At 39.1% G+C, this 127,915-nt stretch overlaps 7 protein-coding genes across 14 annotated transcripts; 5 read left to right on the forward strand and 2 right to left on the reverse strand.

Annotated features, from left to right (window-relative positions):
* Positions 1 to 63,772: 63,772 nt before the first annotated feature.
* Positions 63,773 to 65,371, forward strand: LOC121971445. The gene has a single exon (XM_042522716.1). It carries the CDS (start codon positions 63,948 to 63,950, stop codon positions 64,965 to 64,967), a length of 1,020 nt encoding a protein of 339 aa, XP_042378650.1. The 5' UTR covers positions 63,773 to 63,947; the 3' UTR covers positions 64,968 to 65,371.
* Positions 65,372 to 71,244: 5,873 nt separating this feature from the next.
* LOC121971447 (probable RNA-binding protein ARP1) lies at positions 71,245 to 73,102 on the forward strand. 2 transcript variants are annotated; one of them, XM_042522719.1, is made up of 7 exons: positions 71,245 to 71,522; positions 71,622 to 71,812; positions 71,893 to 72,064; positions 72,165 to 72,312; positions 72,439 to 72,478; positions 72,569 to 72,745; positions 72,861 to 73,102. In XM_042522719.1, coding segments are annotated over exons 1-7 (741 nt in total). In that variant the 5' UTR covers positions 71,245 to 71,521; the 3' UTR covers positions 72,873 to 73,102. The 2 variants fall into 2 exon arrangements, with proteins under 2 accessions (XP_042378653.1, XP_042378654.1); XM_042522720.1 differs by having other exon boundaries at positions 71,246 to 71,812.
* A 6,804-nt stretch (positions 73,103 to 79,906) lies between these two features.
* LOC121971446 (APETALA2-like protein 3) lies at positions 79,907 to 84,165 on the forward strand. 2 transcript variants are annotated; one of them, XM_042522718.1, is made up of 11 exons: positions 79,916 to 80,016; positions 80,095 to 80,860; positions 80,926 to 80,951; positions 81,038 to 81,068; positions 81,169 to 81,256; positions 81,331 to 81,476; positions 82,384 to 82,428; positions 82,533 to 82,633; positions 82,738 to 82,853; positions 83,038 to 83,134; positions 83,809 to 84,165. In XM_042522718.1, the coding sequence occupies exons 2-10, from the start codon at positions 80,352 to 80,354 to the stop codon at positions 83,119 to 83,121; spliced, it is 1,146 nt and encodes a 381-aa protein (XP_042378652.1). In that variant the 5' UTR covers positions 79,916 to 80,016; positions 80,095 to 80,351; the 3' UTR covers positions 83,122 to 83,134; positions 83,809 to 84,165. The 2 variants fall into 2 exon arrangements, with proteins under 2 accessions (XP_042378651.1, XP_042378652.1); XM_042522717.1 differs by having other exon boundaries at positions 79,907 to 80,860.
* Positions 84,166 to 86,525: 2,360 nt separating this feature from the next.
* On the forward strand, positions 86,526 to 95,830 carry LOC121971448 (two-component response regulator-like PRR73). Of its 2 annotated transcripts, none has more exons than XM_042522721.1 (9): positions 86,526 to 86,659; positions 87,194 to 87,581; positions 90,501 to 90,662; positions 90,736 to 90,869; positions 91,039 to 91,197; positions 92,868 to 93,051; positions 93,129 to 93,522; positions 93,609 to 94,416; positions 95,540 to 95,830. In XM_042522721.1, the coding sequence occupies exons 2-9, from the start codon at positions 87,266 to 87,268 to the stop codon at positions 95,645 to 95,647; spliced, it is 2,265 nt and encodes a 754-aa protein (XP_042378655.1). In that variant the 5' UTR covers positions 86,526 to 86,659; positions 87,194 to 87,265; the 3' UTR covers positions 95,648 to 95,830. The 2 variants fall into 2 exon arrangements, with proteins under 2 accessions (XP_042378655.1, XP_042378657.1); XM_042522723.1 differs by having other exon boundaries at positions 86,654 to 86,793.
* A 254-nt stretch (positions 95,831 to 96,084) lies between these two features.
* On the reverse strand, positions 96,085 to 96,875 carry LOC121972842. Its single transcript, XM_042524466.1, has 3 exons — positions 96,736 to 96,875; positions 96,437 to 96,651; positions 96,085 to 96,361 (listed from the first exon to the last, which is right to left on the reverse strand). Exons 1-3 carry the CDS (start codon positions 96,826 to 96,828, stop codon positions 96,085 to 96,087), a joined length of 585 nt encoding a protein of 194 aa, XP_042380400.1. The 5' UTR covers positions 96,829 to 96,875.
* Positions 96,876 to 97,484: 609 nt separating this feature from the next.
* LOC121971449 (receptor-like protein kinase THESEUS 1) lies at positions 97,485 to 103,913 on the forward strand. Of its 5 annotated transcripts, none has more exons than XR_006109139.1 (3): positions 97,485 to 100,109; positions 101,773 to 103,143; positions 103,510 to 103,913. XR_006109139.1 is itself a non-coding variant. In XM_042522724.1 (2 exons), the coding sequence occupies exon 1, from the start codon at positions 97,592 to 97,594 to the stop codon at positions 100,094 to 100,096; it is 2,505 nt and encodes an 834-aa protein (XP_042378658.1). In that variant the 5' UTR covers positions 97,485 to 97,591; the 3' UTR covers positions 100,097 to 100,109; positions 100,437 to 100,729. The 5 variants fall into 5 exon arrangements, 3 of the variants coding, with proteins under 3 accessions (XP_042378658.1, XP_042378660.1, XP_042378659.1); XR_006109140.1 differs by having other exon boundaries at positions 103,623 to 103,913; XM_042522724.1 differs by lacking the exons at positions 101,773 to 103,143; positions 103,510 to 103,913 and adding an exon at positions 100,437 to 100,729.
* LOC121971450 lies at positions 101,434 to 103,367 on the reverse strand. Its single transcript, XM_042522727.1, has 2 exons — positions 102,871 to 103,367; positions 101,434 to 102,473 (listed from the first exon to the last, which is right to left on the reverse strand). The coding sequence occupies exons 1-2, from the start codon at positions 102,946 to 102,948 to the stop codon at positions 101,706 to 101,708; spliced, it is 846 nt and encodes a 281-aa protein (XP_042378661.1). The 5' UTR covers positions 102,949 to 103,367; the 3' UTR covers positions 101,434 to 101,705.
* Positions 103,914 to 127,915: the final 24,002 nt, after the last annotated feature.

Below are 127,915 nucleotides of genomic sequence, written 5' to 3' on the forward strand. Positions count from 1 at the left end.
TTTTCCGTACTCCCCCTAAACTTGTACATTTCTCTCGCCCTTTAATTACAGCAAAAATGGGGTTCCAACAAGAGAATATTAAGGTAGAAAAATTCTGAGCAAAAATGAATTTTTAGAAAAAATTTCTAAGTTAAATTGATTTTTCAGAAAACTTTTCTATGTAAAAATGAATTATTAGAATTTTACAAAAAAATTTCTAAGTTAAACTGAATTTTCAAAAAAAAAAGATTCTAAGTCAATTAATTAAAAAAAAATCTAAGTAAACTAAAATTTTGAATGTTCCCAAAAAAAATTTCTAAGTCAAATGAAGTTTTTTAGAATTTCTCCAGGAAAAAATTTCTAACTAAAATAAAAAAAATTCTAAGTTAGAATTTTCAAGAAAAATTTCTAAGTAAAAGAAATTTTTTGTTTATTTTAAAAAATGTTTGATAAACTTTCAAAGCATTATGTAATTCTAGTTTTTAATACTTTTTCACAAAGTTAATTAAACATTTTATTTCAATATTTCAGCTTCCAGGTCATAGCGAGGCACTAGGCCTTCTTGGTTATTAGAGCAACAACCACTTCCTTAGACAAAGCTTCTATAAAGAATTTCAATGTTTAATTTTCTCACTGTAAGCTTTTAACTAAAAGAGAAACTAGCAAAGATTTTGGAACCCAATAAAGGTTCCTTCCTACAAGAGTAGTCAAAAACTTAGGGGGTATATAATTCTTAGGAACTTTCCTAAGTTGACCCTGATGCTTTCTTATATACCAGTTTAATTTTTCATAAATTTTAAGTTTTGATTTAGGAAAAACATTTATCTTTAAGCATGCATCGTATTTCAATTTTTCAATTTCCAATTTTAAATTTTCATTTTCTGATTTCAAATTTTTATTTTCTTTTTCTAATTTATCTAATTCTTTAGAAAGAGTTTTAATAAATTTAAAAGATTGAGTCGGGGTTAGATTACGTACCTTACTTACCTGATGTGGTGGCGCTCCCCCTTCACTGCTGCTTTCTTCTTCTGATGTTCCTCCCCCTTCATCGATGCTCATCTCTGTGCTTGAGTCTTCTTCTGGCTGATGGTTCGCCATTAACGCTAACCTCGAGAATTCTTCGATGTCTGACTCAGAGGATGACGAATCTGACCAGGTAGCCTTCAGGTTCTTGTGCTTGGAGGGCTCTGGTTTCTTGTATTTTGACTTTTCCCTTTCTTTCTCCTTTCTCTTTAGCTTTGGGCAGTCATCTTTGATGTGCCCCTCTTCGTTGCAGTTGTAGCAACGAGCCGTCCTCTTCTTTCGATGATGCCTCCGCGATTTAAATTTATTAGTACTGAAAAACTTATTGAAGCGTCTTACCGGTAGTGCCGCTTCGGATTTGTCGACTGAGGCTTCAGAGTCAGAACTGTTCATTTTTGCCTTTAAGGCAATGTTCTGACTAGTCTTCTCTACTCCATTGGGCTCTGAAACTCGAGATTCGTGAAGTTCAAAAGTGGAAAACAATTGTTCTAAACTACTTACCTCGAGGTCCTTAGAGATGTAGTACGCATCTACTAAGGAGGCTCACTCAGGAGTTCTCGGGAAGGCATTAAGGGTGTATCAGATGGAATCCCGGTTGGTTACTTCTTCTCCAAGGTTCGTTAGTTGCGTTATCAGCTCCTTGATTCTCGCTTGGAGTTGCGCTACCTTCTCGCCGTTGTTCATCCGGAGGTTTGTTAGTTGTGTCCGGAGGATGTCGCGTCGTGCCAGCTTCGCTTCAGAAGTACCTTCGTGGAGCTCCAGGAATTTCTCCTAGAGATCTTTCGCTAAGTCTTAGCTTCCGATCCGACTTACCTCTTGAGGCGGCAGAACGCTGAGGAGGTGGAATTCAGCTTTCCCGTTGGCGACGAAATCAGCTTGTTCCTTTTTGCTCCACGTGTTTTCTTCTTTGTCTTTAGGAGCTACAAAACCATATTTCATAGTAATTAAAATATCAAAGTCTATTTTAAAGAATACCTCCATTTTTCGCTTCCATGTAGCGTAATCTCCGTCGAACTTCGGGGGATGGATGTTCGCTCCAGCCATCGTCTTGATCGTAGTGCTTCAGTTGGCGGTTAGTCCTTCTGAGACGATCAGGCTCTGATACCAATTGTAGGTGCAGCGGAGGCTAGCAAGAGGGGGGTAAATTACTGAAAACAAAAATAAAACTACCCTCCTCGGATTTCAACTCAATTAATGCAATAGTAAATAAAATAAAGGCTGAAATAAAAGCAGAAACAGAATTTAACCTAGTTACAACCAAGAGGGTTGTTAATCCAGTGCAGTAAGAAAGCACACTAAGAAAATTCTCTTTTGCTGAAGGTGGAGAAGTCTTTTACACTCTAATGGCTCAGAACTACTGTTAGGAAATGCTTACAGAGTTGAATGTAGAAGTTGTTGTTAATTCCTAGCTCCATGGGTCCTTTTATAGCCCCTGGAAATTCTATCCCGAAGCTCCAAGGCGCCTCCATTGAGGGTCTAAGGCGCATCCAAGCTGGGTCAGCGGATAAAACTTTATCCGCGCACGAACAGTCTGTTTGACCAGGTTGAAGGCACCTTAAACAAGGCTGAAGGCGCCTTCAACCAGCTTGAGGCGCCTTCAACCAGATTGAAGGCGCCTTCAACCTTGTTGATAGCGCCTTGAGCAGTGATTCCAGCACTGCTTCTTTCCGGCTGTGGCTTCCGATGCTCTGATCTTTTGGGTGATTGCGGCCAACTGGAATAGGGCTCACCCGAACCCAATTCCCGGCCTTCTCCTCGAGCAGCCTTCCGTCCCGGCTTAACGTCCCTCGAACGCCGCGCACGCTCTTCACGCCCACCAGAGTACTTTTCCGCAGCTCTCTCGTCCTTCAAACACACTGAGCCCGTCGGCTCCCTTCCCGTGTCGTCCTTCTCGCTAGCTGCGTCTTCTGTTCGACTTCCTGCGTTCCTAAGTTCCTGCACACTCAGACACAGGGATCAAACACAAAGCAGGACCTAACCAACTTGGTTGATCACATTAAAACTACCATGGGGTCTAACAACTAATGCTCGAGTCTTCTCCCTTACCAGAGAGGAGGTAGCAAACACCTCCACTGTTGTCACAGGTCAGATACGCATTCTTAACCTATATGCAACTGTGTTATTTGATACTGGGGCAACTCATTAGTTTGTCTCCATAGTATTTGTTGAAAGTATAAGTATACCCCCGGATGTCCTAAGCGGACAGTTCTTAATGACACTATCCTTGGGAGAGATAATGACATTTACGCACTGGCTACATGTTGTGCTAGTCAAAATTTCAGACAGAGAACTGTACAGTGATCTGATAATGCTGAACATGTCTGACTATGATGTCATTTTTGGGATGGACTTTCTGAGCAAGTATGACGCTTCCATCGAGTGTCATAAGCGAAGAGTCCTATTCTAACCTGAGGCAGAGCCTAAGTTTGAGTTCATCAGAGAATCCAAGAAGAGAACCCAGAAACTCTTATCGGCCATAAAAGCTCAGAAAATGTTAGCCGATGGATGTGATGGGTTTCTAGCTCATGTGGTTAATACCCAGCAAGAAAGAACCCAAAAGGTAGAGGAAGTTAGAGTCGTATGTGACTTTCCGGAGTTTCCGAATGAGTTGTCAGGCTTGGCTCTGGATAGGGAAATTGAATTTGAGATTGAACTTATCCCTGGTACCTATCCAATCTCAAAGGCACCCTACCGCATGGCTCCAGTAGAATTGAAAGAACTTCAGGGACAACTACAGGAGCTTCTTGACAAGGGTTTTATTCGCCCTAGTCACTCACCATGGGGAGCTTTGGTGTTGTTTGTAAACAAGAAGGACGGGTCCATGCGAATGTATGTGGACTACCGAGCGTTGAACAAAGTAACCATCAAAAATAAGTATCTCCTGTCGAGAATTGATGATCTGTTTGATCAGTTAAAGGGAGCCACAATCTTTTCCAAGATAGACTTGCGGTTTGGATATCATCAAGTGAAAGTGAAAGCGGATAATGTACCGAAGACAGCATTCCGAACGAGTTATGGGCACTAGGAGTTTATGGTTATGCCTTTTGGAGTGACGAACGCTCCTTCTACATTTATGGATCTGATGAACAGAGTATTTAAAGCATATTTGGATAAGTTCGTAATCGTCTTCATAGACGATATCCTTATATACTCCAGAACTCAAGAAGAACATGCTGAACATCTGAGGACAGTATTATAGATCCTTCAGCGGAGCCAGCTGTACGCCAAGTTTTCCAAGTGCGAGTTTTGGCTCAATCAAGTTGTTAGGATCCTTCGTACTCGGCTAGAGAGGGGGGGTGTGAATAGCCGCCCCAAATCGCTCGTTTCTTCCTACAATTTGTTAGCGCAGCGGAAAATACAAATAGAAACGAAAGGAAGAATACCAAACCTTAACACAAGGATGTAACGAGGTTCGGAGATGAAACTCCTACTCCTCGGCGTGTCCGTAAGGTGGACGAAGCCTATCAATCCGTCGGTGGATGAGTCCCCGGAAAACCGGCTAATACAATATACTCCTTGTGGGTGGAGAAACCTCGCCACAATATTCTTGCAACAGCAAGAAAGGAATACAACAAGAAATACAAGAAGACAAGAACAATGAATGTAAAACACGGGTTTTCTTGCCTCCTCGCCATGGATTCGTTGAAGCAGCACTCCTCGAACACCTACAACAGCAGGATATCCTAGTAGAAGCTCACGCGAAGCTTGCGAAGAAGAGCTCAACAAAGCTCAAGCACGAGCATCTCTAGCAGAAGAGAAGAGGAAGAAGTTGTCGCGCAGCCCTCGACCCCTTTATACTGCGAAGAAGACAGTGAAGAAACTAGCCGTTGCGTCGCAATGGCTAGAACCTGATCGGTCTACGGACCGATCAGGCCTATCTTGATCGGTCCCGGACCGATCGGTTAGTCTGAACCCTACATGCGTACTCTGATCGATGCGTGGACCGATCGAGGCTGCTGGATCGGTCCGGACCGATCCCAACTCTGGCGTGCTTCGCGACGTCGTCTCACGATCGGTCCCGGACCGATCGGGACATCTTGATCGGTGCGTGGACCGATCGGCTGCCTCTTTCGCCTCTGTTGGCGATCGGTCACGGGCCGATCGATAACAGAGTTCTATTCGATATCGATCGGTCACGGATCGATCGAGCAAACAAGTATCCGGATCGGTGCGGTGGCCGATCGAGCAATTTTGCCCAAACCAAGTCCCAAGACTTTCAAACCAATATCCGGTCAACCTTGACCTATTGGTACTTCATCCTAGCATCGGTCACTCCCTTGACTGCTAGAACTCCCCAGTGTCGGTCAATCCCTGACCTACTTGGACTTTCAACACAGTCCGATCATCCACGATCCATCGGATTTTCCTTGCCGGCTTTACTCACGGGACTTTCCACGGCTTCACTCACCGATTTCCACGCCTAACATCCCGTTAGGACTTTCCCACTCACGGCTTCACTCACCGGGACTTTCCAACCGCCTAACATCCAGTTAGGACTTTCCCTTGCTGGCTTCACTCACGGGACTTTCCCGTGCCAAGTCTCCATACTTGGACTTTTCCGATGCCAAGTCTCCATACTTGGACTTTTCCAGTGCCAAGTCTCCATACTTGGACTTTTCGCGTGCCAAGCTCCTGCTTGGACTTTTCGTGCCAAGTCTCCATACTTGGACTTTTCGATGCCAAGCTCCCTACTTGGACTTTTCGTGCCAAGTCTCCATACTTGGACTTTTCCCGAATCAGTCAACCAGGTCAACGACCTACGGTTGCACCAATAATCTCCCAAACATCTATTCTTGTCCCACATCAAGAATAGAACTCTCTCACAGTGTCAAACATCAACATGCAACACAACTAGGTCAACCTTGACCTAAGGTTGCACCAACATCTCCCAAGTCAAACATCAAAATACAACTCGAGTCCGTCAACTCGAGTCGGGTCAACCAAGTCAACCTTGACCTAAGGTTGCACCAACAATCTCCCCTTTTGATGTTTGACAAAACCATAATCAAGTTAGGTTAACCCGATAACCTAACTTAGGTTTTCAATCATCTTCCAATGTCCGATGTTCTTTCCTTGAACATTCTCGGACATTCCCCTTAGGTTAACCCAATAACCTAACTTGGGCTCTCGATAATTCTCCCCTTTTGACACACATCAAAAGAATTCCAATGTTCTTCCTTGAACATTCCTTGACATTCTTTCCTAGCTTAGGTTAACCCGATAACCTAACTTGGGTTCTCAATAATTCTCCAATGAATACTCTCCCTTTTTGACACACAAAAGGAGAATATCAAGGTCAAGAGTTTCTTCCTAATGAAAGTCCCATACCTTTCATTGAAACTCTTAATTTCCCCTTGATACTAAACTCAACAATCAACTTAGTGATAATCCCATATCACTAATCCTCAAGAGTCTTAAGGAGTACAAACTCCCCTAAAAGTCAACTCCTCTTGACAATTAGGTAAGACTCCCCTAGAGGTCAACTCCCCTTGACCATTGCACCAACAATGTCTTTGAGAGTTCCAAACCTTAGAAATCCACAAAACCCAACTTCCAGCTGAAATTTCAGACAATCAGTGAAAAATCAGCACAGCCCGCAGATCGATCAGATCATCCCTGGATCGGTCCCGGACCGATCCACGCCACTGATCAGGATTTCGCACCCGATCGGTCACCGGACCGATCAGAACTCCCTGGATCGGTCCGGTGACCGATCCACACTCTGAATAGATTTCGATTTCCCTTCCGAAATTCAGAAACTCTAAAAATTCCAGAAAATTCGAAAAATGTGAAATTTTGAGGATACATTCCTCATAACATATACTATCATGGAAAAATAGTTTTCTATGAGAATAACTTCCATTTTCAAATCTTGATACAAAATTCAAAAACTTTGAAATAATTCAAAGTTAAGTCAACTTTGTATCACAATGTTCAATGATGAATGCTATCACTAGGAAAGCTTCATCAAGGTTTTTCAAAACAATTTTGAAATGATTTCAAACCCTTTAATTTGGGACCACAATCTTAGGGCTATATGTACATGACTTGTACACAAGCTTTCCCTATGATCCTCCTTTTCTTGAATTAGGCTCATCTAGGTACAAAAACTATGCACCTTGATCCTAACTCATGATCCTAATATCTCACACACATCTAAGGTGTATCAAACCACATTCAAGTCAATTTGATGTGAGATGTGGGTTAAGGTCAACTTAGGCTAAGTTCTCATGCATTTTCTAAACTACACTTTGATCTCAATACCAAAATGTGTTTTTATCCTTAAATCAATTTCATTGATTCTTAATGCAAGAGATGATGACATGGCATAAATAAATAACATAAATAAAAACATGTGCCAATGTCATGATGTCATGGCATAAAGTTTGAAACGAAACTAACACATGACATATAGATAACCTAAGCATTATCATGACATTTCAAATGATAATAAAATAAGTATGATGTCATGGCATGGCATATGGCAACCGATCATGGGAAGTTAGCACAAATAAAATGCCTAAATTCCCTATCTAAGTATCCTTAGCCTTAGCTAACTTAGAATCTAACCCTAGATTGCCCATATATCCCTTAGAGAAAACCAAAATCCCAATTATGGTATTTCTCTAGGTTTTCTTAAATTGTGCCAAATAAGATTGAAATCGATATTTTTCAAATATGGCACAATTTACTCTTTAAGGAGTAAATAATAATTCTTTTTCATTTTCAAAGGTTATCAAAACCTTGAAAATGCTCCTTGAGTGTCAATTTCCTCAAAGTTGGGTTAACTACCCTTCTTATTGGAGTTGACACTCTCTAACCCATCTATGGGGTAGAGAAAATGCTCCTAGGAACCCAATACCTACTTGAGCTCATTGGGTTCACTAAATATTCACTAGGGATAACTTCCCTAGCAACCCTCCTAATGACCCTCTTAGGCTTTAAAGCCTTGGCCATTTGGGACTCATCAAGATCAACTCTAGGGGTGACTCCCCTTGTGACCTTGGTGTTGGTCTTCCTAGCCCTAGGTTTTGTTCCATAATCGAATGGAACATCATGATATGTGGGCTTGACCATTTGGGACTTAGGTTTGTGACTCAAACCTTTCTTGTCCTTGGACTTTTGACCCTTAGGCCCTAGAGTTGACTTCTCTAAACTTTTAAGGGCCTTTTCTAGGGTATCAAGCCTTGACCTCAAGACTTGATTCTCCTTTTCTAATACCTCAATTTTTGATTTATCACTCTTCCTTGAGGTATTCCTAGGCATATGTCTAGTTGATTTAGGGTTTCTACCTAGGTTTTCTTAACCTTAGAAGTGTTAATCCTAGGGTTAGCATTCCTAGTAGTATCCCTATCTAGGCTAACATGTTTAGCTCCTAAGCACATGTATTGGTTCCTAAAGTTAACATGCTTATCATTATTAACAATTGCAACAAAACTACTAGCATGAGTTTTATTAGAATTGCAATAATGAACCTTAGAGGTTACCTTAGGGTTTGCCTTAGCTCCCCCTATCGATGTGCATCCCTTGTCCTTGTGAGGTTTCCTCCTCTTCGGACATTGGCTCCTATAGTGTCCCCGTTGCTTGCATTGAAAGCACACCATGTGCTTCTTGCCTTTGCGTGTTGGGACTCGGGCTTCCTTGATCTTTGGTGCCGGTGGAGTCTTCCTAACTCTCTTTGGACATTTGCTCTTGTAATGTCCACACTCCCTACACTCAAAGCATATTATATGTAACTTATTTGAAATTGAGATGCTTGAGTTACCTAGGTTTGGGGATGGGTGTGAGCTTTCTTCTTCAACCCTTCCGGAGGTGGAAACTTCTTCTTCTTGCTCCGAACTTGAACAAGAGGAACTCTCCTCCTCTTCTTCCTTGGATATTGAGTAGCCCTCAACTTCCAATTCGCTCCCTCCATGATGTGAGCTACTTGGCTCACTAGGCTCCTCTTCATGGCTTGAGGTGGAGCTCTCCTCATGGTACTTGGCCAAGTTGTTCCACAACTCCTTGGCATTGTTGTATCCTATCTTACACAAAATGTTAGTAGGCAATGAAAATTCAATTATTCTCGTTACCTCTTCGTTGATTTCGGATTTGTGAATTTGTTCTCTTGTCCACTCCTTCTTCTCAAGTGGTTTTCCTTCTTCATCCACCGGAGGAGTAAAACCTTCTTGTACACAAAACCAATTCATTATGTTAGTCATAAGAAAGTACTTCATCCTTACCTTCCAATACGCGAAGTCGCCGCATTCGTAGAAGGGTGGAATGGTGATGTCTTCTCCATAGAGATCCATTCTCTAGCTTTGCTCCCACGGGTGTTGATCCGACGAAGAGCGGCCTCGCTCTGATACCACTTGTTAGGATCCTTCGTACTCGGCTAGAGAGGGGGGGTGTGAATAGCCGCCCCAAATCGCTCGTTTCTTCCTACAATTTGTTAGCGCAGCGGAAAATACAAATAGAAACGAAAGGAAGAATACCAAACCTTAACACAAGGATGTAACGAGGTTCGGAGATGAAACTCCTACTCCTCGGCGTGTCCGTAAGGTGGACGAAGCCTATCAATCCGTCGGTGGATGAGTCCCCGGAAAACCGGCTAATACAATATACTCCTTGTGGGTGGAGAAACCTCGCCACAATATTCTTGCAACAGCAAGAAAGGAATACAACAAGAAATACAAGAAGACAAGAACAATGAATGTAAAAACACAGGTTTTCTTGCCTCCTCGCCGACTGGATTTCGTTGAAGCAGCAGCTCCTCAGAACACCTACAGATATCCTAGTCGAGAAGCTCACGCGAAGCTTGCGAAGAAGAGCCCAACACAGCTCAAACACCAGAACAGCAGCTCAGTAGCAGAAGAGAATAGGAAGAAGTAACAGTGCGGCAGCAGCCCTCTACCCCCTTTTACCCGCAAAAAAGACAGCGAAGAAACCAGCCGTTGCGTCGCAACGGCTAGAACCCCGATCGGTCTACGGACCGATCGAGGCCTATCGATCGGTCCCAGGACCGTCGGTTAGTCTACGAACCTTACATGCGTACTCTGATCGATGCGTGGACCGATCGGGCTCTTGGATCGGTCCGGGCCGATCCCAACTCTGGCGTGCTTCGCGACATCGTCTCTGATCGGTCCCGGCCGTCGGGACATCTTTGATCGATGCGTGGACCGATCGGCTTTCTTTCGCTTGCGATCGGTCACGGACCGATCGATAACAAGAAGAGTTCTGACCGATGTCGATCGGTCACGGATCGATCGAGCAAACAGGTATCCGGATCGATGCGGTGACCGATCCGAGCAATTTTGCCCAAACCAAGTCCCAAGACTTCAAACCAATATCCGGTCAACCTTGACCTATTGGTACTTCATCCTAGCATCTGGTCACTCCCTTGACTGCTAGAACTCCACCAAGTGTCGGTCAATCCCTTTGACCTACTTGGACTTTCAACACCAAGTCCGATCATCCCGATCCATCGGATTTTCCTTGCCGGCTTTACTCACGGGACTTTCCACGGCTTCACTCACGAGATTTCCACGCCTAACATCCCGTTAGGACTTTCCCACTACCTTCACTCACCGGGACTTTCCAACCGCCTAACATCCAGTTAGGACTTTCCCTTGCCTTCACTGGGACTTTTCCCGTGCAAGTCTCCATACTTGGACTTTTCGATGCAAGTCTCCATACTTGGACTTTTCCAGTGCCAAGTCTCCATACTTGGACTTTTCGCGTGCCAAGCTCCCTGCTTGGACTTTTCCAGTGCCAAGTCTCCATACTTGGACTTTTCGCGTGCCAAGCTCCCTGCTTGGACTTTTCCGTGCCAAGTCTCCATACTTGGACTTTTCCAGTGCCAAGCTCCCTACTTGGACTTTTCCGTGCCAAGTCTCCATACTTGGACTTTTCCCGAATCAGGTCAACCAGGTCAACTCTGACCTACGGTTGCACCAATAATCTCCCAAACATCTATTCTTGTCCCACATCAAGAATAAAACTCTCTCACGAGTGTCAAACATCAACATGCAACACAACTAGGTCAACCTTGACCTAAGGTTGCACCGACAATCTCCCCAAGTCAAACATCAAAATACAACTCGAGTCACGTCAACTCGAGTCGGGTCAACCAGGTCAACCTTGACCTAAGGTTGCACCAACACAAGTGTCCTTCCTAGGTCACATTATTTCCAAGGATGGGGTTATGGTAGACCCGATAAAAATAGAAGCTGTGAGTAACTAGAATAGACCTAAGAATGTCAATGAAATCAGGAGTTTCTTTGGGTTAGCAGGCTACTACAGGAAATTTGTAGAGAACTTCTCAAGGATCGCCTCACCACTGACAGCACTTACCAGAAAGAATCGAAAGTTTGAGTGGACAGAGAATTGTGATAAGAATTTCACTGAACTGAAAAGGAGACTGACCAGTGCCCCAATCCTGACTCTCCCAGAGAATAATGAAATCTTTGATATTTACAGTGATGCTTCTAAATTGAGACTCGGGGTTGTACTGATGCAGAATGGCAAGGTCATCGCTTATGCCTTGAAACAACTCAAGGATTATGAGAAGAACTATCCTACTCATGACCTTGAGTTAGCAGCGGTAGTCTTCACTCTCAAGATTTGAAGGCATTACTTATATGGAGCTCAATGCAAGATTTACACAGATCGCCAGAGTCTAAAGTATTTATTCACTCAAAAAGACCTGAACATAAGACAGCGGAGATGGCTTGAACTGGTCAAAGACTATGACTTTGAAATCCTCTACCATCCAGGGAAGGCGAACAAAGTGGCAGATGCACTAAGTAGAAAATCTTGTGCCGCTCTATTGTCCTTAGCTGTCATGGCCACTCCCCTCCAGAAAGAAATAGAAAATTTTGGGCTTGAAATCGTTACTGAACAACTCTCCACTTTGACATTAGTGTCAACTCTGCTTGATGAGATACAGAAAGGGCAAGATGAAGATTCAAATATTCAGAGAATCAAGCAGGGAATACAGGAAGGAGAAAATGGGGAGTTCCGAGTATCAGACGGTGGGATACTATATTATGGCGATCGCCTCTGTGTCCCTAATCAAGAAGCACTACGAAAGAAAATTCTAGATGAAGGCCACAGAGCACCCTATGCAATGCATCCTGGTTCCACCAAGATGTACTAAGATTTAAAGGAATGCTTCTGGTGGTCTGAAATGAAAAGAGATATTGCAATATGTTAGTACCTGCCTGGCATGCCAACAGGTTAAAGCAGAACATCAGAGACCAGGCGTAGTTCTGCAGCCTATCCAGATTCCAGAATAAAAGTGGGAAGATATATCTATGGACTTCATAGCAGGGCTACCCAGAACCACGAATGGTTATGATGTTATCTGGGTAATAGTGGACAGATTGACCAAGTCTGCTCATTTTCTAGCTATCAGAACATCCTACTCCATAGAACAGTTAGCACAACTGTATGTTAAAGTGGCTATCAGATTGCATGGCGTCTCCAAAATTATAATTTTTGATAGAGATGGTCGCTTTACTTCACACTTCTGGGAGTGTGTTCAGAGAGCTCTTGGCACTAAGCTACGGTTTAGCACAACATTTCATCCTCAAATAGATGGGCAAATAGAACGAGTAAATCAAGTCCTGGAGGATATGCTACGGGCTTGTGCCTTAGATTTCAAAGGGAGCTGGTGTTGATACCTATGCTTAGCAGAATTCGCATATAATAACAGCTATCAAGCTACTATCGGAATGACACCCTTTGAGGCCCTATATGGGAGGAGATGTAGATCTCCTATATGCTGGTATGAATGCGGTGAAAAGAAAGAAATGGGACTCCAGACAGATCTCATCGAGGATACCACCAAAGCTATTCAGAACATTCGCCAGAGGATAGAAACTGCTCAGAGCCGGCAGAAGAGTTATGCGGATGTACGCCGTAGACCATTAGAATTTGATGTTGGGGATTTAGTGTTCCTCAAAGTATTAACCTAGGGCTCCAAGTCTTAAAGCTTTCCAAGGAGGGAATCTAAGGGGAGGGTTTCTCCCAAGGAGGTAGTACGCAAAAAGAGGGTGACTCGAAGATTAAGACATATGAGGGCAGATTTTGGGGTCTTCCTTGCACCTTATAATCGTAAGATCTAGCGAAAGAAAGTAAGTATCTCTCACCTGTAGTATGAGTAGCTTCGTTAATACATGTTACGATATTTTTTAAACGTGTTGCATGTTAAAGGAGATAGATGCAATGATATGTTAGATACCCTATAAAGTTTTGGGATTAAGAGCTGCTTAGATCATCTTGGTTTGCTTCCCATTAAGTTTTGGGACTAAGAAGCATAATCAAGTGCCAAAAGTGCTTCCCTATAAGTACAGGGCAATTAAGCGCACATAAGGTATTTGGTTAAATGTCAAGCAAGTGCAAGTACAAGGAATTAATAGTTAAAAGGACGTATTTTACTTTAGAAAGGCATGTACTTGACACAAGGTCCTTGGGTGGGCTCCTAGACCGCCTAGTAGTACCTTAATGAGTTCAGGATTAGCTACCTCGGATCTTATTAAGGATGCGCACAAAATGGTACAATGTCAGACCCAAGCAAGTGAGTATTATTTTCATTATTATGTAATATAAAGTTTTTAAACTTCATGATTTGTCTTAGTGGAAGTTTTCCTAAGTTGAGAATTTGAGTTACGTAGTATAGCAGTGATAAACTCAATAATATGCCAAGATGCCTGTTTTTATTTCGTTACTAGCATGATTTTTAGTTGATGGTTTGCATGATAAACTGGTTGAAAATACATGTTATATATGTACATATTTTCAAAGTACGATTTTAGCGTGAACTACGGGCAAAAGCATATTTATAATGTTGCATTTTCTTCAAACAGTTTAAAAAACCTGCCCTCTGTTAATGCATCATTTTGTGAGTAGATGGTACTTACTAAGCATCCGCTTATAAATTTGCATTTCCTTATACTGCAGATAAAGGTAAAGGAAAGCTCGAGTAGGAGGAGGTAGCAGGAGCAGTGCTTGGGGGTGTGTGTGTTACGGAACAATGGAAAGAGATCATAGAATTTGTTATTATGGGGAACGTGTAGAACTGTAGTTTGTTTTCTTCTCTCCGTTTTATATAAGATATTGGCACTAATTGGTTTAAAATGAATTTGACGGTTTGACAGAATTTGAATGGCAAGTGAAAGTGAAAATAGAGGGGAACAAGCTTTTCCGGAAGTGAAGGGGAATCCTTCGCACGACCCGTGGCATGATCGTGCGGGTTCACACGGCCTTGCGCTGTCTCCTCTCGGCCAAGACGACACGACCGTGTGGAAGTACACGGCCGTGTCCTCCCTCCTCTTGGCCAAAGGTGACACGGCCGTGTGGAAGCACACGGTCGTGCCCTTCCTCTGCTCGGCCAAAGGTGACACGGTCGTGTGATTCCACAAGGCCATGCACTTCTTCCTCTCAGTCGAGGTGACACGACCGTATAGAATCACACGGCCATGCACCTCCCCTCTCTCGACCAATGCTACATGGTCGTGTGATTCCACACGGTCGTGCCTTTCTTTCTCTCGGCTGAAGTGACACGGTCGTGTGGGTTCACATGACCGTGCCCCTTCCATCCTCTACCAAGGGTTACGGTCGTGCAACCCTCACACGGCCATGCCCTGTGCCAATTGGGAGTACAATACCTGTCAGGGTCACATGGCCAGACCCACTAGAAGCTTCAGACTCCCTTCGGCCCTATGTGGCTGCAAGTCATGTCCTACCAGTCGTAACAGGTTAGAATAGATCTATGGACTAAGCAGCATGCAATGGGTAAGAATGCCGAAAATTTAGATGTACGAGGAAAGACTTGTTGGTGCGGGTAGCACTAACGGTCTAACCCAGGTTTTGATGAATGACAAATAGGTTAAGTTAGTTGTGTTGTTGTCTGACACTTTGATCAAGTGTGCAGGAAAAGTCCAGCCAGGTCGACAGGCTGACCGGATAGCTGGCGAGAAGTCCAAGCGGGTCGACGGGCTGACCGGACGCTTGGCGAGAAGTCCAGACGGGTCGACGGGCTGACCGGACGTCTGGCAGGTAAGTGAGGTAAGTCACTGGAGGGGAGTGACTGTGAGGACGCGTTCCCGGGAAGGGGACATTAGGCGTCGATCCGGCTTAGATCCATTTCGGATATCTAAGTCGAGATCGTGACTAGATTCCGGTCTCGGAAAGACGGAATCTAAGTCATACTTTGCTTATCGATAAAACTGTGCTAACATTCTTTGTTGCAGGGTACATTTGCCTCGGACTAACCTTTTTCTTGCAGGAGAAGGACTTTCTGGAGAAGAGGGGTCCGGGCGCCCGGAGGGGATCCGGGCGCCAGGAGGTCCGGGCGCCCGGAAGGCAAAGTTTATCCTGACGACGTTGACACTTGGAGAATGCTGGTTGGGAGTGTTACGTCACATTCCAGGCGCCCGGAGCAGCATATAAAAGAAGCCCCAGGCAGGAGCTTCAAAACATCAGTCTTCTGAGAACTCTGAATCCAATCACTCTGCTGCTCTGCGCTCCAACGACGCTCACAAAGCTCCGACGACTCACTCCGGCTCTCCTTCTTAATTTATTGTTTGTCGGTTAGCTTTGTTTTCCTTCTTTTCATTAGCAATATTTGTACGTAAATTGTAATTATCCGAATTGCTAGTGAATTGCCCAACCAAAGTACTCAAGGAGTACGGGCCTTCGAGTAGGAGTCGTCACAGGCTCCGAACGAAGTAAAAATCAACAGTGTTCATCTCTTTACTTCTTTACATTTCCGCTGCGTTTTAACTCGAGATTTTCGAATCGATATTCACCCCCCCCCCTCTATCGAATCCAACGGTCTTACAAGTGGTATCAGAGCAGGTACCGCTCTGATTTGGTGCAACCACCAATCAGACAGGGGGTGAAATAATTTTTTAATTCAAAACTGATATTATTTTGGAAGATTTTTTTTTCGTTGCATTTAAAATCTAAATTGGTACAACACCAACTTAGAGCTTCTATTTTTTTCCGCACTGCTAATCCAAGACGAAGTCTTGGGATTTTCTTTTTCCAGTTAATTTAGTGTGTGCAGGATAAGATGTCTCAACAAGAAGGCTTCAGCACAGTACGTCCTCCTCTATTCAATGGGGATGATTTTTCGTACTGGAAGAGGAGAATGGAGGTCTACATGAAGACAGACTACGACCAATGGATGAGCGTCACAAGGGCTTACAAAATTCCAGTAGACAACTCCGGGAACATACTAGACCCTGAAGACTGGACAAATGATATAAAGAAAAAGGCATCAATAGAAAACAAAGCCATCAATACTCTACACTGCGGACTAACACGGGAAGAACTGAACCGGGTCGGACCGCATCAAAACGCTAAGGAGCTTTGGGATAAAGGATAAACTGATCGAGCTGCACGAAGGAACAAGCGACGCGAAGGTAACAAAAAGAGATTTACTGTTAAATAAAATTTTTAATATAAAAATGCAGGAAGGAGAAACGGCAAGTCAGCTCCACGCGAGGGTCAAAGATATCCTCAACGGTCTCCACGCGATAGGCCACCAAATGGAGAACCGAGACTTAATAAGGTACGCGTTAAATGCTTTTCCGCGAAATAATTTGTCGGCATCAATTGTAGATGCCTACAAAATTTCAAAAATTTATCTAAATTAAAATTGAATGAACTCTTTCGTGAATTAGAACTTCATGAGCAAACTAACACCGGGGTGAAAGGTGTAGCTTTATTTGCAGGTTCATCTAAAGAAAAGAAGAACAAACCCGAATCAAGAAGATTCCGATCAAGACTCAAGACGAAGAACACCCAGTGAACCTGGTAAGGAAAATGTTCACCGGAAAAAGAAGCACAAAGGATCTTCAAGATCAGTTCGCCAACCGACTCAAGAAATGTCACATGTTTCGGATGTAACAAAGGGCACTACAAGAACGAATGCCCAAGATTGAAACTTGACAAACCAAAGTCAACAAAGAAGAAAGCCCTCAAAGCAACATGGGACGATTCCTCCTCGGATTAATCGGAGGGAGAAAGGCAAAAGCACCAAAGTCACCTCGCGCTGATGGCTCGCGAAGCTGAAACGGAAGACGAATCGGAAGACGGGTCCGAACCCGAATCAAGCCACGAGTCCGCACTCATTTCCGAAGGTTCCGAAGAGGTATACCTAAACTTAAATCATAAATTCTTTAGAATTATCTCGTGTTTAAATAAAAATTAGTTAAATTGGAAAATGAAAGTAAATCTCTTCTTGAGGAAAATCAAAACCTCAAGGAACAATTAAAAAATTCGAATCCAACTCAAGACCGAACACTTGAGGAGGAGAATTTATCATTAAAAAAATGAAATTAATAAGTTAAAAGAATTGTTGGAAAAATTCACAACAAGATCTAAAAATTTAGATTTAATTCTAAATAACCAAAAGGCATGCTATAATAAAACCGGACTTGGATATAAGTCAAACTCAAACAAAACCTTTAAATCATTATTAACCCAACACAAAGCAACCAAACAAGCTTGGGTCCCGAAAGCGTGCTTAACCACGCAAGTAGGACTTAATCAATTCTATATACCTAAAGATAAAATACATTATATAAACTTGAATAAATCAGATCAAAAACTAAAATATAAATTAAAATCAAAATTCAAAACTCAACAAAATTTAGATTATCACCAAGTTGATTATAACTATAAAAAGAATCGACACAAACCCAAAATCTAAATTAATGGCCAATAATTCAGGGGGAGGCTCCAGAATAGCTGGCACCTCCAAAACTAACCTACCCGACAAGGTAACCCAAAACAAACTAACCCGGCAGGGTAATTAGGATTAGTTAAAGAGAGACCAAGTTTAACTTGACTCATGGTACTGGTGAAGTTTTTGGATGATAGTACGTTAGGGAAGCTTGGGCATCGCATGTCTAGAAAGATATGGTTTCGATCTGGTGCATTTGGCCAAGTGGAACTGACCGAAGCTACCCTTAAACGAATCCTAACCAGTTAGACCAAGATTTAGTACTAAGTTTCGTGGATAGGACTATTCGGAAAACCTCGAAAGGTTGGTTACTTCTAATGATGTCCTTGTGACTCACCAAGCTTAGAAGTTTATCCGAAGAATGCCTATTTGTGGAAACCAAAGCTAAGTCTGAATCTAACACAAGTTAAAACAAAACTCTGTAATCTAACTAATTTCATCTCACAAAATCATAGGATTCCTTGATTGATAATATAAATCGGGTGAGATGAATAAAACTTAAAAATTATTTTCAAAATTTTAACTTAAAAAATTTGTTTTTAAACTTAAAAATTATTTTCAAAATTTTAACTTAAAAAATTTTTTTTTAACTTAAAAATTACTTTCAAAATTTTAACTTAAAAATTTGTTTTTAAACTTAAAAATTATTTTCAAAATTTCTTTTTAAACTTAAAAATTATTTTCAAAACTTTAACTTAAAAATTTGTTTTTAAACTTAAAAATTATTTTCAAAATTTTAACTTAAAAATTTGTTTTTAAACTTAAAAATTTTTTTCAAAATTTTAACTTAAAAATTTGTTTTTAAACTTAAAAATTACTTTCAAAATTTTAACTTAAAAATTTGTTTTTAAACTTAAAAATTACTTTCAAAATTTTCAATTTTAAAACTTTAATTAATTTCAAAATTTTAATTTTAAAACTTTAATTAATTTCAAAATTTTAAAACTTAAATTAATTTCAAAATTTTAAAACTTAAATTAATTTCAAAATTTTAATTTTAAAACTTAAATTAATCTCAAAATCTTAATTTTAAAAACTTAAACTAATTTCAAAACTTTAATTAATTTCAAAATTTTAATTTTAAAACTTAAATTAATTTCAAAATCTTAATTTGAAAACTTAAACTAATTTCAAAATCTTAATTTTAAAACTTAAACTAATTTCAATTTCAAAATTTTAAAACTTAACTCCAAAAAAAAAAAAAAAAAAAAACCCTTGGTATTCCCTCCGGGCGGCCGGAGGGGATCCGGGCGCCCCGCCCTAAATCAACCCCGGGCGCCCGGAATCCCCTATAAATAAGGGGCAGCAGGCGCCCCCATCCTCTGCCCCACTCATTCTCACTTTTGCCAAGGTTCACTTTGAACCTCAGTGCGAAAGTACTCTAAATCAAAATTTTCTTGCGGTGAAGACGCTGTTGCGATTCAACCGAGGTCGTCAAATCTATATTATTTTTCGATGGCTCCTCGGTAAAACATTCTTCCCCTCTCTAAAATTTTTCTTGTCCTCTAAATTTTGTTTAATATTCTTTATATACAGTAGGAAACGTACAAACACTGGTGCTGGACCCTCCAATGCTAGTACAGACCCTAGGTTTCCCACAGACGAACTTAGGATTAAATTTGAGTCCACCAGTTATAAGGCCATTAGGACTACCTGCATAGATAGAGCGTTCTTCCTTAGGTCATGTCCCTCTGCTTTAGAGGTTATAGGCCACTATAACTTAAGGAACCTTGTCGAATGTACCAGTCCAATAAACATAAGTCTATGTGCCGAATTTTGCAATAACCTAGTAAAAGTAGACGATTTCACCTATACCACTAGGGCAGCAGGCACTGATATCATATTTTCCCCTACGACTATCCGAGAGTTTTTAGAGTTGCGTCCATCTACTTGCTCCTTGTGCTATCCTCCGAGGGATCTTCCGTTCGACGATCCCTACTCACATATTACTCTCGATACGATGTATTCGTATTTTTTTGAGGGAGAGAGAGATCCCACTGTGACACAGTTTAGATCAGTAGAACTTAGAGTCCAGGACTACGCTCTTTATAGGGTTGTAGTTCTTTGCATTTTACCACTGACTACTCGAGACATCGCTGTGATGCGCCCATTCCATTCATTCTTACTTTATGCCTTGATTCATAGATTAGAGATTGACATTAGCCTACACATCTTCTCCACCATCATTTACTCAGCCGGATTCGTGACTGACAGTCGAGTCCATATACCATTTGGTCACATTTTGACAGCCTATATGTCCTCGTTGCACATTGATGTCACTAGAGGAGACGTTGCCCATATGACCGAGTTCGATGTTATATCCTCTCGGAACTTTTCCCTAGCCGGCATCCACATAGATAGAGATGACGGGACTATGTCTTGGCGGAGGGGGGCACAGCACCAGCCCGATCCAGACGCACAGATGGACGAGTTCATGCTCGCACTATTTCCGGAGGAAGCCGCACCGGCTCCACCACCACCCCCAGCTCGAGCACCACGACACGCTCCCCGCACTCTAGCCGACCGTATGACCGGACTAGAGAGAGCTATGGCGAGTCTCCAGCAGGAGAACTCTGACTTTCATCGGGACATGCGGCGAGAGGTTGCCGAGTTACGAGCTGCCGGAGTCACCCGACACACTGAGCTGATGACACTTCTTCGATCCCTGGGATCTGGACCACCCCCTTCATCATCCCAGTAGCCTTAGTGATGACCTACGTCTGTAGCTACACTACTTGTAAAATATTTTGGATTTATCTAGTAGCGTTTCAAACATACATTGAATATGTTCTATCTTAATAGACTAGGAAATTTCAAAAAACTTTCAAAAATGGTTTTATCAAACTATAGGTTAAATTTGTTTGTTTTCAAAACTTTCCATTTTTAGATTTTTCAAAAACAGTTTTGGCCTTAGACTAGTTTTGAACCCTTAGAAAGCATGTGCCCATAGGTCTAGTTCTTGAGCATCTCACCAACACCTTAGGTTTACCTTGCTTGTATTTGATTAACATAGAAAGGGGTGAGATGCATAGGCCAACTGTCTGGACTTAAGATGCTAATTTCAGTGCATCAACATAAATTCTGGACGTTAAATACAATTCAGATATTAATCAGATTAAAGTTCATCAGTCAAGTCAAACACTGACTGGTTGTAATTAACTTAATCTGACTAACCAAGTGAAAGATACTATCTTCTGATAGTTAGTTAGTACCTAATTGGTTAGACAGCTGGTTAAAGTGATGTCAGGTTCAGGGGGAGGAATTAATTAAAAAAAAATTTCCTTTATATAAAATATTTTAAATCTTGTTTGAAAAATGTTCTCCCAAAAATTTCTTAAACCTACTTTTGAAAACTAACTCTTATAAAACTAAGTTTGTTTTTAAGAATTGGGTTTTACTTTTTATTGAAAATTGATTCTGAAAATTAGATTTAACTTAAAATTGTGAAAATTCTTTGTTTTAAATCACAAACTTTTTATCCTTTTTACTTAGTCTTTGAAAACTCAACTTGTCAAGTATTTTAAACCATGGTTTAGAAAATAGTACTTTTGAACTTTAAAATTTTGATTTTTGAAAATTAGATTCAATTATTTTTACTTTATCAAAATTAGTTCTACCAAACTCAAGTTCAAAATCAATGTTTACAAACTGAAATTTGATTTTGCAAAAACTCAAGTGTTAAAAATTATGAAAGTTAGACTTTTTCAAACTTAAATCACTATCAAAACTTAACTAGCTTTCTAAAAGCTAAAAGCTAAATGCTTTAAACGAATTTTCAAAAGTTTAAACTCCCCCGAGTCAACTTGACTATCTTTTTACTGTTAATTTTATCAATATCTTTGAATTTTTTTAACCAAACTTTTTATTACTCTACACTATGCTTGTTTACCCCTGCTTACTTTTTTATGAATGCCAAAGAGGGAGAAGGGTTAGGTGGTTAAGTTAGCTAAACCAATTTGAAAACACAAACTAACTTTAAAACCACACAAATGCATGTTGTTTCGTACATATGCTTTCACTAACTTAACCAGGTTGTCATTCCATCAAAAAAAGGGAGATTGTTGGTGCGGGTAGCACTAACGGTCTAACCCAGGTTTTGATGAATGACAAATAGGTTAAGTTAGTTGTGTTGTCGACACTTTGATCAAGTGTGCGGGAAAAGTCCGGCTAGGTCGACGGGCTGACGGATAGCTGAGTCCAAGCGGTCGACGGGCTGACCGGACGCTGGCGAGAAGTCCACTAGGTCGACGGGCTGACCGTGTCCAGACGGGTCGACGGGCTGACCGGACGCTTGGCGAGAAGTCGAAGCGGGTCGACGCCTCTGGCGGTAAGTGAGGTAAGTCACCGGAGGGGAGTGAGGACGCGTTCCGGGAAGGGACATTAGGCGTCGATCCGGCTTAGATCCATTTCGGATATCTAAGTCGAGATCGTGACTAGATTCCGGTCTCGGAAAGACGGAATCTAAGTCATACTCTTTGCTATAACTTGTTAACATTCATTATGCTACATTTGCCTCGGACTAACCTTTTCTTGCAGGAGAAGGACTTTCTGGAGAAGAGGGGTCCGGGCGGCCGGAGGCAAGTTTTATCCCAGGACGACGTTGACACTTGGAGAATGCTGGTTGGGAGTGTTACGTCACATTCCGGGCACCCGGAAGGGAGCAGCATATAAAAGAAGCCCCAGGCAGGAGCTTCAAATAATCAGTCTTCTGAGAACTCTGAATCCAATCACTCTGCTGCTCTGCGCTCCAACGACGCTCACAAAGCTCCGACGACTCACTCCGGCTCTCCTTCTTAATTTATTGTTTGTCGGTTAGCTTTGTTTTCCTTCTTTTCATTAGCAATATTTGTACGTAAATTGTAATTATCCGAATTGCTAGTGAATTGCCCAACGAAAGTACTCAAGGAGTACGGGCCTTCGAGTAGGAGTCGTCACAGGCTCCGAACGAAGTAAAAATCAACAGTGTTCATCTCTTTACTTCTTTACATTTCCGCTGCGTTTTAACTCGAGATTTTCGAATCGATATTCACCCCCCCCTCTATCGAATCCAACGGTCTTACAAGACTAACGTTTGTCTTGTAGCTTAAGGGTATGAGTAAGGGCGGGTGTTACAAATTGTTAGTACCCCAAGGTAGTTTTGATGTGATCAACTAGGTCCTGTTGTGACTTAACCCTTGTGTCTAAGTGTGCAGGAACTTAGAAGCACAGAAAGTTGAGCGAAAGACGCAGCTAACGAAAAGGACAGCACGGAAGAGAGCCGACGGGCTCAATGCATCCGAGAAACGAGATACTATGGAAGAGTATGCTGGTGGAGAGAAGGAGGCGCACAGCATTTCCGAGGGACGAGAAATCAGAGCGAAAGACTCCTCGAAGGTCGAAAAAGGGGTTCGGGTGAGCTCTATTCCAAATAACCGAAATCACCCAAGTGAGTGGAGCATAAGCAGAAGACTCAGACCAATGCGAGCGAAACTGGAACAGAAGATCGAGATCGAAAGTCAACAAAATATTGACTTTCTTAGTCCGGGCGCCCAGACCTAGTCTGGGGCTCCTAGACCTGGTTCAAGCACCCAGACTTGGTCTAGGCTCTCGGACTCCGGGCGCTCGAACCAGGAATTTTACCCAAACTCGATGTGGCGCATCCCTTTGTGACGGAGATAAAAGTTTATCCCCCTCTAAGTGTCTGGAACCCTTCCAGACGCCCCGACTAGGGCTATAAATACATCCCTGGTCCTAGAAGGTCAAACCAACACTTGTAATCGCTTTCTTTGATTGTTCTGCTATTATTTGAGTGCTTTGACTGCTGTAAGAGGCTTCTCCGCCCGAATGAGACATTAGTGAGCTTTCAACTTCCTTGGATTAGCAATTCCCTGATTGCAAACCAAGTAATTTCTTTTATGCCTCTTTTATTTCTTTAATTAATCAGTTTCTTTTTATTCAAGTGTATGATTTAATTAAGTTGTAAATTTCGAGAAGAGATTTTGTTTGTTTGTATTGTGCAGGCTATTCACCCCTCTTTAGTTGATTACCAAGGGACGTTATATACAACTAAGCATAAAGAGTAGTTAAGTTTTTACAAACACCACGGAAAATCTTGAAAGAGAGACTATGTAAAATCAAGAAAGGTGTCCTCTGGGATGATCTCGATGATCTTCTTGTATCGGATGAAGTTTCTGGGAATATGACTGTCAGATAACCTCCTTCCCTCAGCTGTTTAAAGGCCCCCTCTATTCTGTAGTCAAACATCTTGGTGGTCTGATGAACGAGGATTTACTTGAAGTCCTTTGAGCACAAATACTCCACTCTAAAGGCCTCCAACCGAACAAGCTCCTTTCTTTATGACTAGCTAGCTCGGCCTTCGACACCTCCAACTTAGCCTTAAGCTCCTCCAGCTTGGCATATTTTGTATTAAGAGCCTGTTGTTTCTTCTCGAGCTGAAGCTCCTTGACAACTTGCTCAGCCGCTTAGCTAGCCTTTTCAGATAGAAGGGTGGCCTTTACTTCTTACAATTTCTTAGCCAGGGTCCGAGTCTCCTTGTTTTGATATCTAAGTCTTCTATGGCCCTGAGCTTCTGAGTATTGGTCGACTGGAGACTTGAATCAAAAGTTTGCACTTGTTTTTGGAGCTTCTTGAGTTGAACAACTTGATCATGATTTTTATCTTTTTCTATTGTGAGGGTTCACTCGACCCCCAACAATAGTTCCGACTGACTATCCAACTCTTTCTTTAGTTGAGCCACCTCTGTTGATAGCCTTTCGGCCAAGCCTTGTGATGCGCTCGTTCCCCCTATCGAGCCCTATAGAGATTTGTACTCATGTCTTAACTCAACCACAAACTCTTCAACCAACAAACTCAATAAGCTATAATGATAGGCATGGTGACTCGATAGTTAGATTTAGTAATTATAAACTCTCCACATCACACAACGAGAAAAAACAAAGAAGATGATAATGTCAATATAATGAATATTGAAAATAGCAGTAACAATATGTTAGACTAACAAACACACGATATAAATTACTCATCACAACAAGGGTTTTTTTAATGACTTAGATGAATTCATATACATGCCCATAGAAATAACAATCCACCCAACACCAAGAGACGTAGTGGAACTTGAACACTTTGAAAAACAACAACACAAACTTGATAAGGATTGAGAATTATATTTTGATGAAAAACAAAATATAATTGCTAAAAAATATACATAAGTCAATCTTATGAATCATGCAAAATCTAGTAACTCAAGCACATCGTGACCACAACTATTACAAGTTCGATGCCCTAAAAGTTCAATGAAAACAATGAACTATGGAGAAAAACATCCCCCATGAACAAAAATAATTCCATATACAAACAATAATTCTTTACTTCTATCCATAGGCAAAAGAAGACCACTCAAAATAACTTTGGAAAAAAAACTCAGTACTTTTAAACATGGCTGAATATGATGATCCTCAAATGTATGATACCTACTTAGAATAATGGATTGTATCTGTCAAAAAAGAGTACTAAGAAAGACATGAATTTGACATAGAAACTGGAGAAGTTATGATGAAAGTAAGAGAAAATTACTTAAGTGATATTCTTAGAGCTGCTTAGGAAGCTAATAAAATAAATTTCCTAGAGGAAATAGCTCGTATAGCCTCCCAAGGTAATTGTTGGTGTTGGAAGCACTAGCTAATCAAACTTCTATTTTGATATTTGGCAAAAGTTTAAAGTTAAGCTATGTTGTGATCTAACAAGTCTAACTGAGTGTGTAGGAAAGTCCTAAGTGATTTTAGGTAAGGTGAAAGTCTAAGTTGAGACTAGGCAAAGAAGTCCTAGTGAACACTAAGTAGGTGGAAAGTTCTAGTTTCTACAGGCAATGAAGTCCTGGTCCATGGGACTAGACAAAGTCTTAGCAGGTTGAGGACATCGGACAAAATTCTAGGGTCAAGCACACTGGGTGAAAGTTCTAAAAGGTCGCAGACACAGACAGAAGACTAGACGGGTCAGGGTTCAGATGTTCAACGGAAAGTCCTGAGGTCTCGGATGTTGAGCAAAAGTCCAAATGGTATGGAAGACCAATTTCGCAAAAGATAATCTCTCCTAAAAGAAGTAGGTAAGGATGTGTTCCCCGTAGAGGGAACAATAGGTGTCAGTCCGACATAGAATTTTAGCGAAACTCAAAGTCAGGACCGGATAGTTCAGAAATTGTCAAATAAGTTGCTATTTTTATTTCTATATTTGCTTTTTGTGCTAACACTTATGCTAGAAAGAAGATGCTGGAAAAGGGCTATCTAGGCGCCCAGGTCATTGGATCATATGAGGGCAACAAGTCACCAGCCTTTGTCACCGAGGGCACTCAGATGGTCCAGGCCCCCGGAGTTTCTCCAGGGGTCCTGATTGGCAAAGCATTCGCAGGCTGAGTTGGAGCGTGTCTACTAGACGACCCACGTCACCAGTCCAGGCTCCCGAATCGATCTGGGCGCTCAAACATGGTTAAATATTGTTGGATCAAGTTTCAACGAGAACACGCTGTTGGAGTGTATACTGAAAGCCTAAGCTTTGTAAACATTCATTATGAATAAAGAATCACATTTGGTTAAATTATCTACATTTGTTTGTAGTTGTTCATTTAATTTATATTGTAGATAACATAGTATGTGGTGTCACATGCAGAAGATGATGTTATCAGTACCTTATAAATTATAAACAGTAGCTCACGACCAAAATGGAAAGGAACAAACCATTAGAAGGTCGTAGTGTAATTAGGTATTAGTTTATCTTGACTATATAATTACACTAGTACACTCAGAGTGTATTAAGTATGATCATTTGAGGTCGTTTCTTTTATACTGACTTTATAAAGGAACAAAGACCTCGGTTATTATGGAAGTGTGTGCTCTTAATCCTAATATAATAACAAGCACATATATTTGATATTTATTTCTTTAATTTATCAATAGGTGAGATTTAGTTCGATGAATCAATAAGCCCGATAAGTTGAGAAATGGTATCACTTATGGTGTGTGTTGTTGATTATAGAAGGAAACTGTGTCCTAGAGATACTAGGTTGATAATGTCCTCAAGAGGAGCTCATAAGGATTGTCATGTTAAACCCTGCAGGTGGACTTAATCCGACATGACAATAAGGTTGAGTGGTACTACTCTTGGACTTAGATATTAATTAAATGAGTTGTCAGTAACTCACTTAATTAGTGGACATTCGATATCTTAAACACAGGGAGACTAACACACTCATAATAAGATGGAGCCCAAAAATGTAATTTGGGATTGGTGCGGTAGTTCAATAATAGTTCTCTAGTGGAATGAATTATTATTGATAAAATTAAGTTGTGTGTTCGGGGCGAACACGGGATGCTTAATTTTATCAGGAGGCCAAAACCAATTCCTCCTCTCGGTCCCTATCGTAGCCTCTTATTTATATAGTACTATACCCACCTATACCCACCTTCTATACCCACCAATAAGGGGCCGGCCAAGCTAGCTTGGGAACCAAGCTAGGGCAGGCCTAGGTATAAGATTGGGTGGCCGGCCCTAGCTTGAACCCAAGCTAGTGGAGGGCGGCCAAATTAAATTAAAAAAGAAGAATTTTAATTTTAATTTTTATTATGTGGAAGAAATAATTTATTAAAGAGAATTGAAATTAAAATATCTCTCTTGTAAAAGATTTACAAAAGATTAAAGAAAGAGATTTGATCTCTTTCCTTATTTGTAGATTGGTGAGATATTTTATTTTCTCTTTAAAAATTATTCACATGTTGTAAAATTAAAATTATGGAAATTTCTTTTTATCAACCATGAAGAGATTTTTGAAGAGAAATTTTAATTTTAAAATTTCTGGAAATAAATTAGGAAGTTTTAATTGTTGATTGAAACTTGTCCAATTTGTTCTTCATGATGTGGCCGACCACTTGAGTTTAATTGGGGAAATTTTATTTTATTTTTCTCAATTAAATCATGTCAAGGAAATTAAGGAAATTTTATTGTAATTAAATTTCCTAATTTGTCTAGGCCAAGGAATATAAAAGAAGGGGTGAGGGTGTCTTCATGAGATACAACCTCTATTATTTTCTCTCCCTCTTTTGTTCCTTGGTGTGGCCGGCCATCCTTTCCCTTTCTTCCTCTTGTGGTGGCCGAACCCCTCTCTTTCCTTGGAGCTCTTGTGGTGGCCGGATACTACTTGGAGAAGAAGAAGAAGAAGGAGAGGAAGCGAGCATCTCTTGGAGCTTGGTTAGTGTTTTGATTTTCTTCCTTGGTGAAGCTTCTTTCTTTGTGGCCGAACCTAGCTAGGAGGAGAAGAAGGTGGTTGGTGGTTTCTCATCTCGGAAGATCGTTGTACACACAACATCCGAGGTTAGAAGAGGAATACGGTGGAAGATCAAGAGGTCTTTCTAAAAGGTATAACTAGTAGTTTTTCCTTTTCCGCATCATACTAGTTATTTATGGAAATAATACCAAATACAAGAGGCTTACGTTCTAGTATTTCGAATATGTTTTTTCGATGTTGTGTTCTTTTGTTTTATTTTTCCTTGTGATTTGATTGTTCTTTTCGGTTAACCTAAAGTTATTTTAGGAAATTAAATATTAGCTTTCTGTAAAAGGTTTTGTCTAGTCGGTGGTGGTTGCTCCCATATCCAAGAAGGTCATGTGCCTCGCCACGTCAATACTGGGAACCAATTATGGAAATTAATATTTAATGGAATTAATAACTTAAGGTGATTTGGGTCGAACGTGTTAAGTTCCGCAGGAGACCCAAGTCAAAACCTAAAAGAATGAATAGATTAAGTTTTGGATCAAACGTGTTAAGTTCCGCAGGCGATCCAAAATTTAATTTAAAAGAACACATGGTAGCTAGGAAAAGGTTTAGACCTTTGTACAAAATTTTTGTACAATGGAATCTCTAGGTTTTTCGAGTAGCAACCAACACACGCCACATTAGCCTAGTGGGGGTGCCCCTGGGGTGGATTCAAGCGCCCGGATAGGGCTATAAAAGGAGTGTTCAACCAGTAGCTGGAACACAACAATCCGAATGACTTTCGCTTTTGCGTGCTGCTTAGAAAAGCCCTCGATGAGGCTGTAACACTGCTCCAATAACCTTACACAAGATTGTGTGAGATGTTCCCAAGTTGCCCAAATTATTGTCCCAATTACTCTTGTCATTTTAATAGTCCTTATTGATCATGGTGAAGTTCTAATGACCTAAGGAGCCAAACACATTCCCAACTCCCTCCTTAAATGACTAAATTCATTCTCCGGAAGGGGTTTGGTGAAAATATCAGCTAGGTTTGACTTTGACTCAACATATGTGAGTGCAATGTCTCCCCTAGCTACGTGATCTCTTATGAAGTGATGACGCACTTCAATGTGTTTGGTCCTCGAATGATGGACTGGATTTTTAGTTAGGTTGATCGTGCTAATGTTGTCACATAACACTTGTACACCCTTATAAGAAAGTTCATAATCCTCTAGGGTGTGTATCATCCACAACAACTGTGATACACTCTCTCCCATGGCAATATATTCGGCCTCGGTCGTGGAGAGAGCAACACAATGTTGCTTCCGACTTGACCAACTAACTAAAGATGAACCTAAAAATTGGCAGCCCCCACTAGTACTTTTCCGATCCAATTTGCACCCAGCATAATCGGAGTCGGTATAACCTATCAAGTCAAAAGACTCAATACGTGGGTACCAAAGACCTACTCTAATTGTGCCTTTAAGGTATCTCAGAATTCTCTTAACTGCAATTAAGTGAGATTCCTTGGCACAGACTTGATACCTAGCGCACATGCCCACAGCAAAGAGTATGTCCGGTCGACTAGCTGTGAGATATAGAAGACTACCAATCATGCTTCTATATTGCGTTAGATCAATTGGTTTTCCACTCTCATCATTGTCAAGACGAGTGTTTGTCGCCATTGGAGTGGACACTTCCTTAGAGTCACTCATATTGAATTTTCTAAGCATCTCTTGAGTGTATTTCGTCTGATGGACATAAATTCCATCTCGAGTTTGTTTGATTTCAAGTCCGAGGAAGAATGTCAACTCTCCTACTAGACTCATCTCAAACTCACTTTCCATGTGAGAAATGAATTCATTCAAATAGCCCTTGTTATTTGAGCCACAAATTATGTCATCGACATATACTTGGGCTACAAAAATATTTTCACCATCTCTACGCAGAAATAGTGTTGGGTCTATTTGGCCTCTTACAAAACCCTTTTCTAATAGGTAAGTTGACAACCTTTCGTACCATGCTCGAGGTGCTTGTTTAAGCCCATAAAGAGCTTTCTTGAGCTTGTACACGTGGTTTGGAACTTCGGTATTCACAAACCCTGGTGGTTGTTCAACATAGACCTCTTCTTTGATGAATCCGTTTAAGAAAGCTGATTTAACGTCCATTTGGTAGAGCTTGAAACCTCTATGTGCAGCAAAAGCTAGCATCAAACGAATGGACTCTAATCGAGCCACGGGAGCATAAGTCTCATCATAATCAAGACCTTCGACTTGACTATAGCCCTTGGCTACAAGTCTTGCCTTGTTTCTTACAACTTCTCCCTTTTGATTTAACTTATTTTTGAAGACCCATTTAGTTCCAATAATGGTGGTCTTCTTAGGTCTAGGAACTAAGTCCCACACTTGTCTCCTTTCAAATTGACCTAATTCGTCTTGCATAGCTATGATCCAATCAGGATCGTGCAATGCTTCATCAACTAGTCTTGGTTCAATTTCTGAGATTAAGGCAACCTTATTGGACTCATTTCTAAAGAATGATCTAGTCCTAACCCCTTGTTGGATGTCTCCCACAATTTGGTCTTGGGGATGACTAGAGGCTAACCTAGACTGCCTTGGTGTTGGCGGTGCCTCATGAGTGGTCTCACTCGGCACAGGCGAGGACTCAGTATCAGGCAACGGGTCCGCCTGAGTTCTTTGTTGCCCTTGCTCATCAACATCAGAGTCAACTTCGACTCGTTCTTCATTTTGATCATTCAAACTTAGATTTCTAAGTTCAAATTGAATTTCTCCTACATCCCTTGGTTGATCATTTAAGTTAGGGATTTCTTCAAAAGCTACATCAGAGGACTCTTCAATCAATTTAGTCCTATTGTTGTAGACTCGATAGGCTTTGCTGGTAAGAGAGTACCCGACCAGTATCCCTTGATCAGCCTTAGCCGTGAACTTCCCAAGATGATCCTTGGTGTTCAAGATAAACACCTTACAACCAAACACCCTAAGATGTTTGATTGTAGGCGGTTTCCCAAACCAAAGTTCATGGGGAGTCTTTCCTAAAAACCTATGTATTAAAACTCGATTTTGCACATAGCAAGCTGTATTCACAGATTCAGCCCATAAGTAGCTCGGTAGTGAGTACTCATTAAGCATGCTTCGTGCAGCCTCTTGTAGGACTCGGTTCTTTCTCTCCACAACCCCATTTTGCTGTGGGGTCCTTGGAGTAGAGAACTCATGCCTATATCCCTTTTCTTGACAAAACTCTAAAAACCTATGATTTTGAAATTCCCCACCATGATCACTTCTAATGGTTTTAATTGTTGTCGATTTTTCATTTTCAGTTCTTCTACAAAAGGAAATAAAAATATCTATAGTTTGGTCCTTATGTTTCAAAAAGAAAGTCCATGTGTATCTAGTAAAATCATCAACGATTACCAAGCAATATCTACTTCCATTCAATGATATTACACTACTGCAATCAAATAGGTCCATGTGCAATAAATCTAAAGCAGTAGATGTACTTACAGTGCTTTTACCTTTATGAACAACTTTTGTTTGCTTACCCTTTTGATATGCATCACATAGTTTGGTCTTGTGGTACTTGATGCTGGGTAAGTCTCGCACTAATCCTTGGTTGGCCAACTTCCGGATGTTCTTCATGTTTACATGTGCCAACCTTCTATGCCATAGCCAAGACTCTTCTTCTTGCGACATGAAACACTTAATCAAAGCATTAGTAGCACTTTTAAACGATACTTGATAAATATTATCAACCCTTGTGCCTACTAGTACTGTGTCAAGTGTGTCAATGTGTTTAACCAAACATTGACTTGAATGAAATTCAATTGTGTAACCCGTATCACACAATTGACTGACACTTAGGAGATTAAAAGTCATCCCCTTGACTAGAAGGACATTCTTGATATGGAAACATTCGGATATATGAATGTCTCCAACTCCTACAACCTTAAGGCTACCATTATTACCAAAAGACACATTACCTCTACTTTTGTTTTGAATGGTTGTAAACAGTGATTTGTCCCCGGTCATGTGCTTGGAACATCCACTATCAACAAACCAAGTTGATAATTGCTCCCCCTCGACCAATGCCTACAAGACACGGAAGATAGAGGTTTTAGGTACCCAAATCTTGGGACCTAATGCTTCTACAATCAAAGACCTAGGAATTCATGCCTTGGTCATACCTTTCCTAGTTCCATGAGCCCTAGAAACATGTGATCTACTATTTTGAGTTCTAGACATTAGAGAAATGAAACTCGACTCCTTGGGTTGATACCCTAGCCCGGCCTTGTTGTAGACTGCCCTTTGGGCACTTAGGATCATGTCTAGAGTCTTAGAGCTAGTTGAGAACTTCTCAAGCATTTTCTTGAGTTTCTCAACCTCACCCTTTAATGCCTTGTTCTCATCCTCAAGGACTTCTAGATGTAGGTCATCGACCTCATCTTCCCTAAGGGTCCTTAAGGTTTTTACTTCTTCTTTTAACAATTTATTTTCTGTTTTTGACTTTTTAAGCAATGTAGATAAGTGAGTGATAGTCTTATAACACTTTTATATATGAGAAGAGGTTACCTCTTCATCATCCGACGATGATGAAGCCGCGGTCGAAGCGTCGCTCGAATCTCCCTCACTTCCGGAGTCCGAAACCTCCCTTGCCATTAGTGCTAATTGTCGTGTGCTCTTTTCCATCTTCTCTTCTTCCTCCGATGAGCTTGATGAGGACTCATCCCAAGTGGCCTTGAGAGCCTTCTTCTTCTTGGCTCTTTCCTCCTTCTTTTTGGCTCGTTCCTCCTTCCTCTTTAATTTCGGACACTCGCTCCGAATGTGTCCTTTCTTGCTACACTCATAACATATAACATTAGATTTATCAAAATTTTGATCATTTGTTTTACCTTTTCCTTTGTATCTTCGGCTTCTTCTCATAATCCTTCTTACGAAGTTCGCCATTTCACTTGATGATGATCCACTTTCATCATCGGATTCGGAGGAAGAGGTGGATGAGGAAATCTCCTTTTCCTTCTTCTTTTCCTTCTTCCTTCTTCCATCCTTGCTCTTTGGTCCTGCAAATAAAGCAATACCCTTCTCTTTTTGACCTTTGTTAGCAAGCTCATGAAGTTCCATCTCACAGAAAAATTCATCTAGTTTAACAATGGAAAGATCCTTGGATACCTTGTAGGCATCTACCATAGATGACCACAAGGCATTCCTAGGAAAAGATTTAAGAGCGTACCTTACTAGATCGCGATGCTCCACTCGTTCGTCCACAGAGTGTAGACCGTTGATGATCTCCTTGAATCTCCCATGAAGTTCACTTACCGTTTCATTGTCCTTCATGGTTAGATTTTGGAGTTGATTCAAGAATAGGTCCCTCTTGGCAATCCGAGAATCTCGAGTTCCCTCTTGGAGCTCGATGAGTTTGTTCCATAGGTCTCTTGCACTCGAGAACGGATCTACCTTGACGAGTTGGTCCTTGGCGATTCCACATTGCAAGGTGACCATAGCCTTGGCATCGGCTTGTGCTTTGCGGAGTTGTTCGGTAGACCACCTTGACGAATCGAGTTCCTTACCTTCTTCATCCTTTGGTGGTGTGAAACCTTCCTTGACTGAGAACCACATGGCAATGTCGGTCTTGAGGTAATACTCCATGCGGCCCTTCCAATATTGAAAATCTGCTCCTTCAAAGTAGGGTGGTCGATTTGTGCTAAAGCCTTCCTTCATAGCCATCCTTGTTTGCTCTTTTGGGTGTTAATCCGAATCAAAGAGCCCCTTGCTCTGATACCACTTGTTGGGATCTTAGATGGCTAGAGGAGGGGGTGAATAGCCTCTTTAAAAAAAACTTAAGCAGAGAGTTCTACACAGAAACTAGTTAACGCAGCGGAATAAGCAAACTAAAACAAAACGAAAACCAGCACACAAACACTGATACACAGATTTATGAGGTTCGGGGATAACTTGCCCCTACTCCTCGGCGTGTCCGTAAGGTGGACGACTCCTTGATCTTCGGTAGATCGCACCCCGGAAGAATTCCGGCTAAAGATCCTCCTTCTAGGTGGAGTAACCTTCCCACAAAGTCTCAAGAAATATTTAAGTTAAAGCACAAGACTTACAGAAGCTCGGTGGCAGAGAAGAATGAAAAATGCTTACAACCACGCGAGGATTAGTGAAGGAAACAGAGATCGCAGTTCACCCGAGAGCTCAAGAAGTTTTCACACCCAACAGACTTTTCTTTCAGCTTTCTTGTTGTTGTGTTCTTCTTTCCTCTCGCTGTTTTTACTGCTTCTGAAATCCTGTTCCCGATCATGGTCAGACTGCACGAATCAGTGCTGCAGCCAATCCCTCTTTCTCCTTACCTGGTTCTCTGAACTCACACCAATGAAATCACAGTCATCACTGGCGTCTCTGGATACGAACCAATAAGTAGAGGTCAAACTGAGCGCAGCCCAATCGCAATCAGATTCGCCAGTGAACGTTGATGCCTCAAATGCATCTGTTGCAGCAAATCACAGTGAAAAGAGCACTTGTCTTCTTCTCTTAATGAAGCTTAATTTGAATTCAACCATGAGAGTGTGACCTGCAACCTGCAAGCTAAAAAGACTCACAGCAGATGGTTAAAAACAGACGGGTGAAAACAAATACGGCAAGAAGAAAAAGTGCATGCAAAACAAACAATACCGTGGGTCGGTCTGCAGACCGATCCACGCTTTCTGGATCATCGCTGATCGGTCTGCGGACCGATCAGGCACTAATCTGATCGGTCCCCAGACCGATCAGATGTCGCTCTTTCCAAATACGTGTAGCTTCTGATCGGTCTGCGGACCGATCAGGCACTAATCTGATCGGTCCCGAGACCGATCAGAAGTCGCTCTTCCCAAGCGCTTACAGCCTCATGATCGGTCTCCAGACCGATCAGTAAAATCACAGTAGGCTACTGATCGATTTCTGATCGGTCTGCAGACCGATCAGTAAAATCACAGTAGGCTACTGATCGATTCCTGATCGGTCGGCAGACCGATCAGGTGTCCAAGGTTTCACTGGATCGGTCTGCCGACCGATCCAGCTTCTCGACTCAGTCCGGGTCGCGCCCTCTCTGACCTAGTCCGGAGAAACGAGCTCCCTAGCCCTCTCCGACTTCATCTGGTCCTAGAGAACGAGCTACCGAACCCTCTCTGACTCCGCATGCCAAGTTTCCTTCTTGGACTTTTCAACACCAGATGTCCGATCACCCTGTATCCATCTGGATTTTCCCTTGCCTGGCTTCACTCACCAGGACTTGCACCTAGCTTCACTCACTAGGGTTTTCACCTGGCTTCACTCACCAGGATTTCCAATCTGCCTGGCTTCACTCACCAGGACTTTCCAACTGCCTAACATCCCAGTTAGGACTTTCTCAATCAGGTCAACCTAGTCAACCTAGATTAGTAATTAATCTGAGTTAAATATCTTATACAAACTTAAATCAGTGTCAACATCAAAACAACATCCAGGTCAGACTGTATCAACAATTTACAGTCAGAGATGCTAATACATGCTTAGATTTATGACAAAGAGAAGTTATCAGAGATTTGTAACAACTATAACTATTTAGCTAGAATTGGATTAAACCATTTTGTAACGACTTCCTCACACTTACTGTAGTCTCGAGAAATTATTGTAATCCTGAACTAAAAGAAAGGTTATTTAGTAAACTACTAGGTGATCTAGGAAAAAAAATTCATAAGGCATGGACAGACATGAAAGTAGTACCCCAATATGATAATATAGGGGTACGTATACAACATATCATAGCAGTCCTTAAAGACAAATGCACGTGCATCCAAATATAGAAACAACTTAAAAATCAATAGTATGCTTTTTGTAGCCAAATATATACTCTGTAATAATATGGGCTTAATCAACATAGACAACGCTAGAAAAGAAGGTATCTTAGGTCTGTTGGTTGTTACTCGGAAAGCCTAGAGGTTCCACTGTACAAAAATTTTATACAAAGGTCTGAACCTTTTCCTAGCTACCATGTGTTCTTTTAAATTAAATTTTGGATCGCATGCGGAACTTTACACGTTTGATCCAAAACTTAATCTAGTTGTTCTTTTAGGTTTTGACTTGGGTCTCCTGCGGAACTTAACACGTTCGACCCAAATCACCTTAAGTTATTAATTCCATTAAATATTAATTTCCATAATTGGTTCCCAGTACTGACGTGGCGAGGCACACGGCCTTCTTAGATATGGGAGCAACCACCACCGACTAGACAAAACCTTTTATGGAAAGATAATATTTAATTTCCTAAAATAACTTTAGGTTAACCGAAAAGAACAATCAAATCACAAGGAAAAGAAAAAACAAAAGAACACAATATCGAAAAACATATTCGAAATGCTAGAATCGTAAGCCTCTTGTATTTGGTATTATTTCCATAAATAACTAGTATGATGCGGAAAAGGAAAAACTACTAGTTATACCTTCTAGAAAGACCTCTTGATCTTCTACCGTATTCCTCTTCTAACCTCGGACGTTGTGTGGGCAACGATCTTCCGAGATGAGAATCCACCAAAGCACCTTCTTCTCCTTACAAGTTTCGGCCATCAAAACTTCTCCTAGGATGAAGAGGTTCGGCCACCACCACCATGCTCCAAGGGATGCTAGAAAAGAGGCTTCTTTTCTCTCCTTTTTCTCCTTCTTAGATCCGGCCACCAAAGCTATCTCCACCATGAGAAGGTTTCGGCCACACAAAGGAGAGGAGAGGAAAGAAAGGGCCGGCCACACCCAAGGAGAAAAGAGAGGAAAAATAGAATAGAGTCGTTAGCCTTGAAGCCTCCTCTACCCCCTCTTTTATAATCCTTGGTCTTGGCAAATAAGGAAAATTTAATAAAAACTTCCTTAATTCTTTTGCCATTGAAAAGGAAAATTTATTTAATTAAAATAATTTTCTCTTTTCAAATTATAATGGCCGGCCACTCTTCTCCCCAAAACAAGGAGAGTTTTAATTAAAACAAAAATTAAAACTTCCTAATTTGTTTCTAGAAATTTATAAAATTTCTCCAATAATTTTAATCCCTTCATGATTGGTTAATAAAAAGAAATTTTATAAATTAAAATCTTTCTTTTAAACATGTGGATAATTTCCAAAAAGGAAAGTTATCTCTAAAAATTAAAATCTCCTTTCAATCTACAAATAAGGAAAGATATTAAATCTTTTCTTAATCTTTTGTAGAAACTAATAAAAGAGAATTTTTAATTTTTAAACTTTCTTTTAAATCATGAATATAATTAAAAGGAAAGTTTTTACCAAAATTAAAATCAACCTTTTAATCTACAAATACGGAAAGAGATTTTAACTCTTCTCTTAATCTTTTGTAGAATCTTATAAAAGGAAGGATTTAAATTTTTAAACTCTCTTTTAAATTATATTATCCACATAAGAAAAATTTTAAAATTAAAATTCCTTTTTATTTAATAGGGTCGGCCACATGAATTCACCCATGAACATACCCATGACCGGCCCTAGCTTGGTCTCTAAGCTAGCTTGGCCGGCCCCTATAGGATGGGTAAGAAGGTGGGTATAGTACTCTATAATTAAGAGGCTACGATAGGGACCGAGAGGAGGAATTGGTTTTGGTCTCCCGATAAAATTAAGCATCCCGTGCTCGCCCCGAACACACAACTTAATTTTATCAATAATAATTCATTCCACTAGAGAACTATTATTGAACTACCGCACCAATCCCAAATTACATTTTTGGGCTCCTTCTTATTATGAGTGTGTTAGTCTCCCTGTGTTTAAGATATCGAATGTCCACTAATTAAGTGAGTTACTGACAACTCATTTAATTAATATCTAAGTCCAAGAGTAGTACCACTCAACCTTATTGTCATGTCGGATTAAGTCCACCTGCAGGGTTTAACATGACAATCCTTATTAGCTCCTCTTGAGGACATTATCAACCTAGTATCTCTAGGACACAGTTTCCTTTTATAATCAACAACACACACTATAAGTGATACCATTTCCCAACTTATCGGGCTTATTGATTCATCGAACTAAATCTCACCCATTGATAAATTAAAGAAATAAATATCAAATATATATGCTTGTTATTATATCAGGATTAAGAGCACACACTTCTATAATAACCGAGGTCTTTGTTTCTTTATAAAGTCAGTATAAAAGAAACGACCTCAAATGATCCTACTCAATACACTCTAAGTGTATTAGTGTAATTATATAGTTAAGATAAACTAATACCTAATTACACTACGACTTTCCAATGGTTTGTTCCTTTCCATCTTAGCCGTGAGCTACTATTTATAATTTATAAGGAAACCGATAACATAATCTTCTGTATGTGACACCACACACTATGTTATCTACAATATAAATTAATTGAACAACTACATTTATCATAAATGTAGACATTTGACCTAGGGGTGAGCAGTCTGTTAGGATCCTTCGTACTCGGCTAGAGAGGGGGGGTGTGAATAGCCGCCCCAAATCTTTCGCGTTTCTTCCTACAATTTGTTAGCGCAGCGGAAAATACAAATAGAAACGAAAGGAAGAATACCAAACCTTAACACAAGGATGTAACGAGGTTCGGAGATGAAACTCCTACTCCTCGGCGTGTCCGTAAGGTGGACGAATCCTATCAATCCGTCGGTGGATGAGTCCCCGGAAAACCGGCTAATACAATATACTCCTTGTGGGTGGAGAAACCTCGCCACAATATTCTTGCAACAGCAAGAAAGGAATACAACAAGAAATACAAGAAGACAAGAACAATGAATGTAAAAACACAGGTTTTCTTGCCTCCTCGCCGACTGGATTTCGTTGAAGCAGCAGCTCCTCAGAACACCTACAACAGCAGGATATCCCAGTCGAGAAGCTCACGCGAAGCTTGCTACGAAGAGCTCAACAAAGCTCAAGCACCAGCAGCTAGCAGAAGAGAAGAGGAAGTTCTTCCCAGAAGCCCTCACCCCTTTATACCGCGAAGGAGAAACAAAGAAACTAGCCGCTGTAACGCAACGCTAGAACCCCGATCGGTTTGCGGACCGATCGGCCTGATCGGTCCTCCGGCATCGATCGCGGTCTGAACCTTCATGCGTACTCGATCGATGCGGACCGATCAGCTCGTCCTGATCGGTCCCGCACCGATCCCGCCTCCAGCTCTCTTACGCATGAGAATCGCTCGTCTCTTGATCGGTCCGTGGAGACCGATCAGATACACCGATCGGTCCTGGACCGATCGAGCTTTTCTCCGCTTCGATCGTTGCTCGACGGTGCGTGGACCGATCAGAACTCCACCAGATGCTATCGAGGAATCTGATCGGTCACCGGACCGATCAGAAACCTCTGGATCGATCGGTCTGCGGACCGATCCAACTCCTAGGTTTAGAGTGCCCCTCTAACCTAGTTCGGAGAACGAGCTACCAAGCCCTCTCCGACTCCATATGCCAAGCTTCACTCACTTGGACTTAACAACACCGGATGTCCGATCACCCTTGATCCATCTCGATTTTCCCTTGCTTCACTCACCGTGACTTTCACCTAGCTTCACTCACTAGGGTTTTCACACCGCCTAACATCCCGAGTTAGGACTTTCTCACCGCCTGGCTTCACCCAGGACTTTCCAACCGCCTAACATCCCATAGGACTTTCCCACCGCCTCGCTTCACTCACGGACTTTCCACACCGCCTAACATCCCGATTAGGACTTTCTAGTCACCTACCCAGGACTTTCCACACCGCCTAACATCCCAGCTTAGGACTTTCTCATTCACCTAGCTTCACTCACTAGGATTTTCACCGGCTTCACTCACCAGATTTTCCAATGCCCGGCTTCACTCACTGTGACTTTTCCCGTGCCAAACTCCTGCTTGGACTTCTCGTGCCAAATCTCCATACTTGGACTTTTCCAGCCAAGTCTCCATACTTGGACTTTTCCGTGCAAGTCTCCATACTTGGACTTTTCGTGCCAAGCTCCCTGTTGGACTTTTCCAGCCAAGTCTCCATACTTAGACTTTTCCAGTGCCAAGCTGGCTTTTCCCCGCCAAGTCTCCATACTTGGACTTTTTCCCGAATCAGTCAACCAGTCAACCTTGACCTATGGTTACACCAATAATCTCCCAACCATCTATTCTTGTCCCATATCAAGAATAGAACTCTCTCACGAGTGTCAAACATCAACATGCAACTCAACTAGGTCAACCTTGACCTAAGGTTGCACCGACAATCTTCCCAAGTCAAACATCAAAATACAACTCGAGTCAAGTCACCTCGAGTCGGGTCAACCAGGTCAACCTTGACCTAAGGTTGCACCAACAATCTCCCCCTTTTTGATGTTTGACAAAACTCATAATCAAGTTAGGTTAACCCGATAACCTAACTTAGGTTTTCCAACCATCTTCCAATGTCCAATGTTCTTTCCTTGAACATTCTCTGGACATTCTCCCCTTAGGTTAACCCGATAACCTAACTTGGGTTCTCCAATAATTCTCCCCCTTTTTGACACACATCAAAAAGAATTCCAATGTTCTTCCTTGAACATTCCTTGACATTCTTTCCCTAGCTTAGGTTAACCCGATAACCTAACTTGGGTTCTCCAATAATTCTCCAATGAACACTCTCCCCTTTTTGACACACATCAAAAAGAAAAAAAGGAGGGTATCAAGGTCAAGAGTTTCTTCCTAATGAAAGTTCCATACCTTTCATTTGAAACTCTTAATTTCCCCCTTGATACTAAACTCAACAATCAACTTAGTGATAATCCCATATCACTAATCCTTAAAAGTCTTTTGGAGTAAAAACTCCCCCTTGACAATTAGGTAAAACTCCCCCTAAAGGTCAACTCCCCCTTGACCATTGCACTAACAATGTCTTGGCGAGTTTCAAACCTTTAGAAATCCACAAAACCTAACTTCCAGCTGAAATTTCAGACCAACAGCTGAAAATCAGAAACTGGCACGCTCTGATCGGTCCCCAGACCGATCAGCCCTTCACCAGATCGCACTCGTGCTACTGGAACTCACTGGATCGGTCTGCAGACCGATCCACAATACTCTGGATCGGTCCGCAGACCGATCAGAACTTACCTGGATCGGTCCCCAGACCGATCCAGACTCTGATAGGCAGATTTCTGAAATTTCCTTCCCGAAATTCAGAAACTCCTAGAAAATTTCAGAAAATTCAAAAAATTGTGAAATTTTGAGGATACATTCCTCATAACATATACTATCATGGAAAAATAATTTTCTATGAAAATAGTTTCCATTTTCAAATTTTGATACAAAATTCGAAAACTTTGAAATAGTTCAAGGTTAAGTCAATTTTGTATCACAATGTTCAATGATGAATGCTATCACTAGGAAAGCTTCATCAAGGTTTTTCAAATCAATTTTAAAATGCTTTTAAAACCATTTGAATTTAGGACCATAATCTTAGGGCTAGATGTACATGACTTGTACACAAGCTTTCCCTATGATCCTTAATTTCTTGAATTAGGGTCATCTAGGTACAAGGACTATGCACCTTGATCCTAACTCATGATCCTAATATCTCACACACATCTAAGGTGTATCAAACCACATTCAAGTCAATTTGATGTGAGATATGGGTTAAGGTCAACTTAGGCTAAGTTCTCATGCATTTTCTAAACACCAATTTGATCTCAATATCAAATTATATGTTTGTCCTTAAATCAATTTCATTGATTATGATGCAAGAGATGATGACATGGCATAAAATGGTATCATAAATGAAAACATGTGCCAATGTCATGATGTCATGGCATAAAGTTTGAAACTTAAATAAACATGACATAAAAACTAGCCTAAGCATTATCATGACATTTCAAATGATAATAAAACTAAACATGATGTCATGACATGTGAGGGCAAACAATCATGGCAAGATTTAGCATAAATAAATATACCTAGATTACCTATCTAAGTATCCTTAACCACTTGGCTAACTTCAAATTTAATCCTATATTGCCCCAAAATGCCAAAATCCTAATTTTGACACTTCTTGAACTCTAGATTAATTCATGCCACTTAAAGATCAAATTTATCCTCAAAACTTGGCATGTTTCATTTTTCCTCAAGAGTTCTCTAGATTTTCCCAAATTGTGCCAATTGAGATTAAAAATGAAATTTCCAATCTTTAGGCACATTTAACTCTTCAAAGGAGTAAATGATAATTCCATTTCATTTTCAAAAGTTCTCAAAACCTTGAAAATGCTCCTTGAGTGTCAATTTCCTCAAAGTTGGGTTAACTACCCTTCTAATCGGAGTTGACACTCTCTAACCCATCTATGGGGTAGAGAAGATGCTCCTAGGAACCCAATACCTATTCGAGCTCATTGGGTTCACTAAATATTCACTAGGGATAACTTCCCTAGCAACCCTCCTAATGACCCTCTTAGGCTTTGAAGCCTTGGTCATTTGGGACTCATCAAGATCAACTCTAGGGGTGACTCCCCTTGTGACCTTGGTGGTGGTCTTCCTAGCCCTAGGTTTTGTTCCATAATCGAATGGAACATTATGATAAGTGAGCTTGACCATTTGGGACTTAGGTTTGTGACCCAAACCTTTCTTGTCCTTGGACTTGGGTTTTTGACTCTTAAACCCTAGAGATGACTTCTCCATGTTCTTAAGAGTCTTTTCCAAAGTATCAAGTCTTGACTTCAAGACTTGATTCTCCTTCTCTAATACCTCAATTTTTGATTTATCACTCTTCCTTGAGGTATTCCTAGGCATATGTCTAGTTGATTTAGGATTCCTACCTAGGTTATCCTTAGCCTTAGATGGGTTGATCCTAGGGTTAGCCTTTCTAGAATTATCCTTATCTAGATTCATATGTTTAGCTCCTAAGCACATGTATTGATTCCTAAGGTTATCATGCTTGTTATTATCGACAAGTGCAATAAAATTCCTAGCATGCATTTTATTAGAATTGCAAAAATGAACCTTAGAGGTTACCTTAGGGTTTGCCTTAGCTCCCCCTTTACATGTGTTTGGCCTCTTGTCCTTGTGAGGTTGCCTCCCCCTTGGACATTGACTCCTATAGTGTCCCCTTTGCTTGCATTGGAAGCACACGATGTGCTCCTTGCCCTTGCGTTTCGGGACTCCGGCTTCCTTGACCCTTGGCGCCGGTGGAGTCTTTCTTACCCTCTTTGGACACTTACTCTTGTAATGTCCATGTTCCCTACACTCAAAGCACATAATGTGTAATTTAATTGAGCTTAAATTGCTTGAGTTACCTAGGGTCGAGGGTGGATGCGAGCTTTCTTCTTCAACCCTTCCGGAGGTGGAAACTTCTTCTTCTTGCTCCGAACTTGAACAAGAGGAACTCTCCTCCTCTTCTTCCTTGGATGTTGAGTAGCCCTCAACTCTCAATTCGCTCCCTCCATGATGTGAGCTACTTGGCTCACTAGGCTCCTCTTCATGACTTGAAGTGAAGCTCTCCTCATGAAACTTGGCCAAGTTGTTCCACAATTCCTTGGCGTTGTTGTACCTATCTATCTTGCACAAAATATTAGTAGGTAATGAAAATTCAATTGTTTTCGTTACCTCTTCGTTGATTTCGGATTTGTGAATTTGTTCTCCGGTCCACTCCTTCTTCTCAAGAGGTTTTCCTTCCCTATCCACCGGAGGAGAAAAGCCTTCTTGTACACAAAACCAATTCATTATGTTAGTCATAAGAAAGTACTTCATCCTTACCTTCCAATACGCGAAGTCGCCGCATTCGTAGAAGGGTGGAATGGTGACGTCTTCTCCATAGAGATCCATTCTCTAGCTTTGCTCCCACGGGTGTTGATCCGATGAAGAGCGACCTCGCTCTGATACCACTTGTTAGGATCCTTCGTACTCGGCTAGAGAGGGGGGGTGTGAATAGCCGCCCCAAATCTTTCGCGTTTCTTCCTACAATTTGTTAGCGCAGCGGAAAATACAAATAGAAACGAAAGGAAGAATACCAAACCTTAACACAAGGATGTAACGAGGTTCGGAGATGAAACTCCTACTCCTCGGCGTGTCCGTAAGGTGGACGAATCCTATCAATCCGTCGGTGGATGAGTCCCCGGAAAATCGGCTAATACAATATACTCCTTGTGGGTGGAGAAACCTCGCCACAATATTCTTGCAACAGCAAGAAAGGAATACAACAAGAAATACAAGAAGACAAGAACAATGAATGTAAAAACACAGGTTTTCTTGCCTCCTCGCCGACTGGATTTCGTTGAAGCAGCAGCTCCTCAGAACACCTACAACAGCAGGATATCCCAGTCGAGAAGCTCACGCGAAGCTTGCTACGAAGAGCTCAACAAAGCTCAAGCACCAGAACAGCAGCTCTGTAGCAGAAGAGAAGAGGAAGTTCTTCCCCTGTAGAAGCCCTCAGCCCCTTTATACCTGCGAAGGAGAAACAGCGAAGAAACTAGCCGTTGCAACGCAACGGCTAGAACCCTGATCGGTCTGCGGACCGATCAGGCCCTGCGCTGATCGGTCCTCCAGACCGATCAGCCAGTGCACAGACCTTCTGTGCGTACTCTGATCGGTCTGCGGACCGATCAGGCTCTGTCCTGATCGGTCCCCAGACCGATCCCAGCTCTCCCAGCTCTCTTACAGACAGATCGGTCCCTGGACCGATCAGGAGCTTCTTTTCTCCGCTTCTGATCGTTGCCTGATCGGTCTGTGGACCGATCAGGAACTCCACAGTATGCTACTGAGTGGAATCTGATCGGTCACCAGACTGATCAGGAAACACTGAGTATCACTGGATCGGTCTGCGGACCGATCCAACTCCTAGGTTTAGAGTGCCCCCTCTAACCTAGTTCGGAGAACGAGCTACCAAGCCCTCTCCGACTCCATATGCCAAGCTTCACTCACTTGGACTTAACAACACCAGATGTCCGATCACCCTTGATCCATCTGGATTTTCCCTTGCCCGGCTTCACTCACCAGGACTTTCACCTAGCTTCACTCACTAGGGTTTTCACACTGCCTAACATCCCAGTTAGGACTTTCTCACTGCCTGGCTTCACTCACCAGGACTTTCCAACTGCCTAACATCCCAGTTAGGACTTTCCCACTGCCTGGCTTCACTCACCAGGACTTTCCACACTGCCTAACATCCCAGTTAGGACTTTCCCACTGCCTGGCTTCACTCACCAGGACTTTCCACACTGCCTAACATCCCAGTTAGGACTTTCTCATTCACCTAGCTTCACTCACTAGGATTTTCACCTGGCTTCACTCACCAGGATTTTCCCGAATGTCTGGCTTCACTCACCAGGACTTTTCCCCGTGCCAAACTCCCTGTTTGGACTTCTCCGTGCCAAATCTCCATACTTGGACTTTTCCAGTGCCAAGTCTCCATACTTGGACTTTTCCCGTGCCAAGTCTCCATACTTGGACTTTTCGCGTGCCAAGCTCCCTGCTTGGACTTTTCCAGTGCCAAGTCTCCATACTTGGACTTTTCCAGTGCCAAGCTCCCTGCTTGGGCTTTTCCGTTGCCAAGTCTCCATACTTGGACTTTTTCCCGAATCAGGTCAACCAGGTCAACCTTGACCTATGGTTACACCAATAATCTCCCAACCATCTATTCTTGTCCCATATCAAGAATAGAACTCTCTCACGAGTGTCAAACATCAACATGCAACTCAACTAGGTCAACCTTGACCTAAGGTTGCACCGACAATCTTCCCAAGTCAAACATCAAAATACAACTCGAGTCAAGTCACCTCGAGTCGGGTCAACCAGGTCAACCTTGACCTAAGGTTGCACCAACACAGTCAACCCGCCAAACCGACCAACCCGCTTATACCGACCCGAACCGAACCGAAAAAAAAAATCCGCCGGATATAGGGCCGGATGTAGGGTCATGATATTACATTATCCGATCTAGTAGGGCCGGATAGTTTTTTATCCCAATAACCGAACCAACCCGATCCGCGATCACCCCTACTTGTAACAACTACTGCCGATAAGTTGTTACACGTTATAGTAGCTACTGCGGATAAGCTGCTACACGTTGTAGTAGCTACTGTCAATAAGTTGTTACACGTTGTAGCAGCTATTGACGATTAGCTACTACAACGTGTAATGAGTAATGTCTATTATCATTTTAAAATATTTTATTTTTTATTATTTTATATTTATATTTTATATTTCATTGGATATAGGGTCGGATATCCAAATAACTGATAACCCGTCGGATATTTAATACATAATAACCGCCGGATATAGGGCCGGATGTAAGGTCATGATATTACATTATCCGATCTAGTAGGGCCGGATAGTTTTTTATCCCAATAACCGAACCAACCCGATCCGCGATCACCCCTAATTTGACCAATGTGATTCTTATTTCTAGATAAATGTTTATACCAAAAGCTAGGCTTTTAGTATACACTCTAACAAGGTCCACTAGAAAACCCATGACACAGCAACCTAAACTTAACACTAAGCCCAGAAAAGCATACTATGTATGAAAGAGTAGGGAAAAGAAACCCTATTTAAATAAAGATAAACATGTTTGGAAGTTTAAATCTAAGAAAGCATATGTAAATACCATCACTTGTTTTGCTTGTAATGAACCAGAACATTTATCTTCTGTATGTCCTAACAAAAAGAATTTGTACATAAGAGAAGCTAAGTTAGTCACTTGTACTAATTTAGACTTAGTAGAAATATAATCAAATGTTTCTGATACTTCCTCTATCTATTCCTTAGTATCTGTAGAAGAGATTGAGGGCATATAATTTTCTTCTGATTACACCTTGATAAATTCATTCCTAGATAATCCATGTAAAACACCAGATCCATACGACCATTTTTATCAGGAAATGGATGTGTTATCATATCAATGGGAGGATATGTTCTCTCCCGATGATTTGAACCTAATATTCACACAGTCCAACCCAAGTACGGTTACCATAGGGTGACCCGACTTACCTAAATGTCCCCATGATTGAACACTACAAACTGGAACAAGCAATGTTTCCTATTTTACTTGTGGTTTCTACCCAGCCATAGATAAAAGAGGAACTTGTAAAATCCGTAAAAAATAAATAAATAAATATGCAACCTATGCTTGCAACAAATCTTTTCCATCACGATACCTGTTATTCATCAAGTTCGAGGTAGTACACGAAACGTACTACTTGAAACCAGGGTATCTATATTGGAAACTAGACTTAACTTGCTAGAAGCAGAGTTGGCCACTCTAAGGCCAGTCTCCACCTCTTTGCCCGAAGACAAAGGCAAAGAACTTATGCTCAATGAGCCAAACTCAAATATTGATTTAGTTTTTATAAAATCCCCTAGTGTATGTAATACCAGAAGAACCTCCAATGTCTACGTCAGGCATGCTTGATCAATATTCATGATCATGAATTTACACTTCATGATTTTCTTGATAGCGGAGTCAGTAATTTCACTATCAATGAATCCACTATTTTTTCTATCCTACCTCTAGCCCTTATCAAAATGGCTACCCAACCAATGGTCAACACAGTTTGATAGCCAACACTATCCTATACTAAGTTTGTCACAAACATTAACTTAAGGTTTTATAATAATTATGACACTTTTAGCACCCCTTTTTCACTTTCCAAACTTTGGATCAAGTCCCCATATCTACTTAGTTCTCGGTCTAAATTTTCTTATCACTCCCAATTGAGTTTTCCTATTTACAAAAAGTTATGCTCTTTTCCTGTCCAACTCTGTACTCTGTTGTCTTTCCTATTGTCTATATATATATATATATATATATATATATATATAAACTTATTTAATAAAGTAAACAAGTTGAATCTAAAATAAGTTGAATCTAAAATAAATTAAGCAGTTGAAATGATTGTACTAAGTAGTTTGATTTCTTTTTATGAGCTTTAGTTTGAACGTTTATATATTATCAAATTCTCAATTCGAGTTTATTTGATTATTTAAAATTTTTATATTTTAAATGTATTGATTAATTATGAGTTTTGATAATACAAATTTATTTTATAAGTTTCTTTATTTATTTAACAGATTGTAAATTTTATTTATGAATACTATTCATGAATATTATTTATAAATATTAACGAGTTGAATATATATATATATATATATATATATATATATTGATCCTGTCCGAACCAGAAGTCAACAGACGCTGGGCCCGTGACGCTCCAAGGCTCGCTGATGTAGATCTCCAACCAGTGTCGAGATGCTTCGGCTATCCTGCACAGAAGTCGAGCCGGGAAGGGGATTCCCAGCGACGACCCTCCGACGCTCAAGTCAGGTAAATCACGATGAACAAGGTGGCTCCAGAAGTCTCAGAGTACATACCCCCTTTTCCTTTGTCGATGAAACCTGAGGTTCTTTATATAGAGCTGTGAAAGGTTTGGGCACGCGTACCAAGGTGCATAAGTGTCCCCTGTCCTATCCTAGGTATGCGGCTGTCATAAAGCTCACCTGTCCTTTCCTAGGTACGCGGCTGTCAGAAAGTTTACCTGTCCTTTCCTAGGTACGCGGCTGTCAGAAAGTTTACCTGACCCATATCGCTACAGTCAAAGCATGCCCTCGACGGGACAGCAGAATCCCCTGTCACAAGATTTAGAGCATGGCACACACGTGAAACCTACAGGTTGTCAAAGAAAGAAATCCTCTGGCCTTTTCCTTTGCTCCAAACTTGTAGTCCGAGCGGACAGATACCTAAACATCCGACCGGACATCCGCAGTGGTTTACTTGTGCTTTGTGGAGACTAACAAACAGGGGTGCTTTATGACTGCGGTCGGTCAAAAGGTCAGCTCGGTCCATGACCTTTTTAACTGAGCGTCGGAACCCCGATTTGACAGGGTGCCTCCCAACTACAAGTGCGAGCCGGCCGGGCCCCTCCGGGTACTCGATTCCATCGGCCGGCCGGCTGTCCAATCGGACCGACCGTCCACGGTCGTCCGTACGGTCGGACCACACTCTCCTCTGGGTGGGCGGCTGTTCCGGTGACTTCCTCTTGGCGTTGACTTTGCAAGAAAAGGGGGGGCCCACTCTTACTACCGGATCATATATATATATATATATATATATATTTAATTTAATAAACTATTTTAACTTATTTATTTAATTAATTTATTATATATTTAATGAATATAAATAAATTCTTATTAAACAATGTGAATGAAGAGGAACATTTGATTCGAAATTTTTTTATCACGTAAGCCCTTCTATATATCTATTTTTAAATTTTAGATCCATATAAACAAATTTTCAGAACTCTACTTCGTGCTTGATTAAATGATGAAAATAATTATCAGTATAAATTTGATAATAAGATAAAATGAGAATAAGATTTAAAATAAAATTTATTTAATTATATAAATTTTATTAATTTTAAAAAATCTAAAAATTATTTTTAAATTATCATTTTCAATTCCACAAATCAAATATTATCTTTTACTATCATTTCATTCCTTTATTCATAAATTCATCAATCATAATTAAATTTATAATTACTTTCGGATAGAAAATAAAAACAACGCTCTTAAATTTTATAGCCCAATCGTATAAAGGCGTCCCTTTTGATTGCCTAGTCCACAATGTATATTTAATTTGTTTAAAAAATATTGATATTATAGAAGCAGTTATAAACTTGTAGGAGCTACAAAATTTATAACAACTACACCACGTCAATGCTCATATGATAGATTCTTAAAAAATAGCAATGCTCATTTTTATCTATTTTTAAAAAATATTAAAAAGGTATCCCAGATTCAAAAATATATATTATGGGATCGGTTTTGACCAAAAATTATTCCAATTAGAACAATTTTGATTGGAACAACTTCAAATTTTTTTAATTAATTTTGATTAGTGATAAACTAATTTAAGAATATTTAAGCAATGTTAATTTAAACTAAATTGAAGCAATTTTAATCCATATTAGAGCACACTTAATCAACAAAACATTTCACTATAATTACTTAGTAATTTTAAATATGTTAAAACAACTTTGATCGGACGGTTTTTATAAAATAAGGATATTTTTAAAATATAGAATGTCCTTTTTAATATTTTTAAAATGGGCTTTCGTTGATAATAAAAAATAAAGACATCCTTTTAACCCTTTCACCCCTACTCTCTTAAGAAATATGGTCTATAAATAAATAGTATTAAAATATTAATATTTGAGCTTTTATAAATTGAGACCTATCCATTCTGGAGGTGAACTTTCAAAAGTGCAGACAACAAATGTTTCTTCTTCTTCTAGGGCAATTGCTATGATTTGTCCTAGTTTCTTTGGAAAGTCCTGGAGAGAGTCAGGGTCATGTACCCATAGTTTGTAGAGCAAACCATAGTCCATTAGAAGGAATGGAGTAATGACTCTTCCTTTAATGGTTGGTGGTTCATATGTGTCCATGTTGATATGTACTTTTCGGAAAGCATATAGGAGATGACATTGGCATCCATATTTTTCTGAAGTTTCACAAGCTTTGGTTCTTTTGTTGCATTTCAATTTGGGGCTGCTTTCTCCTTCATAGATGATTGTCATCCCCTTTGGGACTTGTTCTTGATGTAATATTTTCAAGGCTTCACATAGCTCCGCAAAGGTTTGAAAAGTAGAGTCCTCTGCAAGACGCCTTATGTAAATAGAGATCTCATCTAGAATAGTGGTGGGTAGGCCCAACAGAACTGCTTCTGAATTTCTTTGTCTGGAGGTGGCAGCTGCAGCAGTTCTTAATTGTCCCAATGTTAAGTAATTTGGCCTATGAACCTTAGGTTGTGCCTTATTTGAAAAGGTTGTAATAGCCTGTGCATATGTCTTTTCAGGTCTTTCTTGGGCTTTTTCTGGCTGATCTGTTTCCATAGGTGATTTGCCTCCTGTTTTTAGTAAGGTACTGATAAAGAAATTGGGCCCAATGACTGTTCTAGCAGATTCAAAAGCATCTTCTAGTGAATAGAAACCTCGAAATGAGGGATTTGCACATTCTTGAATAGCAATTGTCACTTCTTCCCAGTCATAATATACTCCTGCTTGGGAGCCTGAGTAAACTACATAACAGGAGAACTTCTTTCCAACTGGTTTTTGGATTATTGTTTGAAAGTAATTTGCCACAGCATTGATTATGGCTATTTTGTACTTTGTGCCACCAGGGATTGTGGGAATGTTCCATATGTTGTCCAGAAGACATGTTTGTATGTGGTCTAATTTTTCTCTGGCTGGAAAATGAAATTATTCTTCATAACGGATGAATTGTTGAAGTTCTTGATTCCCGAATCTCATTGTTTTCATTGTAAAAGTGTTGACTTTCTTTTGTGTATCCATGTCTGCAAAACTAATGTCAAAGTTTAGTGTAATAATCGAGATAATGTATCTGCCAAAGAATTGTTACTCCCCTTAATGTGTTCCCATTGGATGGTTAATCCCTTGTTAATAATAGTGTCTGTAAATTTTAACCATCTTTTTGTACTAAGGCCCTTTCGGAGGCCCTTGGTTTGTTGGCTATATTTTACAATAGCTTCACAGTCTGTTCTCCCTGTGATTTCTCTTTTGCTACAAATAAAAAGTCTGAAAGCATCAAGGCAATAAATTACAGCTAAAATTTCATAGTCTAAAGAAGTCAGTCGGCCTTTTTCTTTATATTGTCCTGAAGCATACCTGCATAGTGCTTCTGTATTTTTAGGATCATATTTGTTGGATTTTCTGTAAAGAGCTCCTCCCCATCCTGTTTCACAACCATCTGTTTCTATAATCAGATAGTCTGTATCAAGAGGTAGTGTTAACTCAGGCAAGTTTTTTACCATATTTTTTATCTGTCTAACAAGGTCTATATCTTGTTGATTAAAATATTTTTGTCCTCTTTGTGATGTTTTATTGTACAAAGGTCCACTGATTTTTCCAATATCTTTCAGATATTGTCTAGCATAGTTTAAAAGACCTAAAAAAGATCTAAGTGTTTTTGTATCTTCCATTTTATCTGGAAAATTTTGGATTTTAGTAGTAATATGTGGTTGTAGTGTTATTTTCCCTTGTCCGATTTGGGCTCCTAGGAATTCAATGTGGTTTACGGCTAGTTTCATTTTACTTCTAGAAATAATTAATCCGTGAGTTTCAAATAAGTTAAAAAGAAGATGTAAATGTGCATAATGTTCATCTTTTGTTCTAGAAAAAACTAATACGTCATCTATATATACACATGTACAATTGGATAAGTTTCTAAATATATTATCCATTTTTCTTTGGAATATTTGTGGTGCTACTTTTAAACCAAAAGGCATTACTAGCCATTCAAAATGTCCTTCTGGACAGGAGAAAGTTGTCCATTCTACTGAGTCTGGATGCATTTTTACTTGCCAAAACCCAGATTTCATGTCAAACTTAGAATACCACTTTGAGTCTTGTATTTTATTTAGTAATTGATCTTTGTCTGGGATTTTATATCCATCTTCTTGACAGTTATCATTAAGCCTTTTATAATTGAAAACCATTCGGGATTGCCCTCTCTTTTGTTCAGATCCTTTGTTTACTATGAAGGCAGGACTTCTATGTCTAGAGGTAGAACGTTGGATAGCCCCAAGTTTTAATAATTGTTGAATGTGATTTTTACATTCTTCAGCTTCCCAATTTGTATATTGCAATTCTTGTGCTTTTATAGTTAAGTCTGGATTTATTATTGACAAGTGGCAATATATTTTATCTCTATCCCAATATTTAGTGGGGTTGTCTCCTATGATTTCTAGTTTTTCTAGCCTAGAAATTATATCGTCTAGATTTTCTTGTTTTGAAATAAACTGGATTAATGTTTTTGGTGCTAAAAAGTCTTTTGGTATTTCTAGAGAATTAAAGAATTCCTCATCTAATGAGTTATCCGAGATGATATCTTCTTGAAATTCTTGGAAAGTTAAGTTATAAATAGGTTGTTGGTTTATTAGGCAAGAGCCTTTACACGTATTTTGGTTTTTACAATTACAAATTGTTTGACTATGTGTTTTGAGAGGTACTACTTTAGGTGGAGGTGGTGCTGATGAGGCGGGGATATTTTGAGGAGTACCTCCATATTTTTGTACTGATGCTGAATAGTCAGAGACAATAGGGGATACAATAGGGGTAGAGAGAAAAAGGGCATAATCCTTAGTCAACAGGAGAGCACGGTCGGATTGGACAAGAAAATTGAGTCCTAGTATTAAGTGAATATCTGAGTGTAGTAATGGTTTTATCCAAAGTTTAGATAGTGATAAGGGTGGACTAAAAGTGTCACAGTTATTATAAAAGCGAAGGTGTATATTGGTAACAAACTTCGTACTGGTTAGGGTTTGGCCATCAAACTGAGTACTTATCATTGGATGAGTAGCAGTTTTGATGAAGGAGGAGGGCAGAACTGCTAGAAGAGTTTTTTCATCAATTGTGGAGTTAGTAGCTCCACTATCTAGAAAGGCATGAAGTGTAAATTCATGACCATGAATATTGGCCAAACAGCGGACACGAATGTCCATTGTACGACCGGTATTACAAACACTGGGTGTTTTAATAAATACCATGTCTAAGTTTTGTTGAGATTCAGTGACCATTATTTCTTTTCCTTTATCTATTTGATGTATCTTATGTGACTGTTCTTTTGTTTTGAGTAAATTGATTTCATCTTCTAGGTTATTAAGTCTAGTTTCTAATACTGCAATTCTTGTCTCAAGGAGTAAATTTCTAGGGGGTCCTGAGCTTATAGATGTTGGTATAGAAATACCAAAATTTTACTCTAGGCAGATTGTGCAACATTGTTGTTTACACAAGGTACACCTTCCTCTTTTGTCTATGGAAGGATAATAACCACAAAGAAAACAAGGTATATTAACAGTTCCTGATTTTAAATTCCATTGATGTGGACAGTCGGGATATGTATCCAAGGCAGGTGATAATACCTGTCTAAGCATCATATCAAATGGTTGATATATCTCATCCCATTGTTCTTCTAAGTCATTTAAATCTTCTTGTAATGTGTCTGTAGTGAAATTAATTTGTTTTGGTGGTTGTAAGAAAGAATTTATTAAGGTATAGTCTGAGGATGATGGGATTTCTTCTATGTCGTCAATTGAGACTATTGAGTATATTGAAGATGTGTCTGAAACATCTGGTTGGATTTCTACTAAATCCATGTTTGTACTATTTATTAATTGTGCTTCTCTTGTATAAAGGTTTTTCTTTGTAGGACATGCTGAAGAAAGATGCCCTGGTTCATGACAGGCGAAACATGTGATGGTGTTTGCATATGTTTTCTTAGGTTTGTATTTTCTTACATGTTTATCTTTATTTAGGTAGGGTTTCCGTTCATTACTTTTTCGGACAAAATATGTTTTCTTTGGTTTTCCCTTATGTCGTGTTTGTATATTAGGTTTATGAGGTTGTTTTCCTTTTCTTTTAATTTGTTTATGTGGATTAGCTCCGTATTGTTGTGGAGTATAAATTTGACTACAAAAACCGTAATGTTGGTTTTTAAGTTGTTTTTGTATTTGTATATAGGTACATTTTTCTTTCAGTATTGCTATAATGTGTTGTATTCTTATTCCTATGTTATCGTATTGTGGAGGTACTTTCATATCTGCCCATGCTTTATGGATTTCTTTTCCTAAATCTCCTGGTAGTTTACTAAACAGCCTCTCTCCTAATTCAGGATTACAATAATTTCCTGAGATTGCTGTTAGGGCTAAAAAATCATTACAAAATGGTTTGATCCAGTTCCAACTTAGAAGCTGCAATTGCTCTAAGTCTCTCATTGCCTCTCTTTGTCTTATGTCTAAGCCTGTATTAGCATCTTTAGCTGTTAACAGGCGATGTATAGTATAACAAAAATTTAGAATATTATTCCCTTGGGCTGCTATTCTAGCAATATCTTCTGGGAATTTTTGTTTATATGCTTCCCATGCAGCTCTTGCTACATCTCCTAAGTAATTTTCTCCTATTCGCATCATGGCTTCACCTGATTCAATATCAATTTCATGTTTTGCTTGATAATCCCTTTGGACTGAAACAATCCATTGTTCTAGATATATGTCATACATTTGGGGATCATCACATTCTGCTATATTTAATAGTACAGAGTTTTTTCCAAAATAAGTAATTTCTAGTGGTCGTCTTTTTCCTATTGTTCTAAGTAATGGATTATTATTGGTGTATGGAGCAATCCTAGTTCTAGGGGGATGCCCTTGGCCATAATCCCTTGTCCCCATGGAACTTTCAGGATATTGTGTGGCTAATGGAGGTATATTTAAGGGCATTGGCCCAGATGGTCGAGATGTCCCTGATGACTCAGCGGGATTCATAAGATTTATTTGTGGGAGTTTTCTAGCAATTATATTCTGATCATCATCAAAATATAGCTCCTCCTTCATCAAAACTGCTACTCATCCAATGATAATTACTCAGTTTGATGGCCAAACCCTAACCAGTACGAAGTTTGTTACCAATATACACCTTCGCTTTTATAATAACTGTGACACTTTTAGTCCACCCTTATCACTATCTAAACTTTGGATAAAACCATTACTACACTCAGATATTCACTTAATACTAGGACTCAATTTTCTTGTCCAACCCGACCGTGCTCTCCTGTTGACTAAGGATTATGCCCTTTTTCTCTCTACCCCTATTGTATCCCCTATTGTCTCTGACTATTCAGCATCAGTACAAAAATATGGAGGTACTCCTCAAAATATCCCCGCCTCATCAGCACCACCTCCACCTAAAGTAGTACCTCTCAAAACACATAGTCAAACAATTTGTAATTGTAAAAACCAAAATACGTGTAAAGGCTCTTGCCTAATAAACCAACAACCTATATATATATATATATATATATATATATATATATATATATGATATTTGATCGGTCCGAAAGTGGGAAGATGGAAAGTTAGAGATATGACGACTTCGTTGACTAGCTGTAAACCTCGCTCCGCTCTGCAAAACAAGTAACGTCAGTGTCGAGCCAAGGAAGAGATCCTCAGCGTTGGCCCTCCGACATTCAAGTCAGTCACCGGAATAGTGGAAGAAAGTGGAACAACAGTAACTCTAGTGCAAACAGTGAATAACGCATACCTCCATCGATGATGGACCCTCCTTTATATAGTCCTGGTGGGTGATGTGCACGCTCCTCGATGCGTGAGCACGTTCTCCAATATATCATATGAAGAGATCTATTAGGAAAGTACCTCTAACACCATACCTTAACAAGGCATGCATATCCCTGACAAGACAGTAAAAGCTTTCACAGTACGGTCTGCCTGTCAACCATACCTCGTGTTAGCGACACTATCTCTCAGAAAAATATCAGAGATATGGCATTGGTCCCGCTGCTTGGTCGAGCGGGGTAACCGCTCGATCGGGACTCCTCCGCTCCGTTGATGGCCAGTTCCCACTGCTTGGTCGATCCGGATAGCCACTAGGTCGGGACTCCTCTGCTCTGTCGGCTTCAGAGAGATGACAAGGGTCCCGTCTCTTAACCGAGCGAGGTAGTCGCTCGGCCGGGATATCTCCGCTATGTCGACCTCAGTTGCTCTTGTTGGGACCGTTGGGCCGGTTAGAAGGGGGATTGAATAGCCCTGCAAAAATAAAGACAAACCCTTCTCGGACTTAAAAGAACACTTGCATAAAGATAGAAAATGAACTAAAAAGAAAGAGACACCTAAATTTACTTGGTTACAACCGGGGAGGTTGTTAATCCAAGGAAGTGAAATGCACTAACTCTCCTTCAGGCGGAGAAGCCTCTTTACAGCAGTGTAAGCACAAAAAATTAGAAGCTAAATGAAAACTAGAGTGTGTACAAGTGTTGTTGCAAGAATGCTTGTTGTTCTTAGCATCTTAGACCAAGGCTATATTTATAGCCTTTATCGGGGCGCCTGGAAGGGTTTCAGGTGCCTGAAGGGTGATAAAACTTTATCCCCTCCGCAATGGATCGTGGGCAAACGCGATCTGGATAGAATCAGGTTCCGAGCACCCGGAATCGCTTCGGGCGCCCGGACTGGGTCTGGGTGCCCGGACCCTTAAAGTCAACAAAGTTGACTTTTTTGGTCCGGGCTCTCTGCTCCATGCTGCTCGCCTCGGTCCGAGACTTCCGCTCCAGCTCCACTCGATTGGGTGATTTCGACCAATCGAAATAAGGCTCACCCAAACCAATTTCAACCTTCTCCTTGAGCAGGCTTCCGCTACGGTTTCTCGTCCCTCGAACGTCGTGCACGATCTTCTTGTCCACCGGTGTACTCTTCCGCGATGTCTCGTCCCTCAGACGCACCGAACCTATCGGCTCTCTCCCGTGCCGTCCTTCTCGGTAGTCGCGTCTTCCGCTCGACTTCCTGTGCTCCTAAGCTCCTGCACACTTAGACACAGCGATCAAAAACCAACATGACCTAGTTTGATAACATCAAAACAACCTTGGGGTTTCAACAATCTCCCCTTTTTTGATGTGAGCAATCCAAGTTAAGATAGGGTAAACATACATAAAGTTAACACAATAAATTCTGTAATAAAGTGTAAAAATTAAAAAATATATATTTAATTTGAAAATCTACCTCCACCTAGACTTAATATTTTCCTTCTCCCCATTTGATCACATAAAAATGGGGTACAAAGAAAAATCTAAAGATAACAATTTTGAAAAACTTTAGAAAAATTTTGAAAATTATTTTGATATAAAAAGCTTGGCACTAATTTTTAGAATATTTTAAGCGTTGCATAAAATAATTTCTAAGTAAGAAAATTTCAAGTAGAAAAAAAATTTGTGCACTATAAAAATAAAATTTGATAAAGCAAAGTTTATAAAATAACAAATTTCCTAAGTTTTATCAATAAAAAAAATCCTAAGTTAAACAAATTTGTAAAAGAAAACAAATTTTAAGTTAACCAAATTTGTAAAAAATGTGAGGATTTTCCAAAAAATATTTTAGTAATTATTTTAAGAAATTTCTAAATAGAGGAAAATGTTTGAAAAACTTTTTAAAGTATTATCTAATTTCAATTTAATGGTTTATCAGTTTGTTATTTCAATATTTGATTGTAAAAAATTTGAGGATTTTTCAAAAAATATTTTAATAATTATTTTAAGAAATTTCTAAATAGAGGAAAATGTTTGAAATTTTTTTTAAAATATTATCTAATTTTAATTTAATGCTTTATCAGTTAGTCAATTAAACATGTTATTTCAATATTTGATTTCCAGACTGTGGCGAGGCACTAGGTCTTCTTGGTTATTGGATCATCAACCACTTCTAGACAAAGTCGCATAAGGAAATTAAACGTTTAATTTTCTCGCTGGAAGCTCTAAGTCTAAATAAAGTTCAAGTTAGGCAAGATTTGAGAACCCAATATAGGTTCCAGCCAACTGGATTGATTAGGTATTTCTTAGGGACATATTTTTTTGAAATATTTCTAATTTGTCCTTTGTGATATCTAAAATACCAATTTAGGTTATTGAATTTTCTAAAACTTGTATTATGTGAGCATGCATGATTTTTCATGTTACTTATTTCTTTTTGCAAAATTTCATTTTCTAATTTTATTTTGTCAAACTCTTCTAATGGACAAGATTTTGCTAAAATTAAATTTTAATTTTTAATTTTGTTTTCAAGTTTGCAACAATTTTTGGTTAATAATTTTACAAACTTAAACAACTTGTCAGGTAGGAGAGATCGTACCAGACTTACCTTGTCGACCTCGTTATCCTAGCTCCTTCTGAACTGCTGCTTTCTTCCGATGTAGCTCTCCCCTTCATTGATACTCTCGATGCTCATTTCAGATAAGCTTGTTTCATGTTCATCTTCTTGATGACTTACCATTAATGCAAGTCCGGAGAAAGCCTCGACTTTCGATTCGGACGACGTATCGTCCCAAGTCGCCTTTAGAGTTTTGTACTTGTTTGTTTGGCCATGCTTCTTTCCTTTGTCCTTGTCCTTGTTCTTTAGCTTGGGGGCAGTTGTCTTTGACGTGTCCTTCTTCGTTTCAGTGGTAGCATCTAATCGTCATTTTCTTTCTACCTTGCGCATGGTTAGTTTTTCTTGAACTACGTAACTTTTTAAAACGTCTTACCATCATCACCATTTCCTCGTCATCGAGAGAAGATTCCGACTCATGTTCGTCTCTTGTTACCTTGAGGGTGATGTTATGCTTCGGCTCCTTCGTACCTGCGAGATTCATGCACTTCAAAAATTGAAAAGAATTCTTCTAAGGTAATGGATTCTAAGTCGTTAGAGATATAGAAGGCATCTACTAATGATGTCATTTGGTATTCCTAGGGAATGGATTAAGTGCGTGTTAGAGTGTATACTGAAAGCCTAAGCTTTTGTAAACATTTATTTTGAATAAAGAATCACATTTGGTCAAATTGTCTACATTTAGTTGTAGTTGTTCAATTAATTTATATTGTAAATAACATAGTATGTGGTGTCACATACAGAAGATGATGTTATCAGTACCTTATAAATTATAAACAGTATCTCATGACCAAAATGGAAAGGAACAAACCATTGGAAGGTCGTAGTGTAATTAGGAATTAGTTTATCTTAACTATATAATTACACTAGTACACTTAGAGTGTATTGAGTAGGACCATTAGAGGTTGTTTCTTTTATACTGACTTTATAAAGGAACAAAGACCTCAGTTATTATGGAAGTGTGTGCTCTTAATCCTAATATAATAACAAGCACATATATTTGATATTTATTTCTTTAATTTATCAATGGGTGAGATTTAGTTCAATAAATCAATAAACCCGATAAGTTGGGAAATGATATCACTTATAGTGTGTGTTGTTGATTATAGAAGGAAACTGTGTCATAGAAATCTAGGTTGATAATGTCCCTAAGATGAGCTCATAAGGATTGTCATGTTAAACCTTGCAGGTGGACTCAGTCTGACATGATGATAAGGTTGAGTGGTATTATTCTTGGATTAAGATATTAATTAAATGAGTTGTCAGTAACTCACTTAATTAGTGGACATTCGACATCTTAAACAGAGGGAGACTAACACAATCATAATAAGAAGGAGTCCAAAAATATAATTTGGGAATGGTGCGGTAGTTCAATAATAGTTCTCTAGTAGAATGAATTATTATTGATAAAATTAAGTTGTGTGTTCGGGGCGAACACGGGATGCTTAATTTTATCGGGAGACCAAAACCAATTCCTCCTCTCGGTCCCTATCGTAGCCTCTTATTTATAGAGTACTATACCCACCTATACCCACCTTCATACCCATGATATAGGGGTCGGCCAAGCTAGCTTGTGGATCAAGCTAGGGTCGGCCAAGCCTTGGTTCATGGGTGGCTGGCCCTAGCTTGAACCCAAGCTTAGGTGGCCGACCCCCATTAAATTAAAAAGAATTTTAATTTTAATTTTTTTCTTATATGAAAGATATAATTTATTAGAGAGATTAAAAATTAAAATATCTCTTTTAAAAGGATCTACAAAAGATTAAAGAAAGAGATTAGATCTCTTTCCTTATTTGTAGATTGGAAAGATATTTTATTTTTCTTCTTTATAAATTATTCACATGTAGAAAAATTAAAATTATAGAAATTTTTTTTTATCAACCATGAAGGGATTTTAAAGGAAAATTTTATTTTTTAAAAAATTTCCGAAGACAAATAAGGAATTTTAATTGATTGAAATTACCTTGTTTGCTCTTATTGAGGTGGACAGCCATGATATAATTGATTAGGAAATTTTATTTAATTTTTCTTAATTAATTGTTGTCAAGGAAAGTTAAGAAAATTTTATTGTAATTAAATTTCCTTATTTACCAAAGCTAAGGAATATAAAAGAGGGGGTTGGGATGCCTTCATGACACACAACTTTTATTATTCTTCTCCCTCTTTTCTTCCTTGGTGTGGTCGGCCCTTCCCTTTCTCTTCTCTCCATCATTGTGGCCGAACCTCACATCCCTCTTGGAAATCAAGTGGTGGTCGGATTCTAGCTTGGAGAAGAAGGAGAGAAAGCTTGCATCCCTTGGAGCATTGGTGGTGTTTTCTCTTCATCCTTGGAGGAGCTCTTGTTTGTGGTCGAACCTTGCAAGGAGGAGAAGAAGGTGCTTTGGTGGTTTCTCATCTCAGAAGATCGTTGCCCACACAACGTCCGAGGTTAGAAGAGGAATACGGTAGAAGATCTAGAGGTTTTTGCTTGCAAAAGAAAAGGTATACTAGTATTTTATTTCCGCATCATACTAGTTTCATCGTCATGTAAAAATACTAAATACAAGAGGCATACGATTCTAGTATTTCGAATTTGTTTTCGATGTAGTGTTCTTTTGTTTTTCTTTTCCTTGTGATTTGATTGTTCTTTTCGGTTGACCTAAAGTTATTTAAGGAAATTAAATATTAACTTTCCTTAAAAGGCTTTGTCTAGGCGGTGGTGGTTGTTCTCATATCCAAGAAGGCCATATGCCTCGCCATGCAGTCTTGGAAGCCAATTTTGGAAACTAACATTTAATGAAATTAATAACCTAGGTGATTTGGATCGAACGTGTTAAGTTTCGCAGGAGATCCAAGTCTAAACCTAAAAGAACAAATAGATTAAACTTTGGATCAAACGTGTTAAGTTCCGCAAGCGATCCAAGTTTAATTTAAAAGAACACATGGTAACTAGGAAAAGGTTCAGACCTTTGTACAAAATTTTTATACAGTGGAACCATTAGGTTTTCCGAGTAGCAACCAACAGAGCGTACCTTAGCGAATCTCGGTTACATACCTTTTCTCCGAGATTCGAAAATCTGGTGATGAGCTCCTTAGTCCTCGAGTGAAGATGTGCAATCGTTTTGTCTTCTTCAAGCCGTAGGTTCGTCAGCTGGTTGTGGAGTAAGTCTCGTCTCGCGAGCTTGGCCTCGGACTTCCCTTCGTGTAGCTCAAGAAACTTCTCCCAAAGCTCCTTTGCTGAGTTTTAGGCACCGACCCAGTTGACTTCTTATGGCGGAAAGACGCTCAGTCGATGGAATTCTGCTTTGTCGTTTGCCACGTAGTCAACCGGCTCTTTCTTCGTCCACTAGTATTCTTTCTTATCTTCAGGTGGTACAAAATCGAATCTCATTATTAAAAGTAATTCAAAGTCGGTTTTTAAGAATACATGCATTTGCTTTTTCCTGCTAGCGAATTCCCCCTCGAATTTGGCGGGTATATGCTCGTCCGGCCATCATCTTTGCTTCAATTGATGGTTAGTCCTCCTGAAACGTCCTGACTCTGATACCACTTGTTGGGACCGTTGGGTCGGCTAGAATGAGGATTGAATAGCCTTGCAAAAATAAAAACAAACCCTTCTCAGACTTAAAAGAACACTTGCATAAAGATAGAAAATGAACTAAAAAGAAAGAGACACTTGAATTTACTTGGTTACAACCAGGAAGGTTGTTAATCTAAGGAAGTGATATGCATTAACTCTCCTTCAAGCAGAGAAACCTCTTTACAGTAGTGTAAGCACAAAAAAATTAGAAGCTAAATGAAAACTAGAGCGTGTACAAGTGTTGTTGCAAGAATGCTTGTTGTTCTTAGCTTCTTGGACCAAGACTATACTTATAGCCTTGGTCGGGGCGCCTAGAAAAGTTCCAGACGCCTGGAGGGTGATAAAACTTTATCCCCTCCACAACAGATCGCGGTCAAACGCGATCTGGATAGAATCGGGTTCCGAGAGCCTGGAATCGCTCCGGGCACCGAGAATGGGTCCGAGCTCTCTGATCCGGTGCTGCTCACCTCAGTCCGGGTCTTCCGCTCCGACTCCGCTCGCTTGGATGATTTCGGCCAACCAAAATAAGGCTCACTCGAACTCAATTTCAGTCTTCTCCTCGACCAGGCTTCTGCTCCGATTTCTTGTCCCTCGAACGTCGTATATGTTTTTCTCATCCACCGGTGTACTCTTTCGTAGTACCTCGTCCCTCAAATGCACCGAGCTCGTTGATTCTCTCCTATGTCGTCCTTCTCGCTAGTCGCGTCTTCCACTCGACTTCCTGTGCTCCTAAGCTCCTACACACTTAGACACATGGATCAAAAATCAACATGACCTAACTTGTTTGATCACATCAAAACAACCTTAGGCTTCCAACAGCTCTTCCCTGTAGTGATTGTGTAGTAGCATGACCTCCACGTTCAGACGAGCTCTCCGGTCTCCTTGGTGTCCTGTTGCTCCATATTGAGTGTCTGATTATCTTATCATATTATCTCGAGCTGAACAGACGATCCGCTCGAACACATCTCGTGGCGGTTGGATATTGACTGTTCCGATCGATCGTTACAATCGTCCTCCGTTCGACCCTTTGACACCCTAACATTGATCGCCTTGATTTTAACCTCCACCTTGATAATTGATCCTGTATCAAGTGGACTTCCTTATATTATCGTAACAATATTTAAGTTTAATTTAAAGTTTTAAAATATAAGAAATTTTTGTTTGACTTATTCGAAATAAAACTCAAACAAGAATTTGATTTGAATAATTATGTTTGAACATAATATAATTATAATTTAAAATGATTTAAATTTAAATTCAATTAAAATTATTTTATTTTTAATTTAAATATATTTAAATTAAAATTATATAAAAATAATTAAAATTCAATTTAATTTTTATAAATAATTAATTAATAAACCATCAAATAAAATATTATGAGCGGAGCTGACATCACGTTACCTGAGCTGGATCCTAACTTGGTTAGGCGATACTACCACTGGCTTTCTAAGCCCTAAATAAATATAGAAATAAAATAAACAAAAAAATGGATTTGTATTTTAAAAATAATATCGAAAATAAATTTTATAAACAGGAAAAGTAGAAGATGAAACAGGGAGAAGAAAGAGATCTTATCTACGGCGAGTATAGTACAGTCGTCTCTCACAGTTGAACAAGCACAGACCTTAATAAAGCTCATACAACGTACACACGCCACCACACACACCTGCCATTACTCTTCTTCTCTTCTTCTTCATTCTTCTTTCTTCTTCTCTCGCCGACGCTGTTTCCAAATGCTGAAGCCAGGCAGCGTCAAGGTCTCTTCCAGCCCGGGGAGGGAGAACCTGCCGCCGACGCCCGGCCTAGCGCGCTTGCTCTACGGGAAGACCGTCGGAAGCCGTAGTCGCGGCCGCTCGGTGTCCGGAGCGGCGGCGCGGTCCAGCCCCATGTTCGTGTCGCGCAGCAGGAGCCGCGGCCGCGCGGCGGGGGCGGGGGCGGCCGCCGAGGAGGGGGAGCCGTCGTCGCCCAAGGTGACGTGTATCGGTCAAGTCCGGATTCGGAACAAGAAGAGGGCGACGCCGGGGAAACAGAGGAATGCGACTTCGCCCAAGAAGCGGAGGAGGGGCTCGTGCCTCGTGTCCTGCCACTGCTTTCACAAGGCTTTCCTCTGCGTCGTGTTCAAGACGCCCCCTGGCGGCGGCGGGGGACTACGGCGCTGGCTGTGGAGGCGGAGATGGGGCGGCGTCCGATCTGGAAGGAGCGGGAGGTACCAAGAGAGGAAGAAGCCGGATCCGGTTAAGTCGCCGCCGCTTCCGGAGTTCGTCACGTGTGCGACAAAGGAATCAGATCAAGAAGACAGCGGCGAAGAAAAGGAAGAGCGTGCGGCGGCCGCGTGCGAGGAGGAGCCACGGGCTTCCTTGTCATCGGAGACGGCGTCTTCCCCGCCGAAGAACGCGCTCCTCCTTATGCGCTGCCGGTCAGCGCCGCACAACCGGGCGTCCTCGCTCGCCACCGCCCGATTCGCGTTGCCTCCGGCCGAGGAGTTCGTGCAACAGCCCGCCGCCGGAGAAGAGCCAGCGCAGGAGGCGGAGGCCGAGGCCGAAGCCGAGGAGGACCATCAAGTGGAAGACGAAGCAAAAGGGTCAGAGTCGCAGCGGCCGCTAGTGCTGCCGCGGAGCAAGTCGGAGCCGGCGCGGCGTGCGGCGGCAAAGCTGGCCATCCCGGAGGCCGCCTCCTGCTTCTGGCCCAGCCACGTCAACGTCAGCCGCCGTCGCCGCTCGAGCCCCAACCACGGCTCCTCTCCGCCACTGTGACAACCACACCTTTGCCCCTACCTTCTCATTCCAATGTAATCAAAATCACAACTTTTCTCTCTAAATCTACTGTTCAAATTAATATTCTCGGCGAACAATCGAATCAAATCAAGTGGAACAAGAAGAAGAATGCACTGACCCAACGGTGGCCAGGCGACGTCTGGATGTTCTCGAGTTCCCCTCGGGGAATCTGCGGCGTAGCTTTGGGCCATATCCTTTCGGGATGGAAGCAGGGAGAAGAGACAACGATGTCGGCATGGGAAGGAGTAGGCAACGCGCGGCCGTACGCCTCGGGAGCAGCAGCAAAACTGGAGATGGCCCAGCGCGGCCATGTGTCGACCCGCCAAGTCGCGTTATATTTCTTCCTCTGCTCTGTTCGGCTCTACTCTCGAGGCAGGGGAGGGCAAATGAGGAGGTCCGGCGATGTCGGATCGCAGTCGCCGGAGGAGGAGGAGGAGGAGGAGGGAGGTGGGAGCCATTCGGGTCGGATTCGGGTCGGTGGTCGATTTGATGGCTCGTGATGTGGTCGGTTGTGTGCTGTGGGTGAAGGGTTCGTGAGGGGTCAAGTCGATGGCGATGGGTCGACCAACATGGACGCCGACGGGAGGTACACGGAACCAATGACGTGGGGCCGGTTCAGCTACTGTTGTCACGAGTGGAACGGTGACATACTGGGATGGGAATTAACGCTACTGACAAAATTTCAATTTGGCCACTCGTACTTTATCTTTTTATTTTGCAAGCCTTGTGTTTATCCAGGTGTCCTTCCCTAATTTATAGGTGAGAGTTAAATTACGGGTTAATGAATAATCTACCATCAAATGACTCCATTGTAAGAGAAGTTTTTTTTTTTTCGATAACACATGACTATAAAAAAGTGATTACATTGGAATTATTCCAAATGTCTTTAACAAGTTATCCTCAGATTATAGATTATATGAAGTGAGATTAATTTATAGCTGACCAGAAGTAGATAAAGCCCATCGACCATAAGTAGATAAAGTGTGGACGGACGATTTCTTTTGTACTGAGTTTGGAATTGATCTTATTTGATTATTTGACCCTTTATAAAAGTTAAGGGAATTTTTAGAATTAGGAGATAAATATTATATATATATATATATGATTTGGCAAATAAAATCAGGGATTCGAATAAAAAACAAATGAAATAAAAATTATTTATTATTATTTCTTTAACACCATGCCTACTAATAAATTTGAAAGTGTAAATGACGCCCCTACTTATCCATATCGCTAAAAGTACCTCTTTTCTTAAAAAAAAGAAAAAAGTATTAAAGCAACTAAGAAAAGTAGTAAAGCAACTTTTTATCGTCAAAGCTATTTGAAGACAGAGGTTTGATTTTAATTAGGGCTGGGTAAAAAAAATTGAGAAATTAAAAATCAGAATGGAATTGCTAGCTTATCAATTCCGATTTAACGGTTAATTGGTTAACCGATTTTAATTGGTTTTTACTGATTTTAATCAAAATCAGGTTTTTGCCAGTTTACTGATTGGTTCCCGATTTAAGATTTTTTTTACGGGTTAACCGGTAAAATCACTCCAATACCGTTAATGTAGGCATCTATAAAAAATATATGATAGGTTGGGAAGTCAAATTTAAGAGTACTTACAAATCAAGCAATATTTCTACCAAATGTCACGTGCTTGCTAGGATCACAAATATCTTTGATACCACTTTATAATGTTAAAAATCTCTCTAATACCACTTTCTGTCTCAAACTGTATGCATGCGGATCTTAGTTCAGATCTTCTGTTCCCATTTCTCTCTGTCCCCGTGTCCCACTGTCGATCGGACGGATCAGATTATATTTCAATGCATCATGACATCTTTAAGATGTGTGCAGTATCCTCGTGATGTGCAAGACATCCTTGAGATATAATCTGACCCGTCCGATCGACAATGGGACATGGGGACAGAGAGAAATGGGGACAGAAGATCTGAACTATGCGGATCTAAATTCAGTACTTCTAAAATGCAAAATCTCATCCATTATAAGCTCACATGATGAAATGTTCATCACCTTCAGCAGTACGAGCCCCAAAACCCACTCCACTAAGGTCACTTATCCGGACCCTATTCTATTACCGGTTCTAGGTTGGAATTGGTTAATTGGCCGATTGAATACTGGTCAAATAATTGATTTTATATAAAATATGATAAATTGAAATTAATCAGAACTAATAAACTGATAAATTGATCGGTTGAAGAGGTCTAGTTTTAGTTCAAGCTAGTTTAGGATGGTGTAATTTCAATAAATATATTTTAAGATAAAACACAGAGAGATTTTTGCTATCAAATTATAAGTGAAATATTTTTTTTAATAATATTTTTAATAACAAATAGATGATCTCATGTCAAATAAATTATACATGCCGACAAAATGATGTTCTCAATATTATATTCATCTCTATTGAGATTTGATGTCGAATCATCTTAGTATTTTTATATTTAAATAATTTTATATCAGTCAAAAATAAAGTACCCTAGATTCATTCTTCCTCTCAAAACATAGCTATGTTCGTGGTCATTCATGTAAGATGAATCATACCGTCATACTTAATGTTTCAATCTCTTTCAAAATTTGGATGTTTCAGTATCACTGTTAAAGATTGTGAAAATAGTCATTTTTTATTGCATGAGATGCTTCTCCATGAAAAGCCTATGATGGAGCACCTAAAAAAATAGATGATCTCGTATCTCCTCTATGATGATGCAAGAAGGATAGTTTTTATCATCTACAAATGACACGCAATCTCTAGTGAGAAGCTGTCCATGAGCTAGCAATCAAACTGTGAAGGTATTACGATTTATGGTCGAGTGATCTTTGTCATTCTGAAGTACTCATAAGCTCTATCAACTCCTTTATCCACTTAGGCGAATAGATTGTAAGTTTGTTGAATGTTGTTGTTCTGGATTCCTCTATGTTAATTATCCTTTCTTTGATATGCAAATGTTTCTTAATCAACGATGCATCAGTACACTTCACCTACCAAATTTATTTTTTGGCTATCTTAGTTGTTCTTGTTAGTGTTTTATGTTGTCAATTTGAGTTTGTACTGTCTAGTTGATGCGTCCCATTGAATAATTTAGTAAATTAGATTAAAATTTTATTAATTTATTTAAAAGAGCCTAAATGAATTAACCCTGGCATGAGTTGTGTGTCTAGACGGATCGGACCGACCCATAGTGAGCTTGGGTTGGCCCACGGGATGAGAAAGAATTTTTTTTTTTCAAAATTAGATTATGAATTATGGATTTATTATATATGTAATTTTTTAAAAAGAAAAGTTATGAATTTTTTATGCCAACTAACGTGTATAAGTGCGAAGTAATATAAATTTTATTAAGGATTATTTTAAAGATTTATTTACGAAAGAATCAAATTTTAAAGAGATCACACCTTGAGTTTGATTGTTTTATTTGTTTTAGTTAAGTCCAGAGTTGAATGAAACTGGCCCTAACACAACAAACGTATATCAAGTACTATGTTTTATTATTTATTCTCGTATCAAATGCTATTGTTTGTTTGTTGACAACAAATTTCCCTCACATGAGATATATTATATAAATCCTCAGGTAGGTGCTGAGGGATTTGCAAGGAGAGGGATAGAGGGAGTTGGTAGTACCACGACAATAGCAGATGCATATCAAGAACTATTGTTTGTTTATTTTAAGTTTTATCAACGATTATATTTCCATAAGTATTGATATAACTACTTTTACAACAAAATTCTTTTTTACAGGGTGTGAATTTTGTAAATCCTCAAGTAGGTCGAGGGAATTTGCAAGGAGAGAGATGGTGGGATCTCACCCTGGCACAACCATAGTAGGTCATTTGGTACTTCTATTTATTTGCTTTAAGTTTCATCAAGATTTATATCTGTATGAGAAGGAATATAAGATATAATTAATTTTGCAATGAAATTCTCCTAAAAGGGCATGAACTATATGAATCCTCAGGTAGGTAGAGAGGGATTTTCAAGGAGAGATATAGAGGGATCTCACCTTGTTGCAACGATAGCAAGCTTATGTTATGCGCTATATTCTATTTGTTTAATGTTTTATTGAAATTCCAACTAATGTGAGATAGGTATAACTAGTTATGTAACAAAATTCCTTTTCACTGGATATGAATTATGTGAATCTTCATGTAGATGGAGAGAGGTTTGTGAGGAGAAAAATGGGGACTTCTCAACCTTACACAACTACAATAGGTGTATCTCCAGTACTATGGTCTATGATACCTATATTCTACCCTTTAAAGGGTAACTGGTTTTCACAAAAATTTAGCATAAAGTAAGTGAATCCTTAGGAAGGTGAGGAGGGGCTTGCAAGAAGAGAAATGTGGGGATCTCACCCTAACATGTACCATGTTCAATGATACCTTTATGTTTCATCAAGATTAATACTTATATGTGGATGGGTATAATTAGGTTCTGCAACAACTTTTTCTTTCACCAGCATATTGCAGGTGGAGAAACGCTTGCAAGGGGAGAAACAAGGGGATTTAAACCTAGCCCAAAGAGAACAAAAAAATCTAAGGTATCATGTTATTTAATACCTTCCTTTGCCCTCTACAGCTAGCGTCTATGTGAGGCATACTAGGATTCATAATATTTGAGGACGGGTACTAGGTTTCTCAACAAAATTCTCCCTCAAATATCAAGGACTAGCTGAATCATGTATTATTCCTTCCAAAGATTGGGGAGCTCTAGAGATGAGGTTTTTGTATTCTAAGTCAAGTTTCTTTATCATGTATAGTTAACTCGCAATCATCAGTATATATGCTGGGATTGCAATGATCCATTTTCTAGCTTCCTCGTTTTCTTGCTTCATCAATTAATAGATGACAAGCGTGAATATAACTGCAAACTTCAAACATTATCCCCCTGAATTTGTCTTCATGTCAAGAATAACCTTTGGTGTCCATAGAAAGTCAAATTAGTGTTACACATTTTCCCTAGTTTCCAGTGCATTGGATGCAAATGGAAGTTTTGAACAGTAAGGTTAATAGCGAGATGGCTAATGTTCGCTTGCTTGCTAGGAATTTCTGCATTAGGTATTCAATTGTACTTGGACTTGTGTTTTCTTTTCCCAATAAATTTTGATGGGGAGTCCTTGACTTTTTGATAGTAATATCTATATATAGAAAATTTGATTAGTCCCTAATTGTCTCTTTGGAAGCTTGGTCTATGGAACTAGGAATCATTGCTCAGTGTCTTGATACATTTTATTTGCCTGGTTTGCATTTCGGCAAAAACCAAAATGTCTCTGTTTTCATGAACTGGAAGCACAAGCATTGCCTTAGACAGCTATGCTCGTGCACTTATTTTGGCATGTGGAAATACTAATTGCTAGGTGACTTTGCCTATTTGAATACTTTTTGAAACTTTGTTTCATTCTCATTGACCATCTTTCTTTTTGCGTTTTGTCTGGGCTTGTGTCACTTAATTGATTGTTGACTTTTATCTTAAAATAGTTTCCATGTATGACTCTATTATTCTAATTACTGCATTAATAATATGCTTTATTTTTTAAACCACAATGTGAAGAATTTATTTGTTTTAGCCTTCATTGTTAGCAAACATAGCAAGAGTCAACTGATCACTTCTGTAGTTACATTAGCAACATTTTAGACATGAAAATTGTAGCTCAAAGTTTAGGAATGATTGACATTATGCATTTCAGAAACCATTCCAGTTGTTTGATGATGATGAAGATGATGATGATAAGTTTTCTGCTACCTTACCTGATGTAATCTGACACAGAAGGCGATACTCATTCTGTAAATAATACTAAATACAAAAATTGTCAGTTGTTACTATTGTTTACTTTCTTTTCTTTTTTTCAGTGAAATATTTTGAAAGATTCTGTTTCAAATCTTAGTAGAAATACAACAAGGATGGTTTCTTTGATTGCTTCTTCAAAAATATTTATTGTCCGGTACATAAGAGTCCAGTTCATGTCGACCATTGTATTGCTATAAGAGTTTGGTGCCATCATTGGATGCCTTCATTTTCTCTCACCACCAGTTCATCTCCGTTCCATATATTAATCAATTTTCCACCGGCTTTGGGCTTTGGTCTTCGCTCTTCACCCTCTTCTTTAATCTTCCCAGCCAGCTCACTAGCCAGTTGCTCCAACTAACTCACACCTTTACTCTCTCAGTCAAACACTACAAACCCACCATTCTCCTTGCCCAACAACGACTCGTCTCCTCCCGTCCTTGTCCACGTCAAACAGTAGAGCGCAGAGCAGAGCAGAATCTAACTGCTACCACTGGTTCATGAATGGCGAACGAGCTGGAGTCTTATTAAATTTTTTTAATGCTGCTGCTGTCGTCGTCGTCGTCGTCGTCCTCGTCCTCGTCCTCGTCCTCGTCATCTGATCCAACAGTCCGGACGCGGAAGGCCGAGCCTTACGGCCCGAGATTAGTGCAGGATTTCACGTGCCTGCCCTGTCTCGCGTACAACATGGCATGGATCTCTGGTTTGGCGCTCTGAAGCTTCCATTGGCGACGGTGTTATGTGAAGTAGTTAGCATTCACAAAACATGCATGCATTCCTTTTCTCCTACCCTATGATTTAAAGCCCTGCTCCTCCTCCTCCTCCTCCGTCTCACCATTAAGCAGTGTCTTGGTGGAAGGATTGGCGAATGGGGCAGCAGTTGGGAGACACGGTGCTCACCAAGGTGTTCGTGGGAGGACTGGCGTGGGAGACGCGAGAGGCGGCGCTGCGTGAGCACTTTGGCCGCTTCGGCGACATTCTCGAGGCCGTGATCATCTCCGACAAGATCACCGGCCGTTCCAAGGGCTACGGCTTCGTGTGTATTTGGTTTTCCTTTTTTTTTTTTTCTTTTGTTGTTGAATCGGCTTCAGCGTCCTCTGCCTCTGTGAACGACAGGTGACGTTCAAGGAAGCCGAGGCCGCGAAGAAGGCGTGCGAGGACGCGACGCCAGTGATCGACGGCCGGCGCGCCAACTGCAACCTCGCCTCCCTCGGCGTCAAGCGAGCTTCGACTCCCTCCGACAGGGCACCGCTTCCCTCCCACGGGCAACGCCGCCAGCCGCCGCCAGGTAACGCCGCCCCACCATTCGAGCCATTATGCGAGCTTCCTCTTCTCTAAAGCCACCATCATTCGGTGACGCCATCTTCGTTGCTTTCTACTTCGCGAAGGCATGGCAGTGGGACCCAGAGGCACGCCGTCGCCGTCGCAGGCAGCGCAGTGGTATTACCCCCTCCCCTCTATGCCGCCGCCGCCGCCACCATTCCAACTCCACCACTACCACAACGCCCTCCCCTTCTACCCCACCGCCGCCTACGGGTAAGCCATCTCCTCTACCCTTTACCCCAAATCGCAGCATTCCCGGCGCCTCCGACGACGACGTCGCCGTCCTTTCTTTGGGTATTCGGATTGAGACTCTCATCAATTTTTGCTCAAACTCCGCAGGTTCTCTCCTCGTTACATCACAGACCCGAGCTCCATTGGGGTAAATGCCTAAAATCAAACTCAGCATCCATAACAAAAATAAAAAATAAAAAATCGAACTTTCTAAATTCTTGGATCCTGATTCGAGCAGAAGGCTGGGCATCGCAGTGGAGCAGCACAAGGTGGACGGTCTTCTGCTATCGGAATGCTGCCGATGCACCACCCTGCGCACCAAGGGCTGGGAATCCCTCCTCCATTCTTCCCCGCTCCCAACTCCACTGCCACGATGCCGCCGCTACCAACATCACCACCACTCCCGGTTCTGCAGGTTGGTCATCTCAGTTCATTCAGTCGCCTGCCATTTTGTGCTTTGATTCTCGTGCAGAGCTCAAGCACTTTGTTTTCGTGTTCGGTTTCAGTTTACTGATTGATGTCTGTGGCAGTGGCACGAGTGAGAGGAGGAAGTTACAAAACGCTGCCAGGCCGACGGGTGCTCCAAAAGTAGCTTCTGTGATCGCTAACCTGTTTTGCGGTAAACCTCTGATGCTTTTGAGGCCATTTGTCTTTCACTTCTGTTCAGTTCAGTGTCTACTTTATTTACATATATCTATTCTAATGGGTCAAACTTAGTTATTAAAAATTGTACGGAACTCAACTAATAATAATATTTTTAAACTTTAATAAATAATTTAAGATTAAAAATTTATATATTTTACATAAATTAACAAATAAGTTCGGTCACGAATATATTTTAAATATTTATTTAATTTATAATTTTATATTGTAACAGATGAGATATGTTGTTCTGTCCGATTTTGGGTTCGCACTTGTCACGATCTCGAGACATCTTGCATTTTTTTTTTAAAAAAAGTATTTTTTTAATATTTAAGTTATTATTATTATTAGTTAATTATTTAATTTAATCTATTAGATTTAATTTTTTTATTAATTCTTTATTTTGGATTGGTGGCCTCAATGCCACAGTAGACCCAATGTATGGACACTAGCCCAATAAAAATGTATCAGCAAGGCTCAATTTAAAAATTTGCTGAAGAAAATAATAGCAATGACAAGGGGTTTTAAGTAATTTGGAGGGTTTCAATGAATGGACGAAAACTGTCTACGTCTAATGCATCCCCAGTCGCCTTTTGAAGATAGAAATATTCAGAGTTCAATCATGGACGCCGCAAATCCTGCTCCAATGGTTTAGGTCAATTATCAGGGGGCAGGGGCCGTAAAATACCTTATTTTAAAGCTGGTGCTCGGCTCGAGTCCAATTCAAATTTTAGTTCTTCTATCAGCATTTAAATGAATATATTTACGAGTTCATGAATAAAATATTATTAGGTTTGATCTCGATTTGATAATATTTTTGAACTCGAAATTAGACTAAGCTCTATTCATTAATTTCATCAAATAATTTTTTTTAAAACCGAGATCCAAATAGTTCAAGAACATCTTGGCTTGTTTACACCCAAAAATAAAGATAATTTTGAAAATTAAAATATGCAAAGATCAGAAACTCTTTGATCACTTTGATTTCAATAAAAAAACGTCTTTTTGAGTTTTGTCTATATTTAAGACAATGGCCTAAGTTCTGTTTCTTTTTAATATCTTTAACAAATAAATTTTATAATATACATGCGTTTTTCATGCATCTATTTTAAAATTATTTATGTCACTCAATGATACAAATTGTTGTTATTAATTAAATAAATGAAATTCTAGCCCTAGGAAAGAATTTGGTGTCATTACGTGATTAGTTAATTGGTTCGAGTTAACATTAATTGTTGGCCTTTTGGTGCTTCAATGGCCAAAAGGATTTGTTTGACTTAGGAGTCCAATTAAAATACAAAAACTTGTGGCTAGTCAATTGTTATGTGATTATTTTTAATTAAAATATAGTTAACTTTCAATTGAGTATTAAAATATATCTACTTAATCTTTAGGAGAAAATGAGTCTTTTGGCAATTGAATAGAAAGTGCATTTATATATATTTAATTTTAAATTTTAAATAGAAAAATGATCATAGGCTGTAAGACATTTTAAATTGTTTAAAAGTCGATATTTTATTTGTTTTATGTATTGAAAAAATACTAGATGGATGGATTCTAAATTAGTTTGGAGATTGATTTTGCCCCATTTTTTTCGTCCATCAAAAATTGAACAAGATAATTTTTTGCTTTATCTGATTTTAGAAATTGTAAACTTGCAGTGTTCCCATGAGGTCACTCTTGTAGATATGTGAATGAAGAAAATGTGAAAGAGGGAAAAAATTCACTTGTGAATGAGATTTTAGTTTTACATTGAGAGTTTTAAGATATATTGATTAGTTATATTGATTCGCATATATTGATGATGTGAACAAATGTATGGGGAGAAACTCTTTTTCACGCGTGGGTACGTAAGAGGTACAAATCCAGGGCCCAGATTGTACTGAATCAAATTGGTTTGTGTGCGAGCATGACTTGCGTGTACCGAATGCCGGATCGGTGAGACTGCGACCATAGACAAAAGGTTACACACACAGAAAAGCAAAATTATCGTTGTATCCTGGAAAACAGACAATCAGTTTCCTTAAAACAGATTCTCCCTACCTTTGGCTGTGCTTTGAGATATACTCGGATTGTCTGTTTTAAGGACAACCGAAGGTAGGGCGAATCTATTTTAAGGAAAACTACTTCCAGTGCAGGCCTTGGTACGTTCACCTGGTCGATCTTTCAGTTCGCTCGGTTGACCTCTTAGTTCCCTTAGCGACTCGACCTCTCTTCCCGGCAGTTCGGTTCTCCCATTTGGTCACTTCAGTCTACTTTACTGCTCGACCGATATACTCGGTCGGTCACTCAAACTGATCTGCTGTTCGATCGCTATACCCGGTCGGCTACTCTGCCCGATCGACTACTGGTCGCTCTGTTGCTCAGATCACCCTCTCTTCTACTGTGAGGTCGTTCTACCCGATCGGACTCTCCCGATCGGCCTAGCTAATTGCTTGGCTTCCCAGCTCGATCTGTCACTCAGTCATTGTGCAGTCTACGTTCGGCACTTGGCAAGAAACAACCACAAACTTGCAGTTGAGGCTTTCGCACACTCATGGTGTTGTTTTGAAGCTGTAAACTCATGGTATCGCGAGGTAGTAAGCTCAAGGCCTTGCAAGGAGGTGCTTATCGCAACCTCATGGCCACCCTTAGACTTCGCAGCAAGGTCGCAACCTCTCAACAAGGCCACTGGTCAACGTAATATTCTGCTCAAAGTGTGGTTCAAGTCGAACCGGGTGGCTCATGACACAATTCAATTTACACATCTATAGAAGAGAGTAGTGAGGAGTCCCAGTGGTGGGCAGGCAAAAGATTGTTGAGAGATCGTTGGTACAATTATTCTCGGGTCAAGGTTAACTAGTTGATTAAGCTTGAGTGGATTCGGATTTGAGTTTTGATATTTGGATAATATGTAAGAAGCAATCAAGTAACTAATAGAGGACCAGATACTTGACTAGGAAAGTTCTAACTTGAGGTTAGACAAACTAAAGTTCTAACTCGAGGGTTAGGTAAAGCAAAGTCCAAGTGTGTCAAGAAGGACCGTACATTGGCAAAAGAAGTTATAATTACGATTAGACAAAGTAAAGTCTAAGTGGGGTAAGAAGGACCACACGTTGGCAAAGGGAATTCCTAATTGCAGTTAGGCAAAGGAAAATCTAAGTGGGTTAAAAAGGACTACACGTTGACAAAGGAAATTCCAAGTGGATCAAGGAGAGTTGCATGTTGGCAAGGGAAAGTCCTAACTAAGGTTAGACAAGAGGCATATCCAAGTGAGTCAAGGAAGATCACACTTAATGATCAGAAGTCCAACGAAAAGTTAGCAAAGAGAAGTCCAAATGAATTAAAGGTTGATTGAACACTTGACGGTCGTAAGTCTAACAAGGAGTTAGCATGAAACAAGGAAGTTTCGAAATAATAAACTTTCGATAACCCTAACTTTTGACTTAGATATTGGAATGATCGTGATCTCAAATACGAAACAAAGCTCGTTTAGAGTTTTACACATTTTACTACTTACCAATCGATTAGGTAATCGATTGAGGGGGTCAATCGATCAGATAAGCAATTGGTTGATGAAGTACAGTACATAAAGTGTCTTGATCTATTTGGTAATCGATCAAGATCTGCTTAATATATCCGGTAATCTATTGGAAAAGTTTGTGAGTGAATAGTAAGTTTTGATTAGGTAATCAATTGAAGTTGTCAACCGATCATGTGATTGATTGAGAGTATTTTTATGACAAACAATGAGTTTTCCAATTGACTCGTGATAAACAATGGACTTCTTAATCGATCAAGTGATTAATTGAAGTTGCATAATCGATTGATTAATCAATTCAGAGAATAAATAAAAAATAAAGAGCAAATATCTTTTATTATTATATTTATTTATTTTTATTATTATAATTCTCGTATTTGTTTGTAGGAACTTTCTGCGTCTCTTTTATAACGACGTTTGCATAGTGTAAGAGAATAGACTATTAGATTAATCATTTTAAGAAAATAGATATCAAATAAAAAGTATTAACATTGATTTAAATTTTTTAATATAAATTATCATCAACGAACGATTAAAGTAAATCAACCCTTAAGTTCCAAAATATGCCAACAAAATAAGGATGACCGACTGCAGCCGGTGATGTCAGAAACGGAAAATTAATCTTAAAGTTAGTGTGACGGAAAAAAAAAAAACAAGGTCGTAGGAGAGAGACAGTGACTCGTGGAGCCTTTACATATTCTAAAGCACTATTTTTTTTACTTTTTCTTTTTCTTTTACCAAAAAAAAATATAATAAATTTATAGGACAAATAAAATTATAAAAAAAAACTCATATAATCAATAGTGGCATCTTAGGATAATAGGCTCAACTTATTCCACTTGGTTGATACACGCGGCTTTCAACTTGGGTTAGCTACCTAAGAGGCTAAGACCTTAGTGTGACTCAACGTTCATGACCGGACACTATCCTCATAGGTTATAGTTGAAATAGATACGCATTATAATAGGGTTTGTGTCTCGTAAGAATGAACCCTAAAGGTCACGATCATGACATGACAAGCTCATGTCACTACTATTAAAATAAAAATCCCTCATAATTTATATTGTTGCAATATATGTTACAAATATGTCACATGATTTTCAACTCGGCACGTCCTAGAACATATTGTCATAATCTATGCCCCTAGAGTTCAACGATTGTAGATAAAACTGACAATGACATCTACACTCATTCTCTTTTAATTTAACTTACTCCGTTCTTACTTCTCCATCACATGAACGTATCGAATGAGTTTTGTCGATTAATTTATTCATATTTATCTCCAGTGGCGTAGTTACGTGGGCATGAGAGGGTGTGAATACGCTTTATTTTTTTTAAAAAAAATAACCCTCACCATTATTTAATGGATCAATTCATTATCATTCGTCATCCGAAAATTAAATTAATCATATATTTAGAAAATTCTGGATCTAAATTATCTATTGATATCACTTTTCATGATAAAATATCCTGATTTGAAAGGTTAAATATTGGATTTTAAAAATAGAATATATAATAATAATGGATAAATTAGGCTGTAAAACACGAAGTGAGAACGTAAAATTAAAATTAGATATGAACTAAATTCAACGGATAAATACGAAGATAAAAATTACATTAGTTCAAACCAAAATTGATTTGATCAAATTATGACCGAATGAAATTTAAGATTTAATCGAGTTTGATAAATTTAAAATAAACTATGCTATTTTTAAGAAAACCATCTCCTTCATATTTTTCTCTCTTTTCTTCCTATGCAAACTGCAACCCTCCCTAATCTACGCCATCATTGTACTTTCGTCCATCCTCTTTTTTATTTTTCCGTTCCTCTTTTTCCTATTTTTTTCTTTTCTTTAACAATAGTAAATCTATAGTTTACAATAACTCTTTTCTCGTCTACGGCAAACAGAAAATGCAACATCAATTGTTATCATCTTGAAACAACAAGAGCAGCCCACCTTTACATCTTCTTTCTCTTCTCGTATTTTTTTAAATTTTATTAGTACCACAAGATTAATTCTATTTTATTTCACCTTTTTTTTTTTATCATTGTTGAGTTCTCTGAAACTAGTTAAAGTTGCTAATGAAAAAGATAAAGTTGTCTTCTTTTATTTTTTCCTCCCTATTTTCTCTTCTATGTTTTTTTTTCAAAATTAACGCTTGTAATTTTATTTTCCGAGTGAATAATCCTTAACAAGTAGCTATTTTTCGTTTCCCCCTTTGTCCCAGCATAATCATAAGAGTAAGTTGTTCTTTATGTTTTTTTTTCTTTCGTATTTTATTGATTGAGAGTGTGTTCTAAAATATAAATTTTATTTTATTAGATGGTCAGTTAGGATGTTTATTAAGAGAACAAGATTATAAATGATAAATTTATTTTTAACTCCTTAAATTTAAAATTTAATCAACTGAATTGTGAAAATCGATCATCACGAATATTTGCAATTTTAAAAAATCACTCATGATTGAAAATCCTAACTCTGCTTATCCTCATGTTCGGAGAAATTTGACGATAATTTTCTGAAGCATCAAATTGTAATATAAAAAATTAATATAATGTAATTATAATCTAGGATTAAAGATCAAAATTTTTAAATTTAAATTTATTTTTAACTCCTTAAATTTAAAATTTAATCAGCCGAATGGTGAAAATCGATGATGACTAATATTTGCAATTTTAAAAAATATTGAAAATCCTAACTCTGCTTATCTTCGTGTTCGGAGATCTTACGATAATTTTCTGACGCATTAAATTATAATATAAAAATAATATATTAATTAATTAATTTTTTTCTAAATAAAGACATGTAATCATTGCATGTCATCATCCCACGAACGTGCACAGTTCGGCTCTCAGGATCAATCCAAAATCCATCGGACGTCCAGGATTAAGCGAGAGCAAGGCTATAAATTAACCGATTTACTATGTTTAAATTTATTTATTTAATTTAATTAATTAATCAAGATTATTATGAATATAAATAAATTATTGAATAGATCTCGCTCATCCCTAACGTCAAGTAACTATCAACCTTTGAAATAATGATTGATATATGAATAAAATATTTATTTTAATTATGTCGAAATTCAAATTTCATATCTTATGATAATAGTATAACATACATTAATCATTAAATCGACTCGATATTTTTTTTTCATTCGTTCGTTCCTTGTCGATTCATGTTAAGATCAATACAGAAAAAATAAATCATGGATGATTACTAACTACGGATTAAATCAACAAAGATATTACACATATTTTAAAAATATGACCGTCTGATCGGCAGCCACGGGACATGGCCAAGAGGTCAAGCTACTATATTCGTCTTCTATTCTGCGGAAGTCGACCGGATAACCGGTTCTCCCGGTCAACTGACGCCGTCTCTTACTCCTACATATTCTTTCGGAGAAAAGAACCGTGAAAGGTGCTAGCTTTTGAGGTTTGAGCTCGCCTTCTCCGGTGGCCGCCCCGCCGGCGATCTCTCCGCCGCCTCACATTTATGGCTTTTGCTTTCTTGCTCCTGGTGCTTCTCTAACTCCTGATCTCGAGATTTCGTTTTCGCTTTTTGTTGTGTTTGATCTCGTTTGGGTGGGTGACGAAGGAACGAGAGACGGAGACTAAGGTTGAAGTTCCTGCATTCGATGGAATGTTAGGATCAGATTCAGCCTTCATTTGATCTTGGAAGTGAATCGGGGGACAGATGTTTAGGAAGAACGATTCGGCCTTGTCCTGCTTTTATCTGTTCCTTCTTTGGTTCTTCTTCCTCAAGGAGTGAATAAGAATCTGGTCGATAACCTGTGTGGAGCTCTTGGAGACCAGGAGGAAATCGGACGCGGTTACTTCGGAGAGCATCGATCGATGTTCGACCTAAACTTGGCGTCGTCTGTCTCGGCGACAGATGGGAAGACCATCGTCGTCGATTCGGGCGGAGCCGCGCCGGCGGATGATTCCAGGAGTTCCAACTCGTCCATCCTCAGCGTCGAGTCTCCCGTCGATCTGGCCCATGGCAACTCCAGCTCGACCCTGCCGGCGTCTACCTTCCAGTTTAGCATCTTGAAGAGCACCTTCAAGGATGATCGGCTAGTCCAACCCGGATTATTCACCAGGCAGCTGTTTCCGCCGGCGCAGGCGATTTCGCAAACTACGAAGTTCATCGATGCGGCTACCGCTCCTCCTTTCTCGTGTCCCTCCATGCCGCACTCAATGAATCTTTCGTTCTCCAAATACAAGCCATCGCGGATCGATTCTAGAGTTCTCAAACCGCAACAGCAAGCGAAGAAGAGTCGCCGGGGGCCGCCGTCTCGGAGCTCTCAGTACCGGGGCGTTACCTTCTACCGGCGAACAGGAAGATGGGAGTCGCACATCTGGTGAGCAACTTGCCCTGTAGTCTTTACTCCCTTCTTCATCACGCTTGACATGAACTTTGGTGCAGGGACTGCGGCAAACAATTATATTTGGGTAAGCAAGATCCTTTTCTCCTCAGCTGTTCCGCCATTTTTGTCGAAACTTACTATTTTTGCACTTTATTGATTGCGCATCAAAAGGAGGCTTCGACACAGCTCATGCTGCTGCAAGGTTAGCTTTGTTTTCTTGTCTGGTGCTTTTTTTTTATTTGCCATTTCTTTGCCTGCCAACTACCAAGAGGAACATGTCGACAACAGTATTCTTTACTCAGGGCTTACGATCGCGCTGCAATCAAATTTCGAGGAGTTGGTGCTGATATCAACTTCACTCTTTGTGACTACGAAGAGGATCTGAAACAGGTCACAAGAAACTTAGTTGTCCTTGAAGAATTTGATTGCTTTATAGTTGAATGACTTAGTTTTAAATTCTATAGATGATGAATTTGTCAAAGGAAGAATTTGTGCATATTCTTCGTCGTCAAAGCTCTGGATTCTCGAGGGGAAGCTCAAAATATAGAGGAGTGACCCTTCACAAGTGCGGTCGCTGGGAAGCTCGCATGGGACAGTTCCTTGGCAAGAAGTAAGAAGCTTGTTCTCCAGTCCTTGAGCTTCTGTTAATCGTGCCTTTATTTTGTGTGTGTGTTATAGATACTGATAAGTTCTTGGCATCTTGCTGTCATAAACATCCATCTGATCTTTTTGTTTCTTTCTGAAAAATGAAAAAACAAATATATACAGAATTTATGATCGATAGCTCTGGAAATTAGCATTGTACCTAAAATCTTTGATAAAAATAGATGACGACAACAACAACCACACTGTATCTCACTAGATGGAGTCGGTTGTATGGATACTTCTACGATATTGGGCTCTATCTCCTATTATATAGTCATCTATATTTTTAAAAAATTATCTTATTTTACCGTTGCTAATCATGTTTTTTTATCTTTCACTTCCTCGTTCGATGTGCATATTTGTCATAGTTTTACATCGCCTAACTAGAGTACATGTCCATACCATCTTAAATGTCTCTCGGAGTTTTCTCTCAATAGGTGTAACTTTGAGTTTCGTTCTAATATTCTCATTTTTTATCACGTCTATTTTCGTATATCCACACATCTATTTTAATATCTTCATCTCTACTTTTGCTCGTATGCTTGATTCATAGCTTAATATTTAACTCCATGTAACATAGTAGGTCCAACTGTCGTTTTGTACAACTTCTTTTAAGTTTTAGAGTTATTTTTCGATCACAAAGAACACTCTCTTCTATTTCAACCATCTTGCTTGTATTCTCTGTCTCAATCACTTTATTCTTTTGCAAAAATATTCCTAGATGCTTAAAACTCTTAGTTATAAGTAACTCGTCATCTACTATCTCAACAATTGTCTCATTATATCTAATATTGCTAAATATTTTATAAAAAGGAGTTTATAGAAAATTTCATATTTTAGTTTTACAAATGAGACTATCACTGGATGTGCAGGTATGTATATCTTGGACTATTCGACAGCGAAATTGAAGCTGCAAGGTCTCTCTTAACATGGACAGTCTCATAAATACTGTTTAACATTGTAATGGTTCTTTTTCATCACTATTTTACCTTTTTCTCCCTTGTTTATTTACATTAATTAGGGCTTACGACAAGGCTGCTATAAAGTATAGTGGGAAGGAAGCTGTTACCAATTTCGAGCCAAGCAACTATGAAGAACTACATCGTATGGACGATAATGAAGGTGAATTAGTAAAATTCTTTTCTGATCTTCTTCATTACATTCCATGTTTCAGATATCGATTATATATATATTCTGGATGGAGTACTTCACAAGATGTCCTGTAGGTCATATTGTGGATCTGAACTTGAGTATTGCCCAACCTGTTGTCCAAATTCCAGGGGGGATTCATAATCCACCGGCTACTACACCTTCTGAAGCTTCCAATGCCGGCAAATCAGATGTAATTTGTTTTGCGATATTCTTGAATTTTGTTGTTTCCTCAGTCCTGTATCCTAGTAAATTAGATTGCATTTCCTCAATCCTTAAACTTATTCTTGAATTTTGTTTTTGTTTTTAAACTACTATGCATGATATTGGTCCAATTCTTCAGCTCCTCATTCTTGTTTTCTTTTGTTCTGCATCAGATTTATCTTTCTCGTCAAGTGGTATCGACTCCTACCTCACCTGATCCGCCAGGACATTTGCTTCTACAGACTGCTCGTTTGTAGTTCCCGAATCAAGGTGATATCTTCTACAAGTTCCTTGTCAGATTCATCATTCATAGAACAAAGTTTCCCGTGTGCTTGCCCCTAACACCCACTATTTTAGTTTTTTGCTTCGCCTAACTAATCTTGGAGGTACATGGCCTCTGATCCGTTTACAGTGGTAAAACACTAGGAACAATAAAATGATCAGGTTCAAATCCCAAATAGGACAAAATCTTGGAGGGTGACTTTTGAGTGTGCATGAATTGTGCTCCAAATTTACCCAATAGGCAAACTAAGGGGGGAAGGTTGTCTATCTCCCAGCTTAGTCGAGCGAAACTTGGACACTTGGATTACAAAAAAAAAATCAAATAAGTGTCCATTATAATTTACTATTTTAGTTTTTTTTCCTGATGCATATAATTGTCTGATTTACAGAACAAAATTCAGTATTCAAATGTTATAGAGTAGGAGATGAGGAAGGAGTAAAACTCTACTAAAGGAATGACAAAGAAAAAGAAACTTTATTTTTCATTCGACTTTGTATAAAATGATTCTTAATCTTAAGTGGATAATTTGGGGTAAGGGAACTCCCCTTTTGACTTTAATAACAAATACATGTTCTTTAAATATTGTTTCTGCTAATTAACCCCGATATTTGTCTTAACCTTATACAGTTATCATTTGGCTAAACATACTCGCACAATGCAGGATAGAAGGAGAGTGAAGAGTTTTGTAAGGGCGAGGATGACCGGTAGAGGCCATCTCCAAATATATATCTCCGCACAGCTCTTGCAGCATCATCAGAATTCTCTAATCTCCAACTGATGTCTGCTTGTCTCCTCATGGCCCTATCGCCTTAGACAAACCCTAAACGAACCCATTTCTACCCTCTAAACCTCCTTCTTGGGGATCAAAGATTCAAAATCAACAGGCCAATATGTGTAAATATTGAATGAATAAATTGTTTGTTTGAGAGTGTTTGTTAACTGATCTTGACTAAATTGTCTGAGATTGTTCTTTGAGAAGAAAATTAGGAGACTTGTAATAGCTCCATTGAAGGACCAATCTCTGCAGTTTCGATCCTTAAAGGCCAAGCTTCGGCGGAGGTCCATGCTCGGTCGCCTTACTTTTGCTATCGGGTGCTCCATCAATTATAGAGCAGAGAAGAGTAGGTAGGGTTTCGTGAAGTCTTCATTCCCTGCACTGCAAGGTTCTAGTAAAAATGGTTGGATAAAGTTTATTTATGCTTATTCAATAATAAAAATATATATAAAATAAATAATACTTGAACACTAATAAGTTTGGTTTGATAATGTTTATGAATAAAATTTATGGACAATTTATGAAAAAAAAATATTTATTAACTTGTATAAAACTTAAAAAAAAATCAAAAAGCATCCTTTTATATTGGAAAGGGGTGCTTTTTCTTCATGTGTTATCAGAAGGACGTTCCATTCTAGTCTCTAGTCATTTTACTTTTAGAAATTGTCTTTATTACTGATATTGTTGTAAAAACTTCAATTCATAGATGATTCACAATTATGGTAGCTGCTATACGACTGATAGCTATGATTTTATAGTGGTTATAATTATTCAATTAGTTAGATACTAATTGGTATTGATTAGAAATAAATTGACTATGTGGTAAACAATTATGACTATTGTTGAACATTGATGAAACATTTATATTACAAGAGGTATGAATTGTAATTATTACAGCACAATGTTATTAATGTTAATCAGAATATAAAAAAATTGACTAGTATTGAAATAGCATAAAAAATAGATCAATTTCGAAAAGTAAAAATTGTAAGGATGCAGAATGAGACATCCTTTCAATAATAAATGAGAAGAAGTTTTCGAAGAGTAAAAATGTAAGGATGTGGAATGAGACATCCTTTTAATAATAAATAAACAGAAGTGCCTCGTTGGTATTCCACGATTGCCTTTTTAATTTTTACCCTAAAAATTAATTATAAATTTATTTTTTAAATGTTATTTAAATACTTAAATAATAAATAGTAATGTATAGATTGATAATTTATTACTATTTACAATAGGTTAAAAATAAGATAAAACAAATAAGTTGATGAATTAGATAAATGTTTAACCACAACAATATTGTTAATTGAGCTCGTCTCAAACTCGATAAGATTCTTCAGTAAATAAATAAATTTGAACATAGTTTAAGTTTACATTCATAATTCGTCGGCCGAGCCGAACCCTAAGTAAAAGCCTCCGCTGACCCACTTGATTCTCTCATGCACCAATGAACCTACCCCAATTCCCTGAATGTGATGAGATCCACACAAAATATTCCAAGTACAGCGAAAGCCATTTGGGCTTTTGACCTCCGACACCATCCTTTAGCTGCCTCAAGAATCATAGGCACCAAAGCAAAGCAAGAGCCCATGAGATGAGCAAGAATATTACTCCTATCACCTTCCTTTGCTTTGGCTTTGCTTTCCTCCTCCATGAAATCGAAAATCAAAAACGAGGCGAGCAAGAGCACTAGAGCCTGAGGGGATCAAAAGCCTGGAGGACAAGGTGCCATATGGAAAGGAGAAGCGAGCGAGGCCACACACCAACAAAGAAGAAAGATGCTCAAACTCTCGGCCACAACCCCATAAAGCCTCGTAAAGAAGATATAGATACTCTTGCAAAAGGCAACCCAATAATGCATCAATCTCATGGTCTTTGTTTCCATTCTATTCTTTGTTTTGTTTTCTTCTTCTTTCAAATTCCAAACTACTAGTAGATGTGTAAAATTCAATTAGAACACTTAGTACATTAAAATTCAGCCTCTACCTCAATCTAATTTTCAATCACAATAACTTTTCTTTTATGCATTTTACCACAAACTCATGCCAATACGAGATTTCATTAAAAAAATCGGATCACATTAAGTCTATTGCATGCAATTTTATCAATATTACAAGAAGTTATTTCTCTAACTCGAACTTTTGATCATAAGATGATACAATAGCAATTGCTACTGAAAACTTTTATTAAATTTAAACACTTAATGAACTAAAATGTAAATAACTATTATTTATGGGCGTTATGGCTTATTTGCCTGCTCCCAGACGCCGTTATCTCGCCGTTATGATTTTTATTCCCCAATGTGGTCCACTCACTCTCCGGTCGACGATACTGCCGTGGTGCAATGCTGCTTTACCCACAACGAGACAAAGTGAGATTGGACGTCGTTACGGTGATCGCACCTAGCCGAGCAGCAGACCATCCCACGTGGCCCTCAGCAGATCGGGGCGGATTGCTCGCAGGGCGCGTCGGCTCCCGGCTTTTGATTTCGTCCACGTGTCTTAACACGTTCGGCCGTCTTCGATCCGACGTGGACAGGACTCCCGTCGCCATTTTCTCCACGTCAGCCGCGAAGCCCGACCATAATATATCTCCCTTTGACGCCTCCGGGTCGGGAGATCTCTCCATCGCCTTATGCCCTTCTCTCCTTCCCCCTTCTCGGTCCAAGCCCTGCTGAGTCTTCCAAGCTCACAGCCATAGCGAGAGCAGAAGGAAGGAGCCCCTCGATCCACCTGAGTTTAGTGTTCTCAAACCCAATCCTTGCTTGCTTTCTTCTTAGTTCGATTTTCTCCTTTCTAGTTAACAGTTATTTGGATCGTGGGAAATGGGTTCCTCGTCTTGTTTTCGGGGTTCGCCGTTCCGATCGAAGGCGTAAGTGCCCCAAATCCGACGCCTTTGTTGTTTTCTACGTGGTGGTTGAGCCCATCGGTTATTATTCTTGAATTCCCACTATTTTTGTGGTCTTTTTCTTGGTTTCTGGGTCGCATAATCTCATCTTTGGTGGATCTTTGCTCCTTTTCGGGTTTCTGGATGATGAATTGCTACTGGTTATTCTTATCTTGGCTTCATGATCTGCGGAATTGTTACTTTTGACCACACACTTGAAATAGCCATTTTCCCCATACTCTTTTTTTTTCGGCTCGCTGGATTTTAAGGTGGTTCAGTATGCTACATGGAGTATTTGGTTTTATACATCGATATGTTTGTGGTTTGTAAGGATTATGCTTCATCTTTATAGTCCTGATGACAAAAATGGATATTGTGCTTTCAGAAATTGTGCCATTGTCAACTTCTTTGAATCTGGTTGATCGGAGGTGTCACTCAATTAAGCTCTGGTGGAGTCATGAATAAGGAACCTGCTCAGGATGAGAACAAGGAAGTGGGTGATACCACTGCTGGACAAGTTCAAGGATTCTCAGATGAAGATGAGTCGAAGGTCAATGAAGTGTCAGAAGATTTGAAAAACAACCAGATAAAGGATGCTGCACAGGCGGCACAACAACCTGGTGGTTCCAATAAACAACCACTGCCGCCAGCAGGTCCCGTCGTACGCTGGGAGAGGTTTCTCCCGGTCAGAACTCTCAAGGTTCTGCTGGTTGAGAATGATGATTGCACCCGTCAAGTTGTCAGCGCATTACTCCGTAACTGCAGTTATGAAGGTAAGATATAGTTTCTTATTATCTCACATCAATGCATCATCTTGTTGTTAAATTTATCCAAATTAATCTTTTCTAAATTGCTGAAATTATTGCGCTAAAAAGGCACTTCATCCTCGGTCTTCAAATTTTGAATATTCCATGTAAGATGGGTTTGAATTTATTAGTGGGCCTCATTTTGCTTAATCACTAGTTTCTCCATTTAGCTAGTTAGGTATTCTTGGGCAAATTCCATAGAGGACCCCTCTACATAATTTTAGGCAACTTTTGTTGCTTTCTTTATTACAGGTTGCAGATATTTTAGGTGGATGCCATATGTAGTCGCTTCAAACGCTTAGTTTTATTGTTTTAGCCTCTTCAACCAGATCAAGCATGTGGGGAAAAGTCTAGTTCCTGAAAAGGAAAAAAGCCTTGCTTTCTCAGATGGCTTTACTGAACTCATCTTGCAATATTGGCATCTTTTCATTCGTTTGTAACAGGATTACTATTATTTTACTTAAAATGAAACTAATAATGGCATTCAAGTTTCAGTATCGTTTATCCTATTTTATCATTCTTCTTTAGGGAAAAACATGAGTGGATCTTTTTTCAACATATTATTTTCTTTTTGTAGGCCATAAGATCAACAAAGTACTTGAATGCTTTTCTTATTTCCATGATTGTCTAGTGCAATCTCTTTTGGTTAGCTAAGATGTGAGTTCTGATATCATGCAAAAACTTGTAACATGATATGGTCATCCCTATCTTGTCGATGGTACAATCCACAAAAGGCTGATGCTTACTCCAGACCTTGTTCATTTGTGCTTCAGTAGATTGACTGTCTGTTATATAATCTAGTTTCTGTCTATAATTTTTATAATATAATTTTTTCCTCCAACCTATGTTTTAACCTTTCCTTCTTTGTGGTATTATTTAGTCTATCATACCTAGGTTGGTGTGTCCTTTCCCTCTGAAGCTCTTGTAGTTATTGTTTTTTTTTTTCCCTCTTTTTGAGGGATCAAACGTCCTTAAGTGTTCAAGAGGCATTTTTCTATTGTTTTTTGTTGAATACTTTTTATTGCATTGTTTATCATGCAATTCCTTTTTTCTACTTGACCTATGAACCAAGCTTGTGTCTAGCAATTTGGTTTTGAAGTTTGCTCTGGTGCGTATGCAAATGATAGCATTGAATTTGTGGCATCCCTGGAATTATTTTAAATTGAATGACATAGTTGAACCAGATGAAAGCTCTTGGCTTACCTTTAATCCGTGCATCGTAGCTGGCTCACTTGTGTCTATGCTTATTAATGGAAGACTAAGTTGAAGTAGTTGGTAGGGGCTTATCCTTGGTGTGTTGGTAGGTGAATATTAAGTTGGAGTTGGTTAATATCATGAAAGTGAATATCATACATGTTAGCCACTTGGAGAAGATTTGATTGATATTATCAAAGTAAATATAATTCATGTTAATCACTTGAGCTCACCCTTTATCCCTTTTAAAGTACAAAAATACAAAAGATTGGAAGATGTGGTTGACTACAGAAGGTAACACACAAAGAGACACACAAGAAGGTAAATAATTGATAAGTTTCTAATTTATTTGATTTTGAGGAATCTAGATGGGGAGAATTAATTCTTCTGATCTTGTGTCTATTAGGAAACTAGATGGTGGTTATGAGCACCATGCCTAGGCCTGACCAACCATTCAACCTTAGAAGAATTGCAAACCAATCCTCCAGCCAGTCAAATTTCGAAGATGTAGGATTAAAAACATAAGGCGGTGGCAATTTTAATGAAGGATTCAAATCAAGGCAGTAATAGGAGTAGCGCTAGTGGATGTAGGCATTTTGGAAAATGTTATAATGTGGTGACGATGACCAGAATGTCGATTGTATTTCATTGTTTTTACTCTTTAGGCTTTTAGAAATGTCAAATCAAAGTGATGGAGGCAGCCAAAGTGGCAGAAGCAGTAGTTTGGGCGGAAATGTGGTGTTGGAGGGTAAGATAATATTAGTGATGATAGCGGATTATAGCAGTATTAGCAACTATGGTGGTCAAGATGATTGTGAAGGCAACAAATTACAGTTGGTTAATGGTAGTGCAAGGGATGACTATCTAGTACCTACATGGACTTTTGAGTTCATCTGCTTAATTTGTCTTTTGTTTTTTTTCTTGTTCATTAATGTAATATTAAAAATCATCCATTTCGATGGTAGGTTGAATAGAAGTTTTACTTTGACCAAAGAGACCAGCTGACCTCCATAGCAATTTATATTTTAGACTCAACAGGGCCTCCTTACAAATTGAGAAACTGCATCATAAAGTTTTAATATGGCACAGGTTTTGGCAGTCTACATGTTCATTTATCCACACTGATAGTGTATTACAAACTTCTACTTACAATTATCTGTGGAAATGAAACAACATATTGTATATTTGGCAAAATCCCTAAAAGCTACAAATATTAAAAATTATCTTTGACATTACAATAGCAATTTTAACAACTAAGTCACATCTAAAATGATACAAGTAGTTTCTACCATAATTCTTGGATACTAATAAATTCTGGCTTGTCAGCTGATTCCACAGATATCTCAAGTAACGTAGCTTCTGCTGGTCCACTTTGCTTCACAAACTGAGATGCAAGAAAACCAAGATGGAAGGGCTATTTTTTAGATATTATATTTTTTAAAATTTATTCTAAATAAACATGTTATGCAATTAATTTGCCCACTGGTTTGATCAATAACCTTAGGACCTAGTGTTGGCCCAACTCGTAGATGCCTTCGGATCTGTTAACTATTCTTCTAGGTCATATCCCATTAGATAAATAATAATTGTTAGCTTGCTGAACTTGGCTTTCTTAATTCATGGTACTCTAGTTTCTTACAATTACTTGCATATGAATTTTAACTAGTGATGTGTTTTTCCGTTATTCAACAGTTACTGCTGTTTCTAATGGTCTGCAAGCATGGAAACTACTGGAGGATCTTACTAATCATATTGACCTTATCTTAACTGAGGTAGTCATGCCTGGTTTGACTGGCATTGGTCTCCTAAGCAAGATCATGAGCCATAAAACTTGGAAGAACATTCCTGTGATCAGTGAGTATTCCTCTTTTATTACTCCTCCACTTTGATGTGTGTAAATGGCTTCACTTTAAAAACTTCTGTGCAGTGATGTCATCGAATGATTCAATGGGTACGGTCTTTAAATGTTTGTCAAAAGGTGCAGTTGACTTTTTTTTCAAGCCTATAAGGAAGAATGAGCTTAAAAATCTATGGCAGCATGTCTGGAGGAGATGCCACAGTGTAAGTTAATTTTTCATTGAAAGTATGAAATGACATTTTGTAACATTGTTGAGACTATCTTCGATCTTTACTGGTTCAAAGTCTATTGCTTGGTTGACTACTTGTGTTGTAACCTGTATACGACGTTTTGTTTTCCTTCTAATTATAAAACCTTGTTTCTTTATCTCAGTCGAGTGGTAGTGGAAGTGAGAGTGGCATCCAAACCCAGAAATCAGTGAAGTCAAAGAACTGTGACAATTCTGGCAATAGCAGTGACAGCAATGATGATGAGAATGGGAGTGTGGGCTTGAATGCAAGAGATGGCAGCGATAATGGTAGTGGTACTCAGGTGAATTTTCATATAAGATCTTTAGCTGTTCTCGACTTTCTCATTATTGGAGGATTAAAACTGTGTTTATAATTTATAAAATAGATATTTTATGAATACAATTTGAAGACTAATATTGGATTCTTTTTTCTCTTTCTAAATGTGTTCTTTTCTTACAATCTGTTAGTCTTCAAAAGTTCAAATTGTTCTCTGCATATTATCTTCTTACTAGAAGTCAATCAACCTCTATATTTCAGGAGATTTGTTTTTATATGTATACATCGACCCATTGTAACTATCATTTAGATGTAGAACCGGCCATCCCTTAGAAGTTTTACGAAGTAAATTACTATTTTCATTTTTTTTCCCACTTCTTAAATCAGCAGGTGTTGTATCCATGGCAATTTCAATATAATCTCTTAGCTGAACTGGCTGATAACTAGCAGAGTCATCAAGGTCCATGTTAGTTTCCAGTCTCGTAGATTGTGAGTGTTGTTGCTAACCCACTAGAATTGCATCACAAGACTATCTTGAAAGGTACGATACTCAGAGTGATGTGGGATAGAACATTCAATTCCAGGGTTATTTGTTGAATCCGGCAATAAAGAGAATTGTCTTTTTAGAACTTCAGCATTAGTTAACTATGTCAAAATTGTTCCCCCTGAAAAATAAAGGCCCTCGTAAATTTGTTAGCTGCCCACTGTGCAGCTTGCAGAACATTTAGGCACTGAATTCCCATGATTGTCTTATGGTTCTAGGGAGGCATTTGTAAAGGAAAAATTGCGGTAACTAATCCTCTACCCCTCTGACATGCAAACACAGTATTAGAGGTGGATGTAGAACCTATACAGTGAGAGTGATTATCGTAAATTCGGGGTGGAAATACACCAAAGCAAGACTCTAGAGTAGGAACAAGGAATGGAATATTCTCCCACTTGTCTACATTAGGAGTTAAAAAGTGCGAATATTAGGATGTGTTTGGTTTGTACCGTTTTCATTTTCATTTTCTGGAAAACGCGCGTTTTCTAGAAAATAGAAAACGACTTTTTATCATTCTCTGTTTTTCTAGAAAACGATAGTCAATTTTTTAGAAAACGCGCGCGAAAAATGCAAATCAAACACCGTTTTTCAGAAAATGCGCGTTTTCCAGAAAATGAAAATGGAAAACGTGCGTACCAAACGCCCCCTTAGTTCTCATCATTTTCCCATTTCCAGTGATGGAAATTTTCCTTCTTATGATTCTTTTTTTTTTGCCTGATATTGTGGGAAGGACTCGGGGGCAGGCTAGATTGGGATTGAAGTAGGTTGATAGCCATGCTGTTAGTAATCGGTTAACTAAATTTGACTTGAATATGCCAATGAAAATTCAACACGAGTGCAATTCAAAATACGGTAGTTTGTTTGATAAAAAATGTTTAATGCTTTACTATATGGAGTTTACTTAGAATGCTTGACCACACATAATGCCTATGTAGATTTGATATTAGGATACTGAAGTTTAGGAAAAATGAGACTAGAGTTTTCTTCATAAATGTGTTTGGATTTTGCCATATCGTTAACCGGGTATTCCATTTACAAGAAAAGGATGTCTTCAATAATGCCTTTTTGCCACTTTCCTATATCATTTGTCGAATACATGTTTCCTCACGAGTGATGGAAATTGGAAATGACCTTTTTAGTTTGTCATGCAGAGTTCTTGGACAAAACGGGCTGCAGATGTTGACAGCCCCCAGCCTATGTCTAATCCCGATCAGTTTGCTGATCCACCTGATAGTACATGTGCACTGGTGATTCACTCGGCATCCGAAACCTTCTGCAAAGATCAGGTTCCTACACATTTGACGAGAGAGAAACAGAACAAAGGGAAACTTTCTGGTAAGCTAAGATTAAGATATTGATTTACCTATCGTGCATTTCAACATTTTTATTTATACTTCCATTTGGAACTGTAGACGATTGCATGGGAAAAGACTTGGAGATAGGATTACACACAAATTCAGAAATGCAAAGTGAAAATCAACCAGATGAGCAGGATTGTAGCAAACTTGCTGAAACAAAGTTCGAAAAATTATCTGAAAAGGAATCTAAGAATGAGGGTTGCTTGGGTACTCTTCGGAACAATGGTTTGGATGAGTCAAGTGCTCAAGCTGCTAGTAGATTAGACAATCAAACAATTAGTAGAGTGATTGGCTTCTCCAAAATCTCGGAAGCCCAAGATAGGACCTCAACTGATTTACCCTCTGTTGAGCTGAGTTTAAAGCGGCTGAGATCAATTGGTGAGGGTGCAACTGCCACTCAAGATGACCGCAATGTTCTAAGGCGCTCAGATGTATCTGCATTTTCAAGGTTAAAAAAAATAATATTTTTAAATATTATTATTATTCATTGTTAGCTTAAAATATAGTAATGTAACTGTTCCAATACTGTACAAGGTATCACACATCTGCTGCTTCTAATCAAGCTCCTAATGGATGTGGTGGAAGCTGTTCTCCGATCGATAACAGCTTAGAAGCAATTAAGACAGAGTCTAATATTATTTCTGGTTCAAATGCGGCTACCCTGAAGCAAGGTTCCAATGGCAGCAGTAACAACAATGACATGGGATCCACAACCAAGAATGCCATGAAACCAGCAGTGCACAAAGACAAGACATCCTCTGCGTCGATAATTAAGTGCACGCAGACCTCAGCTTTCCATCCTGTTCAGGTTCGAGCTTCAGGAAACCAGGAACCTGTGCAAGAAAACGGGGAGAATGTAGCAGCAGCATCTGCAACAGGACAACCAAGGGAGAAACAACATCAAGTCCCAGCACACCATCACCATCACCACCACTATCATCATCACTACCACCATGTCCACAATATGCTGAACAAGGCAAAGCCATCACAAAATCAGAATGATTTATCACCGAAGAATAGAGCAGGAGTGGAGCCACAATGTGGGTCGTCCAATGTGTTTAACGGCCCATTCGAAGGAAATGGAGCCAACGGTAGCAACAATGGAAGTAATTCTGGTAGTAATCATGGAAGCAATGGGCAAAATGGAAGTAGCAATGCTGTGCAAGCTGGAGGATTGAATATGGAGGGTGATAATGGAATTGCAGAACAGAGTGGCCTGGCGAACGGAAATGGAAGTGGGAGCGGCAGTGGTAGTGTTATAGAACAAAACAGGTTTGCTCAAAGAGAGGCCGCCTTGAAGAAGTTTCGTCTGAAAAGAAAAGAAAGAAACTTTGGGAAGAAGGTACTTGCACTTTTTTATTGTTTTGTTTTTAGATTTTCCAAGTATTCCACAGTCAACAAAGTAATTTAGAGAGTGAAACATATGCACTCGATCACTGATTGGAACACGATTATCTTTTGCTAGTCTACTCATCCTGCCTTCCATTTAGTAGAAGCAAAATGAAATAAATACGAATAGAAGAGTGAATGAAATAAGAAGGCTAGGAAAAACAAGTCATGCTAGGTTGAAATGCCGTCTTATCATAAATGGACCTCATTCACTTGCTTTTGCTGAAAAATAGGCATAGCTAATATGACAGAAATATAGCAGCTTGAAATATGTTGTGGCCTAGTGACTCAATAATTGTGTAGGGTAAAAAAAACTTGAAATGTTAAGTATCTGATTTAGTTCATGTTAGGTCTTCTGTTGTAACTGAACCAAATGCAAACAAAAAAGGATTAATAATCTAAAGTCTCAGAGCAGCATAAAGTTATTGAACAAATAAAGTACAAGAAAGTTCAAGTGAGGAGGCTGTGTTCAGGATATGACCTCAGTTTACAAGTATATTAGTTAGTATAGGTGAGAGCAATTTGGTATAACTTTAATTAACAATAAAACTGAAAGAAAATGTATGCACAATGCTCAATAACGACTAATAGATTTTAAAATTAGAAGAATTAGATCCATTAGAATCGAAGGTGGGAAAAAAAATAGTCTTTGTGATAAAAATAATTTAATTGATTTGAATAGCAGTGATATAGTGTTGCGTAAAGTTTAATGAAGGGATAAGATTGAAGGAGTTGACTTCATTTAGTTGGTACAAACACAACTTACTAACGATGATAATGATTAGGTGTCTGCAAAAGTGGCTTGTTTTCGGAGTTTACTCGGAGTAGGGTCCAGATTTTGTATTAGATATTGCTTATCTTGTTGCATAATTATTCCTTTTTTTCCCTTCTTTTCTTCAGATTCTCTTATTTATTTCTCTCCTGCAAGAACATGTGTCTACTTATGTAGCGTCCTACATAAGTACATACCCATACTGATTGTTTCTGAATCTTAATAATGCTGCCTACTTGCCATTGCCATCGTAGCTGTTCTTTCATTACTTGTTTCGTCGTTCATAGATACCTTTGATGTTCAGGTTCGCTACCAGATCAGGAAGAGACTTGCTGAGCAACGACCACGCGTACGTGGCCAATTTGTCCGACAATCCACTCATCAACAAACTGGCCAAGATGCCGTTAGATAACCCATCTAATATATGTAGTTGTTAACATGTTGGCATTTGCATTTTCTCGTTTGGGAACAATTAATTTTAAGGATATCTGTGAGAAAACTGGATAAGAAAACTGTGTTGTACCACTTAGTTCATCAATTTCCTGGATGCTTTTGCTATAAATTACAAGACTACATGCATCTCATTTTCCCTTTAGGATTGTGACTCTTGTTGTCGATGTTTCTAGCAGTGGTTTGCTGTCTCAAAATTTGCAACTTTGCAGTCAATAAGAACAAATTAGAATGCGCAAATCGTGTGCATGCCTCCTTATGTAAATTAGAATGGAAGTGAGGTTTTGATGAAGATTGTCTTCATGCTAGTTCTAGATCGATAAATTTGTTTGGCATCGTTTTGTTATTATGATATAGTTAAGGAGATGGAGTTCATTTTTGAATGGTTTCCAATCATTATCAGTCGACATTCACATCATTAGTATAAACATGCCCATACTCTCCCTTTCCGTCCTCCTCCCCCCCAAAGTAATCATCTCTCACATTCAAAGTCAGCATCTGGCAAACCACCCACAAGAGGGCGGCATCAAGGGCAAGAAAAGCACTGCCACCAAACATCCCGGTCTTCGCCGTAGGACACTGCGTCGTGAGATCATAGTGAACGTTGCGCGATCGATGCAGGCCTTCCGTCACAATAGTCCACACCAAGAATGCTATGGCCCAAGCCGACACAATCCTGATCAAAAACGACCGTTAAATTCGCATCGCATTCAAATTCCTAACCACCCGAGATCATAATTGAATAACTTACTCCGCGACATAGAAGAAAATGGACAAGGTTTTGTAGCCAAACAAGACGCTAGTCGAAACTGGCTTCCCTTTGTATGGGAAGAATATGCCAACATGGCCTAATATGACCGAAAGAACGAGGGCAATCGTCGACAAAGACCCGAGTAGTATCGACGGATCACTCGGGAATTTGCATATCACGACGTCCCTCCCTTGAATTGGAGTGCCAAAAGGAGGCTGTAGAAGTGACGATACGATCATCTGAAATGGTAAAAACAAACTAACAAAAAGAAATCATTGTAATGCAAGAAAAAAAAAAACCTTTTTATTCTCAGCAACAACAGCCAGAAGGAAGGATAAGAACCCCAGCAGGAACACAGAGAGTCCAATCATTTTGCTTTGCTCCATGGCCATTGCTGTCGGTGAGCTTTTGGATCAAATCCAGCTTCACAGCTGAATCTTTTTTTTATCAAAAAAAAAAAAAAAAAAAAAGGAAAAGAAGAATATAATAATAATATGAATTAAATAGATCTTGATGAAGAACAAAAATTTAATGGAGTGGTGATTAATTTAATACCTGAGAGAGGTCTGGGAATTGATCATCTTGTGCTGTTGGTGAATGAGGTGTATAAATAAGGAGTTTGGGGGAGGTCCAATAAAATGCGTAGAAAATAAGAGAAGATTTAGGGGCGGTGTGAAAGAGGTTAAAAATAGTGTGCCATGTCGGGTTTGACAGCGAAATAGGATAAAAATAGGATTGTAATAAAAATTAGGGTTATGAATGGATCAAATCTTCATAAGTAGGCTTACTTGATGTTCCTTTTATAAGAGATTGTTTAATATAGTAAATTAAGTAAATAAGTTTAAATAATTTATTAAATCAAATGAATATATGTTCAATTTATTAATGTGATATTGTGAATTGTTCAGGTCACTAATAAAATTTATCAATAGATAAATTTTAAAATATGATATATCTTTTGGGTATTTTAAAAATGCAAGTGTTTTTTTGATAAATTACCAATTTCGTCAATTAGGGAGTTTATTTCTTAATTATGAATTTCACAGTGACAGTGAGCAGCTCTACTCTACTACCTCCCCGATCATCGGAAGGATCCAGCGATCCGTCTTCCCCCTTGTTCGCATTTCCTCTCCAATCTCTGATCTCGCCTCAGCCATGTCCGCAATCTGCCTTCTCCTCCTCCTCCTCCTCCTCCACTGCATTGTCTCTTTTCGCCCTATTGAAGCGCTGTTTTCGCCAAAAGATCACATCCTGATCAACTGCGGTGGCAATGAGACCGTCCTTTCGGCCGATGGAAGAGCCTTTCTCCCCGACACTCTGCCGGATGCTTCGTCACCCTTCGTGCTTTCGCCCACTTCTCACGATGTTGTTCGAGTCGGCTCATCCGGTGTCTACGGCAGCGCTAGGGTTTTCAGAGAAGCGGCCGAGTACAGATTCCGCATCAGGCAGAAGGAAAGGCACTTCGTGAGGTTGCATTTCTATCCCATCCGAAGTTCCCTTTATGCCATGAAATCCGCTGTTTTTTCAGTTATGGCCAATGAGTATACTCTCATGCGCAACTTTTCTTATTCAAAGTTGGATCTTGGAGAATCTTTTGTGTTAAAGGAGTACATTTTCCGACTAGAGCGTTTATCGATCAAGGTAACTCCTTCGATTGGCTCCATTGCGTTCCTCAATGCCATTGAAATCATTTCACTTCCGGATGATCTGATTCCTCCTGTTGCGTCCACTGTTCCTTCCGGGACTTCCGTTGAGATTCCAAGTCTTGTAGGATTTGAGACTGTGTTTAGGATCAATGTGGGTGGTCCAGCTTTGGATTCGAGTAATGATTCTTTATGGAGAATTTGGGAGAATGATCATCCATTCTTGGTCATTTCAGCCTCAGTGCGGAATGCCTCAACTGATCCCAATTTGATCAGATATCCGGCTGAAGTCCCTTATTATGTGGCACCAAATTCAGTCTATGCCACGGCACATGAAATGGCAGATGCTAGTGTTAGTAACCAGAATTTCAACATCTCTTGGGTCTTTCTTGTGGAATCTGGGTTTCAATATCTAGTGCGGTTTCATTTTTGTGATTTTATTACAACAACAGAAAATCTTCTGTTCAATGTATATATCAACAATCAGTCGGTACTAAGCCCCTTTGATATATCAAACAAAGTCGGGTTATTTAATGCCTATTTTTTGGATTTCATTGCTGATGTCCCAATGAATTCAGATAGGATTTTGGTTCAAATAGGCCCTCCTCGTGTTATGGTGAACTTTCCTGCTAATGCAATTCTTAATGGCCTGGAGATCATGAAACTCAGTGATTTAAACAATGATTTTGATGTTCATATAGAAAATGCTAGTGGTGTTCAGATGGCTAAGAACCAAAAGAATGGTACATTTATCGTTGCAATATGCTCGGTAGGAATGTCGTCTCTACTTGTAATTGCAGCAATAGTCATCTTGTTCTTCGGATATCATAGGTACATAAACGAATCAGATTTGGCTGGGTTCCTTTCACCTGTAGCTCCAACTACCCACTTGGGCAACTCAGAGACAAAGATCTCTACTCTCAGTGACGCTTCATCTGGCGCTTCTCCTGGTATCGGCCAGTTACTGGCCTTTTCAGAGATACGAGAAGCAACCAAGAACTTTGATGAAAGCTTGGTTGTCGGGATCGGTGGATTCGGAAAAGTGTACAAAGGAGTATTTGAAAATGGGCTCGTAGTGGCGGTAAAACGGGCCAACCCCAGATCTCAACAAGGATTAACTGAGTTTAGAACAGAGATCGAAATGTTGTCCAAGCTTCAGCATCACCACCTGGTATCTTTCATAGGCTATTGCCATGAAGCTAATGAGATGGTGCTTATTTATGAGTTTATGGGTGGAGGCCCTCTACGGAAGCACTTATATGGGTCTGACCTTCCACCTTTGTCATGGAAACAAAGGCTTCAAATATGCATTGGAGCTGCTAAAGGCTTGCATTACCTTCATACAGGAGCTTCTGAGACTATAATCCACAGAGATGTTAAGACGACCAACATTCTTCTTGATGATAATTTGATTGCTAAGGTAGCTGATTTTGGTTTGTCTAAGATGGGTCCTACAGTAGACCAGACTCATGTGAGTACAGCAGTGAAGGGAAGTTTTGGCTATCTTGACCCGGAGTATTTTAGGAGGCAGCAACTCACAGAAAAGTCGGATGTGTATTCTTTTGGAGTGGTTCTCCTAGAGGTGTTGTGTGCAAGGCCGGCAATCAACCCAGCACTGCCCAGAGATCAAGTTAACCTAGTTGAGTGGGCGATGAATTGGCAAAAGCAAGGTCAGCTCGAGCAGATAATTGATCCTTATCTTGCAGGGACTGTTAGCCTTTATTCTCTTGCAAAATTTGGTGCAACAGCTGAGAAGTGTTTAGCAGAATATAGTATGGACAGACCATCTATGGGAGACGTGTTATGGAATTTGGAATATGCTCTTCAGCTGCAGGAAACATTTTCGAGTGTAGTTGGTGATGGAGGTAGTACAAACTGTATGCTGGGCCTCCCAGAATGGATTTCACAAGTGGAGAACATCGAAAATGAGCATGATATGATCAGTGTCTCCAGTGATGTTACAGATGTGGCAACAAGTAGAGTGTTCTCACAGCTAATGAATCCAAAAGGAAGGTAGCTGATTTGATATGGTAAGGTCAATTTATGTACATATTCTACTCATGTAAATTCTAATGTTGCTACTTTTATACCACAATAAAGCTTTCACTTTTTGAAAACAAAACAACCCAAATTTTTATTTTATTACATAATATATAATTCCGCTAAAACTTCATTGTTTTTGTTAGTAGAACCACATGCACTTACTCAGCTGTACTTTATAGCATCGTATGCAGATCTGATATTGTACTCATTTTATGGAAGTGCATGCTGCATTTAGCGTTATCCTGAGATTAATGTGCACCAGAAAAATTGTCTTTTTGGTAATTTCAAAGTCGAATTTGGTGCATATTAATCAGGTTTTATCCAACTAAAGTTCAAGAAGAAGAATTTGGACTGAAGTAATCAAGAATCACACCAGGCTTTGGTTGGGATGGAGGATTAGTCTGATTCCTTTCTGCATCCCCTGTATGCACTTACATAACTCAGTGTCTGAAAGAACGAAGAAAAGGCAAAAAGCATTTCATAAAGTGTGTAAAAGAGAAGTTAGAACAGTGCACTCATGACTCGCTTTGTATCTTCTTATTTCCTTAAAAGTTTTTTGGTCTGCCAATTAATAACTACAATTTTTCAACGGATTATGTATAATTATCCAGAGATAATATTTTTATGTTTTGGTCAATTTATTTGATAATTCTGTTCCTTCTCAGCATGAGTTTGCAATTAGGGTGAATTCTTACAAGTCAGATCTTACAAATTAAGTGCAAGGGTTATAATTTTTCTTGAGAAACCTTTAATTTCCTTTGCAGCCTGGCTTACTGTACCACATATTTCATTGAAAGGCATCCTATCATGTCAACAGAAATAGGCACAGAAAAAATAAATAGGTGCCGGTTGCAGTTTTAGAAAAGTAAATACAGTTGTGGGGTGAGTTTACTAGCTAATAAGAACATATATGGATGTTAAATATATTGCAGGAGCAAAGTGTGAGAACATAGACAAGGACTTGTTACAGGAACCACCAAACAACAAGAATCTCAAATAAAGCAAAAACTGTACAAAGCTGATACATTTCAGTATTGCACAAAAGCTCTAAAGAATTGAAAAGACTTAAGAAAAGAAACTAAGTAGATTTTATTATAAAATCAAAAGCCTTCTGAATTGAGGAACACTTTTAGTGAAGAAACAAGGATTGAGGACCTTCACATTGAGAGCCATAGGAAATATGGGTGATAATGCTTAATAAGTTGGAAGAGATCAAATTTAGAACTAAAACAACATAGGAGTGTTTTGATTTATGCAATAAAAGAGTTGAATCTCTGGATCCCACCATTGATTGATGGATCAAGTTAGCAAGCTCTTAGACTGTATGATGTCCCAATAAGGATTTTGCTTTTAGATTTTTCTGCTGGTAGTACAATGAAATATTACACAACCTTCTAAAAATATATAATGCTTAACTAGGTTTATTTTGAGTAAGTTAAACTAAGCATTCTTCGCAAAAAAATATTTCTAAGCAATGAGAAACAAACTCCTGCAACTTAGATATAGACATGTAAAATATAACTAAATCTGATTGGTCCTGCCAAAGGGTTCATCGGTAATTAGCAAAGAAGGTATCTTTCTCATCATGCACCCCCTGTGCATTGAGTCTTCTGCCTTTTCAAGCTCATGTTGTCATAACTTCTCATGCAGGTCAAATTCACTGATCTCTTCGGCAAATCAGGGGAGTGTATATGTAATTCTCTCTTAGATTTCTCACTATCAAGTAGATTTGTAGAGCAGTGAGCCAAATCATTTGAACTCGTTGCAACTTTTTGGCTGAGAGATGAAGCTTTGTGAGCATTGATAGAGACAGGAGGGACTTGAAACTGCTGCAGAGGTGGAGGATTGCGCCACTGAGGGAGTGGCCCTGCCAAGAGAAGAGTCTGCAGCAGAGGACCAGCTTCCAACACAGCTTGCAGCAACTTACCCTTCTGAGGCAGTGGCCTCATTGCAAGTTCATCCATGACCACCGAAGCCATATCTTGGTCACGATCTTGACCCTGTGTCTTCATACTCAAAAGTTCTGGAGAAGCAGCAACATTGAACAAAGAATGTGCAGGAGATCCACCGTAAGAATGATTCTTGGGGGTGCCAGAGAGACTATCCGATTCAGTGATATTTGAACTGCCTCTTCTCTGCCTCACCTGTGGGCTCTCTGGCTGTGTCATATTTGTGAGCAAAAGCTGCAGCTGTTCTCTGGCCTGGTCTCTCTGCTGAGTGATCACTTGAAGAAGCTGCAACAACTGGCTAATGTTCTCCTCGTTCTTTCTCATCTCTTCCTTGGCATTAGCACGCAGTGATTCCAGTTCCAAGGTTGCACACAGAAGCTTGTGCTTTAATTCCTCTACGCTCTGCTTAATCAAAGAAAAAACAGGTCAAGTCAGAGCAAGCATAGATTTTGATCTATTACAAGATGCATCAACGACTTCATGGACCAGGGGAGAAAGTAAACTAAAGACAATCAAATTATGGAAACAGAATGATTGGTTGCAGAGAATCTTTGCTGCACATAAAGGCCACGGTGCAATGATGAGAGTTGGTGGAAGAGATAATAAAATATCTATGGTTAAACACCAAGAGCACGCACTATTTGGATCATTACTTCAGTGACCAAATTCTACAGAAATCACAGAGCCAAAGTGAACAAGAAACATAAATAAGGAATTCATAAATCTAGAATGGCAGATCAAGTCAGCAGTTGGCCGGCGGTGAAACTCTGCAAGAGAAGACAAGAAATAGAGAGAGCACCTCATGTAAACCCCAAACAGGAGTGAAGCCAGAGTTCACGGCGTCTTCAAGAGACCACGCACCTACACCCATCCCCATGAAATCTTCTCCTGCTGCTGCTAGTTTTATGGGCCCTTTGTGGCTTGAAGATCTTGTGCATGCCACCAAATAGGAGGATTTTTGTTGAAGTCTGGCTGTAATTATAGACGGAAAGATAAAAGTGGGGCTGACAAAATTGAATTTTGAAATGGGAGGAAAGAAAAATGGAATGTGGAATTGTGTCAGTAATGGAAGGTAGGCTTGCAATGACCTTATATATATAGAATATGAACTAAGGATTCAGGATTCCTCTCCGTTCTTTAAGGCTCCCCCATGATTATGACTTTCTCTCTCCCTCTCCCTCCATCTCTCTGTATTTATTTTTAGTAGGAACTAATCAAATTCTGCATTTTGTCTTAAAATTCCATATCTAGTCTTTATAGTGTTAATGTAACCTAATAAAGTTGTCAAACATAATGACTTGTTTCCTTGATCGCACTCTCTCTAACCTAGGACAACAGTCAACCGTACATGATTCAGCACTGATTAAGATATTAAGTTTTGTATATCTGAGTTATTAGAGATGGTTTATTAGCATATTATGACATGATTTTTGTGCAGGAGTAATGGTGGATACATGTCTTTTTCATGGAATAAGTATGGAATAAGTTGAGTAAAGACCAGGGTTTTGCTTACAACTTATTGACTCGGTAATCATCGGACTTCCATTGCAGATGCTCTCTTATTGTGGAATTCTTGAACATATGGTTTTTCTCAAGTATGCACATAGTACATGTATGAAGGGAACTAACTCTATGAACTCAGTGCACCATTTGAAGGTACGTTGTTATCTATCTGTCTATCTATCTTTGCGATATCTACAGTTAGTTCATTGTTCTCGTGCTGAAAGCTACTATGTCGCTGTTTATTTGTCTTTTGGCATGACTCTTGGAATATAAAGTACTCATTATGAATTAAAATGGATCATGCAAATTTTGTTTTCCATTAAAGAGGATCTTGTTCAGTGGATCTTTTGCCATGCATCTCTAATTTGTAAGAAAATGATAGTGTGACAGTAATCTTGCATATGATTTGACTTTTGCCTTAGGTTCTTGACCAAAATTGTGTTTTGACTTTTTGATCACAATGGAAACAATGCTCTTTTAGTCATCCTCTTTAATTTTTTTTTTTATACAATTGAAGATGTACAAAATGTACATTTTCTTCAAGAGCCTAACAATTTTGTTTGTTGGCAAAAACATGCATGTAATTGCTAGCATTGGGTTCAAGGGAAGTCCCTATCAATGTGACCTCTTCTTGTTCTTGTATATGACTTGCTAGCCAACCACATTAATGTTGGTGTTTTGAAAACTATTTCTAGCTACTTCATCCAAAAAAATTCCAAAAATTGTCGGCTGTCATAACCTAGTTCGTCTCTCAATCTTTTAAGAAGGTTTCAATTCTCCTCCTAGCCCTTCTTCTATGACTTCAAACTGTAGATCATGGTTAGGTGTTCGAGATAAGCGCAACTTAGTTGCAACCTCAATGAAGGTTCTATATCATTTGACCTCTATGATTTTGCCCTCCTCTTCCTCCCAAGTAAAAGGGTATTCAGCTAATTGATCGATACGTTTGTAAAACAGATTAAAGTGCCTTGCTACATGAAACATCTTTAACTTCTTTTTGTTCTTCTGTCGAATCAGTAGATTCAATCAAAATTTCAATGGCAAAGCATGTTTATAGTACAAGCTAGAGGGCCCCGAAGCTACACTAGACGCATAGCGAACTTTGGCTACCTCTCGATTAATTGGTCTCTTGCTCTCCTCACATGGATTCATAGGCTCATCATGATCACCACAACAAGGCTAAGGTTAGGCTCATGCTATTTGGTCCCTAAGGATCAAGACGCACCGATTAAAGTGAGGTCCATCCAAAGGTCAAGGGCCCCCTTCCATCCTCACTTCGAATTCCCTTACATGTCTCTCGCAAATTATGCATTCTTATGACTATCTTGTCTCCTTATGTTACCCCCATCCCAACCGCTTTATTGTCGATCCTATCATGCACTACATCACTTGGCTCGATTGAACCCTAATTTAGCGAACCCAAACCAAAAGTGTTGTGAATAGTGGCATGACCCCCAAATTTGAGAAGACAAGCTCACTTTCTTTGCATTATTATGGCTTCCATGGGTAAACCTAGCGTGGTATGCATGCAATTAATGTGCACTTTTAGGTCTATGTCTATTTCATTTTGATAACTTTTTTCATTTGACCTCTTAATTCTATAAAATGAAAATTTGCTCCCATATTTTTATCATTTCATCCCTAACAATTAATTTATTTAATTTATCAAAATTAATAAGTAAATTTATCTAATAAAATGGTGTATATTAAATATTTTGATGATTTTAAAGTTTGAAATCACATTTATTTAGGGGTAAAATGGTATGATTCTTTTAAAAAGTAAAGAGTATAATGAGATTTATCAAATTAAGGAAATAAATTAAAAAATTGACAAATTTGAGACACAAAAGTAATTTATTTTTTAGGGTAAAAATTAAAATAATGTTTCATATTTTCATTATCTTTAAATAAGATGAGCTCTTTGTTAAAATTGAACAGATTGAATAAAATTTATTAAAATTGATTTTTTTTTCCGATCAATCAACTAATTTTTACTATTAAAAAAACTGATTAATTAGATCTGTAATTGAATTAATTGATAAAAAATGAAAAATATTAAGACTTTTTGATAAAATCTTAATAAATTTAATAAAAAAAATCTTAATATTTTTTTATTATTTAATATAAATTAGTTTAATTGATATAACCAAAATTCATAATCGAAACTAAAGTAACTGAAATTTAAAATAATGAACTGAATAAAAATTTTAAATTAATTTAATTCGGTTAATTGAAAATTTTCTTTGAGGGCACCTCCAACGGATCCAGGGCGCCTCCAAGCCTGCTTCGAGGTGCCTCCAGTAAGCCTTGAGGTGCCTTGGACATTATGCATCCGAGGCATATTTTGCTACTTTAGTCCTGCAAAATATGTTAGTTCAAAAATAAAGTGTAACTTGCAAAATAAAATTAGCACAATAATAAAATAGCATTATTAATTAGATTATGTTTGTCCAAGACCAGGATCTAGTCATGGTCTTAATTTAGGTATCCAAAATGGATCTAAATTGGACCAACTCCTAAAGTTCCTAATTGGAACTCATCCTCACTGGAATATTCTCTTCCAGTGACTTACCTTACTTACTATATAGAATCACTTGACTTACTTTTGACCCACCAGGTCTTCCCTCCAATTGTTAAGTCCGTAGACTTAATTAGATTTCGGCCAATTGTTAGGTCCCGCGGACCCAGCTAGATTTTTCTTCATATATTGGGTCACTCCTTGACCATCTGGACTTCTACATCAGCCATCAGGTTCTGCAGACCTAACTAGATTTTAGCCTGGTGTCAGGTTTGTTGGTGTAATTTACACTAATAATCTAATTCAGATTCTAATGAATGACAAGTGGATTAAAGTTAGAGTATTTATGATCTAATTGCTTTACCAAGTGTGCAAGAGTTGACAAGTTGGGATAACCTAACACTAGGCTAAAATCCATCTAGGCCTACGGGACTCGATAGTTGGTGCAAAGTCGAAATAGGTTCGTGAGACTCGATATCTTGCGAGAAGTCTGGTTAGGTCCGCAGGATCTGACAACCGGCCAAAATCCAATTGGGTCTGCGAATCTAACAACTAGCGAGAATACCTGGTGAGTCAAAGGTAAATCAAGCGATTGGAGTTGGTAAGTAAAAAGTAAGCAACTGGAAGAGAGATCCAGTGAGGACAAGTTCTCGATTGAGAGAACAGTAGGCGTCAGTCCATCTTAGGTTCATTTAGGAAACTTAAGCTGAGACCTTGATTAGATTCTAGTCTCGGGGAGACAGAATCTAATTGTGACTACTATCTTATTGTGCTAACTTTATTTTGCAAGATAAATATATTTTGGCTATTTGGACTAACTCTTTTTTTTTATAGGAAAGAAGAGGGTGAAAAAGAGTGGCCCGAGAGCCCAAAAGGGATCCAAGCGCCCGAACTAGCTTCATCCACACGGGTGCTTGGCCACACACCTGGGTTGTCCGAGCACCCGGAGTTGGTCCAGGTGCCCAACCAAGAAAATTCATCCAAAAGCTGACTTGGAACACGACGATTGGCCGAATCCACGTCAACAGTCCAAGCGCTCGGAGGGGGTCCGAGCGCCCGGAGATGGATAAACTTCGCAGATGAAGTTTTGATGAGAGCTCACCACGTCAGCACAGTCCAGGCGCCCGATAGGGGATCCAGGCGCCTGGATAGGGCTATAAAAGGAGGCTTCAACCAGCAACTTCATAACATCATTTTACTATAACTTTCATTCCTACGTGTTGCTCCAAAAAAGCTCCTACGACGCTATAATGCTCCTCCGACAATCGGCGATCAAGTTCTCTTTTATTTCTTTATTGTCGGTAACCTTTCCTTTAGTTCACTTCTACTTCAATTCTGTATTATTTGAACTAGTAGTGGATTACCCGACGAAAGTATTCGACAAGTGTGGATCTTGGAGTATGAGTCGTCGAAGGCTCTGAACCAAATAAAAAATTACTTGTGTTAATGCGTGCTAGTTTTTTCTCGCTTCTTTCTTCTTATTTTTATATCTGTTGCGTATTCTCGATTTCTAAAAAAAAATGAAAAATGCTATTCACCCCCTCTAGCGTCTTAACGAGTCAAGTTGGCTTTGAATTGGTGCAACCACCAATCAGGCAGGGGGTGATTTTCAAAACTTTCTTTTAATTTTTCTTTTCGGTTTTGAGCTTTTCGATATAATCCAAATTGGTGCAATTACCTCTTTAGACAAGTCTTCTCATATCTTTCTACAATATCTTGAATAAGTGCAACACTAATAAGGTTTTTCTTTTCTCCTACACTACTTACCCCAAGACCAAGTCTTGACAATATTTTCAAAATTTTCTTTTAGAAATTAATGGCCCAAAATTAGGGATACGACACCGTTCGTCTCCCCCTCTTCAACAGGGGCGACTTTCCATATGGGAAGAAACGGATGGAAGTGTACCTAAAGACTGACATCGATCAATGGTTTATCATCTAATGAGAATACAAGGCGTTGGTGACAAGGCAACTGTAACAACCCAAATTTTCTTATTACGAGTCCTAATAGTACTTAAAAATATTTAGAAATGCTTTAGAAATATTCTAGAGATTTTTAGAAATTTTTAGAGTATTTTTATGTAATTTTTGGAGTTCGTTTGGTATTTTTACCAAAAGAAACAAATTTTAAGGCAAAAAGAGGTCGGGTCGAGGGTCGAACCGGAGACCTCTAGTTAAGCAAAGTCTTAAGTTGTTTCGGATGACCAGGAACCCAGCAAGGCCGTGCTGATCAAAGAAGGGGCGGAAATAATTTAAGCAGTAGTAGATAACAGAATACCCTAGTTATAAAGGGAGATAAGTTAAGAGAAAACTTAGGTGTTATTTCCGTGACCTAAACTTCTTCTCCCGACTGCACGCCCGCCGTTCCCTGCTCGGGCGAAAACGGAAAGGAGGAAGCTAGGGTTTCTCTCCGGCGACCGGTCCAGGGTGATCTCGGAGAGCTTTCCACACCATTGCAATCACCTCGTCGAGGAGAACGCGTAGACATGAAGAAGTTGCTGAAATTTCGAGCTTCTCCGAAGCCCTAGAAGTAGATCTCTGCTGTGAGTCAAGGGATTCCGGTAAGTGCTTCTCACCTATAGTAGGAGTAGTTTCAGATTCTTGTTTTCTCCTTATTTTTGAAGCATGTTGTAAGGAGCAGAGCTTTTGGAGTTTTCTGCCGTGAATCTTAAAGGAAGGAAGTAATCGTATAGGTTAAGTATGTGGGTTGGATTTTTCTTCAGACCTTGCGATTGATATTTCAGATTTCAATATAGATTTTTCTTCTTGTGACCTTAAAGGGGCATGATCGGTTCTGATGGAATCCTGCAGGTTCCGGTTATTTTTGCTGTTAAGCAATGAACATGAGATAGTATAGATTTGTTGTTTAGCATGTAGTTTGGTTGTGGTCACTGCAATGAATGGCTAAGTGTAACATTTCGGTTTCTTTTGCTTTCCTTGTCGTGGTACTGAGCATGAGGAATGATTATGTTTTTGGTTCTCAGTAGCAAATCCTTTACTAGTTGCAATGTGTATACACTGTTATATATTTGGTGAGCATGCCGTGGGTTTTTGCCTTGGTTTTGGGTGCATGTATCATGAACAGATAGCCTTAGTTTTTAGTTTCTTAAAGTATGAAATTTAACATTCTGCAGATTTAGTTTTGTGTTGAATTATTGAGCATGAACAACCCTCTTTGGAGCTGCTGTGCAGTTTAGAATTGTGCCAAGAAAGGGGCACGAATAGTCTTCTTTAGTTGTTGTATAGTTGTTGGTTTGTGCTATAAAAGGGGTACAAACAGGTCTTATTGTTTGGGTTCGGATTGTGCTATGCAATGAATATGAACAGTATATTTTTTTTAGCTTACTGTTTAATTTATGAGACATTCTTTTATTAGAAGTATTAACAAGTAACAAGTATTTTATTTGAAGAGGCTAGTACCCGACTTTCGAGGTTGTTGTTAAACAAATGCAGGTGACTGGTTCCGAGGTCTTGGCCCTGGTAAGACCAAGGTCTTTACCCTCGTAGTGTTGATACAGTCTGACTTGACTGTTGTTTTGATGTTGACACGGATTTAAATTTGTATCAGATGTTAATTAAACTCGGTTTGATTAATGATCAAGGTTGATCAAGTGGAAGGGAAAAGTCCAAGTTGGAAACTTGGCACGCGAAGTCGGAGAGGGCTCGGTAGCTCGTTCTCCGGACTAGGTCAGAGAGGGCTCGGTAGCTCGTTCTCTGGACCGGACGAAGTCGGAGAGGGCTCGGTAGCTCGTTCTCCGGACTAGGTCAGAGAGGGCTCGGTAGCTCGTTCTCTAGACCGGACGAAGTCGGAGAGGGCTCGGTAGCTCGTTCTCCGGACTAGGTCAGAGAGGGCTCGGTAGCTCGTTCTCTGGACCGGACGAAGTCGGAGAGGGCTCCTGTAGCTCGTTCTCCTGACTAGGTCGAGAGGGCTCGGTAGCTCGTTCTCTGGACCGGATGAAGTCGGAGAGGGCTCGGCAGCTCGTTTTCTGGACCGGACGAAGTCGGAGAGGGCTCGGTAGCTCGTTCTCTAGACCGAATTAGGTCAGAGAGGGACCTAAGTGGACATTCCATGGTACATTGGATCGGTCGGCAGACCGATCCAGTGATACATGAGATAGTGGATCGGTCGGCAGACCGATCCAGTGAAACTGTCTGATCGGTCTGCGGACCGATCAGGAAACACTCAGTAGCACACTGAGTGTAATCTGATCGGTCTGCGGACCGATCAGGAGATGGTACTGCGAAGAGAAGAAGGCATGGATCGGTCGTGGAGACCGATCCACCTGAAGCCTGATCGGTCTCCACGACCGATCAGACAAGAGGTGGACCGATCAGGATATGCCCTGATCGGTCCATGGATCGGTCTGGAGACCGATCCACACACAATCAGACTTGTTATTGTTTCTGCGATTCCTCCACTGCATTTGATTTACCTGATATATGTGATATAACCCTCTGTGCTGTTAGCTTTTGAGTTTGCAGGATCACAGGTATCATTCAGAGCTTAATTTCAAATTAAGTCCATAAGAGGAATACGACAAATGGCCTTTCTACTGTGATTCGCGGCGCATGGTGCATTTGAGGCATCAACGGCTACTGGTGTGATCTGGCTGCGATCCGCTTGACTCCTGGTGATTGGTTCGAGCTCAGAAGACACCAGTGAAGACTGTGATTTCATTGGTGTGAGTTCAGAGAACTAGTAAGGAGGAAGAGGGATTGGCTGTAGCGATGATTCTGTGCAGATTGACCACGATCCGTGACAGCGGGGATAGAGGCTTAAGAAGCAGTAAAAAAGCGAGAGGAAAGAACAAGAAAGTAAGAAAGTGAAAAACGTTCTGTTGATCGTTGTGGTGTGCTAAGTTCTTGAGCTCTCGGGTTGAGCTCTCGGGTGAGAAACTGCTGTCTGTGAAGTTCTCTGTTTCCACTGATCCTCGCGTGGTTGTAAGCTTCATTTCATTCTTCTGTGCCACCGAGCTCTGTAAGTCTTGTGCTTTAACATATATCTTTCTTGAGACTTTGTGGAGAGGTTAATCCACCGAGAAGGAGAGCTTCATTAGCCGGAGTCATCCGGGGTGTGATCTACCGAAGATCAAGGACTCGTCCACCTTACGGACACGCCGAGGAGTAGGGGCAAGTTATCCCCGAACCTCGTAAATCAGTGTGTTAGTGTGCTTGTTTCCTTCTTGTTTTAGTTTTCTAATTCCGCTGTGCTAACAAGTTTTCTGTAGAAATTTTTGTTTAAGTTTTTAAGAGGCTATTCACCCCCCCTCTAGCCATCTAAGATCCCAACAAGTGATATCAGAGCTTGGTGCTCTTCATCTGGACTAACATTCTAAGGAGCAACAAGATGGCCATGAAGGAAGGATTCAGCACCAACAGACCACCCTTCTTCGATGGAGCAGATTTCCAGTATTGGAAGAGCCGCATGGAGTATTACCTCAAGACTGATATCTCCATGTGGTTCTCGGTCAAGGAAGGATTCACACCACCGAAGGACGAAGAAGGTAAGGAACTCGATTCATCAAGGTGGTCTACTGAACAAACTCGTAAAGGGCAAGCCGATGCCAAGGTGGTAGTCACCTTACAATGTGGGATTGCCAAGGACCAACTCGTCAAGGTAGGTCCATTCTCGAGTGCAAAAGATTTATGGAACAAGCTTATCGAGCTCCAAGAAGGAACTCGAGATTCTCGGATAGCCAAGAGGGACCTATTCTTGAATCAACTCCAAAACCTCACCATGAGGGAAAATGAGACAGTAAGTGAGCTACATGGAAGATTCAAAGAGATCATCAATGGTCTCCATTCCGTGGATGAACGCGTGGAGAATCGCGATCTTGTAAGGTACGCTCTAAAAGCCTTTCCGAGGAGTGCCTTGTGGTCATCTATGGTAGATGCCTACAAGGTCTCTAAGGATCTTTCAATTGTAAAGTTAGATGAATTTTTTTGTGAAATGGAACTTCATGAACTTGCTAACAAAGGTCAAAAGGAGAGAGGTATAGCTTTGGTTGCAGGAGAAAAGAGCAAGGATGGGAGAAGAAAGAAAGAAAAGAAGAAGGAGAAAGAGATTCCTTCATCTTCATCCTCCTCCGAGTCCGATGATGAAGGTGGATCATCATCAAGCGAGATGGCAAATTTTGTGAGGAGGATCATGAGAAGAAGCAGGAGATACAAAGGTAAAACTGTAGATCAAAATATTGATAAGTCTAACATTACTTGCTATGAGTGTAGCAAGAAAGGCCACTACCGGAGTGAGTGTCCAAAACTCAAGAAGGAGGAACGGGCCAAAAAGGAGGAAAGAGCCAAGAAGAAGAAAGCTCTCAAGGCCACTTGGGATGAATCTTCCTCAAGCTCATCGGAGGAGGAAGAGAAGAAGGAGAAGAGTACTCGGCAATTGGCACTCATGGCAAGGGAGGAGTCCGAGTCCGAGAGTGATGACTCAAGCACTTCAGCCGCGGCTTCATCATCTTCGGATGATGAAGAGGCAACCTCTTCTCACTTAGAAAAATGTTATAAGACTATTACACATTTGTCTACCTTGCTTAAAAAATCAAAAACAGAAAATAAATCATTAAAAGAAGAAGTAGAAAACTTGAGAGCTCTTAGGGAAGATGAGGTTGATGACCTACATCTAGAGCTCCTTGAGGATGAGAACAAGGCCTTGAAGGGTGAGGTTGAGAAACTCAAGAAAATGCTTGAGAAATTCTCAACTAGCTCCAAGACCCTAGACATGATTCTAAATGCCCAAAGGGCGGTCTACAACAAGGCTGGATTAGGATACCAACCTAAGGAGTCTAGCTTTATTTCTTTAGTGTCAAGAACCCAATTTCATAGATCGCATGTTTCTAGGGTTCATGAGACTAGGAAGAAGGTAACAAAGGCATGAGTGCCTAAGTCTTTCATTGTAGATGCATTAGGTCCCAAGATTTGGGTACCTAAAACATCTATCTTTCGTGTCTTGTAGGCATTGGTAAAGGGGGAGCGTCTATCAACTTGGTTTGTTGATAGTGGATGCTCCAAGCACATGATCGAGGACAAGTCACTGTTTTCTACCATTCAAAACAAAAATAGAGGTAATGTGTCATTTGGTAACAATTGTAGTCTTAAGGTTATAGGAGTTGGAGACATTCATATATCTGAATGCCTCCAAATCAAGAATGCCCTTCTGGTCAAGGGGATGACTTTTAATCTCCTAAGTGTCAGTCAATTGTGTGATACGGGTTACACAATTGAGTTTCATTCGAGTCAATGTCTAGTCAAGAACATTGACACACTTGACACGGTACTAGTAGGCACAAGGGTAGATAACATTTATCAAGTTTCTTTTAAAAGTGCTACTAATGCTCTTGCTAAGTGTTTCATGTCAAAAGAAGAAGAATCGTGGCTTTGGCATAGGAGGTTGGCTCATGTGAACATGAAGAATATCCGGAAGCTGGTCAACAAAGGTTTAGTGCGAGGCTTACCAAGCATCAAGTACCAAAAGACCAAATTGTGTGATGCATGTCAGAAGGGTAAGCAAACTAAAGCGCCTCATAAAGGTAAAAGCGCTGTAAGTACAACTACTGCCTTAGACTTATTACATATGGATTTGTTTGATTGCAGTAGTGTTATTTCATTAAATGGAAGTAGATACTGTTTAGTGATTATTGATGACTTTACTAGGTATACATGGACCTTCTCCGGACTAGGTCAGAGAGGGCTCGGTAGCTCGTTCTCTGGACCGGACGAAGTCGGAGAGGGCTCGGTAGCTCGTTCTCCGGACTAGGTCAGAGAGGGCTCGGTAGCTCGTTCTCCGGACTAGGTCAGAGAGGGCTCGGTAGCTCGTTCTCTGGACCAGATGAAGTCGAAGAGGGCTTGGCAGCTCGTTCTCCGGACTAGGTCAGAGAGGGCTCGGGAGCTCGTTCTCTAGACCGAATTAGGTCAGAGAGGGACCTAAGTGGACATTCCATGGTACATTGGATCGGTCGGCAGACCGATCCAGTGATACATGAGACAGTGGATCGGTCGGCAGACCGATCCAGTGAAACTGTGAAACTGAGTTTCTATGGATCGGTCTGGTGACCGATCAGGAAACACTCGGTAGCACACTGAGTGTAATCTGATCGGTCTGCGGACCGATCAGGAAACACTCAGTAGCACACTGAGTGTAATCTGATCGGTCTGCGGACCGATCAGGAGATGGTACTGCGAAGAGAAGAAGGCATGGATCGGTCGTGGAGACCGATCCACCTGAAGCCTGATCGGTCTCCACGACCGATCAGACAAGAGGTGGACCGATCAGGATATGCCCTGATCGGTCCATGGATCGGTCTGGAGACCGATCCACACACAATCAGACTTGTTATTGTTTCTGCGATTCCTCCACTGCATTTGATTTACCTGATATATGTGATATAACCCTCTGTACTGTTAGCTTTTGAGTTTGCAGGATCACAGGTATCATTCAGAGCTTAATTTCAAATTAAGTCCATAATAGGAATACGACAAATGGCCTTTCTGTTGTGATTCGCGGCGCATGGTGCATTTGAGGCATCAACGGCTACTGGTGTGATCTGGCTGCGATCCGCTTGACTCCTGGTGATTGGTTCGAGCTCAGAAGACACCAGTGAAGACTGTGATTTCATTGGTGTGAGTTCAGAGAACTAGTAAGGAGGAAGAGGGATTGGCTGCAGCGATGATTCTGTGCAGATTGACCACGATCCGTGACAGCGGGGATAGAGGCTTAAGAAGCAGTAAAAAAGCGAGAGGAAAGAACAAGAAAGCAAGAAAGTGAAAAACGTTCTGTTGATCGTTGTGGTGTGCTAAGTTCTTGAGCTCTCGGGTTGAGCTCTCGGGTGAGAAACTGCTGTCTGTGAAGTTCTCTGTTTCCACTGATCCTCGCGTGGTTGTAAGCTTCATTTCATTCTTCTGTGCCACCGAGCTCTGTAAGTCTTGTGCTTTAACATATATCTTTCTTGAGACTTTGTGGAGAGGTTAATCCACCGAGAAGGAGAGCTTCATTAGCCGGAGTCATCCGGGGTGTGATCTACCGAAGATCAAGGACTCGTCCACCTTACGGACACACCGAGGAGTAGGGGCAAGTTATCCCCGAACCTCGTAAATCAGTGTGTTAGTGTGCTTGTTTCCTTCTTGTTTTAGTTTTCTAATTCCGCTGTGCTAACAAGTTTTCTGTAGAAATTTTTGTTTAAGTTTTTAAGAGGCTATTCACCCCCCCTCTAGCCATCTAAGATCCCAACACGTAGGACTTGTGGTTCGCTACCTCAGTTTCTATTAGGGAGCGCGCAATGGTACTAAGCCTGGGCCCAAGAGATTATTATTTTGAAGTATAAGAGTATAAGTTTTGGGAACAAATGAAATAAGCTTCACATGAGTTTAAAAATCAACAAGTTTAGTTTTCTTCTATTCTAGCATGTTGTTTGGTTTCCTTATTGTTATGTGCTATTAGATGAGCAACTTTACATGTTTAACATTTCAGTCTGTTTTGATTCCTTTGCTATTAGATGAGCATGAGTAGTGTTTCTTTTAAAGCATTCAGTTCTTAGATTTCTTCCTGTTCACATGCATATCCGAGTTTTGTGAGTTAGATATCGCTTACTAAGCATTCGCTTATAGTTGCATTTTCCTCTTACTGCAGATAAAGGGAAAGGAAAGCTATAGTGAAGGAAGACGACAAGGAGATGTGAGATGGATGTGTAATGTCTGGACTATGGAAGCCTTGGGATTTTCTTAAAGAATTTATTAAAATTTTGCATTTAGATTGTTAGTGAAATTTAGGTGGATTATGTTCTTTTTGCATTGTTAGAACTATTCTTTCATGTTGATGGTTTATTCATAGAATGCTTTTATGTATTTAGAATTTTTCCACTTAAATTGCTATGCACATTAGTTCCATTATTTGAGTTGTATTATTGTTGCATGCATGCCCAGATTGATATATAGTTTTAGTTGAGAACAAATGCTTGAGTAGAATGTATAGATGAGTTATTTATGTTTCAGCTGTTACTTATTGCATGTTTCGAGTTTGTAAAAGAGTTATAAGTATAACTATCAACATGTGAGCAATACTAGTTAAGTAAAGTTAATAGTCTAGTAACGTCCCACTCTCACAGACTAGTAGAGTGGAGGGTGGGGTGTTACAGCAACTAAATTACCCATCGACCCAGAAAGATGGAATCCGGAAGATAAAAAAAAGGCCCAGATCGACTTGAAGGCAATAAACATGATCCAGTACGGACTCACGAAGGAGGAACTAAACCGCATCGACCAGCATGAAAATGCAAAGGAACTTTAGGATAAACTCATCGAGTTACACGAAGTAACAAACGAGGCAAAGGTAACCGAAAAAGATTCACCTCTGAAAAAATTACTTAATATAAAAATGCAGGAAGGAGAAAATGTGACTTAGAATGAGGCGTCTTTCGAAGAATCAAACGTCGAAGATCGGAAGCATCACAACTACCTCACGCTGATAGCATCCAGACTAGAATCAGAAAGCGAGACGGATCAAGATGACGAGTTCAAATACGAGTCAAGCTATGAGTCAGTACTCGTTTTCAATGGTTCCAACGAGGTACAACCTATTTTAACTACAAAATTCTTTAAAATTATTGCTTGTCTTAATAAATAATTAATTAAATCTGAAAAACAAAATAACACACTCCTTAAGGAAATCAACACCTTAAGGAACAACTTAACTCCCAAACAAACTTCCAAACAAAAAACACTAACCCAACTCAAGTCGAAAAACTTGAGGAAGAAAACTCTAAATTAAAAACTGAAGTAATCAATCTAAAAGAATTATTAGAAAAATTCACAACCAGATCCAAGTACCTAGATATGATATTTGGATCTCAACGAGCTATATATAATAAATCTGAACTCGAATACAAGTCCAATTCAACAAACAAAGCATTCATATCACTTGTAAGCCAAAATAAGAAACTAACTAAAGTTTGGGTTCCAAAAGCTTGTCTAACCAAGCAAGTAGGGCTCAATCAGTATTATATATCTAAGAATAAAATACAGAACCTAAAACCAAATCAAAATGAACCAAATAATTCAACCTTAATTTCAAAAATTAAACCTTCTAAATTAAATACAAACCTAAAAGATAAAGTGAAATTAAAAGATAAGATTAAATAAAGTAAATATGGAATTAATCTAAATATCAACTATAATCAAGTTTATTATAACTATAAAGTAAATTGACACAAACATAAAACTAAAACCCAAAATTTAATAATTCAGGGGAAGATTCTAAATTAATTGATACATCAAAAATAATAATTTACCTGGCTGGGTAATTAGGACTAGGTTAAAAAGGAATAATAATTTAACTTGACAAACAACACTGGAGAAGTTTTGGATGATAGTAGGTTAGGAAAACTCTATCTGTCTATGCATGTCTAGGAAGGTATAACTTCGACTTGGTGCATTTGGTTTAGTGGAACTAATTGAACTTACCCCTTACTAATCCTAGTTAGTTAGACCAAAGTTTTGTACTAAGTTCAATGGGCAGGACTATTTAGAAAATTTTAAAGGCATGATTACTCTAATGACGTCTAGGTGATTCACCACAGCTTAGACGTTTATTCAAAGAATGACTGCTTCTTGAACCCAAAACTAAACTTGAATCTAACTTAATTTAAACCAAATCTTAAAACTCAACTTAACTCATCTCATAAAATTATAGGATCCCTTTGTCTGAAAACTTAGACGGGGTGAAATGAATAAGAATAAAAAATTAAATTAAATTAACTTAAATTAACATAAATGAAATTAACTTAAATCAAATTAAAATTAAAATTAAATTAACTAACTTAAATCTTAATTTAAAAATAATTAATTACTTTAAAATCTATCATATCTACAAGTAATCATAGTATATTGTTTTTTTTAAAAAAAAATAAAAATAAGACTTTAGATTAAGGGGAGGATAATTCTTTAAATAATTTTTAAATTCTAAGCTAATTTTTATTTATATTTTCTAAAAATTCTTATTTTCTTAGTGTTCAAAATTTATTTTGGCCTTAGTCCAGGTCGAACCCTTAGAAAGTATGATCCTATAGATATAGGTAATGAGTATCTCATAAATACATTAGGTCTACCTTGATTGTGTATTTAAAAATCTAGAATGACGTGAGATGCGTAGGCCTTTTACCTGGACTTTAGATACTTATATCAGTGCATCAAAATAAGTCTGGGCTATAAATATAATAATATATTGATCAAGTTAAGTAGTTTTTTTTCAGCAAATATCTAACTGGGCAATATAACTTAATTTGACTAATCAAGTAAACACTGTTATCTTTTGTATAGCTAGCTAGTAACTAAAAATTAGACATTTAAGGACCAATTTTAGATAAATATTTTTAAAACTAAGATTTTTTAGTTTTTTAACTTAATTTTTTAACAACTTAATTAATTTTTCAATTTAATTAATTTTTAATAACTTAATTAATTTGTTTGAACTTAAATTATAATAACTTAATTAATTTTCAACTTAATTAATTTTTAATAACTTAAGTAATTTTTTTAACTTAAGTAATTTTTTAACTTTTAAAATAAATTTTAACAACTTAATTGAATTTTTAATAACTTAAGTAATTTTTTTTAACTTAATTTTTAACAACTTAATTAAATTTATTTTAACTTAATCTTTTTAAAACAACTTCATTAAATTTTTTATACATTTATTTTTTTTACTTAATTAAATTTGTTTTAACATAATTAAAATTTTTTAATAACTTCTCTAAATTTGTAAAAAAAAAAAAAATCACACTGATCAACGCCTGGACACAGTCTAAGTACCTCGCCACACCTTTACAAAATTAGTCTATGATTTTACAGAGGCACTCCAAGTTTTGAAGGTTTGGGCGCTCCGAATTAGCTCCGGGCGCCCGGATATTGCCTATAAAAGAACCCCAGCCCCCTTACACTTGCCCCTCTCCATTTTTTTTGCCAAGAGTTCTTCACCGAACTCTTAAAAGGCAAAAAATTTGGAAAATAAAATTTCTTAGAGTATTTTCCATAAAGTCTTAAACCTTTTCTCAGTTAGTTCTTGAGTCGCAGATTAACCGAGGATGTCATTTCCTTTTTATATATTTGAAATACGTCGGTTTTTTGGTTATTAAATAGGAAGAGGCCAAATATTGGTGTTGGTTCTTCTCAAACTCCTAGTATGGACCCTAGGTTCCCAACATAAGAACTTAGGATTAGATTTTCTTTAATTTCATATATTCTGTTGCATTCTAGATTTCTTGATAGGAGTTTCTTTAGGCGGTCATGCATTCCTTGTGTAGAGGTCATTGACTGCTATAGGTTGCAAAATTTAGTTTACTGTTCTAGTTCCATAAATATAGGGTTGTGTGCCGAACTATACAACAACTTAATTAAAATCAATGATTTTACATACACCTCCAGGGTTACCGGTATGAACATTACACTATCTCCTACGATCATTAGAGACTTCTTAGGATTACAACCTTCTGTATGCCTTTTTTTGTGCTACCCTCCTAGAGATCTACCATTTGGTGATTCTTATTCGCATATCACTCTCGATATGATATATTCATATTTTTTTTAGGGGATGGCGTGTACCTATTGTGACCCAATTTAGATTTGTCGCCCTTAGGATCCAGAACTTTATCCTCTATAAGGTTCTAGTCATGTGTATTCTGCCTCTGACTACTTGAGATATAGCCATGATGTGCACATTTCATTCATTCCTTCTTTATGCATTATGTCAGAGCTTAGACATAGACATCAGTTTGTATATATTTCATACTATCATTTATTCAATGTAGTGATTACCACTAACCGATGGGTCTATATGCCTTATTGCCATATTTTGACCTCCTACTTAGCATCATTAGGTCATGATGTCACCATGGGTGATGTCAAAGTCCTAAATGAGTTCGACATAGTAGGTGCTAGGAACCTATCCTTTGTTGGTATCAATATAGATGGTCAGAGTGTCCTATCTTGGAAGAAAGAGGCCCAGCATTAGCCTGACCTGCAGCTCAGTCTTAACCTGACCCAGCTCTAGGGGAGGAGGCAGAGATACCTGATATCATTATTGATCTTTTTGGACTGCCACCACCTCCAGCCCCTCCTACTCTAGATGATAGAGTTACATGACTTGAGGAGTCTATGATGAGTCTTTGACAGGAGGTCTTCGGTCTTCGACAGGACATTTCCAGTCTTTGAGAAGAGGAGGAGAAGACTTATCATACTGAGTTGATGGGAATGCTACGATCTAGGGGTTCATGCCCCTCTTCCTCATCTTCTCAGTAGTTCATTTTCTGCTATGTTTTCCTGACTTGATGTTATTTAATTTTCACTTTAGTTAGTAGATAGGAAAACTTGGGTGTAGTGTTAAATAGGCAAGAGCTCTCACACCATAGGTTGGATAAGAACAAATATGATAAGAAAACTAATAATCTAAGATTTGGAACATGGAACATAAGAACTCTCACTAGTAAATCAATGGATGTAGTAGATATGATAATTAGGAGAAGAATTAGTATTTTATGTGTACAAGATACAAAATGGACAGGCGAGAAGACAAAGATGATAGAGAACTCGGAGTTTAAGTTATGGTATATTGGAAAGAGTAAAATAAGAAATAGAGTGGGTATTATTGTAGATAGTTTGTTAAAGGATGAAGTTATAGGAGTAGTTAGAAAAGGGGATAGAATTATAGCCCTTAAGATAATAGTGGCGAAGAAACTATGAACATAATTAGCGTATATGCACCACAAGTAGGATTAGATGAAGCTATCAAATTAAGGTTTTGGGAGGACTTAGATGAAATATTACAAAATATTCCACCAAATGAAATGATTTTAATAGGAGGTAATCTAAATGGGTATGTCGGAGTGAAAAATGAGGAATATGAGATAGTACATGGGAGTTATGAGTTTGGAAGGAGAAATAAGGAAGGGAAAATTATATTAGATTTTGCGATAGCATATGACCCTATATTAGCTAATACGTTTTTTAAGAAAAGAGAAGAACACATAATCACATTCAAAAGTGGGAATAATAAATCGCAAATTGACTTTCTTATGGTTAGGAAGAAAGATAGAAATATTTGCAAAGATTACAAAGTCATCCCTGGAGAAAGCTTAACTACCCAACATAGGATAGTAGTGTTGGATATACGCCTCAAACATAGTATCAATAGAAATAAAATATATACAATTTCTAGAATTAAGTGGTGGAAGTTAAAGGATGGGAAGCAAAATATATTTAAGGAGAAGGTAGAAGTACAAGCATTAGGTGAAATATACGATGACTCTAATACAACATGGGATAAGATGGTATTAAAGTTGAAAATAGTAATTAAGAGTGTACTCGGTGAGTCAAAGGGACATGCACCACTAAGTAAAGAATATTGGTGGTGGAATGAGAAAGTACAAGAGAAAGTGAAGGAAAAATGAATAGCTTATAAGGAATTATATATTTGTAAGAACGAGGAAAACTTAAAAAAATATACAATAGCCAAGAAAGAAATTAAGAAAGTAGTGACTGAAGCAAAAAATGAAACTTTTGAACGGTCATATCAAAAATTGGATACAAAAGAAGGGGAAAGAGACATAACTAAAGTGAGAGAAAGGAAAACAAGAGATCTTAGCCAAATAAAATATATTAAAGATGAATGTAATAGGTTATTAGTAAACGATGGAGAAATAAAAGAGCGGTGGAAGAGGTATTTTCATCGACTTTTTAATGAAGATTTAGGTGACCAACTTAACTTAGGTAATTTAAGTAGGTCAAATGAACATAGAAATTTTAATTTTTATCGTAGAATTCAAACTTCAGAAGTAAAACAAACTTTAAATAAGATGCACAATGGAAAAGCCGTTGGTCCAGATGATATTTCGATAGAGGTATAGAAGTGCTTAGGGAAACAAGGTATTGAATGACTTACAAAATTATTTAACATGATATTGAAAATGAAAAAATTTCTGATCAATGGAAGATAAGTACTCTAGTTCCCTTATATAAGCATAAAGGAGACGTACAAAATTGTGCAAACTATAGGGGTATTAAACTAATAAGTCATACTATGAAACTTTGGGAAAAAAATAATAGAAAAAAGATTAAAGAAGAAGATCACAGTGACAGAAAATCAATTTGAGTTCATGCCTGGAAGGTTGACAATAAAGGCTATACATCTTCTTAGACAATTAATTGAAAAATATCGGGAGCAAAAACAAGATCTACACATGATATTCATTGACTTAGAAAAAGCTTATAATAGAGTCCCAAGAGAAATTATATGGAGAATTTTATAAAAGAGAGGTGTTAGCGTAATATATATTGAACTAATTAAGGATATGTATGAGGATGTAACGACCAGAGTAAAGATTTCAAGTGGAGTAACTGAAGCATTTCCAATAAAGATAGGGTTACATCAAGGATCAGCTCTAAGTCCCTATCTTTTTACACTAATTATAGACGAACTCACTGCACACATTCAAGACACAGTACCGTGATGCATGTTGTTTGCATATGATATTATTTTGGTAAATGAGACACGTGAAGGAGTAATGCTAAACTAGAATCTTGGAGGGAAACACTAGAAGGAAAATGTTTTAAGTTTAGTAGATTAAAGACAGAATATATGGAATTTAGGTTTAGCAATATTAGAAGTAATGAAACAATTGTTAAGATAGAAGAGGATGAGTTTTCCGGAACTGAGAGAATTAAATATTTAGGATTATTTTTACAAAATGATGGAGGGATTGAAAGAGATATCTTACATAGAATACAAACAAGATGGGTGAAATGGAGGGGAGCGCCGAGTGTTTTATGTGACCGTAAAGTACCTCTTAAATTTAAAGGTAAGTTCTCTAAAATCACAGTTAGACCTGCTATGTTATATGGAGCTGAATGTTGGGCTATGACTCGAGCACATGAGCAGAAGATGAGAGTTGTAGAAATGAGGATGTTAAGATGGATGGTTGGACATACGAGGATAGACAAAATAAGAAATGAGAGCATTAGAGAGAAAGTCGGAGTTACATCTATTGAGGAAAAACTCTGAGAAACACGTTTAAGATGGTACGGACATGCATTTAGACTACCAATAAATGATCCAGTTAGGCGATGTGAAACTATGATAAACATACATATCAAACGAGGAAGAGGAAGACCAAAAAAGACTTGGTTAGCAACAATAAAACAAGATAAAATTTATTTAAATATAGATGATGATATAATTGGAAATAAAGCTCAATGGCGTAAAAGGATTCATACAGCCGACCCCACCTATTAGGAAAATGCTTGGTTGTTGTTGTTGTTGTTAGTAGATATTTTATTTCACTTATCACATTATGCTATATTTTCTTAATATTTCTTATCTTCCACTTCATCTATTATGTGTTTATTGTGTTAAATAAAGATATCAAATTCACAAGGAGGATTGAATTTCAAATCATTCTAAATATTTACTTAAGCAATTTTTTTAAAAAAGCTTTACCTAGAAAATATCTTGAAAAATTATTTTGAATCCATACTCCTAAAATTATTTTAAAAATCTTTCTTACTTGAAATATTTTACTAAATTTTTAAAAATGTTTTAATTTTTTTTTAAAGTATTTTTTGTAAAAAAAATATTTTAAAATTACTTTGACAATCTTTCTTAGAATTTTTATTCTTACAATTATTTTTGAAAAATCCTTACTTTAAAAAATCTTTGAAAAAATTTATTTAGAAATTAAAAAAAAAAAGATTACTTCGGAAATTTTGAAGAAGTTTACTTTAAAAATTCTTTGATAAAATCTTACTTGGAACACAATCTTGACAAAACTTTACTTAGAAACTACTTTTAAAAAATATTTGCAATTTTTTTGCTAAACTAAATTTTTGTTCAAACTTATCCCTAAGTGTTAGTACTCCAAGGTAGTTTTGATGTGATCAACCAAGTCAGGTTAGGTCCTATTGATTTTTAACCCTATGTCTAAGTGTGCAGAAACTTAGGAGTACAGGAAGTCGAGCAAAAGATGAAGCTAGCAAGAAGCATGACACGGGAGAGAGCCGACGGGCTCGGTGCTTCCAAGGGACGAGGTGCTATGGAAGAGTACATGGACGGACGAGAGGGAGGCGTGCGACGTTTCTGAGGGATGAGAAGCCGAAGCAGAAGTTTACTCGAGAAGGTAGGAAGTTGGGTTCAGGTGAGTCTTACTCCGGATGGCCGAAATCACCCAAGCAAGTGGAACCGGAGCCGGAACGGAAGACCCGGACCCAAGCAAGCGGAGCCGAAACAAGAACTCAGACCAAACAAGTTAACACAAGGTTAACTTGGTCCGGGTGCTCGTACCATGAATTTTATCCATATCGCGATAATTGCGATTCGTTGCGATGGGGATAAAATTTTATCCCCCTAGAGGCGCTTGAAATCCTTCTAGGCGCCCCGACCAGGGCTATAAATATAACCCTGTTCTGAATGGTTTAGAACAACACTTGACAACACTTGAGAACACTTGTAAACGATTTCTTTTGTCTAGCTTCGTATTTCGAGTACTTCTTCGCCCAAAGGAGATATTAGTGCACTTTCTACTTCTTTGGATTAACAACCTCACTGGTTGTAACCAAGTAATTCGTTGTGCCTCTTCTTTTCTAATCAGTCTTTTATATTTTATGCAAGTGCTAATTTTGTTAAAGTTATAAAGTTCAGGAAAGGTTTTTCATTTTTCTTTGCAAGGCTATTCACCCTCCCCAGCCGACCGCCAAGGGTCCTACACTAAGTTTGATACATACAACTATTTACTTACAATTATATTTCTGCATTAATGTTTGGCATTCCTTATCACATCTTATGTTTGTCTTTCTTTGACCTTAATTTTTTTTTTATGAATGCCAAAGGGGAGGGTAAGGGTTAATGTAGAAAAAGAACAAACAAACTTGATTAAGTAAATCAAATTCAAAACTAACTTAGATCATTTGTATGCATTTTGCATATCGTAACTTGATCAAGTAAATCAAATTTAAAACTAACTTAGATCATTTGTATGCATTTTGCATATCGTAACTTGATCAAGTAAATCAAATTTAAAACTAACTTAGATCATTTGTTTGTATTTTGCATATCGTCTTTCAATATTATTTTTTTAACTTTAAGCCAAGTTGTTATTGCATCAAAAAGAGAGAGATTGTTGGTGTAATTTACATTAATGATCTAACTCAGGTTTTGATGAATGACAAGTAGATTAAAGTTAAAGTGTTTGTGATCTAATTGCTTTACCTGGTATACAAGAGTTGACAGGTCTAAAAGACTTGACACCAGGTTGAAATCCGACTAGGTACACGGGACCTGATAGTTGGTGTGAAGTCCAGATAGGTCCGCAGGACCCGATATCTAGAGGAAAGTTAGGTTGGGTTTGTGGGACCTGACAACCGGTCAAAATCTAGTTGGGTCTGTGGACCTAACAAATGGCGGGAAAACCTAGTGGGTCAAAGCAAGTTAAGTGATTGCAGTTGATAAGTAAAAGGTAAGTAACTGGAGAAGAGATCCAGTTAGGACGCATTCCCGATTGAGGGAGCAGTAGGTGTCGATTCAACTTAGGTCAATTTAAGAAACCTAAGTTGAGACCTTGACTTGATCTTGATTTTGGGGAGATAGATCTAATTACTACTACTACTACCTTATTGTGCTAACTTTATTTTGTAAGATAAACATATTTTAGTTGACTGGATTAACTTTTCTTTTGTAGGAAAGAAGAGGGTGAAAAAGAGTGGTCTGGGTGCTTGGAAGGGATTCTACTGCCCGGACTCTGGGCGCTCGGAGTTGATTTGGGTGCCTGGACCAGCTTCGCCCAAGCAGGTGCTTGGTCAGGCGCCCGGAGTTGGTCTAGGCGCCTGGACCAGAAAATTCATCCAAAAGCTGAATTGGAGGGCAATGACTAGCTGAACCTGCGTCAATGGTCCAGGCGTCCAGAGGAGGTTTGGGCGCTCAAAGGTGGATAAACTTTGTGGATGAAGTTTCGACGAGAGCTCGCCACTTCAGCACAGTCCATGCACCTGGGAGGGGATCCAAGCGCTCGGAAGGGGCTATAAAAGGAGGCTTCAACCAGCAGTTTCAGAACATCATTTTGCTATGACTTTCATTCCTACATGTTGTTCCGGAAAAGCTCCTACGATGCTATAAATTATAATGCTCCTCCAACAACCGCCGATCAAGTTCTCTTTACTTTCTTTATTGTCGATAACCTTTCTTTTAGTTCACTTGCACCTCAATTCTGTATTATTCGAACTATTAGTGAATTGCCCAACGAAAGCACTCGATGAGTGTGGGCTTTAGAGTAGGAGTTGTCAAAGGCTCCGAACCAAGTAAAAAATTACTTGTATTAGCGCGTGCTTGTTTTTTCTCGCTTCTGTCTCCTTAGTTTTATATCTGCTGCGTATTCTCGATTTTCTGAAAAAGCGAAGAATGTCATTCACCCTCATCTAGCATCTTAATGATCTAATAAGGTCCTCCAAACCTATCAAGTCCTGCACACTTGGTAACAAGGTTAGATCACACCACACCTAACTTTAATCCATTTGTTATTAATCAAAACTTAGGTTTGACTATTGGTGCTAACTACACCGACATTTACTTGGTTTGTAGTCTCGTGACTACTACTCCAAGGCCCACAATCCTTGATCGCACTCGTTGGATAATCTACTAATAGTAGTTCTTCCAGCATTCTAGTCTCCATGGTTGCACAGTCACCTATTGTTGAGCGTGTCAAAGAGGCTCAGGCTATAGATCAACATCTGCAGTTCTTACATAGCAGAGTTACCTCAGGACAGCAGACAGAGTTTACCTGTGATGATAATGGAATTCTATATTTTCGTGGAAGGTTATGTGTTCCCGAGTCGCACCCTGTTGTGGAGATTTGTTACAGGAAGCTCATCGATCTATATTTGCGATTCATCCAGGAGGTACTCGCATGTATAGGAATCTAAAACGATCTTACTGGTGGAATGACATGAAGAAAGACATTGCGACATTTGTGGCACAATGTTTGATTTGCCAGCAGGTAAAGGCGAAACATCAGAGGCCAGCTGGTTTACTTCAGAAGATAGAAATATCGGAATGGAAATGGGAGCATATCACTATGGATTTTGTGGTAGGGCTACCTCGGACCCGGAAGGGACATAATGCAATTTGGGTAATCGTTGATCGATTAACTAAAACTGCACTTTTTTTGCCAATCCGTAAGACAGAATCGTTGGATCGATTAGCAGAGTTCTACTGCAGAGAGATCATTAGATTGCATGGTATACCTCTAAGTATTATATTAGATAGAGATCCACGATTTACTTCTCGATTTTGGCGGAGTCTCCAGCAAGCCATGGGTACGGAGCTTCGTTTTAGTACAACATTTCACCCTCAGACTGATGGACAGTCAGAGCGTACTATACAGACATTGGAGGATCTACTGAGATCTTGTGTTATAGACTTCGGTGGTAGTTGGGAGGATCATCTGCAATTGGTTGAGTTTGTATATAACAACAATTACCACTCAGCGATTCAGATGGCACTATTTGAGGTATTGTATGGAAGAACATGCAGATCTCCCACTTTATGGGAAGAGATTGGAGAGTCGCAAGTCTTGGGCCCGCAGTATATTCAGCGAGATGGTTGCACAGTCACCTATTGTTGAGCGTGTCAAAGAGGCTCAGGTTATAGATCAGCATCTGCAGTTCTTACGTAGCAGAGTTACCTCAGGGACTTTCCTTTAAATTTTAGATGTATTTTACGGTCACATAAAACACCTAATGCTCTTCTCCATTTCAACCATCATTCTTGTATTATATATAAGGCATCTCT

Source organism: Zingiber officinale, chromosome 4A (assembly GCF_018446385.1).
Source record: "Zingiber officinale cultivar Zhangliang chromosome 4A, Zo_v1.1, whole genome shotgun sequence".
NCBI lineage: Eukaryota > Viridiplantae > Streptophyta > Magnoliopsida > Zingiberales > Zingiberaceae > Zingiber > Zingiber officinale.

Coding starts and splice junctions, on each gene's coding strand:
- LOC121971445 (XM_042522716.1), top strand. CDS start 63,948: ATGCTGAAGCCAGGCAGCGTCAAGGTCTCTTCCAGCCCGGGGAGGGAG.
- LOC121971447 (XM_042522719.1), top strand. Junction 72,313..72,438: donor TACCCCACCGCCGCCTACGG/GTAAGCCATCTC, acceptor CAAACTCCGCAG/GTTCTCTCCTCGTTACATCA. Junction 72,479..72,568: donor CAGACCCGAGCTCCATTGGG/GTAAATGCCTAA, acceptor TGATTCGAGCAG/AAGGCTGGGCATCGCAGTGG.
- LOC121971446 (XM_042522717.1), top strand. CDS start 80,352: ATGTTCGACCTAAACTTGGCGTCGTCTGTCTCGGCGACAGATGGGAAG. Junction 81,069..81,168: donor ACAGCTCATGCTGCTGCAAG/GTTAGCTTTGTT, acceptor TTCTTTACTCAG/GGCTTACGATCGCGCTGCAA. Junction 82,634..82,737: donor TCGTATGGACGATAATGAAG/GTGAATTAGTAA, acceptor GATGTCCTGTAG/GTCATATTGTGGATCTGAAC.
- LOC121971448 (XM_042522721.1), top strand. CDS start 87,266: ATGAATAAGGAACCTGCTCAGGATGAGAACAAGGAAGTGGGTGATACC. Junction 90,663..90,735: donor GAAGAACATTCCTGTGATCA/GTGAGTATTCCT, acceptor ACTTCTGTGCAG/TGATGTCATCGAATGATTCA. Junction 91,198..92,867: donor ATAATGGTAGTGGTACTCAG/GTGAATTTTCAT, acceptor TTTGTCATGCAG/AGTTCTTGGACAAAACGGGC.
- LOC121972842 (XM_042524466.1), bottom strand. CDS start 96,828: ATGGCCATGGAGCAAAGCAAAATGATTGGACTCTCTGTGTTCCTGCTG. Junction 96,652..96,735: donor TTGTTGCTGAGAATAAAAAG/GTTTTTTTTTTT, acceptor TCACTTCTACAG/CCTCCTTTTGGCACTCCAAT. Junction 96,362..96,436: donor ATTTTCTTCTATGTCGCGGA/GTAAGTTATTCA, acceptor GTTTTTGATCAG/GATTGTGTCGGCTTGGGCCA.
- LOC121971449 (XM_042522724.1), top strand. CDS start 97,592: ATGTCCGCAATCTGCCTTCTCCTCCTCCTCCTCCTCCTCCACTGCATT.
- LOC121971450 (XM_042522727.1), bottom strand. CDS start 102,948: ATGGGGATGGGTGTAGGTGCGTGGTCTCTTGAAGACGCCGTGAACTCT. Junction 102,474..102,870: donor CTGTTTGGGGTTTACATGAG/GTGCTCTCTCTA, acceptor TTGATTAAGCAG/AGCGTAGAGGAATTAAAGCA.